The sequence below is a fragment of the Ovis aries genome, chromosome 1 (genome assembly GCF_016772045.2).
Source record: "Ovis aries strain OAR_USU_Benz2616 breed Rambouillet chromosome 1, ARS-UI_Ramb_v3.0, whole genome shotgun sequence".
Lineage (NCBI taxonomy): Eukaryota > Metazoa > Chordata > Mammalia > Artiodactyla > Bovidae > Ovis > Ovis aries.
The window spans coordinates 221,729,309-221,873,487 of record NC_056054.1 but is presented as its reverse complement, the minus strand read 5'-3'; positions in this window follow the sequence as shown (position 1 = coordinate 221,873,487).

Below are 144,179 nucleotides of genomic sequence, written 5' to 3'. Positions count from 1 at the left end.
CTTATTTTACAGTCAACTGATTATCAAATTTAATGATCTGCATATTTAATTCTCCCTTGCCATGTAACAGCACATGTTCAGAGGTTTCAGAGAGTAGGACATGGAGATCTTTTTGAGGAGGGTGGGGACACAGTTATTATCCATTGGATCATAGAAAAAGCAAGAGAATTACAGAAAAACTTCTGCTTCATTGACTATGCTAAAGCCTTAGACTGTGAATCACAACAAACTGTGGAAAACTTTTAAAAAGATGGGAACATCAGACCATCTTACCTGCCTCCTGAGATATTTGTATGCAGGTCAAGAAGCAACAGTTAGAACCAGACATGGAAGAGACTGGTTCCAAATTGGGAAAGGAATACATCAAGGCTATATATTGTCACCATGAATATTTAACTTATATGCAGAGTACATCATACAAAATGCTGGGCTGGATGAAGCACAAGCCACAATCAAAACTGCTGGGTGAAATATCAATGACCTGTTACGCAGATGACACCACACTCATGGCAGAAAGCAAATAAGATTCAAAGAGCCTCTTGATGAAATATAAAAGAGGAAAATGAAAAACCTGGCTTAAAACTCAACATTCAAAAATCTAAGATTATGGCATCTGGTCCCATCACTCCATGGCAAATAGATGGGGGCACAATGGAAAAAGTGACAGATTTTATAAAAGACGCTTGCTCCTTGGGAAAAAAGCTATGACCAACCTAGACAGTGGGTTAAAAAGCAGAAATATTACTTTGCCAACAAAGGTGTGTCTAGTCAAAGCTATGGTTTTTCCAGTAGTCACATATGAATGTGAGAGTTGAACCATAAAAAAGTTGAGTGCCGAAGAATTGATGCTTTTGAACTGTGGTGTTGAATAAAAGTCTTGAGAGATCAGAGTAGGACAGTCTCTTGGACTACAAGGAGATCAAACAAGTCTATCTTAAAGGAAATGAATCCTGAATTTTCAATGGCAGGATTGATGCTGAAGTTGAAGCTCCAAAATTTTGGCCACCTGATGCGAAGAGCTGACTCATTAGAAAAGAACCTGATGCTGGGAAAGACTAAAGGTGGGAGAAGGGGACAACAGGGAACGAGATGGCTGGATGGCATCTCTAACACAATGGGAATGAGTTTGAATGAGCTCCAGGAGATGGTGAAGGACAGGAAAACTTGGTGTGCTGCAGTCCATGGGGTCACAAAGAGTTGGACATAACTGAATGACTGAACAGCAATGACAACACTGTTATCTCCCTGCCACATTAGGTAACTATAGTATGAAAAAGTGAAAGTGTTAGTTGCTCAGTCGTGTCCAACTTGGACTGTAGCCCACCAGGCTCCTCTGTCCATGGAATTCTCCAGGCAAGAATACTTGAATGGGTAGCCATTTTTTCTTCAGGTAATCTTCAATGCCCAGAGATTGAACTCGGGTCTCCTGAATTGCAGGCAGATTCTTTGCCGTATGAGCCACCATATAGAGGATATAATATGCTCTTAAATGTTATGATGTGGTGGCAAAACCAGAAATTAATATGTGTGAGGAAAGGCAGAGGAACAAATGTCCTTATGTAAAGAAGAGTTGAGGGTAAATCATATTGGGTAAGATGATATTACTGCATGTTTAGAGGTGTTTTTGACCATAATTTGGGGAATAATGGTAACTTTTAATATTTACTCTTAATTTTAATTCAGCCTAAGTTGAATACAAATTTGTTTTATTTAATATTTTTTTCTAGGAGCTAATATTTTTTACCTTCCATTATGTTACATTTCATGATACATTTAGCAGGATTGTTAATTTTTCCTTCTTTTTACCATAAAAAAGTTCTACTTGGCTATCCAGTTAATATGTATAATTAAGAAATGTGTTATTAATTTGATCTAGTAAGCAGATGCTAGACAAGAAAGAAAATATAAAATGTATCCTTGCTGTCAAAAATGAGGAAGGTTCGTATTAATCTGGAAACATTTCAGTATCTGACTGAAGCATTTCAGTGACCATGGGTAAAGCTAAAATGTCCTAAAATGCTAATTGCTGTTCAGTCGCTCAGTCATGTCTGACTTTTTGGGACCCTATGGACTGCAGAACACCAGGCTTCCTTGTCTTTCATCATCTCCTGGAGCTTACTCAAACTTATGTCCATTGAGTTGGTGATGCCATCAAAACATCTTGTCCTCTGTTACCCCCTTCTCCTCCTGCCTCAGTCTTTCAAGCATCAGGGTCTTTTCTAATGAGTCAGGTCTTCACATCAAGTAGCCAGAGTAGTGGAGCTGCAGCTTTAGCATCAGTCCTTTCAATGAATATACGGGATTGATTTCCTTTACTATTGACTGGTTTGATCTCCTTGCACTCCAAAGGACTCTCAAGAGTCTTTTCCAACACCATAGTTCAAAAGCATCAAATCTTTGGGACTCAGGTTTCTTTATGGTCCAACTCTCACATCCATATATGACTATTGGAAAACCCATAGCTTTAACTAGATGGACTTTTGTTGACATAGACAGACCTTTGTTGGCAAAGTAATATCTCTGCTTTTTAATATGCTGTCTAGGTTGGTCATATCTTTTCTTCCAAGGAGCAAGTTTCTTTTAATTTCATGGCTGCAGTCATCTTCTGCAATGATTTTTGAGCCCAAGAAAATAAAGTCTGTCACTTTTTCCACTGTGTCCCCATCTATTTGCCTTGAAGTGATAGGACCAGATGCCATGATCTTAGATTTTTGAATGTTGAGTTTTCAGCCAGCTTTTTCACTTTCCTCTTTCACCTTCATCAAAAGACCTTTTAGTCCTCTTTGCTTTCTGCCATAAGGGTAGTTTCATCTGCATATCTGAGGTTATTGATATGTCTCCCAGTAGTCTTGATTCCAGCTTGTGCTTCATCCAGCCTTGCATTTTGCATGATGTACTCTGTGCCATGTTTACTTATTCAGCCATGTCTGACTCTTTGTGACCCCATGGGCTGTAGCCCTCCAGGTTCCTCTCTCCATGGAATTCTTCTGGCCAGAATACTGAAGTAGGTATACTGAAAAGGTTCTCCCTTTTCCAGAGGATCTTTCAAACCAGGAATCAAACCCAGGTCTCCCATATTCCATATGGATTCTTTACCAACTGAGCTACCAGGGAAGCCCTGTGCATATAAGTTAAATAAGCAGGTGACAGTATTCAGCCTTGGCATACTTCTGTCCCAATTTTTAAACCAGTCTGTTATTCCATGTCTGGTTCTAACTGTTGCTTCTTCACCTGCATAGAAAACACTATAGATGTTCCTCAAAATCTTATATAGAACTACCATGTGGTTCAATAGTTCCACTTCTGAATATATATCAGAAGGAAACAAAAGTCACCATTTCAAAGAGACATCTGTAACTCCATTTTAACTCCAGCCTCTTAACAATAGCCAGCATCTGTGAACAACTTAAGTGACCCTTACCAGATGAGTGGATTAAAAAAAAAGGACTTTTATGTATGTTTATGTATATATGAAACTGGGTAATATACTGGCAAAAACATAATTTTGCAATATATTAATCATTATGCTGTACACTTAAAATATACTGCTACATGACAATTATGTGAATAAAACTGAAAGAAAGAAAGAAAGTCAACCAAAAATGAAAGACAAGTAAATATTTATTTAGTTCCTAGTCTGGGACAAACTTTGATTTTTAAAGGAATATTTTGATATATGAACATAAATTTAAATACTTATTCATAATTCTTTATTCAAACTTTTTCTGAGAAATGTCATGGAAAGCATTTTATTTTATTTATTAAAATAAATCAAGGGTCATTTTACTGTGACTTTCTCCATCTTCCTCTTTCTTAGTACATGGGATGTTCTAAATAAGCCAGATTCAATCTAAAAAATCACAGTGAATATTGTTATTTGCTACATTATGGTAGGGGTGTGTGTGTGTGTGTGTGTGTGTGTGTGTGTGTGTGTGTTTGATTAATGGTCATTGGAGCAGGGTAGAAAATATAGGAATCTACTTTCAAATAACTTACAATTGGTTGAGTAAAAGTGGGGGACAGATTGCTATGAAACACTTAGAATTATTTAGTTCTACAAGTCAGTGATTATGACTGAGGGATTAAATTCAAAGAGGGAAAAGCCCATTTGAGGTGGGTTTTTACAGGCAGAAAAGAATATGTAGAAAGAATATTCTAGGCTTAGGAAACAGTGGAAAGATTCAAGGTATATTTGGGGATCTGTATATTTTTAATCAAGCAAGAAATTCCCAATAAATTTATGATAAATTCATAGCCGTTATAAAAGCATTTCCCCCTTTGCTGAATGCCATATCTCAAATGCAGACGTTTCTTGTTTACCTTTGGAGAGATAAGTCAACGCATGGAAAAGAAAACAAAAACCCCAGAGCTAGATAAAATGAACTAATCAGAATAAAATAAAGTTCTGAAAAAGGTATACACAAAAGTGAAATAAATCAGACACACAAAAAAATAGATATATACTGAATGACCTCATTTATATGACATCTAAAATAGTCATAAAACCAGAAAGCAGACGATTCCAGCCAGTAGAATAGTGGGGAGTGAAGAAATGATGGTCAGAGTACAAATCTTCATTTATACAAGATAAATGAGTTCTGGAGATCTACCATATAGCATGGTGCTCATAGGTAACAATAACATATTGTATACTTAAATTTTTCTATGAGGGTAGATCTTACATTAAGTGTTCTCAGCACACACACACACATACGCACACATAAACGTCACCATCATCATCATTAACATCATCACAAAGGGGGCAGGAAGAAGCTTTGGGAGTTTATGGATATATCTATGGCATTAATGGTGGTAATCATTTTGTGGGTGTATGATTATCCCCAAACATATGGAATTGCTTACCTTAAATATGTAATCAATTTTTAAATGTTAGTCATATCTCAATAAATTGTAAAAATGTATATTAAATACCTTTTAAGTTAAAAATAAAATATTCATAAAGAATACAATACCACTATGTAAATTAATGCCTCGTAACAGTTAACAAACATTCTATCATATTGAGTAGATTAGATTTCTAGACAGAGATCATTGTTAGTACTTGAGACAGCCTTAAAGAAATTTAACTCAGTGGAGTTGAAAAGAAATGAAGGAGAACATTTTCTTGACAAAAAATATATAAAGAGTTAGGTGGCATGAAAGTAGGATATTATAGGTAAGAGTAAGTCATCTAGTTTCATTTGACCAGGAATATCCTGTAAGGAAGTTGTGGAAGTCACAGTTTGAAAAGTGTTTTTTAGATGTCAGTCCAAGAATACTAGGATAATAAGTATATATTTATTGAATAGAAAGTGAAAGTCCTCTGGAATGTGTGTGCTTGTGTTTTTTCCTGACTTGTATAATCATTAATTTCATATGTCAAGCTCATCTCACACGCTAGCAAAGTAATGCTCAAAATTCTACAAGCCAGGCTTCAGCAATAAGTGAACTGTGAACTTCCAGATGTTCAAGCTGGTTTTATACACAAAAGGCAGAGGAACCAGATATCAAATTGCCAACATCCACTGGATCATTGATAAAGCAAGAAAGTTCCAGAAAAGCATCTACTTCTGCTTTATTGACTATGCCAAAGACTTTGACTGTGTGGATCACAATAAACTCTGGAAAATTCTGAAAGAGGTGGGAATACCAGACCACCTGACATACCTCTTGAGAAATCTGTATGCAGGTCAGGAAGCAACGGTTAGAACTGGGCATGGAACAACAGACTGGTTCCAAATAGGAAAAGGAATATGTCAAGGCTGTATATTGTCACCCTGCTTATTTAACTTATATGCAGAGTACATCATGAGAAACTCTGGGCTGGAGGAAGCACAAGCTGGAATCAGGATTGCCGGGAGAAGTATCAATAACCTTAGCTGTGCAGATGACACCACCCTTACGGCAGAAAGAGAAGAGGAACTAAAGAGCCTCTTGATGAAAGTGAAAGAGGAGAGTGAAAAAGTTGGCTTAAAGCTCAACATTCAGAAAATGAAGATCATGGCATCTGGTCCCATCACTTCATGGGAAATAGATGGGGAAACAATGGAAGACTTTCCTTTTTTGGGCTCCAAAATCACTGCAGATGGTGATTGCAGCCATGAAATTAAAAGACGCTTGCTCCTTGGAAAGAAAGTTATGACCAACCTACACAGCATATTAAAAAGCAGAGATATTACTTTGCCAACAAAGGTGCATCTAGTCAAGGCTATGGTTTTTCCTGTGGTCATGTGTGGATGTGAGAGTTGGACTATAAAGAAAGCTGAGTGCTGAAGAATTGATGCTTTTGAACTGTGGTGTTGGAGAAGACTCTTGGGAGTCCCTTGGACTGCAAGGAGATCCAACCAGTCCATCCTAAAGGATATCAGTCCTGGGTGTTCATTGGAAGGACTGATGTGGAAGCTGAAACTCCAATTCTTTGGCCACCTGATGCAAAGCACTGACTCATTTGAAAAGACTCTGATCCTGGAAAAGATTGAGGGCAGGAGGAGAAGGGGATGACAGAGGATGAGATGGTCTGATGGCATCACCGACTCAATGGACATGAGTTTGGGTAAGCTCCAGGAGCTGGTGATGGACGGGGAGGCCTGGCGTGCTGCGGTCCATGGGGTCACAAAGAGTCGGACACGACTGAGTGACTGAACTGAACTGATGATGGTTAATTTTATATGTAAAGATCACTGGCCTAAGAGATGCTTCCAATCTGAAAAGATAGCATTTGATTCAGGAGACTGAGGAAGAGATCCACCATCACCAATGCAGACAGCCATCGTCTAATTAAGGGCTGCTGCTGATGCTGCTAAGTCGCTTCAGTCGTGTCTGATTCTGTGCGACCCCAGAGATGGCAGACCACCAGGCTCCCCCATCCCTGGGATTCTCCAGGCAAGAAAATTGGAGTGGGTTGCCATTTAAGGGCTGGAATAGAACAAGAAATCTGGGGAAGGGGGAATAATCTCTCTTTCTTCTTGACCTGAGACAAACATCCTTCTTTGGTTGTCCAAGATCAAAGCTCCTGATTCTTGGGCCTTCAGAATCCAAGACTTATACCAGCCACACTCTGATTCTCAGGCTTTGGGACCCAGACTGAATTATGCCACCTGCTTTCATGGTTCTTCAGTTTGTAGATGGCAGACTGTGGACTTCCTGGCCTCTGTAAATACATGGGTCAATTCTTATAATAAATCTCTTCATATATGCTTATATATATATATATATAAAACCTAAATGATATAACCTAAAATAACCTAGATGATATATATATCATCTTAGGCAGTCATTCTTGCCTAGGAGAAAAATGCAGTTTATAGAGATATATAAAATAGCAAAAAATAAAGTAGAAATATGTGAGTAACAACTAAGCAATAAATTAAACAAAAAACATTTCAGTACAAAGCATATACATTAATTGTGAAAAGCAAAATACAGTAGTAAAGTGTAACTTCCAAATGTTTATTTGTATGTATATCTATAGCCTGTTTGTTTTTATGATTTCAAAAATTATGTATATAGGTTTACAATATACTAATACAGATTGTTCTTCCATGACACATTATAGAATCCTCTTAGATCAGTATATGTGGAACTGACTCATTTGCTTACTTTTTAAAAAGTTCTATTAATATTTAAGTTTAATATATATACAGGAAATTTCACATGTAATTGCATAGTAAGATAAATGGTCACAAACCAAACTTTCCAATAGAATCAGATCCCAGATCAAGAAACAGAAAATTAACAGTGCTCTAGAAGTCCCAGCTAGAGTTTCTTTAAGGTCTAAGTTGTCAGATTTTGAAATTTAATTGTATATAGATTCTTTTGCTCAACTTTATGCTTGTGAAGCTTATTTGTAATATTACATATCACTGCTGAACATTCTCATTACTGTTTTAATATTCTTTTGTGTGATTCTACCATAATTTATTCATGCAATTTACTATTAATGACCATTTGGGAGTGTTCCAGTTTGGAAATAATAGTAGCTGTGCTACTATGAATACATTTGTTCATGTCTGACACATGTGCACATAGATACATATATAAATGCACACATTTATATTTCTGTTGGAATAGAATTACTGGACCTTGGTATATTCATTTGTTCAGCTTCAAGTTACTGCCAGACTGTTTCAAAAATGTTTATACAATGGAATCACCCCACCAAAAATGTATGAAAGTGCTAGTTGATTCACCTCCACTTTAATACTTTATTTCTTCTGTCTCTTTTACTTGACATTTTCCAGTGAGATTGTGAAACTGTTGTGGATTTATTTTGCATCTACCTGTTGGCTAATAAGATTGAGTACTATTTCCTATGTTTATTACCATTTGGTTATTCGCTTTTAAAATTTGAACATATCCTTTGAATTTTTTTTTTAATTAGCTCACTTGCCTTTTACTTATTGAAAAGTATTGAAACAGTACTTTACATATGATACCTATATTAAATATACTGTACACTGAAGATATTTCTTCCACTCTTGCCTTTTTATCTTACCTGTTTACTTTAAGCTGTGTGTGTGTTTGTGAGTGTTTGGAACTGAGCGGCTATTGCCTAAAAAGTTTCTGACTTGCTAGGCTTTTTCCTGGTAATTTTGCTAGAGAGGCCAAAGTTTGGTTGGATCTTGGTTTGTCTGAGTCTCTTGGCATTCGCGGGATCTACGAGGCAAAAAGAAAATCCATGGAGCACTACTACATTGTTCTTACATCCTGAGGTCCCTAACCTATCTGCCTTCTCATCACTTTTCAAAGTCTTGTGTTCATTTTATGTATAATGTAAACATTTGACAATTGCAGTAAACGGAAAGAATAGGGAAAATATGTCTACTCAATTAGCCAGAAAAGAGAGTGCAATGTGAATACCTATTTTTAAATTAGCAATTTTCAAGGAATTTAATATTAATAATATATCTTTTATTTTTAAAAGATCCGTCTTTAGAAGAATGTGGATGACTTTTCTTTTTCAAGAAAATTAAACCACTGTATATCACATCCTCACCCTGGGGACCACAGGTTTGGAAGAATGATTTCAGCAAATATATGCGATTGTTTATCCATCTGTAGCAGCTTAATAAATCCAAGGAAAGAATTCCCATAAACTTGAATCAGTTGAGATGCTATGGAGTTTTTATTAATTTTGTCAGCTCTAAAGCACTTGAATCACCCAAAATATTTGTTTTATGAAGATTTTGTGCATTTATTAATTTGATCTCACTTTTCTTCAAATGTAGCTTTATATAGAATAATTATCCATCTCATTTAATAGTGGATTTTAGGCTTACTCTTATACAAATTCAACTTAGATATATTTTAACTCTCACAATTTAAGAAACTATTGACAAAATATTGTATTTTTACAATTTGAAATCTGTAGATAAAATTGAATTCTCTTTTGATTTGCTAACATTAAATATTTTTGCCATGATCTTTTATAACATTGCAAATCTTGCTTAGCAGTACCTTGTACATAGTTGATACTCAAATTTGCTGATTTTTATTTCCATACATTAAGGGTTTCACTCATGTTTTACTAATACACTTGGTTTGCTGTCAAATTGTGTGGTATTTTTGTTATACTTTAAGCTATGTTTTTTAAAAATTTATTTTAACTGGAGGCTAATTACTTACAATATTATGGTGGTTTTTGCCATACATTGACAGGAATCAGCCATGGATGTACATGTGTTCCCCATCCTGAACCCCTCTTCCACTTCCCTTCCCACCTCATCCCTCAGGGTCATCCCAGTGCACCAGCCCTGTACTTTATAGAGTCAGATTTTTCAGTGTATTTTTAACACAAATGATATGAAAATTCCATAGCTGAGACTTCAGCAGAGGGCTGGGTGTATAACTATTGTTATATAAAACAGTAAACCATTTGGGTGGACAGTTTTCATCAAGTATTATTTTCTAAGAAATTCACAGTATATATTGTAACATATAAACAAGTTTTATGTAATTAAATACTTATTAAAATTAGTGTGATAGCAATAACCATTTAAATGCAAAGGAGATAATTATTTCCTTACACATTTGGGAAGATAACAGTGGCTATTTTCCAAACCCATATACCTTTAATTCTATAGACACAGACTTTTAGACTTATAGACTCAGTCTCTTTTAAAACTGAGTGTGATGATTTGACTAAGCTCTCAAAATAGAATGTGAATGAAAGTGTTGTGGGCCAGATTCAGGTCTGGTCAAAGTATCTTGTTTGTGATATTCACTGCTCTTTTCTTTATTGGGTGTGCAGTTATAATAACCAAGCAGCCTTATAAGTCATCCCTTGGAAATGACACAATCTTTCTTTATCCTCCAGCCTCTGTGTGAAACAGTCACTCTTTTCCTTGTCTACATTGTTGAAAACCTATCCTGGAAAGTTACATCAGAGAAAAAGTAAACTTTTATTGGGGTCTATTTATTAGAGCAGATCAGTCTAACCTAAGAATATTTAATTCAAAATTGGATTAGATTCTAAATAAACACAAAGGACCATTATGCTTTTATCTTGCTGTTTATATAATACAACTACTTAAAAAGGGAATTCTAGAGATGTTACCACGGTATAGTGTAATAATTTCTTTCACATATGCAGATTTTTGAACTTTGCTTAAAACAGTGGATGGCATTGAGAGATAATGGCAAGTCCTACACAGATGTGCCTGGATCTGCTAAATGATCTTTTCCATTGCAACAGGATTATGGACTTTTACTTTTTCTTCTTTTTCAGGTTTAACACAATGCACATTTTATACTTTTGTAAACAAAGATATAAATAAATTTACATTTAAAATTAAATATATCCATCAAATCTTTAAGAGAAAGCCTGCTGTTTTTCCTTCTATATGCATATTTGTTGATGTCCTCCAGTCGAAAAAAGGTAAGGGTTGAATAAAGCTGGACTTATTGGCTTGTGGCCGAGTGAGAACACATACAATGGGTAACTATAGGGCTTCTAACTAAGAAGTATCCACAAAGTTTATTACATATATGACTTGTGCTTCTGTTAGGTAATTTTGGGAAAGGGTGCGTGATGCAGAATTTTGCTCGATATTAGACACACTTAGAAAATAGGGATGATTTTGTGTTTGAGTATCTTAAACACTTTTACTTAGAATATGAGAGCAACAAAGTGGGATAAGGCTACAACTTTAAAAAAGGCAGCAGTTATATATATTAGTAAGGAAATTGGTGTCTAGCTGTTGTTTTAGTTTATAAAGTTATTGTTTTTCTCTATCTTAGACATGATTACACCTTTGTTCTTTTTTCCATTATGATCACAAGTGACTTTGCCTGATGTTTGTGTTTGGTACAATATTTTAGGTGGTTTGATCACAAAGAGTCAGACACAACTTAGCAACACCATGGATTGTAGCCCGCCAGACTTCTCTGCTCAGGGAATTTCCCAGATAAGAATACTGGAGTGTGTTGCCATTTCCTTCTCAAGCAGATCTTCCCAACCCAAGGATCCAACTTAGGCCTCCTAGATTGTAGGCAAACTCTTTATGGACTGAACCACCACAGAAGCTCAAACAGGAAGTCATCAGGGCTTAGCTGTATCACCCCAACTTTTAGGAACATCAAATCTTAATTGTCAGGGGTGAGCCAGCTACTTACTGTCAGGAGTTTCTTTTCTATTTCTCAGGCCCTGCTTTTGTCCAAAGGTAGATGAAATGAGGACTCAGGGATATTAATCTTTTACCAAGATATTCACACTTGCCAAGATTTTGCTCCTTGGGAGGTTGTTCAAAGCACATTGTCTTTTGTTTGAGTAGAATTAGTTTTTTTCCATTCATTTTTGGTGGATTAGAAAAGACAGTAGAATTTAAAAGATTGAACAAGATACTTTAGTCAGCTTCAAGAAAATATTTTTTAGCCTTTGTGATAGGCTTTGAAGATAGAGGCCTGAATTATCCAACTAAAGCAATAAAAACCTGTCCTAAATCCAGCTGTGTCATTTCTAAAGATCCAATAAGCTTTCCTTTTGGCCTAATCACAATTTATTCTATGTGACCTGCTGTATTTACATATGCACAGCAAGAAATTTTTATTATAGTATTTTTTGTTGTAGTATGATTTATCCCTTGGTTGTTGTCCTAGGTCATGTCTGACTCTTTCGCAACCTCATGGACTACAGCATGCCAGACTCCTCTGTCAATGGGATTTTCCAGGCAAGAATACTGGAGTGGGTTGTCATCTCCTTCTCCCAGAGGTCTTCCTGAACCAGGAATCAAACTTGTATCTCCTGCTTAGGCAGGTGCGTTCTTTACCACTGAGCCACCCTGGAAGACCCTCCCTTGGTTATGTAAATAGAAATCAAGGCTACATATTTGTTCATGACAACTCTGACTAATAAATTCAAATTTAAATTGATTTATTAAATTTTCAGAGCACAAAGTTATATTTTTAAAAGAAGACTAATAGGCACATAATATTTATTTCCTTTGGAGGTAATCAATTACTGATTATTTTGCTAAGAAGCTTCTTTGAATAAAATTAAGCAGTTCCTAAAAAAAAAAAAAAAAATTAAGCAGTCCCTGCAGAGTAGCCTGGAATGCCTCCAAAGAGAATAATCTAACTGTTGTAACAAAGGTAATCCTAATACTACTGTTAGATAGTTAGAATAGTAAACAGAAGTCCAGAATGGCGGTGGCTAAAAGATAAGGAAGGGAAAAGCCCATGAAAATAGAACAAAGGGAAATCCAAGGACCAGAGTGAGGACCTCAGGTAGAACACTCTTCCCTTCTCATCTTTTTGGTCATCATGCCCTCATGCCTCAAGGATGTATTTTCCTTTTATTTTCTAAAAAAAACTAAGCTGTAACATGGAGCTGTAACACTAATCTGTCCAAGAGCTATAAAATGGTCTGTCTCAAATTTTTGCTGAGATGAGACAGAACTGAGGAAATTACCCACTCCCTTGACATCTATGGTTCCGTGACTCCGATTTAACCTGGCTGAAACAACCTCGGTGCAGCCACTGCAAGAAGGAGGCCAAGCACAGCAGGAGCCCAACTCGGCAAAAGTTGCCATGGTAGAAGTGGAACGTGAAGAAAACCCAGTGCAGGGGAAATGACAAGAAGACCATCATGCTGGAAACTGGGACAGTGAAAAAAGAACTCAGCAGAAAGCTCACGCAGCTCAGTCTCAGATTCCAGAAGACTTCCAGTTAAGGTAGAAGGTCCTTGCTCCTATGACTGGAGGGACATGTGCTTAACAAAATCTTAATTCCTTTACAATCTCTCATTTCTTGTTTCCTTGAACGGCCCCCGCAAACAGGTGAGTAGCAGTGGGTGTGACTGCCATGTGTCACTCAGTGTGACTTTGGAGAGGCTACTCCTCGGTATGTCCCAAAGGCACTATCTGCGGAGCCTCAGTAGTTGCCTCGGGATCTGGTCCTTGAAAGGTTGTCACATCTCAACCTGCTCAGGGATCTGCCAGTCCAGGGGTCCCAGGAGGTTGCCACGCCTTGACCTTCCTGGGGATTCAATTTCCAAGAGGCTGTCATGCCTCCGCCTGCCTGGGGATCTACACCCTGACCCAGGGACACCTGGCTCTCAGGTTGCAACAGTACTGGGTAGGATAAGCTTCAGAAAGACTCACCCCTAAGGAAGTCCCCCCATGGAGATTGAAGGAGGCCTATTAGTCTTTTTTTTTTTTCTCTTTGCCTCCCTATCATGACTGTCTTTCAGATGGCAAATAACCAATCCATTTCCTGGCAGATACGCTTGAGATGCATCCTTGATAACTGGAAGCGGTTCGATCCTCTAACTCTAAGGAGAAGTAGTTTAAAATTTTTTGTGCCACTGCATGGCCACAGTATCCTCTGGGGGATGAGGAAGAGCGGCCTGAGGATGGGAGTTTAAATTACAATACCATCCTGCAGCTAGAATTCTTCAAAAGACAAGGGAAATGGACAGCGATCCCCTATGTCCAAATTTTCTTCCAACTAAGACATATGAAGAAGTTCTGTCTTAAGTATGGGATCGTTGTATGCCCTAAAAGTGAGCCTACTAGGCAAATGGTGTTAGGCACAGACAACCAAGAGAAGGAACCTCCCCCTCAACCCCCGCTCCCTCGTGAAGGCTCACCTCCCACACCCCAGAAGAGACTGGAGCTTCCCACAGCTCCTGAGTTGCCTGGTGCTCCTTCCTTGTATCCAAAACACCCCCATATCTGGGAGCACCCCCTTCACAAAAGCCAGCTCGAGTATGTCCCTTAGCTGAAACTGGAGGAGAATTTGGACCAAACCAGGTCCATAATCCTTTCTCCGTCTTAGAACTAAGACAGATCAAACAAGACCTGGGAAGCTATACAAATGACCCAGGCAAATACATAGATACATTCCAACACATTACCTTGGCCTTTGACTTGACATGGAAGGACATCATGGTCATATTTAGTCAAACTTTATCTGACCCTGAGCATACTAGGATCATAAAGGAAGCCTGAAGGTATGCAACAGGGCTTCACATGTCAAGTGATAAATACCCAGTAGGTGAAACTGCAGTCCCCTCCTCAGATCCTAATTGGAATTATAATGACCCTGAGCACATCTGGAAAGGGATTATTTTCTAATTTGTGTGAAGGCAGGACTGAAAGCAACCCAGAAAAAAGTAATCAGCTATGCCTAGGTCTCAGCAATAACTCAGGAGCCCAATGAGAACCCCATTGCCTTCTGGAAAGGCTAAAAGAGGCCCTCCAAAAGTTTACCAATCTGGACTTAAACTCTTATGAGGGACAAGTGATTTTAAAGGGCAAATTCCTGTCCCAATGTGCATCAGATATCAGAATAAAGTTACAACAGCTACAAGAGCAGGACCTGCTTCCTCTTTAGATGAGATGGTCCAGACAGCCACCAATATCTTTTATAACAGAGAACAGGAGAAGGAGACCGAGGCCCAGGAGAGGGAGAAAGGGAAAAAGACAAGGAATGCCCAGATGCTGGCTTCCCTCCAGGGAAGCCCTATGGCAAACCCGAGTCCTTGAAGGACAAGGCATGAGGCAAATTCCTAATTGGTAGACAGGCGAGGCATTGGGCCTAGAGTGTCCAAACCGTGACAAGTCTCCTAAAACAGATTGTTATAAATGACATCAGCTGGGACATTGGGTAGCAGTCTGCCCTCAGGACCCAAGGTCCCAGGACCCTCAAGGTCAAGCACCAAGCCTTCCCTCACTATGTTTCAACAGGACTGAAGCGGCTTGCTCGAGGCAGCCTGCCTGTCTCAGATAGCCATCACAGGGCTGGAGCCAAGGGTGCAACTGAATGTGGCAGGTAGGTCTGAGAATTTCTTGGTTGACACAGGGGCTACCTACTCTGTCTTGATCTCCTACTCAGGAGCCTTTTCCTCCCAAACCTGTACCATTTTGGGTGCTATAGAAAAAACAACTACTAAAAGATTCACCCGAGCACTTCTTTGTTGCTGGGATGGATAAATATTTTTCCACAAGTTTCTGGTGGTCCCTGAGTGTCCTACTCCCTTATTGGGAAGAGATATCCTCACTAAACTGAGGACCACCCTTGTGCTGGAAAGCTTTTCAGCCCCTAGAGCCCTACAGCTTCTGGTTACTACTGAAGAACCCATAGCACCCTCTCCAATAGAAAGGGACCAAAAACTATGAAAGGACAAAATTGACCCCCAGGTGTGGGACCAAGGGACTCCTGGATGAACCCACCAAGCTGAACCAGTCATCATTGTCCTCCAAGATCCCACTTGGTTTCCTAACAGGAAAAAATATCCCCTCAAAAGAGTGCTTTGTTGGGGATTACAGCCTTCAATAAATACATTAATTGCTTGTGGGCTATTGCTGCTAAGTCACTTCAGTCATGTCCAACTCTGTGTGACCCCATAGATGGAAGCCCACCAGGTTCCCCCATCCCTGGGATTCTCCAGGCAAGAACACTGGAGTGGGTTGCCATTTCCTTCTCCATCCAATTCACCATGTAACACCCCGATCCTCTCAGTAAAGAAAAAGGATGGAAGCTGGTGAATGGTTCAAGATCTTTGGATCATAAATGAAGCTGTAGTCTCTCTCCATGCCACAGTACCCAATCCCTATATAATCTTGGGAGAAATCCCACCCTGTGCCAAGTTTACAGTCTTGGATCTCAAAGATGCATTTTTTCGCATACTACTGACTAAAGAGTCCTAATATCTTTTTGCCTTTGAGTGGGAGGTCCCAGGAGAAAAACACCAACAGATGACTTGGACAGTATTACTTCAGAGGTTCAGAGATAGCCCCCATCTGTTTTGACAGGCCCTTAGCTGAGGTCTCCTAGATCTGTACCTGGGACCTTGTGGAAAACTATTATAATACATAGATGACTTACTAATCTGGACTCCAAATGATAAAAATGCCCAATCACATGGAATTCAGGATCTAAACTTTTTTGGCAGAGAGGGAATATAAAGTCTCCTGTGCTAAGGCACAGATGATCAAGACAAAGGTCGTTTACCTGAGAGTTCAGATTACACATGGGTCCAGGAGGCTGTCCTCTGATTGGGTACAAGGAATCCTCCAGTTTCCCTCCCCTTGACTGGAAATCAATTGAGAGATCTCATGGGGCTACCTGGGTACTTACTGCAGAATCTGGACACCCAACTATGGTCTAATTGCCCAGTCCTTATATGAAAGCTTAAAGGGACATGATGATTCAATCCCACTGATGTTGGGAACTCTTCAAAAGAAGGCAGAGGCTACACTGAAACAAGCCTTAATTCAAGCAACCGTCTTGAGGTTGCCAGACCCATAAAAAACATTTCAACTTTATGTCCATGAAAGAGAGGGAATAACCTTGGGAGTGTTAACTCAAAGGTTGGGATCTGAGCCCTAGCCTGTAGCTTAGTTATACAAGAGGCTTGACCCAACTGCCCAAGGCTGGCCTCCCTGCCTTCAAAATCTTGCAGCGATTGCAATCATGATAGAAGATGCTTTTAAACGCTCTTTTAGGGGCAAACTATTTTTACCAGCCACAAGTGAAACAACTCCTGGATGAGAGAGGCCATTTATGGATGTCTGATCAAAGTATCCTCAGATATCAAATAATGCTGATGGAAAATCCAGGGTTTACTATATCCCTTTGTGAGGTTCTTAACCCAGCCACCCTCCAGCATACCCGCAAGAGCTCTCTCTCCTTTTACTCTTGCCTAAAAACCTTGGACCACTGGACAAAACCTCGTGAGGGATTTTTGGAAGATCCTCCGACAAATCCTAAGGAAATCTGGTGCACTGATGGAAGCAGCTTTGTCTTGGATGGAAAAGGAAGAGCTGGATGTGCAGTAGTCTCCAATTTTGAGATGATAGAGGCTAAACCTTTGCCATCAGGTACTTCAGCCCAATTAATTAAGCTCATAGACCTGATTCGAGCTTTAGATCTGTGAAAAGGAAAAAGAGTAGCCATTTACACTGACTCTAAGTATGCCTTTGTGATGCTATATGCACATGATGCTATTTGGAAAGAAAGGGGCTATTTGACCACCCGAAGGTCCCCAATCAAATATGGTAATCAGATTCTTAGACTCTTGGAGGCATTCCATCTGCCCACTGAGGTTTCAGTCTCCCACTGTAGAGGACACCATAAAGGGAGCATGGAAGTGGCATGAGGGAACCAAGCAGCTGATCAGGCAGCTAAGATAGTAGCATTACAGAACAATGACCTAATAGGTGTTGTCACCTTAGTTCCACAGACTAATTTGCCAGAAACTCCTTCATATACTGAAGGTGAGACTCTTAAAAGTGAGAATGAGGGCTTTCAAGAAGATCATATGCGTGGTTCCAAAAAGAGAGACTTCTTTTTCTGCCTGATAACCTCCAAGGGAAGTTTATTAACTCCGTACATGCCACCACTCATTTTAGGGGAAAAGCCCTCCAAAAATGACTAGAAAGGACCTTCAGAGGAACAGGCCTCCAAACAACTATAAGGCAAGTGATCTCCTCTTGTCCCACTTGCCAAATAAACAACCCTCAAGGAGCTCAAAGGCCTCAGTTGGCCCAGCCTATCCAATGATGTGGAACCTACTTAGGAGAGGACTGGCAGATGGACTTCACCTAGATGCCAGTTTCTCAAGGGTATAAATACCTATTAGTCATGATATACACATTCACAGGATGAATTGAAGGCTTTCCCCCCTGGATGGAGAAGGCTGAGGAGGTGATTAAAAAAAAAAAAAATCTGTTCCATGAAATCATTTCAAGATTTGGTCTGCCCAGGTCATTACAAGGTCACCCAAGGTCACCCAAGGGTCTCTAAAGCATTGGGCATTACTTATTATCTCTATTGTGCCTGCAGGCCCAAGTCTTCAGGAAAAGTAGAAAGAGCCAACAAATTCTTAAAATCAGCAATAAAATTTATAACCCAGGAGACCTCCTTGGGATGCAAGGAGGCTTTACCAATAGCTCTCCTCTGCACCCGTATTGCCCCTAAGGAACAGGTTGGTCTTAGTCCTTATGAGATGCTATATGGGAGACCTTTTGTTTATGTCAATGACCTCTTCCTAGATCCAGAGGCTCAGACCCTCCAGTCTTATACCATGACCATTGGGCAGTTTCAACAGGATATACGCTTGTGGAGTATGAACAAGGACCCAAAAGATTCTAAGGAGTCACCACTATATGCTCCAGGGACCCAAGTTCTAATTAAAGTCTGGAAAGATTAAAGTCCCCAAAGATTCAACTCCAGCCCACATGGAAGGGTCCTTACCCTGTAATACTTTCTACCCCCACAGCAGTCAAGGTACCAGGACATGGCTCCTGGATTAACTACTCACGAGTCAAGCCATGGAAAAAAAGAGAAGAGGACACTCAATAACACTACAAATAAGTGCCATTCTAATGAACACCCCCAAAATCTAATTTCTGGGGCTAAAGATTTCTCAGAATAGCTCTAAAGAGCCTACAAAGCTTGGCAGGTGTTGTACTCCAAAACAGACCAGAGATAGATCTTCTGAACCCTGAACAAGGAGGGACTTGAGCCATCCTAGGGATGGGAATATGGAGTTGGCTGATGCCCATACTAGTCCTTGTTATGCCATATTGATGCTTTTATGATTGCTCCATGTATTATTGATTGTCTAACTTGTTTTTTCTCTGCCTACGTCATAAAATTACAACATGCAGTGGCAGTTCAACAAGGCTATATAAAATTACAGCCGACCACAGAAAATATTACTCAGCCTCAGATGGACACCACCATAAGGACTCTGAGGCCTGAGACTAGCAAGAGGGGGAGGCCCAATACCCCTCGCCATCCCAGTTCAGCAGGAAGTAGCCAGAAAGACCTCGACACCCCTATTCCCAAAGAATTGAGCCTCCTATCTCTTGAGGGGGGGAATGTTAGGTACTTAGAATAGGAAACAGGAGTCCAGAATGGCAGTGGCTAAAAGACAAGGAAGGGAAAAGCCCACGAAGATAGAATAAAGGAAGGTCCCAGGACCAGAGTGAGGACCTCAGGTAGAACAAACAGCCCTCCTGGCTAGCCCAGTTTACATATGGCAGGCCTAGGGGGAAGAAAAGACATATAAAAAGAGCAGCCAATGGGACAGGGCTCTCTTCTCTTCACGTCTTATGGGTCAGCATGCCCTCACTCCTCAAGGACGTATTTTCCTTTTATTTTCTAAATAGAACTGAGCTGTAACATACAGCTGTAACACTGATCTGTCTGAGAGCTATAACACAGTCTGTCTGAGAACTGTGACACATCGAAGGCTTTAATGTCTGTCGCCTCAAATTTTTGTTGAGATGAGACAGAACCAAGGAAATTACCCACTCCCCTGACACTACTTTATATTCCTGGTGGTGGACTAGATTTTGCTGGTAGGATAATAATTCTTCAGCACAACTATCTGTTGATATGGTCTCAAAGTTCAGTATTAATAAGATTGAAGTTTGGGATTAATTATGTGAGAAATATTTAAGTATCTGAAGAGATATTTTAAATATGTTTATCTCCTAAAATATTTAAAGGAACAGCTATTAAATTTTTAGTCAGTAAGATTAGGTAGAGGATGGAATATCCATCAGTTGGTTAATTTCAGAGCAATCACAGAAAATCATTGTTGAAAAGCAACAAACTGAAGATAACAAAGGGTACATTGATGAAACTTTGTTAATTAAAAGAGCATGTCAAATGTAATAATATGTAAGATTAATGATAGAATAAAAAGTAAGAGGCTACTGAAGACTTAGAAAATTGATCTTGTTCTCTTCCTTTGCTCAGAAGCTGCCCACTTTTGCAATCGTTAATGTGTCGTCTTCAGTGGAAGCGGATCTAGTCCCCGGTGAATTTCTACCAATCTGCAATTCGATGTTTCCTAATGGAAACGTCATATAATAGTCATTAAAAACTTACTTTTGTCTTTTTAGCTGGAAATCATAAGTCAAGGATAACTATGATGGAGTTTTACTGTTATGTCAGTTGTTAATAACAGATAGAGTTTTTCCCATTGTATTCAAGATCAATTTTTCTTGATATCTTGATCAAAAGATGAAATCTCCATGATTCAGACCACATAAGGGCTATTTGGGTGGTAATTTTGAATATGCAATTTGAATAAATTTGTACAAATGCTGGAGGTATCGTAGGGGCTTCTGGCAGTATTTAGTCATGTTGGTTAGTAAAATAGGAGAATCTCACAATTCTAAAATTCTTGTGCATCTAAAATTCTTGTTGTGTCTGACTTTTTGTGACCCCATGGACCATAGCCCACCAGACTCTTCTGTCCATGAAATTTTCACGGCAAGAATATTGGAGTGGGTTCTCATTTCCTACTCCAGGGGGATTTTCCTAACCCAGGGATCACTCCCACATCATTTATGTCTCCTGCACTGGCAGGCAGGTTCTTGACCACTAGCTCCACTACAAATGAAGGTTATTATGAAAAATATTTTTCAAAGTCATAAAAAGATACAAAAATGTTTAATTACCAGTCTTTCATTCTTTTAGGCATTATTGACTGCTTTGCCAGATTAGATAATCCTAGTGTGCCTATAGGGTTTCCCAGGTAGCTTTAGTGGTAAAGACATATGAAATTATCATTCAATTATCATATGAAATTATCATTGAAAAGCACCAATGTTCCTTATTCTGCCAGTAAAAGGCAGAAAATTTAGATGTAGTAAAAGGCATTCTAACATGTAAACACAAAAAAGAAAAAGTGTGCTTGAATTAATACATTGAATCCCTAAAATTTTAACAAATTGCATATTTAACAAATAATGATATTTATTAATCCCTAAATAGACACATGATTGGAGTATTTCATATGCTAAGCAAAATATTTTTCTTTCTTCAAGGTTGTACTTTGTTGCACCCCTCAGTAAAACAATTCTGTTCACCTCAAAATTCTAAGAAGTGAGCATTGCAGTTTCAAATTATCCTAATGAAATTGTGCCAGTCTGAGAAATAACCATAATTTAACATTGTAGTAAAGAAATAGGAATAAAGAAAATGTTTGGCCTGGAAGAGCTATGTGTTATATTAAGCAGGCAACACGAGAACAGCAATGACCAGTATAACTGATGTTTCTGTACTCTTGCGTCTCTAGAAATCAACAAAAGACCAATTGACAAAACTTTTGATTCTGAGCAGATAAAATTTAATAAAGTTCTCAGAAACATTAAGACAAGACTGAGAAAGAAGTTCCATGTAAGGTTCAAATGATGAGCAGAGGATATATTTATCAAATATCTGGTCTGAGAAGACTTAAGAACCCCTTGACCTCAGGGTTAATTCAAGGAAGCTGATCATGCTATCATTTTTTCACTTTTTCCTTTTATAGATTACAAAGTAAAACACTCAAAGGAAAAATGAGAAAACCATGGGAGCAGAAATTAGAAGACTAGGAAAAAAAAATCATTAACAAACAATAGAAGTTCAATAAGATAATCAAACTCCCCAGAGGACTATATTTCTTGGCAAAGAAACAAAATAAACCCCAAAACAAAGGGCTTCAGCAAAATACTGGTGCTGCATTTAGCATTAGCTTACTATCCAACTACGGATATGGTGGCCTCATTTCAGTCTATCCCCAGGTATTGCCTATGCACACACTATTGTTAGTCTTCATCGGTGGCAATGAGGAATTTAGCTGGATTTTAGCAGAACCATCATTTCTCTCAGAAACCTCAAGAGACACATCTGTAGTCAGACAAAATTGGGATGATGGCATCACTGCAAAGGGGGTGTACCTCATGGGGAACTATGAGGTGTCTCAGAGAGAGTTACTATGGGTTTGTTAGGTAATTTTTCAAACTGGAATCTTCTGCATTGTGGATGGATTCTTTACTAGCTGAGCTACCAGAGAAGCCCAAGAATACTGGAGTGGGTAGCCTATCCCTTTGCCAGGGTATCTTCCTGACCCAGGATTGAAACTGGAGTCTTCTGCATTGCAGATAAATTCTTTACCAGCTGAGCTACCAGGGAAGCCCTAGATTGCAATGGGGCTGTAATAGTCTCTTGACAGGCTGTGGAAAACCCCAGAATCCTAGAAAGAAAAGAGAATAATGCCTTATTTTAACAATTACAGATGAAGTCACTTCCTTTAATTAAAGGAGGAAAGAGGTTAAAAAATAGACACTGATCAGAAATACATTGCTGAATGTTTCACAGGTTGCTCATCACCAATGCATATAGTCCATTTAAAAAGTTAATGTGTACAGAAAGTATTTAGAGCAATATACTTCCTTTAAAATATCATAATGTATATATCTATCCTAATTTTACTTTATACCTTGGCCACTCTTTTGGGTGTATATTTTTAGTTGGACTATTTTTATATTCATATATATATTAATACAAATGCAGTTTATTCCTTTTTAACTCAAAATTTACTTAGGAGAGATTTTTTAAAAAACTCCAAGAGTGTAGATTTTTAAGCGCTTAAACTTTTGTGCTTTCAAATCAGTTTCTATGATTTATAAAATTAGCAAAATATTTCATGTCTTAAAACTCAGCATTGCTTATAATGTTCTGAAACCAGGTTTTTATTTTTTATTCTTATGAAAATCTTTATTTTAGTGGCACATTTCCCTGGAGAACTTTGGTTAACTGACCTTTAAAAATTTCAGGCTCAACAACATCTTCCTTCAAAATTAAATAATCTCCAGTCATAGAACTAGAAGAGACCTTAAAGTTCCTCTAATTCTCATCTTTCCTTTCATGTGCAGCATGCCATGTGTTCAACTGTGTCCAGCTCTTTGTGACTTTAAGGACTGTAGTCCACCAGGCTCCTCCATCTATGGGATTTTCCAAGCAAGATTTCTGGAGTGGTTTGCCATTCCCTTCTCCAGGGGATCTTCCTGACCCAGGGATTGAATCTGCATCTCTTGTGTCTCCAGCACTGGCAGGAAGATTCCTTACCTCTATACTATCTGGGTACCCCTACTTTCATAGATGGGTTTAATTTACTTTTGCAAAGACACACGGCTAGAAAATGCTCAGTAGGGAGCAGAATTCAGGTCTCATAATTCTCAGAACATAATTCTTTTTCTATTCATTTCTCTTTCAAATCTCCAAGCTTTCCTTCTGTGTGGGTATGTGTATGTGTATGCATGTGTTTTTGGAAATTTACTCCCATCCAAACCAATGTCTTCATTCAATTATACTGCTATATCCTCCTCTTTGTTTCTTCTTTACTCAACAGAACCTTTTAATCCCAACTTTCTTTCACCTAGTAGTTCGATGGAAAACCTCAAAGTGAAAATTAGATGTTATAATACCATTCTCCGGCTCATAACATATCATTTTCTATTGTACTTGAGATGCTGCTGCTGCTAAGTCGCTTCAGTCGTGTCCGACTCTGTGCAACCCCATAGACGACAGCCCACCAGGCTCCCTGGTCCCTGGGATTCTCCAGGCAAGAACACTGGAGTGGGTTGCCATTTCCTTCTCCAATGCATGAAAGTGAAAAGTGAAAGAGAAGTCTCTCAGTTGTGTCCGACTCTTCGAGACCCCATGGACTGCAGCCTACCAGGTTCCTCCGTCTATGGGATTTTCCAGGCAAGAGTACTGGAGTGGGGCACCATTGCCTTCTCTGGTACTTGAGATAAAATGTAAAAAAACTTAATACTATCTTCAAGATTCTGTTGCGTTTCATTCTCGTCCTGTTCTCCAGCCCCTCTGGTACCATTCTTATTCTGTCAGTATTTTCCAGGCTCAGTCACTAGCCTTTATTCCATCATCAAGAACATCTACCTCTTTCTTGTCCTCTCTGCCTGGAATGCCTTTCCCCAACACTATTTTTTTTTTTTTTTTTTTTACCAAAGTAACTCCCCCTCCATTTACTTGCTTAGTTACTCATTTATCAACTACTTATTGGACATCAGTTCCATACCAGACCTAGGCACTGGGGGTAATTTGATAAGAGAAATTCACAATCTGTGTTATTTTGCCATTGACCCTCGACTGAGTGCTGTTGTATCACTTGCTCTGTGTTTCATGGGTTGTAAATTATAGTCTTTACCTGTATCAAAGGAGCATGTTGCATGTTGTCTTTGGCATGTGCCTGTGTGCATGTGTGCTTGGTAGTATCTGACTCTGGGACCCCATGGACTGTAGCCTGGTAGGCTTCTCTGTCCATGTGATTCTCCAGGTGAGAATACGAGAGTGGGTTGGCATTTCCTTCTTCAGGGAACTTCCCAACCCAGGGATGGAACTCACACAGTCTCCTGTGTCTCTGGCAATGGTAGGTGGATACTTCACTAAGCCACCTCGGAAACCCCTATCTTTGACATATTTTCATCAATTATTTTCACACTTGTGGCAGCAGTATTATACTTCTTTTGGACATTTCACATAATCTTAAAGACAATTTATAAAATATGACTTCTAATTTTATTTTATATCACTAGTGTTTACCTAATATACATTTCCTCTATGCAACTTACAACTGTAGTCTTTTGTTAAGCAGCATTGTTTTTTCTCCTGCTTTTTTAAAAATTTCCTGTAATGTGGTGCTTAATAACACTGACCACAATATAGATTTATTAAATGAATTAATATATATTCATTTTCCCTCCATATTGAGATAAATTATTTATTTGGCAGTAATAAGGAAATATTATGGATACATCTAAATAAAATTACCTTATTCTTTTTATTATTTAGGATACATAATGATTACAAAAACTCTAGAACATGAATTGGTTAGTGTCCAGTATATTTTATCATTGAAAACAGATAAATGTAGATATTTATACTTGACTTCCATTCAAGTAATATTGACATTTTATGCAAAATAATGTGCTTTTCATCAATACAAGCAAATCTAGATAATTTGTATCTTTGTCTTTTTTTTAAATAAATATCAGTATGCTCCAATAGTTAGAAGTGAGTACTATAGGCTTCCTATCCATACCCTTATTTCCAGGACACACCCATTTCCATAGATGCTACAAAGAAGCCAAGAAGAGGAGAGAAAATTAATATCTTTAATCTGCTCACCATTTGCTAGCTCCATCATTCACAAACAGTGTTCACCTTGGTCAAACCCTAGCACAGGAATTTTGGATATCTTATTTGCATAGTTCTAGCTCCAGCAATTCAGAGAAGGGCATATTTAAGATCAATATGTTATTGGTACATAACTGGACTACTGGAAGTTTCATTCTGAGTAGAAAAACGTGAAAAGGTTGTTAAGATATTTATGAGAATGATTCTAAAATATTTCTAGTCAATAACACAAATATCACCAGTAAGAGTCTAATTTTGACTCTCATTACGCTAATGATACAGAGAGCTGAAGGGTATTTGCTGCCTCTGGTACATGGTCTTTGAACCCTGTAGTGTTATATTTCTCATTCAGAAACAGGCTGCCCCAAATGCATAGATTACAACTCACCTCTACTGATATCACACTGCCTTTCCTAAAAGAATTTGAAAATATATTAGAAAATATTCACATTATAAATTTTTTTTATTGTTCTCTTGGCATTTTATTCTAACTTTGCTTTTTTACCTTAGGGGTAAGATTATATATACAGCAAAACCAATTGAATCATTTTAATTCTGTTTCTGTAGATGTTAGCAAGACTTCAATGTACTTGTCTTCCACTTTATTGATATTTGACTGATTTCCTGCTAAGAAAATGTGAAGAGATAGCTCATATTGACTCTAAAACTTCTTCAGGCTACAATGTGTTCCTTTTCTGGTTCCTGCTTTGCTGTTATCTGCATGAAAGATAGCGATATCACTTTTATGCTGAAATAAATATTTGTCAAGTGACTTCTTACCTTGGTAACTTGTTCAGCTCCATGCTGCTACAACTGTCAATGTTGATTATTTATTATTAATACACAGTAGAACTATTACAAAAAGATTACCTTTTTTTAACATCTTATCTTTCTAGAATATAAGTTAAGAGTTCATGAGAGGAAATGTGAGGAGTCTGGGCATCTTCATTCATGACTGAATCCCTAGTTAAGACTAAAGTTTGAATCTCTAACATATTTACATAGCTTAATGTTCTATAAAAGCCCAAAGTGGAAACCTGAGTTTAGTTGTTTGCAGAAGTAGCTTACTCTAGTTTCTATGTGAAAATATTATAATAACCAGATTGTGAGCAATATGTGCTGTGAAGAATAAAGAAGAAAGTGTTAATATGATTGCTAGTGGAGAGTAGAAGGGCCAAAAGCATTGGAGAGAATTTTACATCTTCTCTCCCACCTGGCCAAAATAATAATTATTTATTTTACTTTTTCATATGGAGGATAAATAAAGCCAGTAGTGGAGGGAACCTGGATTTATGAGAGATTTAGTGTGTTTCTTTAGAGTCTAGGTGACAAATGCCATGGCGGAATCGAGGATGGATTATTAAGCCACTTCCAGTAAAATGGAATAATTGTGGCACTTTGACCTCAGGGCTGTGGCTTTCCCTTAGGTCTTGGTGTTTTCACACAGGACACTGATACTGACTTTATAAACAGTTAAGAACTTCTTACTGAGGAAAACAAAATGGAAGATGGAATAAAACAATAATAAAGTAACTCAAAAGACAGAAGATGGAATAAAATGGAAGATAGAATCAAATAACTCAAAATCACTTGTAAGACATTTAGTATTGGGTAGGGTTGAGGTATTAATATACCACAGACATTAACATTACTGTTACATTGTTTTTCTTCATTTGCAGAAGAAATCACAATGAATGGGTTTCCAAGATTTAGATAGGTCACAAACATCAACTATAGCAATTCTAAGTGTCCTATATCAATCTTACTGTTTTGCTGGTGTCTTAAAATACAGTGCTTTACCAGTTTCATAATTTGTATACACAGAGTGCCTCCTTCTTGAATCAAATCCATGAAATTAATTTTTTCTAGACTGTGTTTGTGGAAAAAAGAATTAGAAATTCCACGTAAGTCCTCTTAAAAAAAAAATCTTTGATGTGCAACGAGGCAAGAAACAAACAATAGTTATTGAAGAAAATTAGTCAATCATTATGCCATAAATATATAATAGGATTTTTATTTCTAACCAATGTACTAATCAAATTACCCAATTAAAAACTTCTGTAGGAAGATATTAGACTATTTTTGGAAAGACTGTAGCAATGTTTAAGGAAAATCCACTTTATAAGGCAATTAGCAAGAAATGCTGTCCTTTCCATGTATATAATGGGGGTCTGTTATGAACTTCTTTCTTTCTTTAGGCTATTTACAAGACATGAAACTTTTTTTACATGTCTTTTATGTTGATGTTAACACAAAAACATGATCTATACAAATTTCCCCTAAAATAGCATTGTCTCTTCCCTTTAGAAACTCATCTTTAAAAAGATAATACAAATGCAATTACAATAAAATAACCGCGGTCCACAGGGCGTCTTACCTCAGAAGCCAGATTATGTTGGATAAAATTAAGCAAAACTGATTCTTACTCTACCCAGAACTCATTTTAGATCTGTGAGTGTGTGTATGTGTGTTTTTGCACATGAGGTGAATTTGCATGCAATTGAGCAGCTGTCATTTAGTTCAAAAACGAAGAAAAAGTAAATGAGATTTCCATTTACTGAGCTATCATGTCTCAGTCACTGTGATAGATGCTTCACATGTATTTACTCTTTTGTTAATTACTTAATTCGGAGAAGGGAATGGTACCCCACTCCAGTACTCTTGCCTGGAAAATCCCATGGATGGAGGAGCCTAGTAGGCTGCAGTCCATGGGGTCACAAAAGATTCAGACACGACTGAGCGACTTCACTTTCACTTTTCACTTTCATGCATTGGAGAAGGAAATGACAACCCACTCCAGTGTTCTTGCCTGGAGAATCGCAGGGATGAGGAAGCCTTTTGGGCTGCCATCTATGGAGTCGCACAGACTCAGACACGACTGAAGCGACTTAGCAGAAGCAGCAATTACTTAAATAAATGATGAGACAAGGTAGTGTTTTTCCCTATATAGCTATCGTAGGAAGGTACAATACATTGGTTATAATCTTGTTCAAACGTGTATCAAAAATTTTTAGTTCATGAATTACTATAATAAGTTGTCCTGTTTCAAACTATTAATGATGCCTCTATTAGATTCAGTTCAGTTCAGTTGCTCAGTCATGTCCGACTCTTAGTGACTCCATGAATTGCAACAGGCCAGGCCTCCCTGTCCATCACCAACTCCCAGAGTTCACTGAAACTCACGTCCATCGGGTCAGTGATGCCATCCAGCCATCCCATCCTCTGTCGTCCCCTTCTCCTCCTGCCCCCAGTCCCTCCCAGCATCAGTCTTTTCCAGTGAGTCAACTCTTCGCATGAGGTGGCCAGAGTACTGGAGTTTCAGTTTTAGCATCATTCCTTCCAAAGAACACCCAGGACTGATATCCTTTAGAATGAATTGGTTATATCTCCTTGCAGTTCAAGGGACTCTCAAAAGTCTTCTACAACACCACAGTTCAAAAGCATCAATTCTTTGGCGCTCAGCCTTCTTCACAGTCCAACTCACATCCATACATGACCACTGGAAAAACCATAGCCTTGACTAGACGGACCTCCATTGGCAAAGTAATGTCTCTGCTTTTCAATATGTTATCTAGGTTGGTCATAACTTTCCTTCTAAGGACAATCACCATCTGCAGTGATTTTGGAGCCCAAAAATATAAAGTCTGACACTGTTTCCACTGTTTCCCCATTTATTTCCCATGAAGTGATGGGACCAGATGCCATGATCTTCGTTTTCTGAATGTTGAGCTTTAAGCCAACTTTTTCACTCTCCTCTTTCACTTTCATCAAGAGGCTTTTTAGTTCCTATTCTTTTTCTGCCACAAGCGTGGTGTCATCTGCATATCTGAGGTTATTGATATTTCTCCCGGCAATCTTGATTCCAGCTTGTGCTTCTGCCAGCCCAGCATTTCTCATGATGTACTGTGCATATAAGTTAATAATAAGCAGGGTGACAATATACAGCCTTAACATAGCCTTTTCCTATTTGGAGCCAGTCTGTTGTTTCATGTCTAGTTCTAACTGTTGCTTCCTGACCTGCATATAGATTTCTCAAGAGGCAGGTTAGGTGGTCTGGTATTCCCATCTCTTTCAGAATTTTCCACAGTTTATTGTGATCCACAGAGTCAAAGGCTTTGGCATAGTCAATAAAGCAGAAATAGATGTTTTTCTGGAACTCTCTTGCTTTATCCATGATCCAGCGGATGTTGGCAATTTGATCTCTGGTTCCTCTGCCTTTTCTAAAACCACCTTGAACATCTGGAAGTTCACGGTTCATGAATTGCTGAAGCCTGGCTTGGAGAATTTTGAGCATTACTTTAGTATGTGTGAGATGAGTGTAATTTGTGTGGTAGCTTGAGCATTCTTTTGCATTGCCTTTCTTTGGGATTGGAATGAAAACTGACCTTTTCCAGTCCTGTGGCCACTGTTGAGTTTTCCAAATTTGCTGGCATATTGAGTGTAGCACTTTCACAGCATCATCTTTCAGGATTTAAAACAGCTCAACTGGAATTCCATCACCTCCACTAGCTTTGTTCATAGTGATGCTTTCTAAAGCCCACTTGTCTTCACATTCCAGGATGTCTGGCTCTAAATGAGTGATCACACCATCGTGATTATCTTGGTCATTAAGATCTCTTTTGTACAGTTCTGTGTATTCTTGCCACCTCTTCTTAATATCTTCTGCTTCTGTTAGGTCCAGACCATTTCTGTCCTTTATTGAGCCCATCTTTGCATGAAATGTTCCCTTGGTATCTCTAATTTTCTTGACGAGATCTCTAGTCTTTCTTTTGTTTTCCTCTATTTCTTTGCATTGAGGAAGGCTTTCTTATCTCTCCTTGCCATTCTTTGGAACTCTGCATTCAGATGCTTATATCTTTCCTTTTCTCTTTTGCTTTTTGCTTCTCTTCTTTTCACTGCTATTTGTAAGGCCTCCCCAGACAGCCATTTTGATTATCTTTAATTAAATGGAAATTGTTATGAAATGGGCTCTCTCTTGTAGGATATACATATATCTCTTACTTTTACATATGTCATGCTGTGAAAGGAAAGTAAGAGGTGTAGCACCAACAGAACAATGATCTTTTGGTACTTCCTGAAGATTAGGGCATATAGAAGATGAGATTTTTACTAAAGAAAAGATGGCTTAAAAGAATCTTCTAATTGGTTCTCAACTTGCAGGTTCTGATTATGAGTAACAAAATAGAAACTGCACTGCAGATGAAATTTCAGAAAAGTGAGAAAAAATGAAAATTTAAAAATCTTGCAAAGAGGAAAATATTACCCAGAAAACAAGTGTTATCAGATTTCTCAGATTTAAATGTGATGTTAATGAATCTCTTCCCACCCAGTGTAAGATTTAATTCAAAGGATAAAATAAAAAATGAATGCTAATATAAGGATTCCGTGTAGGCAATCTATAGATACTCTTCCAAATGATGTCATAGAAGACATTTTCAAGCCAAATTAAGGTAATGAATACAAAAGCAATGTTTGGAGTTTAACAAAATAGTAACCATGAAAAAAATAACATGGATGAAACATGTTACTTTTTAAAAAAATATGTTACCTAATAATCAGATTATCTTAAAAAATGGAAAAATTAAAGCATACCACAGGTCTTCATTTTTGAATGAGGGAACAGAGATAGTGATTAACTTCACACTTTTCATTTAAAATGTATTTATAGGTATGATAAACATGTACAGGTTGAAGAATTCAAGAAGATATCTGGAACACACTGATTTAAAAATATTAAGGAAAGCTATGTAAAAAGTTGACCAATGCAATAAATCTCAAAACTATGGAAATGTATATATGTGTATCTGTATGCATGTATGACTGGAAATTACCATGTAAATACAAAAATAAGAAAGTAAGAATAATTCCAATCATGGCTGTAATCACAGTCAGTTAAAATTACTTTAAATATAACTATAAAACTCCTAGAGGAGAACATAGGCAAAACACTCTCAGACATAAATCACAGCAGGATCCTCTATGATCCACCTCCCAGAATTCTTGAAATAAAAGAAAAAATAAACAAATGGGATCTAGTTAAAATTAAAAGCTTCTGCACAACAAAGGAAAATATAAGCAAGGTGAAAAGACAGCCTTCTGAATGGGAGAAAATAATAGCAAATGAAGCAACTGACAAACAACTAATCTCAAAAATATACAAGCAACTTATGCAGCTCAATTCCAGAAAAATAAAAGATCCAATCAAAAAATGGGCCAAAGAACTAAATAGACATTTCTCCAAAGAAGACATACGGATGGCTAACAAACACATGAAAAGATGCTCAACATCACTCATTATTAGAGAAATGCAAATCAAAACCACAATGAAGTACCACTTCACACCAGTCAGAATGGCTGCGATCCAATGGGGCTGGTGCATGGGGATGACCCAGAGAGATGTTATGGGGAGGGGAGGTGGGAGGGGGGTTCATGTTTGGGAACGCATGTAAGAATTAAAGATTTTAAAATTAAAAAATAAAACTGAAAAAAAAGATATTTTTCTAAGGTTTTAAATAAGTCTTCAAAGCTTTGTGAAAAAAAATAAAAATATTATTAACACACAGATACACTAGGATTAGATAAGAAAACAAATTCTAGCTAAATGATAATTTTAAGGCTTATATCTAAATAAAACTCACGAAGGAAGATGGAAAATTAATGGATGGATAAAAATATTAACCAGAAACAAAAGGAGGTATGGCAACATTCAACAAAACAGCTGAACAACAGCAAAATAATTATAAATGATATAAAATCATTTAGGCTTATGTAACAACTATATGCTTAATTGTTATAACAATTATAAAAACACATTTTAAAACTCATATGAAAGTTTACATGATGTCAATTAAACAAAAATTTTAAATTCTGTGATGCAAAATTCCACATCTCTAAGAATAAAGCAAAAATGTTAGAGCAACAACAAAGCATAGTTTAGGGAAGAAAAAATGCTGTTTAAGTGAAATTTAAATGTCACATATGAAAGAAATCAAACATCAAAACAAACAGATTATAAGTAGAGAAATAAATGAATACCAAATGGAGAAAATTATTATTTCAATATAGCAGTTTAGTATCACTAGACTATAAAGCATTTAAACAATTTGTAGAAAAACTTTAACAGTATTCTAATAAATGATCATTCAATTTCAACAGACATGTAAAAATTCTAATAGACTGTACATTTGTTTTCAAGGCTTAAAATTATTGCAGTTGATAGAAATACTATGTAAAATTTCATGTGTTCATAAAAATATTAGCAAAATAATCCCACTGAAAATTATTGATAAATCCATAGTGCTCAATAGGCAACATCCATTCTTTCTACACACTGAGCAGAAACAAGGGATAAAACAAAATGTTTCTTTCTTTATTGTATGAACTGTATTTAACAACTACATAATTGAAGTGAGGAGATCTTCTATATAGAAAAAAATGCAGTTAGTAAATCCTAAATACATAATAAATCCAGAGAATCATTATTTTGCAGCCTTTAAGGAATGATTTCAGAGAAGGCATTGGCAACCCATTCCAGTACTCTTCCTTAGAGAATCCCAGGGACGGGGGAGCCTGGTGGGCTGCTGTCTATGGGGTCACATAGAGTCGGACAAGACTGAAACGACTTAGCAGCAGCAGCAGCAGGGAATGATTTAGACAGCAATTATCACTGGTTGCAAAAAACATTATATAAAAGGTAATGGAAAACTTTAGAATGGAGGATCAAACAGGCAATGTATGAACTCACTAAATGATCTCAATATCACTAAAATATGTGATTTTTTTAGTGACTGGATAGCATAAGTATTTTCTTGTGTACTGCAATAGATAATACACTGTATGAAGTGTAAGTATTAGTTCCTCAGTAGTGTCCAACCCCTTCCTTGCCGCCCATGGACTGTAGTCTGCCAGGCTCCTCTGTCCATGGGATTCTCCAAATAAGAATACTGGAGGTTGCTGCCATGGCTTCCTCCAGGGGATCTTCTGAATGAAGGGATTGAACCCTGGTCTCCTGCACTTCAGGCAGATTCTTTACTGTCTGAACCATCAGGAAAGCCTGTGATAATACACCAGATGCTTATAAATTATTCTTGCCAAAACACTGAATTTGAATCTGATATAACTGCTAGCTATAAATATCAATTTACCAGCATTATAGAAGATAGATGCATATGAACCAATGCCATGACACTGAAAGTGAAAGTGTTAGTTGCTCAGTCATGGAGTCTTTGTGACTCCAAGCTCCCTTGTCCATGAAATTCTCCAAGCAAGAATACTGGAGTGGATTTCCATTCCCTTCTCCAGGGGATCTTCCTGACTCAGGGGTCAAACCCTGGTCTCCTGTATCGCAGGTATATTCTTTACCATCTCCAGAATGCAGAATATTCTACTAACAAATGCAAACGGAAAGATGATGAGAGGAAGTAGAGATTTAAGGTTTCACCAAACTCATTATATGGAACTTGCTTTATTCTGACTTAAAGAATCATCTAAGAAAAAATAAGTTAATCATGGAAATTAAATATTATCTGATATGTGCTAATATTAATAATCAATTTATAACTTTTCCTGTTAAAATCAGAAATAAGGATTCCAGCTATCCTTACTTATATTCAACATTACACTGAAATTTCTAGCCAAGTTAATAAGAAATATGAGAAGAATTAAGATGGAAAAAACTTTTCACCGGTGGATGAGTGCATGAACTGCCTTAAATTTCCTGGAGAATCTATGTCAGAATTAGAGGAATAGAGTTCTGAAAGATGACCAGATACAAGATAAATCTTAAACTATATATCCATAATCTTCCAGTTTCTAGTTTTTCATGTAAGGGGTTTGGAAGTTGCTACTCCATCCTAACAACAAGTAAAGAGCAGACAGACTGAAAAAATCAGTTTTAGCTCTTCTCAGACGGCTAAGAGACTGGAGGGCACAGGGCAAACCAGTGCTATCATAACCAGAGATGCAGACCAGTGAATATTCGGCTACATCCAGGAACAGAGTCTCACAAGCTGAATCCACCAGAGAAAGTAGTTCTCTGGTAGGAAAATATCAACTATAGCTGAAAAATGTCTGGGGGCTTTAAAAACTCCACAGAAATCCAATCTTGGTGGGAAAATACTGTGAGATTTACCTCCAGGAGTTTGACCAGCTTCCTACAGAAAAATATCAAAGAAAAATTCCTGCATGATTTCCTGAAGGCAGTGAAAAAGGAACCATGCTGAAATATGTTAGAGCACACTGTTCTTAGTGCTTCCTTGGTGGTTCAGATGGTAAAGAATCTGCCTGCAATGAAGCAGATGCGGATTCAATCCCTGGGGCAGGAGGATCACCTGGAGAAGCAAACGGCTACTCACCCACTCCAGCATTCTTGCTTGGAGAATTCTATGGACAGAGGTGACTGCTGGGCTGCAGTCCATAGCACTGCAAAGAGTTGTAAATGACTGAAAGACTGATACTTTTTCACTTGCACACTATTTTTAACAAGACCTGCCCTCAGGAGAAATTATTCAGCCAAAGCCTAAAATCAGGACCACGTTAAACTAGGGGAATAGAAATACCCAACTCTAATAGGCTGTAGCCTTCCAGGTAGGAGAAGATAAATACCCACCTCTATCCCAAGTATGGCGAAACCTGGTGGGCTGCAGTCCATGGGGTCGTGAAGAGTTGAATACCACTGAGCGACTTCACTTTCACTTTTCCCTTTCATGCATTGGAGAAGGAAATGGCAACCCACTCCAGTGTTCTTGCCTGGAGAATCCCAGGGACAGGGGAGCCTGATGGGTTGCCATCTATGGGGTCACACAGAGTTGGACACGACTCGTAAAGAATCTGCCTTCAATCCAGGAGACCCGGGTTCGATACCTGGATTGAGAAGATCTCCTGGAGAAAGAAATCGCAACCCACTCCAGTATTCTTGCCTGAAGAATCCCATGGACAGAGTTGCCTGGCAGGCTACAGTCCATATGGTCGCAAGAGTTGGACACGACCTGGTGACTAAAGAGAGAGAGAGAGAGAGAGCCCTCTTACCCATCCTGTCCTACCTAAGAGAGAGAGAAGGGAAAAAAAAAAAAAAAAAAAAAAAAAACTGAGGCACTCTTGTGAAGGTTGCTGTCTAGAACCATAGGTTCAGTACTATTTGAATGACTGACTTAAACCATATAAATGTTTTCTAAATTAAGCACCATTGTCCTAATTTCATAGATGAGGCAAATAGAGATACATTATTTTACCAATATCACCAAGCATCAGTTCAGTTCAGTCGCTCAGTCATGTCTGACTCTTTGTGACCCCATGAACTGCAGCACGCCAGGCCTCCCTGTCCATCATCAACTCCTGGAGTTCACTCAGACTCGCGTCCATTGAGACAGTGACGCTATCCAGCAATCTCATTCTCTGTCGTCCCCTTCTTCTCCTGCCCCCAATCCCTCCCAGTATCAGTCTTTTCCAATGAGTCAGCTCTTCGCATGAGGTTGCAAAAGTACTGGAGTTTCAGCTTTAACATCATTCCTTCCAAAGAAATCCCAGGGCTGATCTTCAGAATAGACTGGTTGGATCTCCTTGCAGTCCAAGGGACTCTCAAGAGTCTTCTCCAACACCATAGTTCTAAAGCATCAATTCTTCGGCACTCAGCCTTCTTCACAGTCCAACTCTCACATCCATACACGACTACTGGAAAAACTATAGCCTTGACTAGATGGACCTTAGTCGGCAAAGTAATGTCTCTGTTTTTGAATATACTATCTAGGTTGGTCAAAACTTTTCTTCCAAGGAGTAAGCATCTTTTAATTTCATGGCTGCAATCACCATCTGCAGTGATTTTGGGGCCCAGAAAAATAAAGTCTGACACTGTTTCCACTGTTTACGCATCTATTTCCCATGAAGTGATGGGACCAGATGCCATGATTTTCGTTTTCTGAATGTTGAGCTTTAAGCCAACTTTTTCACTCTCCTCTTTCACATTCATCAAGAGGCTTTTTAGTTCCTCTTCACTCTCTGCCGTAAGGGTGGTGTCATCTGCGTATCTGAGGTTATTGATATTTCTCCCGGCAATCTTGATTCCAGCTTGTGCTTCTGCCAGCCCAGTGTTTCTCATGATGTACTCTGCATATAAGTTAAATAAGCAGGGTGACAAGATACAGCCTTGACGTACTCCTTTTCCTGTTTGGAACCAGTCTGTTGTTCCATGTCCAGTTCTAATTGTTGCTTCCTGACCTGCATACAGATTTCTCAAGAGGCAGGTCAGGTGGTCTGTATTCCCATCTCTTTCAGAATTTCCCACAGTTTATTGTGACTGACACAGTCAAAGGCTTTGGCATAGTCAATAAAGCAGAAATAGATGTTTTTCTGGAACTCTCTTGCTTTTTCCATGATCCAGCAGATGTTGGCAATTTGATCTCTGGTTCCTCTGCCTTTTCTAAAACCAGCTTGAACATCAGGGAGTTCATAGTTCACGTATTGCTGAAGTCTGGCTTGGAGAATTTTGAGCATTACTTTACTAGAGTGTGAGATGTGTGCAATTGTTCGGTAGTTTGAGCATTCTTTGGCATTGCCTTTCTTTGGGATTGGAATGAAAATGGACATTTTCCGATTCTTTGGCCACTGCTGAATTTTCCAAATTTTCTGGCTTATTGAGTGCAGCACTTTCACACCATCATCTTTCCAGATTTGAAAAGCTCTACTGGAATTCCAATACCTCCACTAGCTTTGTTCATAGTGATGCTTTCTAAGGCCCACTTGACTTCACATTCCAGGATGTCTGGCTCTAGATGAGTGATCACACCATCGTGATTATCTGGGTCATGAAGATCTTTTTTGTACAGTTCTTCTGTGTATTCTTGCCACCTCTTCTTAATATCTTCTGCTTCTGTTAGGCCCAGATCATTTCTGTCCTTTATCCAGCCCATCTTTGCATGAAATGTTCCCTTGGTATCTCTAATTTTCTTGAAGAGATCTCTAGTCTCTCCCATTCTGTTCTTTTCCTCTATTTCTTTGCATTGATTACTGAGGAAGGCTTTCTTATCTCTTCTTGCTATTCTTTGGAACTCTGCATTCAGATGCTTATGTCTTTCCTTTTCTCCTTTGCTTTTCACTTCTCTTCTTTTCACATCTATTTGTAAGGCTTCCCCAGACAGCCATTTTGCTTTTTTGCATTTCTTTTCCATGGGGATGGTCTCGATCTCTTTCTCCTGTACAATTTCACGAACCTCATTCCATAGTTCATCAGGCACTCTATCTATCAGATCGAGGCCCTTAAATCTATTTCTCACTTCCACTGTATAATCATAAGGGATTTGATTTAGGTCATACCTGAATGGTCTTGTGGTTTTCCCTGCTTTCTTCAATTTCAGTCTGAATTTGGTTATAAGGAGTTCATGATCTGAGCCACAGTCAGTTCCTGGTCTTATTTTTGTTGACTGTATAGAGCTTCTCCATCTTTTGCTGCAGAGAACAGAATCAATCTGATTTCGGTGTTGACCATCTGGTGATGTCCATGTGCAGAGTCTTCTCTTGTGTTGTTGGAAGAGGGTGTTTGCTATGACCAGTGCATTTTCTTGGCAAAACTCTATTATAGTCTTTGCCCTGCTTCATTCTGCATTCCAAGGCCAAATTTGCCTATTACTCTAGGTGTTTCTTGCCTTCCTACTTTTGCATTCCAGTCTGGTATAATGAAAAGGACATCTTTTTTGGGTGTTAGTTCTAAAAGGTCTTGGAGGTCTTCATAGAACCGTTCAACTTCAGCTTCTTCAGCATTACTGGTTGGGGCATAGACTTGGATTACTGTGATATTGAATGCTTTGCCTTGGAGACAAACAGAGATCATTCTGTTGTTTTTGAGACTGCATCCAAGTACTGCATTTTAGACTCTTTTGTTGACCATGATGGCTACTCCATTTCTTCTGAGGGATTCCTGCCCACAGTAGTAGATATAACGGTCATCTGAGTTAAATTACCCCATTCCAGTCCACTTTAGTTCGCTGACTCCTAGAATGTCGACGTTCACTCTTGCCATCTCTTGTTTGACCACTTCTAATTTGCCTTGATTCATGTATCTGACATTCCAGGTTCCTATGCAATATTGCTCTTTACAGAATCGGACCTTGCTTCTATCACCAGTCACATCCACAGCTGGGTATTGTTTTTGCCTTGGCTCCATCCCTTCTTTCTTTCTGGAGTTATTTCTCCACTGATCTCCAGTAGCATATTGGACACCTACTGACCTGGGGAGTTCCTCTTTCAGTATCCTACCATTTTTCCTTTTCATACTGTTCATGGGGTTCTCAAGGCAAGAATACTGAAGTGGTTTGCCATTCCCTTCTCCAGTGGACCACGTTTTGTCAGACTTTTCCACCATGACCCGCCCGTCCTGGGTTGCCCCGCGGGCATGGCTTAGTTTCATTAAGATAGACAAGGCTGTGGTCCTAGTGTGATTAGAATGACTAGTTTTCTGTGAGTATGGTTTCAGTGTGTCTGCCCTCTGATGCCCTCTTGCAACACCTACCATTTTTCTTGGGTTTCTCTTACCTTGGGCGTGGGGTATCTCTTTGCTGGCTGCTCCAGCAAAGCACAGCTGCTGCTCCTTACCTTGAATGAGGGGTATCTCCTCCCACTGCTCTTCTTGACCTTTAATGTGGGGTGGCTGCTCTAGGCCCTCCTGTGTCTGCACAGCCAACAATCCTTGTGCGTGGGGTTGCTCCTCCCGGCTGCCGTCCCTAGACTTGGATGCGGGGTAGCTCCTCTCAGCCGTCGCCCCTGCCTCGGATGCAGGGTTGCTCTTGGCCAGGCTTAGTGCGCTGGCCCGCTGACACCGCCTGCGCTTAGTGCGCCTGCATGCCACCGCTGCCTGCGAGCATATAAGTAGCTAATGCCCAACCTTGAACCTACATCTGTTTGTCTCCAGGGCCATGCCTTATCTTCAAAATGGTTAATGGTTGATTGTAAACATGCTACAATTGAGGCCTCAAACTTATAACAGAAGTTTTTCCTTTCAGAACGTAAAAGATTCCAACATCCAAACAAAACTAAAATTACTTTGGAGACTTTTACTCCAAGAGAATGTTTCACATTAGCATTGCTCAAGGGACCCTGAGAAATGGTATGCATTGAATAACTTCAAATAAGATTGAACATAACTCTCTCAATATTTTTAGTAGCATGATTATAAAGAGAAAATGTATACAAATGTCAATAAGCATATTTTATTACAGAATATATTTGACAACATATTTGAGAAATCATTCATATATACTCTACTTTCAGAATTCAGATAACACTATAATTTAAAATAATGCTTGATGATCATTATTTTTGAGCAACAATTAATACACTAAAACATATTTCACATGAAATAAACATTTTTCAGGTTTTCAGCTCTTATAATGGGGAGCATGGCTTAAAGTATCAGTTTATATGACCCTATGATCTGTTTTATTTATTTATTTATTTATTTATTTATTTATTTATTTTTAATTTTAAAATCTTTAATTCTTACATGCATTCTCAAACATGAACCCCCCCCTCCCACCTCCCTCCCCATAACATCTTTCTGGGTCATCCCCATGCACCAGCCCCAAGCATGCTGCATCCTGCGTCAGACATAGACTGGCGATTCAATTCACATGATAGTATACATGTTAGAATGTCATTCTCCCAAATCATCCCACCCTCTCCCTCTCCCTCTGAGTCCAAAAGTCCGTTATACACATCTGTGTCTCTTTCCCTGTCTGGCATACAGGGTCGTCATTGCCATCTTCCTAAATTCCATATATATGTGTTAGTATACTGTATTGGTGTTTTTCTTTCTGGCTTACTTCACTCTGTATAATCGGCTCCAGTTTCATCCATCTCAACAGAACTGATTCAAATGAATTCTTTTTAACGGCTGAGTAATACTCCATTATGTATATGTACCACAGCTTGCTTATCCATTCATCTGCTGATGGACATCTAGGTTGTTTCCATGTCCTGGCTATTATAAACAGTGCTGCGATGAACATTGGGGTACATGTGTCTCTTTCAATTCTGGTTTCCTCGGTGTGTATGCCCAGAAGTGGGATTGCTGGGTCATAAGGTAGTTCTATTTGCAATTTTTAAGGAATCTCCACACTGTTCTCCATAGTGGCTGTACTAGTTTGCATTCCCACCAACAGTGTAGGAGGGTTCCCTTTTCTCCACACCCTCTCCAGCATTTATTGCTTGCAGATTTTTGGATCGCAGCCATTCTGACTGGTGTGAAGTGGTACCTCATTGTGGTTTTGATTTGCATTTCTCTAATAATGAGTGATGTTGAGCATCTTTTCATGTGTTTGTTAGCCATCCGTATGTCTTCTTTGGAGAAATGTCTATTTAGTTCTTTGGCCCATTTTTTGATTGGGTCGTTTATTTTCTGGAGTTGAGCTGCAGAAGTTGCTTGTATATTTTTGAGATTAGTTGTTTGTCAGTTGCTTCATTTGCTATTATTTTCTCCCATTCAGAAGGCTGTCTTTTCACCTTGCTTATATTTTCCTTTGTTGTGCAGAAGCTTTTAATTTTAATTAGATCCCATTTGTTTATTTTTGCTTTTATTTCCAGAATTCTGGGAGGTGGATCATAGAGGATCCTGCTGTGATTTATGTCTGAGAGTGTTTTGCCTATGTTCTCCTCTAGGAGTTTTATAGTTTCTGATCTTACATTTAGATCTTTAATCCATTTTGAGTTTATTTTTGTGTGCGGTGTTAGAAAGTGATCTAGTTTCATTCTTTTACAAGTGGTTGACCAGTTTTCCCAGCACCACTTGTTAAAGAGATTGTCTTTACTCCATTGTATATTCTTGCCTCCTTTGTCAAAGATAAGGTGTCCATATGTGTGTGGATTTATCTCTGGGCTTTCTATTTTGTTCCATTGATCTATATGTCTGTCTTTGTGCCAGTACCATACTGTCTTGATGACTGTGGCTTTGTAGTAGAGCCTGAAGTCAGGCAAGTTGATTCCTCCAGTTCCATTCTTCTTTCTCAAGATTGCTTTGGCTATTCGAGGTTTTTGTATTTCCATACAAATCTTGAAATTATTTGTTCTAGTTCTGTGAAAATGTGGCTGGTAGCTTGATAGGGATTGCATTGAATTTGTAAATTGCTTTGGGTAGTAGACTCATTTTCACTATATTGATTCTTCCAATCCATGAACATGGTATATTTCTCCATCTATTAGTGTCCTCTTTGATTTCTTTCATCAGTGTTTTATAGTTTTCCATATATAGGTCTTTAGTTTCTTTAGGAAGATATATTCCTAAGTATTTTATTCTTTTCGTTGCAATGGTGAATGGAATTGTTTCCTTAATTTCTTTTTCTACTTTCTCATTATTAGTGTATAGGAATGCAAGGGATTTCTGTGTGTTGATTTTATAACCTGCAACTTTACTATATTCATTGATGAGCTCTAGTAATTTTCTGGTGGAGTCTTTAGGGTTTTCCATGTAGAGGATCATGTCATCTGCAAACAGTGAGAGTTTTACTTCTTCTTTTGCAATTTGGATTCCATTTATTTCTTTTTCTGCTCTGATTGCTGTGGCCAAAACTTCCAGAACTATGTTGAATAGTAGCGGTGAAAGTGGACACCCTTGTCTTGTTCCTGACTTTAGGGAAATGCTTTCAATTTTTCACCATTGAGGATAATGTTTGCTGTGGGTTTGTCATAGATAGCTTTTATTATGTTGAGGTATGTTCCTTCTATTCCTGCTTTCTGGAGAGTTTTTATCATAAATGGATGTTGAATTTTGTCAAAGGCCTTCTCTGCATCTATTGAGATAATCATATGGTTTTATTTTTCAATTTGTTAATGTGGTGAATTACATTGATTGATTTGCGGATATTGAAGAATCCTTGCATCCCTGGGATAAAGCCCACTTGGTCATGGTGTATGATCTTTTGAATGTGTTGTTGGATTCTGATTGCTAGAATTTTGTTGAGGATTTTTGCATCTATGTTCATCAGAGATATTGGCCTGTAGTTTTCTTTTTTTGTGACATCTTTGTCAGGTTTTGGTATTAGGGTGATGGTGGCCTCATAGAATGAGTTTGGAAGTTTACCTTCCTCTGCAATTTTCTGGAAGAGTTTGAGTAGGATAGGTGTTAGCTCTTCTCGAAATTTTTGGTAGAATTCAGCTGTGAAGCCATCTGGACCTGGGCTTTTGTTTGCTGGAAGATTTCTGATTACAGTATCAATTTCCATGCTTGTGATGGGTCTGTTAAGATTTTCAATTTCTTCCTGGTTCAGTTTTGGAAAATTGTACTTTTCTAAGAATTTGTCCATTTCTTCCACGTTGTCCATTTTATTGGCATACAACTGCTGATAGTAGTCTCTTATGATCCTTTGTATTTCTGTGTTGTCTGTTGTGATCTCTCCATTTTCATTTCTAATTTTATTGATTTGATTTTTCTCTCTTTGCTTCTTGATGAGTCTGGCTAATGGTTTGTCAATTTTATTTATCCTTTCAAAGAACCAGCTTTTGGCTTTGTTGATTTTTGCTATGGTCTCTTTTGTTTCTTTTGCATTTATTTCTGCCCTAATTTTTAAGATTTCTTTCCTTCTACTAACTCTGGGGTTCTCCAACTCTTCCTTTTCTAGTTGCTTTAGTTGTAGAGTTAGGTTGTTTATTTGACTTTTTTCTTGTTTCTTGAGGTATGCCTGTATTGCTATGAACTTTCCTCTTAGCACTGCTTTTATAGTGTCCCACAGGTTTTGGGTTGTTGTGTTTTCATTTTCATTAGTTTCTATGCATATTTTGATTTCTTTTTGATTTCTTCTGTGATTTGTTGGTTATTCAGAAGTGTGTTGTTCAACCTCCATATGTTGGAATTTTTAATAGTTTTTCTCCTGTAATTGATATCTAATTTTAATGCATTGTGGTCAGAAAAGATGCTTGGAATGATTTCGATTTTCTTGAATTTATCAAGTTTAGATTTATGGCCCAGGATGTGATCTATCCTGGAGAAGGTTCCATGAGCACTTGAAAAAAAGGTGAAATTCGTTGTTTTGGGGTGAAATGTCCTATAGATATCAATTAGGTCTAACTGATCTAATGTATCATTTAAAGTTTGCGTTTCTTTGTTAATTTTCTGTTTAGTTGATCTGTCCATAGGTGTGAGTGGGGTATTAAAGTCTCCCACTATTATTGTGTTATTGTTGATTTCCCCTTTCATACTTGTTAGCATTTTTCTTACATATTGTGGTGCTCCTACATTGGGTGCATATATATTTATAATTGTTATATCTTCTTCTTGGATTGTTCCTTTGATCATTATGTAGTGGCCTTCTTTGTCTCTTTTCACAGCCTTTGTTTTAAAGTCTATTTTATCGGATATGAGTATTGCCACTCCTGCTTTCTTTTGGTCTCTATTCACGTGGTATATCTTTTTCCAGCCCTTCACTTTCAGTCTGTATGTGTCCCTTGTTTTGAGGTGGGTCTCTTGTAAGCAGCATATAGACGGGTCTTGTTTTTGTATCCATTCTGCCAGTCTTTGTCTTTTGGTTGGGGTGTTCAACCCATTTACGTTTAAGGTAATTATTGATAAGTATGATCCCGTTGCCATTTACTTTATTGTTTTGGGTTCGGGTTTATACACCCTTTCGTGTTTCCTGTCTAGAGGATATCCTTTAGAATTTGTTGGAGAGCTGGTTTGGTGGTGCTGAATTCTCTCAGCTTTGCTTGTCTGTAAAGCTTTTGATTTCTCCTTCGTATTTGAATGAGATCCTTGCTGGGTACAGTAATCTGGGCTGTAGGTTATTGTCTTTCATCACTTTAAGTATGTCTTGCCATTCCCTCCTGGCCTGAAGAGTTTCTATTGACAGATCAGCTGTTATCCTTATGGGAATCCCCTTGTGTGTTATTTGTTGTTTTTCCTTGCTGCTTTTAATATTTGTTCTTTGTGTTTGATCTTTGTTAATTTGATTAATATGTGTCTTGGGGTGTTTCGCCTTGGGTTTATCCTATTTGGGACTCTCTGTGTTTCTTGGACTTGGGTGATTATTTCCTTCCCCATTTTGGGGAAGTTTTCAACTATTATCTCCTCAAGGATTTTCTCATGATCTTTCTTTCTGTCTTCTTCTTCTGGGACTCCTATAATTCGAATGTTGGAGCGTTTCATATTGTCCTGGAGGTCTCTGAGATTGTCCTCGTTTCTTTTAATTCGTTTTTCTTGTTTCCTCTCTGATTCATTTATTTCTACCATTCTATCTTCTATTTCACTAATCCTATCTTCTGCCTCCGTTATTCTACTATTTGTTGCCTCCAGAGTGTTTCTGATCTCATTTATTGTGTTATTCATTATATTTTGACTCTTTTTATTTCTTCTAGGTCCTTGTTAAACCTTTCTTGCATCTTCTCAATCCTTGTCTCTAGGCTATTTATCTGTGTTTCCATTTTGATTTCAAGATTTTGGATCATTTTCACTATCAATATTCGGAATTCCTTCTCCGGTAGATTCCCTACTTCTTCCTCTTTTGTTTGGTTTAGTGAGCAACTCTCCTGTTCCTTTACCTGCTGAGTATTCCTCTGTCTCTTCATCTTGGTTATATTGCTGCGTTTGGGGTGGCCTTTTTATATTCTGATAATTTGTGGAGTTCTCTTTATTATGGAGCTTCCTCACTTTGGGTGGGGTTCTATCAGTGGCTTGTCAAGGTTTCCTGGTTAGGGAGGCTTGTGTTGGAGTTTTGGTGGGTGGAGCTGGGTTTCTTCTCTCTGGAGTGCAGTGGAGTGACCCGTAATGGGTTATGAGACATCAAAGGTTTTGGGATAATTTTGAGCTGCCTGTATATTGAGGCTCAGGGGAGTGTTCCTGTGTTGCTGGAGAATTTGGGTGGTATGTCTTGTTTTGGAACTTGTTGGCCCTTGGGTGGAGCTTGGTTTCGGTGTAGGTATGAAGGCATTTGATGAGCTCCTATTGCTTAATGTTCCCTGAATTCAAGAGTTCTCTAATGTTTTCAGGCTTTGGGTTTAAGCTTCCTGCTTCTGGTTTTCAGTTTTATTTTTACAGTAGCCTCTAGACTTCTCCATCTATACAGCACTGATGATAAAACATCTAGGTTAAAGATGAAAAGTTTCTCCACATTGAGGGACACTCAGAGAGGTTCACTGAGTTACAAGGAGAAGAGAAGATGGAGGGGGTAGTTAGAGGTAACTGGAATGAGATGCGGTGAGATCAAGAGAGGAGAGAGCAAGCTAGCCAGTAGTCACTTCCTTATGTGCGCTCTATAGTCTGGACCGCTCAGGGGTATTTACAGAGTTATACGGGGAAGAGGAGAGGGAGGAAGTAGACAGAGGTGACCAGGAGGATAAGAGAGAGGAATGAGTAGGAGAGAGACAAATCCTGCCAGTAACCAGTTCCTTAGGTGTTCTCTACCGTCTGGAACACACAGAGATTCACAGAGTTGGATAGAGAAGAAATGGGGGAGAAAAGAGACAGAGGCCACCTGGTGGAGAAAAAGGAGAGGCCAGAGGAGGAGAGAGTGGACAAGTCAGTAATCTCGCTCTCAGGTAAACTTGGGTAGTGAAGTTTGGGTTTTTAAATGTACAAAATTGACAACAAAAACCTAAGAGCAAAGATTAAAAATCTGGAGTAGAGGTTGGATTTTCAAAGATACAATATTAAAGAAAAGCAGAAGGAAAAAGGAAGAAAGAGAGAGAAAAAAAAGAATTATTAAAAAACAAACAGAAAAAAAAAAAAACCACCAACAACCATCCAAAGAGTATATATGGTGTTTGCCTTAAAAAAAAAAAAAAAAGTCTTTTTTTTAAAAAATAGTAAAACTAGGTTATAGAAAAAAAAATTAGAGGAGAAATAGAAGACTTAACAATTAAAAAAAAAGCTCGGAAAGAAATGAAAAAAAAAAGCAAAAAGCAAAAAAAAAAAAAAAGAATGATTTTAAAAATATTAAAAAATTAAAAATATATCTGGCTCTTCTCTGATGTTATGGGCCGTGTGGGCTCACTTCCAAGGTGGTTCCCTCTGTTTAACTTCTTCTGTTTGCTGGTTTTTAGGCTCACTAGTTCAGTCGCGCTGTGGGGAGGGGGGATGCTGCAAACAAATAGCACTGTTGTGTGCACACAGTATTTCTGCCCCGCTTGACCTGTCCTTTCTCGAGGCGCACAAACCGCTCCGGCTCTACGATGCTCAGCCGGGAACCGTCTGGGGCCAGCCCTAGGCTGCGTGCACTTCCCCGGTCCAAGCCGCTCAGGTTCGGCCCTCAGGCAGCCTTCAGAGGCACAAATGCGGCTGGGACTGCGCTTTGTGCCCTTCCCAGGTCCGAGTAGCTCAGGAGTTTGGCGAGCGCGATCGCCGCGGCTTGTCACCTTTTCCGCCGCTGCCACTCAGCTCTCTGGGTGGACCGCTGGTGCACCCCGTGAGGCAGACTGTGACTGTCCAGCACCCCCAGAAGTCTTAGCAAAGGAGCCTGCTTGCAGTTAGGTAAGTAAAGTCTCTCCAGGTCTGCAATTGCCCCTTTCCAGTCCTTACGGCTCTGGCTGCCTGTCCCCGGAGGGGAATGGTCTGCAGCCGGCTTTTTCCGCTCCGTCCTTTGTTCTGTGCTCGGTCCTGGCAGTCTTATGTTCGAGCTTTTCGCGTGGTAGCTATCCCACAGTCTGGTTTGCTAGCCCAAGTTAGATCGTTCTGGTTGCGCGTGGGGCGTTCCTGCCCGATTCTTACAAAGCTCTGCAGCCCGCGCCTCCCGCGCGTCCCTGCCCTGCCCCCACTTCCCAGTGGCGGATGCAGGCGTCTGTGCTGCTTTTCCGCTGGGGGAGTTACTGGTGGGCTTGTAATCTCTTGGTTTTAATTATTTATCTATTTTTCCTTCCTGTTATGTTGCCCTCTGTGTTTCCAAGGCTCGCCACAGACTCGGCAGGGAGAGTGTTTCCTGGTGTTTGGAAACCTCTCTTCTTAAAATTCCCTTCCCGGGACGGGCTTCCCTTCCCGGGACGGAGCTCCCTCCCCACCTCCTTTGTCTCCTTTTTCGTCTTTTATATTTTTTCCTACCTGTTTTTGAAGACAATGGTCTGCTTTTCTGGTTGCCTGATGTCCTCTGCCAGCCTACAGAAGTTGTTTTGTGGAGTTTGCTCTGCGTTGAAATGTTCTTTTGAGGAATTTGTGAGGGAGAACGTGATCTTCCCGTCCTATTCCTCCGCCATCTTTCCCTCCCCTCTCTGATCTGTTATTTTTGAAGAGAAAATTGTTAATTTATTAAACTAAAAATGAGTTCCTTCATATTTAATTATGATAATTGTTGGAAAATAGTTTTACTTTTAATTTAAAATATATTAATGATTATATAGTAAATTTTATGTATATGTACTGTACTATGTGTGTGCTCAGTCATGTCTGACTCTTTACAACTCTATGGACTATAGCCCACTAGACTCCTCTGTACATAGAATTTTTCAGGAAAGAACAGTGGAGTGGGTTGACATTTTCTACTGCAGGGGATCTTCTCAATCCAAGGATCGAACCCACTTCTTTTCCATCTCCTGCTTTAGTACGCAGATTCTTTACCACTGGGGCTACCTATGAAGCCCAAATTTCATGTATAACATAAAATAACTGTTTGATTATATATTTATGTATATTATATAATTTTATAGTTGACCTTAGTTTCTTATATAAAGTGGAGGGTTCAACCTTTCTACTTTTCAAATTTGGCTAAAACTCTTCTCATCATAATTTTCATTTATTAATTAAATATATATTATCCATGTTTATTGTTTTCAAAAATTTTATGTAGAATGGATTGATAAAGAAATGATACTACATAGAAGTATTTAGAATGTACCATAAGGGAAAAAAATAGTGAAAGCTTTTCCCCATGATTTTTTTTTCCTTCTGCTTATATTAAAAATCTACTTTTCTATAAATATATTTCTATCTTTTCAATTAATTTTATTGGGGTATAGACACTTTACAATGTTGTATTAGCACTTTGCTATACAGAAAAGTGAATGAAAGTGAATATATCCACTTCTTTTTCAATATTCTACCTGTGGATATATGTATACTTATGACTCTATTCACCACAGAGTATTCAGTAGAGTTCCTTGTGCTACAGAGTAGACTCTTATCAATTATCTATTTTACACATCAGTTCAGTTCAGTTCAGTCACTCAGTCGTGTCTGACTCTTTGCAACCCCATGAATCACAGCACGCCAGGCCTCCCTGTCCATCACCAACACCCGGATTTCACTCAGACTCACATCCATCATGTCAGTGATGCTATCCAGCCATCTTATCCTCTGTCGTCCCCTTCTCTTCCTGCTCCCAATCCCTCCCAGCATCAGAGTCTTTTCTAATGATTCAAATCTTCGCATGAAGTGGCCAAAGTACAGGAGTTTCAGCTTCAGCATCAGTCCCTCCAAAGAAATCCCAGGCCTGATCTCCTTCAGAATGGGCTGGCTGGATCTCCTTGCAGTCCAAGGGACTCTCAAGAGTCTTCTCCAACACCACAGTTCAAAAGCATCAATTCTTTGGCACGCAGTTTTCTTCACAGTCCAACTCTCACATCCATACATGACCACTGGAAAACCCATAGCCTTGACTAGATGCACCTTTGTTGGCAAAGTAATGTCTCTGCTTTTGAATATGCTATCTAGGTTGGTCATAACTTTTCTTCCAAGGAGTAAGCATCTTTTAATTTCATGGCTGCAATCACCATCTGCAGTGATTTTGGAGCCCAAAAAATTAAAGTCTGACACTGTTTCCACTGTTTCCCCATCTATTTCCCATGAAGTGATGGGACCAGATGTCATGATCTTCATTTTCTGAATGTTGAGCTTTAGGTCAACTTTTTCACTCTCCTCTTTCACTTTCACCAAGAGGCTTTTTAGTTCCTCTTCACTTTCTGCCCTGAGAGTGGTGTCATCTGCATATCTGAGGTTATTGATATTTCTCCCGGCAATCTTGATTCCAGCTTGTGCTTCTGCCAGCCCAGTGTTTCTCATGATGTACTCTGCATATAAGTTAAATAAGCAGGGTGACAAGATACAGCCTTGACGTACTCCTTTTCCTGTTTGGAACCAGTCTGTTGTTCCATGTCCAGTTCTAACTGTTGCTTCCTGACCTGCATACAGATTTCTCAGGAGGCAGGTCAAGCAGTCTGGTATTCCCATCTCTTTCAGAATTTTCCACAGTTTATTGTGACAGACACAGTCAAAGGCTTTGGCATAGTCAATAAAGCAGAAATAGATGTTTTTCTGGAACTCTCTTGCTTTATCCATGATCCAGCGGATGTTGGCAATTTGATCTCTGGTTCCTCTGCCTTTTCTAAAACCACCTTGAACATCTGGAAGTTCACGGTTCATGTATTGCTGAAGCCTGGCTTGGAGAATTTTGAGCATTACTTTAGTATGTGTGAGATGAGTGTAATTTGTGTGGTAGTTTGAGCATTCTTTTGCTTTGCCTTTCTTTGGGATTGGAATGAAAACTGATGTTTTCCAGTCCTTTGGCCACTGCTGAGTTTTCCAAATTTGCTGTCACATTGAGTGTAGCACTTTCACAGCATCATCTTTCAGGATTTGAAATAGCTCAACTGGAATTCCATCACCTCCACTAGCTTTGTTCGTAGTGATGCTTCCTAAGGCCCACTTGACTTCACATTGCAGGATGTCTGGTTTTAGATGAGTGATCACACCATCGTGATTATCTTAGTTGTGAAGATAGTAATGTATGCCAGTCTCAGTTTCCCAATTCATTCCACCCCTCCTTTCCCACTTTGGTGTCTGTATGGTTTTTATGTTTCTGTTTCTGCTTTGCAAATAAGTTCATCTCTACTATTTTTCTAAATTCCATATATACACCATATTATACAATATTTGTTTTTTTTTTTTCTTTTTGACTTTTTTTACTGTATGACAGTCTCTAGGTCCATATGTGTCTTCAAAGTATACTATTACATTGTGCAAATGGAACCCAAAAAAAGATTTGTGTGGTGTATGGAAAAGGTGCTGTGACTGACTGAATCTGTCAAAATTGGTTTGTGAAGTTTCATACTGAAGATTTCTCACTGAATGATGTGCCACAGTCAGGTAGACCAGTTGAAGTTGATAGCAATCAAATCAAGACATTAAATAAGAACAATAAACATTATACCACATGAGAGATAGCTGACATACTCAAAATATCCCAATCAAGCATTGGAAAATTTTTTGCATCATCTTTGTGGAAATTCCTTTGATGTTTGGAGCACCCATAAATTAAGTGAAAATAAAACCTTCTTGACCATATTTTCACATGCATTTCTCTAAAATGTAACAAAAATGTTCCATTTTTAAAACAAATTTTGACAGGTGATGAAAAGTGGACACTGCACAATAATGTAGGGTGGAAGAAATTGTGAGGCAATTGAAATAAATCACTACCAACTTCACCAATAATCGGTTTTCATCCCAAAAAGGTGATCTTGTTTGTATGGTAGAATTAGAGGAGAGACCCCCATTATAAACTCCTAGAAAACCGAATGATTACTTCCAACAAGTATAGCTCCCATTTAGACCAACTGAAAGCAGAAATTGATGAAAAAATGTCAAGAATTGTTAAACAAAAAACACACAATTTTCCATAAGGATAATGCAAGGCCACATGTTTGATCAAACACCAGGCAAAAACTGTTACAGTTTAGCTGGGAAGTTCTCATGTAACCACCGTATTCACCAGACATTACATATTTGAATTTCCGCTTAGTTTGGTTTTCACAAAATTATCTTAATGGAAAAATATTCAATTTCCTGGAAGACTGTAAAAGGCACCTGAAATAGTGCTTTGTCCAACTTCCCAAAAGTTTTGGGAAGATGGAATTATGAATTTGCCTGAAAAATGGCAGAAGGTAGTGGTACAAAACTGTGACTATGTTGTTCCATAAAGTTGTTCATAAAAATGAAAAATGCATCTTTCATTTTTACTTAAAAACCAAAGGGACTTTTTGTCCAAGCCAATATATGCCTTCTTATAGTGTATTAAATTACCACATAGGAAATAATGGATTTATCTATCTAAGGCATGTTCAAAGTATGATTCTCAAATCATTTCCCACTATTCTGTACCACATATTTTTCACTTCAGAAATACAAGTCTTCATTTACCTTTAATATGTCATGTTCTTTCACAATTAAAAATAATTATTTCTATTATTACCTATCCTGAAATGTTTCTGTCCTTTTACTCTTTATATTACTGTTAATACTTAGCCATAGCTGCCAATAAAAGGTTTCTGTCCATTGATTTACTTTCCCAACCTCTTCAGGCTGACATTAGTGTCTCATTCCCTGAGCTCTGTGATAGATCTCTGTGTTATGACATACCCTCATAGAAACTTGTCTCTCTGAATTGATTTTAAATATATAGAAAGCAAGCCCTGAATCTAATTTAGAAAATGAAAATTTTTAAGTGCTTGGAACAGATAGGCTATACACATGAATGGGCTTGATAAATACCTGTGGAATGAATGTACATGACTTTGAAATTATAGAGGAATAGAGAAATGTATTCTTTTTTTTTTTTTTTTGTCCATTATGAATATAGCAAATGCTTAGGTTTTGTCTACCTCTAAATGCACCATTGTCACAAGAACTGGTGTATTCCAATTCCTGTGCTTATGACATTTAATATTTTGGCTTCTAAATTGATATAACATCACTATACATGTCATCATTAGATTACTTTTATCTTAAACAGATTTTTGAATTTTAAAATGGATTTTGTATTTTAAAAGGTCATTTTCCCTTTAACTAACTAAACCACATCCTGTTCAAGTAATTGTATTTCCAGTTCCTTGTCCTGGAAATTGAATTAATTGAAGTACTGTTCTTTTATAACGTATGATAGGCTTTGAAAAAAATGACTGCAACTTTATTGCAGTTGGGGAAAAAAAAATCTATAAATGAATCAGTGGCAGCTTCCTCAGCCAAATATAGCTGTATGTCTTTTAAAATTTTAGTGAAGATTAAAACTTTGTCATTCCAGTGCATCACTCAATTTAACATGTAGAATAATGTTCTCTGGTGAGCGATGCAGAATAATGATATAATAACTAGAAAGATGTAATGACAAATGTCTGTGGATAGAAGATATCCTAGTTTGATTTTTTTTTCTTTTTAAGATGAAAGGATCTTATGTATAGGCTTCCAGTATTGTTCTGTGATAACTAGCTGATACAGGTATAGCCTCATCTGCTGCCTGGGTATGATGATACTTCTCATAAAAAGTTAAAGACACCATCTATGATAGATGTTTAATAATATGAATAAATCTTTAGTTTTACAGTTTTTGTACTGAAGCTATACTGATATTGCAGCTCCATTAATGAATTTAAAAAATAAGCCTCAACAATAGCAGTAAAGGAAATCACTGTTAGGACATACCCTAAATTCATTTAAATCTGAAAACTATATATATATATTTTTTTTTTCCTAAATAGAAGATTTTGATTATATGCAAACACTAACATTTGATATTTTTTAATTGAGCTTAGCTATCTGTTCAATAAGTTTCTCCTATGATATCAAATACTGTACTTCTTTATATTTCTTAACCAATATATGTGCTTTCTGGTATACATGGAAAGTTACTGAGTGATGAACTTCAAAATCATTAAGACTGAATATATTCTTACTGCAAAAGAGACCTTCAATTAATGTGGATTTATCCTTCACAAAAACCACAAAATAAATCCTTTTGTAGGCCAATGGGATAAAATTTTGAAGGTGAAGTTCATATGAGAAAAAGCAGCTTTCCTGTCTCCCTTTTATCTTTACAAACTCATTCATTATCTTCCCTACCCCTACTATATTCCCACAAGAAATTTTATTGTAGTTTTGCTGCACTGCTTATCAATTCCTCTCTCATCCTCCCTCATTTCACAGGTTACAGATTTTCAATCCTTCATCCTGGACTGATATGCTAGAATTTGACTAAATATGTTGTTAAATATCAGGAACTGAAGGAGAGATTTCCTGGAATATCAAAATGAGCTACTCCAGTGTCTACTGGATTCCCATATATTTTGGGGTACCCAAAATGCTGCTTTATATCTTACGCTGCAGTGAACAGAGTGCCCTTTCCAGTTGAAAAATCTTCTTTATTTTACCTCATTATGTTTTATTACTATAATATACTTTACCTGTGACAATGGCAAAGAACCTGAAAGATACTGTTATTGAACCACAAGTGACTCTCTACTTACTCTTCTAACCTTAGAGGGTCATGCTATGTGATATTTATGTTGGTTACTAATGGAATACAACATATACAATCTAGATGCTTCATATAAGACCTAGTTTTGTGACTTAGTCAACACAAAATGAATGCAAGATGATGACAGCAACATTGCTACATTTCTAATTGGCTTATTGACTTGCAACCTCCTCGGGAGCTGCCCCAAGTATAATCTGCAACCATCCTTGTATGTGAAAGATAGAGACAGACTAAAGAAAAGGCAAACCATGTCAAATTGGTAGGTGACAGATTTAACAAGCAAGGGAACTTAATGATGCTTGTTTTGGGTAGTTGCAAGGTTATTAGATTTCTTTACCTATCTGCCAGAATCTTAAAAGTTTATAAAGAAGTCTTAACTGGATTCAGTCACATGTCCAGTTCAGACAGCTTCAACATCACATTCCAATTTCAAGGCTGTATATGGGAGTAGCTTCTGGGAGTGGGGGAAGCAAGCAGAACTCACACTCCAAGGATGCGGGTTGTGGGTCAGTGGGATCCTCCTGTTGCCTGGGTTTAGCTAGTGGATCAACTGGACCTCCTCCAACACAGCTTTGAATAGCAATCATGCAGTAGGAATATTAAAGGAACTTAGATAAAATTTAGTTTAAATGATTGCAAGTGCAACATAAATAGGTACAGTAGACATAGAAATTTGTGCACAAGAGATGATAAAGTTCCTAATACCTAAATTGTGGGCAAAGTAAATGTGACCTGGAAACACATATAAGAAGCTATCACTGTCTAATATTGTCCTGAATATGAATTATGAAAAATGCATAACAGAAAAAATTTATTGTGTATGCATGTGTGTGTGTCATAAAAACCTCCTATTCAGCATTTTGCATTTGAAAATATCTTGTTGATTATCATATTTAGAAATCTTATCATTTAAAAGGGAGGAATACTAGAAAAATATGGAATGTCCTGCCTCTTGCAATTCTGAGACAGTCTTCTAAAACCCTCATGATTCAGAGGAATTCAAAGTAAAGAACATCTTATAAATGAGATCAAATGATAAAAAAAAAAATGGATGGTGATGAAGAGATATCAGAAAACCTGAGAAGCTTGTGACACCCAAGATGCAGCTGGTAACTCTCTGGAACATTGCTATAAACTCTCATTACCCTAGCTTGACGACAATTGTTCCCGCTTTTCACAGCTGTTTGAATTGCCAGAACAGCTGTTACCTGCAAAAGATTATTTGAAGAGATTAGTCTCCTGTAGACCATCCAACAGCCCTTTTAAAAAGACTGACATGCACAGCACAAATCATTCAGCAACAGAAGGCAAGTGGATACTAAATTAGATCTGAGGTGTCAATTGAAGAAACATTGGTAATTCATGGGGATTAGTGTTTTGATTCCTCAACTTGTCTCTCTCAAACTACTAAAGTGATTTCTGCAGTTTTTCCCTCCTTTAAAGGAAAAATAACTCTGGCAAATTTATGATTAACCATGATTTGGTATCTTATGTAGATAAGTTGCCCTGATAACTGATACTATTGTCCTGATAACTCTTAAAACTGAATATTGATTTTTTTTTTTTAAAGCTTGTGGAAAAAGTCCACCAAGAGTCGGATGCGACTGAGCGACTGAACTGAACTGACACTTTGTGAAGGAAATATAGGAGTCTTTGGGCTCAGATGGTAAAGCATCTGCCTGCAATGCAGGAGACCCAGATTCGATTTCTGGGTCAGGAAGATCCCCTTGAGAAGGAAATGGCAATCCACTCCAGCACTCTTGCCTGGAAAATCCCATGGAGGGAGGAGCCTGGTAAGCAACAGTCCATGGGGTAGTAAAGAGTTGGACACGACTGAGTGACTTCACTTCACTTCAAAGTTCTCTTTAGATAATTTTTAAATATTTTTAAAAATTCTTTAATTTTTAGACCTTTAGCATTCAACAGATGTTCATGATCTGCTGAAAGTTCATTGGTAATTTTCTACCTGTCATGGAACTCTGTTTTGAAGACACTATAAATGGCTAATTGCTACTGAGAGCAGTATTTTTTTACCTTATTCAGAATCTGTAGATATGGAATTTGTTTGAATGATCTTAATGAAGTTAAAAACACTGTGTCTAGTACAGAGAATTCTATTGTTCTCTGTGCCCTATAGATTTATGTAAATTATATCTCTTTTCTTAATGCCTTAATGCTAAATGTCTTTCATGCAAGAGTATTCCTTATGATCTCTCTAATAATACAAGTGTGGAAGAGTACATTAGAAGGCTTTTTAAGAGTATTATTCACTTTCTAGTAGCCTCTTCAATTTTGTACGTAAAGGATGATATGGCAAAAAAAAAAAAAAGAAGAGGTTTTTCTCTCTATAATATTAAAAGATGGCAATTTGTAACATTTAAAATAACACTTCAAGTGACTAAGTTTGGTATTTACTAAGGCATAATGTTTGGTTAAATATACCTAACTTCAGTTCAGTTCAGTCGCTCAGTCATGTCCGACTCTTTGCGACCCCATGAATAGCAGCACACCAGGCCTCCCTGTCCATCACCAACTCCAGGAGGTCACTCAAACTCACGTCCATCAAGTCCATAATGCCATCCAGCCATCTCATCCTCTGCCGTCCCCTTCTCCTCCTGCTCTCAATCTCTTCCAGCATCAGAGTCTTTTCCAATAAGTCAACTCTTTGCATGAGGTGGCCAAAGTACTGGAGTTTCAGCTTTAGCATCATTTCTTCCAAAGAACACCCAGGACTGATCTCCTTCAGAATGGACAGTAATATTATTCTTACGATCATACTTTTTGTCATGAAATAGCTAATATATTTGTTCCATCTTTAAACTTTGTAACTAATTTTTCTTCATAGTATAATGTTTATAAACTTTAAAAAGTAAATATGTAAGAATAGTGATATAATCTAATCCTTATATATCCTTGTTATGTGGCATTTATACTTCTATATGGCTTCCCTGGTGGCTCAGCTTTAAAAAATCCACCTGCAATGTAAGAGACATGGATTCTATCCCTGGGTACCAAAGATCCCTTGGAGAAGGAAATGGCAACCCACTCTCTAGTATTCTTGTCTGGGAAATCTCATGGTCAGAGGAGCCTGGTGAACTATAGTCCACAAGGTCACAAAAGAGTTGGACACAACTTAGCAACTAAACAACACAATCTTTTAAAAAATAATAGTACCTCAAAAATTTTGAAAATAGTGCATACTTGAGAATAGATGTTTTGAAGATCTAAAGATGTAATCTGATGATTTGAGGCTTGCTGCAAATAATCTATTGAATCATTCACATACACTTAATTTTAGTAGAAGTTGCCAAAATGTGATCAAAACCCCAGTGAATTGTTATGTTATCATAAAACCTAAAGAGCAAATTTCAACTAAGTTACATCCTCATGTAGAAAGCATATAGTACATTTGCATTCTCCTTCTGACCGGAACATTGCTACAATAGAAAAATTTTTGAGGAAATAAAGTAATATCTTACATGCCTTTGATTGATGAGTTGCTAATATAATTTTCAAAATGAATAAGACTGATTTTAGTTATTTATCAGAAGTCTCTTATGTTTCATTTACATTTTGGGTAATTTTATCGATTTCCTTATTTTCTTCACTTTTTTTTTTTTCCTATGGTAGACTGTGAAGTTTTTCTTGAGTACTTAGAATAATTATACATTTTTTTTAAAATTTTTACTTTACAATACTGTATTGGTTTTGCCATACATTGACATGAATATGTACATTTTATATACTGGTAAGGTTATTTAACAAGATTTAAGGCCATATTTAGTGGAATACTTACAGGAAAAAATTTGTGAATAAATTTAATTTTTCAGTGACATTATTAGTTTGCAGAAGAAACAGGATGAATGTTGTTATCAGAAATAAATCTCTCAGGAATATTAATTTATGTTTTTCAGTTTTTAGAAAGAAATAAGACAAAGGTACTCGATAATTTCTTATAATCAGGTAAACTCATGCCAACCATATAATGGTGGAGATGTAAATCAATGAAAACACAGTTTTTATTTGATAGGTGTTATGTGAATCAATTCCTTTCCCCACAACAAACATTAGAGAAGCCATGCAATGATCATAATCTTGTTATTTTATCTAGAATAAAATATTAATTTTTTGTTATTGCTAACAATATGAACAAGATATGCCATTTTCCTTTCCATATTCTCATTTCACCCAAACATATTTCCCTCCTATAATATGAACCTTGTTAATCATACATTTCCTTTACTAGCACTTTCATCTAACTCTTTTTATTTATCCTTAACTTCTGTAATGGATTTTTATCCAGAGTTCTTTGTTGTTATTGTTTTTTTTACACTGCTTTTAGAGATGCTCTCCAAATATTGTCACTTTCCCTTTTAAAACTTTCAGTGACTCCCTAACACCATAGGGTAGGTGAAAAATTCTAAAGCAAGACAAAGTCTAATTTCCTTAGCAAAATCTGAGATGATAGTCTTTGTTAGACTACTGTATTCAAGTATACTGATCAAGTTGTTCATTCTAAAAGAAGCTTTACATAAAGAAAGCAGAAAGATTTATTTGGGTATAATGTACAAGAAGAAAAGCATGTTACTTCCTTCTTTTAGTCCTTCATGTATCTCTTACATTTAGTTCCAAAGTCAGGTGATTTTGTATCCTAGTTTAGGATAGATATCCATTATGCATCAGGGTAGACATGGTAATAGATATAATGTAGGGAATTCTGTTAGATCACGCCTTGACTGAGAGTGAAAAAGCTAGATTAAAACTCATCATTCAGAAAACTAAGATCATGGCATCCAGTCCCATCACGTCATGGTAAGTAGATGGAGAAAAAGTGGAAGCAGTGACAGATTTTATTTTCTTGTGCTCCAAAATCACTGCAGATGGTGATTGCAGCCATGAAATTAAAGATGCTTGCTCCCTGTAAGGAAAGCTATGACAAATTTAGACAGTGTATTAAAAAGTAGAGCCATCACATTGCTGAGAAAGGTCTATATAGTCAAAACAGTAGTCATGTACAGATGTGAGACCTGGACTATAAAGAAGGCTGAGCACAGAATTGATGCTTTTGAATTGTGATTCTGGAACACACTCTCGCGAGTCCCTTGGACTGCAAGGATATCAAATCAGTCAATTCTAAAGGAAATCAACCCTGAATATTCACTGGAAGAACTGATCCTGAAACTGAAAGTCCAATACTTTGATCACCTGATGCAAAGAGCTGATTCACTGGAAAAGACTCTGATGCTGGGAAAATTGAAGGCAAAAGATAAAGGAGGTGTCAGAGGATGAGATAGATAGCATCACTTACAATGGGCGTAAATCTGAGCAAACTCGAGGAGATAGCGAAAGATAGGGGAGCCTGGCTTGCTGCTGTCCATGCGAATCACAAAGAGTGGGACATGACTTAGTGATTGAGCAAGAACTATAGAAACAAATCTCTCATCTAATGGTGATTGTTTAACTTTATTCATAGCATATGATATCATCTAACTTCAATTCCCAAGTTTTTAAATTATTTTCAGAATTCCTTTTTCAGCACTGTGACTGGAAGATTATTATAGAAATAGAATGTTTAAAATTTGGAAAAAAGATTTTAAATTATAATAAATAACACTATAATAAAACTTTTGCTAAATTCATGGCAAAAACCCTGATTCATATAAACAGCACTTGTTTCAAACTAAGTTTTCATAGTTTGGTGGCTATTTTTGTTTGACAGCTGAAGTTGAACAGTGTTATATGTAGCTTCTAGTGATTTGGTCTGACAATCATTAGCTTGTACAATTATAGATAAATTTTCAAACAAAATTTGGATTTGCATTTATTCAAACTTTGTGAGAAACAGAGATATGACAGATCTATAATACAATATTTCTAATGTGCTACAATTTGTTCTATAAAGTTAGTTGCTTAATATTCCTCTCTTCCCTGTACTTTCTGCTCTGTGTGGAGTCAGTTTCCTATTTTATTGTATCTGCATTGAACTTGCTTTGACCATTAAAATGGGCAGAAGTGACATGCTCCTATTCCTTGTATAGCTCATAAGATGTCTGGTAGCTTCTGAGGGATGACCATCTATGCTTCTAGAGGAAGAGGAATCATGAAAGGAAATCAAGGCTCACAGCCAGCATCAGCTGCCAGGCATATGAATGGAACTAAGTAGTCATCCAGCTCCAGTCAAGTTACAAGCTGATTGCAGCCTCATGCCTAATCCAAATAAATCATGTGCAACAGAACTCTGCAGGAATCTTGACCCCCAGGATGATAAAAAATAACATTTAATGGTTTGGAGATCCTAAATTTCTAGGAAATTTGTCATAATTTGATACATGCATTATAAGCATTCACTTTAAATAAGGCTATGCTGTTTCTGCAATTCATAAACTAGTGTATATATTCAGAAAAAATTATAAGTAATCTAACGTATATTATTTCCTATAATTATTCACAATATTGTAATTCTTTTAAAGTATTTCATCTTCTCTTTTATTTTCTACCTAGGTTTATGTTAGTCATACAGTTTACTTCCCTTGAAGGATTACACCCTAGCTGCTCTTCTTTAACTTCCGCTTCCACTTCTAAATAAATGTAGTATACTCCTCAATAATTATTTCCTTAATTCATCCCACTGAATCATTTCCTCCTCTATACTCTGTCTATGTTCAGAAATAGAAGTTATCCTATTTCTGTGATTTGCTTTATAACTCTGCCAGCTGTTGCCAAAGCTAAGCAATTAGTCCTTGCTTTCTCTATATCAAGAATCAGGGGACTATTTGATAAAAATTTTTGAAGATATTTGTTTCTTTCCCTTCTTGATAACCCACATGTACACAAAGTGTACAAAAGCAATCTACAAACTGTATGTTCTCTGCTAACATTGAAAGGATAAACAACTCTTGCATAAGTAGACAGCATTTTTTCAAATAATTTCACTTATCATTTTGCTACCTGCAGGTAGAAACCTTCTTCTTTTAAATCCCATATTCATTAAAGGCAAAAATACCAAAATTTTAATTTATTAAAATTAAATTAATTTATTAAAATTAACTTTATTAAATTTATTAAATTTTAAATTTAATACAAATTAAATAAACTTACATGGATTAAAGTGTACATATATATATGTATATATATATAGTATATATCCTCTTCACAAAATTAAAAAGAAATGTGAATGACTAAATACTGATCTGTTGCTGTCTCCTCTAGAATTTTTTGTTTTATTTTCTATTAATGCTTAGTTGCTGGAACAGCAATAAGACTTATACATAATAGCCACTTTTATTACATTTAGATAGGTGATTAGCAAGCCAAATACACATTAGTGTTGATGGGACAGTATATATGAATGTGATTCTAAACAGAAGGGATCATATTGTAATGATGTAATGATAGTGTTATTGCTTTTATTGTAGTTCCTTTTTAACATGAGTTCTTTAGTTAAAATGCTGATTAAAAAGTTGACAGGTATCTGCATAAAAACAAAATAAATATTTGAATGGGTAGATTAAGGGTGGATATTTTAACACTAAAATTTTCTAAATATAATAATCTTGCTTAACTTGTAGTAAATTGTAGAGACTAAGAGAACAGTAGCTGAAAGACTAACACTTTCACTTTCCTCACATTATTTTACATTTTAGGAATGACAGCTATTTCACATGTTTTTCAGTATCTCTCCAAAAATACCATCTCTATACTGTGTTTTATATACTAGCTTATCTGACACTTCTCAAAGATTTCTTAAATATTGTAATGTGCATCTTCTAAATGAAATACTGTTTTCTTTTCATCCAAATAATATATCAATCAGGGATCTGGCAGTCAAAGCTTATCTTTTTAGTCAAAGATAACCTAAATGGGAAAAGAACTTGAAATAGAATAGATACACACATATGTATAATAGAATCACTTTGCCATACACTTGAAACTAATACAACATTGTACTCCAATATAAGATAAAAACATCGTTTAAAAAAGGATAAGAAAACCAGCAAGGAAAAGCTAAGCATCTCAGGATCAGAAATATCCAAATACTTTTTAATACCAGTGATTCTTACTGTCATTTCAGCCTGGATGCTTACAGGGTCTAGAAAGAACTGTAGTAATGTAAGAAAAGCTATCCAATGAAGACGTGGCCATTGGTAGAGGAGAGGGTCAAGACAGAGGGATGGAAGTGGGGAGATATTACTATATCTACCTCCTTCCTCTCTCTGTGCCTTGTGCTCTCTGTAGGTCAAAGCCAATCAGATGACAGAGAGAAAAACAAGTCTGAATGGTAAAATTCAAAGAGGAGAACCTCCAAGAATGCAGAAAAGGTCAGAGAACAGTGGAAGATGAATTTAAAGGACAAAATTCTGTGTTTGTCCTTTGTTTAGATAGAAGAAAAACTGGGAAAACAACTTGGAAGGAATAAAAAAATCTCATTAGTCTCTGTAGTTTTGCAGGGGTTTATCACAGTCGAGAAGATACCCTGGAGGAGGCAATGGAAACCCACTCTAGTTTTTCTGCCTGAAAAATTCCAAGATCAGAAGAGCCTGGTGGGCTACAGACCATGGGGGTGGCAAAGAGTCAGACACAACTGAGTGATTGAATATGAACACACACACAGATTTCAGGTAAGGTAGCTGGAAAAACTGGGAGATTTTAAAATAATTATTACTACAATAATAATTAGACTAAAATGAGGAATTAGAGTGTACATTTTTGTATTTGCACTGCAGAGTTCATTTAAAAGAAAAAAAAAAACTAGTCATCCATAAGTGTCACAGCATCTCTGAACATCCAAGAGATATGCCAAATATATGCCAAAAACATGTGACACTTCAAAAAAAGTATATTGTGGAATGGGCAGGGCTGGTGAGTAAATAGCATGACCTCTCCTTCCTTCCTCCCTCCACTCTCTTGCTGGTCCCTCCCTTTGATTAACTTCAATCAAAAGATAAAGAGTAAGAAAACATCATTGATACAGACCTTAGAGACTGGCTTCATGAAACACTGACCAGAACAGAGTAGACAGACCTGGAGGAAAAGAATATACAGCAGAAAAGCAAGCCAGTTATACAACCAAGTCTTCTGAGCCTGGTGGGCTAGTCCATGAAATCACATAGAGTCTGCCACGACTGAATGACTGAGCATGCATGTATGCTTATCTCAAATGTGAGATAGGAACTCCACTATACTGATGAAGAAATGGCTTAGATAGATCTTTAAATTTCATAGAAACACTAATCAAAAGCTCTAAGAAAGTGAGAAAATGATTTAGTCAGGTTTCTAGGAAGTTTCTTAAATACCTGAGAACATGGACAATTTTTCTTTAGTGTTGTGCAGATTGAATATTATATAGCATTGAATAATAACATAACAATTGAAAATTCTCTTAATAATAGAATATTACATGCAATTGAAAATAAAATGTATAGGACATAAACAACTGAAACCATCCATAGCAATGTGTTTAATTACAACAAAAATTCTACAAGATTGTTATGGATTTCACAGGTGTATTTTACATGTTACTAAATAGAATTTGAATGTAGAGTTCCAAAGAATAGCAAAAAGAGATAACAAAGCCTTCATCAGTGATTAATCCAGAGAAAAAGAGGAAAACAATAGAATGGGAAAGACTAAAGATGTCTTCAAGAAAATTAAGAGATGCCAAGGGAACATTTCATGCAATATGGGCACAATAAAGGGTGGAAATGGTACGGACCTAACAGAAGCAGGTGATATTAATAATAAGTGGAAATAATACACAGAAGAATTGTACAAAAAAGATCTTCACGACCCAGATAATCACAATGGTGTGATCACCAACATAGAGCCAGACATCCTGGAATGCGAAGAAGTGGGCCTTAGGAAGCATCACTAAAAACAAAGCTAGTGGAGGTGATGGAATTCCAGTAGAGCTATTTCAAATCCATAAAGATGATGCTGTGAAAGTGCTGCACTCAATATGCCAGCAAATTTGGAAAACTCAGCAGTGGCCACAGGACTGGAAAAGGTCAGTTTTGATTCCTATCCCAAAGAAAGCCAATGCCAAAGAATGCTCAAACTACTGCACAATTGGACTCACCTCACACACTAGTAAAGTAATACTCAAAATTCTCCAAGCCAGGCTTCAGCAATATGTGAACCATGAAATTCCTGATGTTCAAGCTGGATTTAGAAAAGGCAGAGGAACCAGAGATCAAATTGCCAGCATCCGCTGGATCATCAAAAAAAGCAAGAGAGTTCCTGAAAAACATCTATTTCTGCCTTATTGACAATGCCATAGCCTTTGACTGTATGGATCACAATAAACTGTGGAAAATACTGAAAGAGATGGGCATAGCGTACTACATGACCTGCCTCTTGAGAAACCTGTGTGCAGGACAGGAAATAAGAGTTAGAACTGGACATGGGTCAAAAGACTGGTTCCAAATAGGAAAAGGAGTACGTCAAGACTGCATATTGTCACCCTGCTTATTTAACTTATATGCAGAGTACATCATGAGAAACGCTGGGCTGGAATAAGCACAAGCTGGAATCAAGATTGCTGGAAGAAATATCAGTAACCTCAGATATGCAGATGACACCAACGTTATGGCAGAAAATGAAAAAAACTAAACAGCCTCTTGATGAAAGTGAAAGAGGAGACTGAAAATGTTGGCTTAAAGCTCAACATTCAGAAAACTAAGATTATGGCATCCAGTTCCATCACTTCATGGCCAATAGATGGGGAAACAGTAGAAACAGTGAGAGACTTTATTTTGGGGGGCTCCAAAATCACTGCAGATGTTGAATTCAGCCATGAAATTAAAAGACACCTACTCCTTGGAAGAAAAGTTATGACCAACCTAGACACCATATTAAAAAGCAAAGACATTACATTGACAACAAAAATCCGTATAGTCAAGACTGTGATTTTTCCAGTAGTCGTGTATGGATGTGAGAGCTGAACTATAAATAAAGCTGAGTGCTGAAGAATTGATGCTTTTGAACTGTTGTGTTGGAGAAGACTCTTGAGAGTCCCTTGGACTGTAAGGAGATCCAAACAGTCCATCCTAAAGGGTATCAGTGTTGAATATTCATTGGAAGGACTGATGTTGAAGCTGAAACTCCAATACTTTGGCCACCTCATGCGATGATCTGACTCAGCCAAAAAGACCCTGATGCTGGGAAAGATTGACAGCAGGAGAAGGAGATGAAAGGGGATGACATGGTTGGATGGCATCACGGACTCAATGGTTTGAATAAACTCCGGGAGTTGGTGATGGACAGGGAGGCCTGACGGGCTATATGTGGACTATAGTCTACAGTCGCAAGGAGTCAGAGACGACTGAGTGAAAAACTGAACTGAAGATAGAATTTACATCATTTTTAGTAAGTGCATGTTCTCAGTACATCTTAGTAAAAAAACTATACAGTCACTGCCATTCTTTCATTTTTAAATAGAACCTAGAGGTACTATGATGTTATCAAAACTAATCCACTTTCCTAACTCTTCTTTTTCTTTCTTTTTTTTTTTTAACAGTATACGTTAGTTGTGCTCTGTCTCATTTAACAAACATTCATCAGCACATGATAAAATCAGTCTAACCTACTATTCCAGGTTTTAATAATTCTTCATAATTCATAATATGAGAGTCATTGATCCTGTCTAGATAATCTGGCATGCTAAATTTTATAAAATATGTTTGAGGATAATTTAATATAGAGATGAAGATTCACATTTTCTACTAGAGCTGGTGTCTGTGGGAGTGATTATGAAAGAAAGAGGCATGAAGTGAAACAAGATAAGAACTGGCACACACAGTGATTCATGAAATGACTCAAAAATAGGAAGAAACTTATAAATCATTTCCTTTCCTTCTAAAAATAAGTGTTACCAGATTTTTATTGATGCTTTTCAAAGTTCTTCATGTGACAACATCACTATCTAAACTTGGAAGAAATATCCTGCAAGTGAAATAGGGAAAATGCCAAAATAACGGACTCAGTTTTGTTGAACAATCCTGACTGAAGGATTCCTTTGATCCTTTGAGTCCTTTGAAGCAATAGCACATTGAAGTTCCATAAACTTGAAAAATGGAGCCCATGGAGGACATTGCTGAGCTCCTGAACTAAGATGTCCCTTAAAGAACATTCCTGGGACATTTCTAATTTCAATGTTGAGGTCACATCAAAAAAATTTAGATTTGTTCCTGACAGTGGAATGGCCCTGACTTTTCTACTAGAATTGCTTAGATATTAACGAAATCACCTTGTCATATAAATCTGGGGTTTAAATCTGTTTTTTTTTTTTTAGATATTTCAAAGAAAATATCATCTATCACTCTTCTATAAATTATATATGAATTTATAATACTGATTCATCTAAAATTACATGGGTCCATCTTTAAAACTAAATCTTGATCTTCCTGGATGACAAGGGGACTTCTGAGATTCATATTATATACCTTCCTATTATCCATATTGGTCTTAGCTCAAAAAAATACATGCTGTTCTCAATATATGTCTGTCATTTCTGTGATAAAAGAGGATGTTCCTGTGGTACCTTCCCCCCAACTCCATCCCCCAGAGAGTAATAAGGGAAAGGAGAGAGTGGAGCAGCTAGCTTTGCTTTCAAGGATGTGAAAGCATGTCTCATATACTTTCAAAGAAGTTGTAAACCTCACTTTTGCTTAGTTCTATTGGCCTGAATTTAATCACTTGGCTATATGCAGCTGCAAGGGAGGCTGGAAGGTGTCATCACCACCTTGAAGGCAATACGTTCTGCTAAAACTCAAAGTAGAAAGAAAGAGAGACAAGAAGAGAGAATGGATAATTTGGAAACACTAAGAAATTTCTCATACATTGTGCATATGTTGAAATAAGTTACTGGTATTCATGGCCCTGTGTGGAAATTTATCTTACACTTTATTGACATACATTAAATTATCCCAGGTGGCATTAGTGGTAAAGAATTGCCTGCCAATGCAAGAGACTTAAGAGATGTGGGTTCGATCCCTGGGTCAGGAAGATACCCTGGAGAAGGACATGGCAACCAATGCCAGTATTATTGCCTGGAGAATCCCTTGGACAGAAATGCCTGGTGGGCTACAGTCCACAGGGTCACAAAGGGTTGGACACAACTACAGTGACTTAGCACATAGTTACAAATATAGGCCCTCATAATTTTTATAAGCAAATAGTCTATCTTAAAGTTTTTAATTAATTTTAAAAGTATTTATTTATTTATTTGGCTGCATCATGTCTCAGTTGCAGTGACCTGGCCCAGCTGCCCTGTGGCACATGTAATTCTAGTTACCCAATCAGGGATTGAACCCTCTCCTCCACACTGGAATGCAGAATTTCAACCCCTGGACCACAAAGGAAGTCCCAGGAGTTTTGAATTAAATCATGAACTACATATTCTTCAAATCTGTGACAAAAATTATATGTGCATTGGAATATGCTTTTATATTTTAATCTCCTGTTATGTCTCTACATGATGGTTTAAAGTCTTTGAAGAAAGGAAATATTTCCAATACAGTTTCCTAGAATATCAGTTTAAATTTCATACAACACTGGCTTTTAATTCAGTTGGGATACTACATAGGGGAATACACAGAATAAAATATGAAGATAATACTTGCTGTATTATCTATTTTATGAACATAAAAACTTACAGCCCAGATCTCAAGCATATGGTTATAGGAAGACCTTAGTAAATAAAATGTCTTTGGGATGTAGCTTGAAAATTCCTACTGACCTCCTGTATGAAGATTTAGTGAGACATAGAAAAGGGATCCAGAAAAAGTGCTTGAAGCTCATTCTGAGGATGTTGTTGCTCAGAGAAAGCATTGCTCATATTATACAAGGATAGCACTGTCAGAAAAGAAGTGGCTTAAGACTAGCATTAATAAAATATTTGAAGCTAACCTTAATCTTTTAGGATTGACGCTTAGAATATGCATGTGACCAACTTCTTCAGCTCTATTGCAAGACACAGAATATTGGATTGAAATATAATGAATCTATAGGGACTCACTGAATCCTGTAGTTTGCATGTAAGATAGAGTCTTCTTTTCCACTTTCCCACAGACTTTACAGAACAGTTGAAGCAATTTAGACTTAAGTTCTGTGAGACCATAGTACAGAGTTGGGAACCAAGAGTTAAGCATTCTGGTTCTCTTTCTCTCACTCAGTAATTGTGTAACCTTGAAAATCAGTTCTTTAGGTTTAACAAAAACATTGAATGCTTTGGACAAGAATATCTTTAAGGGTTGTTTCAGCTCTAATAGCCTGTGATTATAACCATCTCCTCTCTACATTCCAGCGTTCCTTTCTGGCCCAAATACTTTGCTTGACTCTATTTTTTCTACCTCTTCTTTCAGAGTTTTTCTTTGGGTGTTTTATTTTGTGCACAGAAATGCACTTTGTCTTTTTACCAATGGATTTTACCAAATAAGGGATACTACTAACCACATATTCTTTGTATAGGAAGGGTGAATTTTTCATAGGAATATATTTCATGTCACTCTAGAAAGCAAGCAGTGCAATGTGACAAATCACTGCTTTCTTCTCCATTCAATACATTGTCTTTTTAAAATATCATCAACAACTTCTTTATGACCCTAGTTACTACTGATTTTACTGTGCTGTTATTCATTTGCCTCCTCTTTTATGTTCTTTTCTTTATGTTGAGGTGGGCTATATTTTACTAAGATAAGGATGGCGTGTTCAAAATAATTAGTTGTAAACCCTATCTTTATAACCTTTTTAAAAATTTTTACTCAAAAAAATTATTCAATGAATTTTCACATAAAGATTGACTTTTAAAAAAGAACCTTTTACTTTATATTGAAGTATAGTTGATTAACAAATTTGTGTTAGTTTAGCTGTAAAGCAAAGTAATTCACTTTTATTTATACATGTATCTGTTGCAGGGAGGAAGCCAATTCTGACTCCATGTTGGAAACTGTGTCTGTGACTTGCTTTTATTATTATAATCACACTCAAAGGCTTGCCTGGAGGACCCTGCCGCTCTGCTTGACTATAAACTAAACTGCCTTTGTTCAGCTCCTGGAGAGATAGTCCCTGCCCACGTATGAAGAGAAGAGATTAACACACCCCTTTCAGAGATTGGACATTCCCTTTGAGATGTTTTACAAGACTGAAGACCCTTTCACTTTACTTCCCCACTGCATCTTCCTCTCTATTCTGCTTTTTTACTTTTCTTCCTCATTGCTTCTTTCTCTCAGATCTATAAAAGAACTGGGCATCCAGAATCCAATAAGATGGTATTTTGAGGTGCTGGCCTGCCATTTTCCTGGTCTGCCAGCTCCATTTTAAAGTCTCTTTCTTGCCTCAACATCTAGCCTTTTAGATTCATTGGCCTATCGTGTGGTGAGCAGAGTAAACTTGGACTTGGTATCATATCCATCATTTCTCAAATTCATTTTCAACATTTAGGTTGTTATATAATGTTTAACAGAGTTGCCTATGCTATACAGTAGATACTCATTGATAATCCATTTGAAATATCAGTCCATTACATTTCAGTCGCTCAGTCATATACTACTCTTGGGACCCCATGGACTGGAACACGCCAGGCCTCACTGTCCATGACCAACTCCTGGAGTTTACCCAAATACATGTCCATTGAGTCACCATCCAACCATTTCATCCTCTTTCATCCCCTTCTCCTCCTGCCTTCAATCTTTCCCAGCATAAGGGTCTTTCCCAATGAGACAGTTCTTTGTATAGATGGCCAAAGTATGGGAGTTTCAGCTTCAATATCAGTCCTTCCAATGAATATTTAGGACTGATATCTTTAAGATGGACTGGTTTGATCTTCTTACAGTCCAAGGAACACTCAAGAGACTTCTCCAACACCACAGTTCAAAAGCATCAATTCTTCAGCACTCAGCTTTCTTTGTAGTCCAGCTCTCACATTCATACATGACTACTGGAAAGACCATAGTCTTGACTAGACAGACCTTTGTCAGCAAAATAATGTCTCTGCTTTTTAATATGCTGTCTAGGTTCATCATAACTTTCTTCCAAAGAGCAAGTATTTTATAATTTCATAGATGCAATCACAATCTGCAGTGATTATGGAGCCCCAAAACATAAAGTCTGTCACTGTTTCCATTGCTTCTCCATCTATTTGCATGAAGTGATGGGACTGGATGTCATAATCTTAGTTTTCTGAATGTTGAGCTTTAAGCCAACTTTTTCATTTTTCTCTTTCACTTTCATTAAGAGGCTTTTTAGTTCCCCTTCACTTTCTGCCATAAGGGTGGTGTCATCTGCATATCTGAGGTGATTGATATTTCTCCTGGAAATCTTGATTCCAGCTTACGATTTATCAAGCCTAGGATTTCTCATGATGTACACTGCATATAAGTTAAATAAGCAGGGTGACAATATACAGCCTTGACATTCTCCTTTCCCTATTTAGAACCAGTCTGTTGTTCCATGTCCAGTTTCCTTCCTGACCTGCAAACATATTTCTCAGGAGGCAGGTCAGGTTCTCTGGTGTTCCCATCTCTTGAAGAATTTTCCACAGTTTATTGTGATCCACACAGTCAAAGGCTTTGGCATAGTCAACAAAGCAGAAGTAGATGTTTTTCTGGAACTTTCTTGCCTTTTTGATGATCCAGCGGATGCTGGCAATTTGATCTCTGGTTCCTCTGCCTTTTCTAAATCCAGCTTGAACATCCGGAAGTTCACAATTCACTGTTGAAGCCTGGCTTGGAGAATTTTGAGCACTACTTTACTAGCATGTGAGATGACTGCAGTTGTGCAGTCGTTTGCACATTCTTTGGCATTGGCTTTCTTTGGGATTGAAATTAAAACTGACCTTTTCCAGGCTTGTGGCCACTGCTGTTTTCCAAATTTGCTGGTATATTGAGTGCAGCACTTTCACAGCATCATCTTTCAGGATTTGAAATAGCTCAACTGGAATTCCATCACCTCCACTAGCTTTGTTCGTAGTGATGCTTCCTAAGGCCCACTTAACTTCACATTCCAGAATGTCTGGCTCTAGGTTGATGATCACACCATCGTGATTATCTGGGTCATGAAGATCTTTTTTGTATAGTTCTTCTGTGTATTTTTGCCGCCTCTTCTTAATACCTTCTGCTTCTGTTAAGTCCATACTGTTTCCATTCTTTATTGGACCCATATTGCATGAAATGTCCCTTAGCATCTCTTAATTTTCTTGAAGACATCTCTAGTCTTTCCCATTCTATTGTTTTCCTCTTTTTCTTTCCATTAATCACTGAGGAAAGCTTTGTTATCTCTCTTTGCTATTCTTTGGAACCCTACATTCAAATGGGTGTATCTTACCTTTTCTCCTTTGCTTTTTACTTCTCTTCTTTTACACAGCTATTTGTAAGGCCTTCTCAGACAACCATTTTGCCTTTTTTGCATTTCTTTTTCTTGGGGATGGTCTTGATCCCTGCCTTTTGCACAACGTTCCAGTGTGTATTTGTCAATTTCAAATTCCCTAACTATCCCTCTCCCACACTTACTGCTGGTCACCGTAAATTCCTTCTCTAAGTCTGTGATTCTGTTTCTGTTTAGTGAAATAGTCAATTTGCATCTTTTTTATTTTTTAGATGCTGCATATTAGTCTTTGACGTTTCAACTTTGCATTACATGCAAGTAACATTGATCTTGTCAGCCTGCTACTGCTAAGTCGCTTCAGTCGTGTCCAACTCTGTGCGACCCCATAGACGGAAACCCACCAGGCTCTGCCATCCCTGGGATTCTCCAGGCAAGAACACTGGAGTGGGCTGCCATTTCCTTCTCCAATGCATGAAAGAGAAAAGTGAAAGTGAAGTCGCTCACTCATGTCCTGCTCTTAGAGACCCCATGGACTGCAGCCTACCAGGCTCCTCCGTCCATGGGGTTTTCCAGGCAAGAGTACCGGAGTGGGGTGCCATTGCCTTTTCCGCTTGTCAGCCTAGGCCTGTCCAGTGTTTCCTGACATTTACCTGGGTCTCACTTAGTTTGTATTTTTTAATTTAAGAAAAGCAGTGCAAGCATTTTTCCCCTCATCAGTTTTCCCTGCATTTTCTGCTCTGTGCTCCCCCAATACACTTCTTTCCCAACACTTCTTCCCAATACAGTTTGACGCTACTTCTAAAGTTGTGAGATTAAAATAAAACCCACATTTCCTTTTAATTTAGCATAGTCCACAGGACTGGAAAAGGTCAATTTTCATTCCAATCCCAAAGAAAGGCAACACCAAAGAATGCTCAAACTACCACAAAATTTTGTGATTGCACTCCTCACACACACTAACATGAATCGTGAACTTTCAGATGTTCAAGCTGGTTTTAGAAAAGGCAGAGGAACAAGAGATCAAATTGCCAACATCTGCTGGATTATCAAAAAAGCAAGAAAGTTCCAGAAAAACATCTATTTCTGCTTTACTGACTATGCCAAAGCCTTTGACTATGTGGATCACAATTAACTGTGGAAAATTCTGAAAGAGAATACCAGACCGCCTGACTTGCCTCTTGAGAAACCTATATGGAGGTCAGGAAGCAACAGTTAGAACTGGACATGGAACAACAGACTGGTTCCAAATAGGAAATGGGGTACGTGAAGGCTATATATTGTCACTCTGCTTATTTAACTTATACACAGAGTTCATGATGAGAAACGCTGGGCTGAAGGAAGCACAAGCTTGAATCAAGATTGCCGGGAGAAATATCAATAACCTCAGATATGCAGATGACACCACCCTTATGGCGAAATTGAAGAAGAACTACAGAGCCTCTTAATGAAAGTGAAAGAGGAGAGGGAAAAAGTTGGCTAAAGCTCAACATTCAGAAAATGAAGATCATGGCATCCAGTCCCATCACTTCATGGCAAATACATGGGGAAACAGTGGGAACAGTGGCTGACTTTATTTTTCTGAGCTCCAAAATCATTCTAGATGGCAACTGCAGCCATGAAATTACAAGATGCTTACTCCTTGGGAGCAAAGTTATGACCAAGATAGACAGTATATTAAAAAGCAGAGACATTACTTTGCAAACAAAGGTCCATCTAGTCAAAGCTATGGTTTTTCCACAGGTCATGTTTGGATGTGAGAGTTGCACTATAAAAAAAAGCTGAGTGCCAAAGAATTGATTCTTTAGAGTTGTAGTGTTGGAGAAGCCTCTTGAGTGTCCCCTGGACTTCAGGGAGATCCAACCAGTCCATCCTAAAGGAAATCAGTCCTGGGTGTTCATTGGAAGGACTGATTTTGAAGCTGAAATTCCAACACTTTGACCATCTTATGCAAAGAGCTGACTCATTTGAAAAGACCCTCATGCTGGGAAAGATTGAGGGCAGGAGGAGAAGGGAACGACCAAGGATGGGATGGCTGGATGGTATCACTGACTCGATAGATGTGAGTCTGAGCGAACACCGGGAGTTAGTGATGAACAGGGAGGCATGGCGTGCTGCAATTCATGGTGTCGCAAAGAGTCAGACATAACTGAGCAACTGAGCTCAACTGAACTGAATCCTACATAAAACAAAAATGTCTTTTTTTCTTTTTAAATTCTACTATTATACTAATCAAGGTACTTCTCAGTTAGCTCAGTGGTAAGTAACCTGTCTTCCAGTGCAGGAGACGCAAGAGACAAGGGTTTGATATCTGGGTTGGTAAGATCCTGTGGAGTAGGAAATGGCAACCAACTCTAGTATTCTAGTATTCATGGACAGAGGAGCCTGGTGGGCTACAGTCCCTGGGGTCACAAAGAGTCGTGCATGACTGAGCACAAGCCCAGGCACTATACCAATTAAAGCAAAGATAAATGACTGATTTCTATTTCAGAGTTCTTTCTTTTGAAACTAGATGTAGTAAAATAATGTGATAGAAGAGGGACAAATTCCCTGATAGTTTCAACAGTTAAAACTTATTCCTATTTCTAAAATGTTATATATCATTACATTCAATATTTGGATTTCATTTTCTGAGATTAAGTTTTTTAAAGATTCTGTAGAATCACAAACTTCAAATTCTGGGACAAGAAATATACTGCATTTTCAAAGTTAAGATTCTAAATTTTATTTTATCCTTGTAGGTTGCTAATGAACTAAGTTAAAAATAGAAATAATTATATTCAGTCCTGACATGAAAATTTTCTGTGCTGTCCACATCAAGCAGTTATTGGGTATAGTCTTCCCTGCATCTTCCCTGCTCCAGGAAGGAGCACAACCAGGAGTGAGGTGTCTCTCTTTAGCTGAGAAAATTCCTAGAAAAACTTATAGCTAAAGGCACACACCCTGGAGCACCCTTGCATCTGTGGAATAAGCCCAGGTAATTACCTAAGGGGAATGTAGAGAGTGGATCACAACATCACTGACATTCCACTTTACATTTTCTAGAAACATTTTTAAATAAAAACTTCCAGAAACAGTAACTACAAAATTCTGATGGACTTTTTTTCCTGAGAGGAAATTCACAAGTGAGAATTGGGTGGAAAAAACTACAGTATCTGTCTGTCATGACAGCTGGTCTTGGGCTATAGTCAATACTAGAATTTTCTTACTTTACAGTCCATTTCAAATTCCCCTCATTTTCAGCTCATTTCTCTGGGGTCTGGGTGGCTTCTCTAGTGCAATTACCTCAAACTCTTATCTATCTCTGAAGAGTGTTAGCCACTGACTATGTGTGTGCTTGTTTGTGTGTATGCATGCATGCACTCACTTGCTCGATTTTGTGAGGCTCTTTGTGAGCCCATGGACTCTAGCCCACCAAGCTCATCTGTCCATGGGGTTTTCCAAGCAATAATTGTGGAGCAGGCTCTCATTTCCTCCTCAAAGGGATCTTCCCAACCCAGAGAGCGAACACATGGATCTCTTGCATCTTTTGCACTATAAGGTTGATTCTTTATTGCTGAGCCACCTGGAAAGCCACTGGCCATTATGCCATTATTAAACAATGACTGCTGAGCTTGTCTATTTACCATCAAAAGCAGGCAAAGTGGTATTAAGAGGTGACCAAGTGATTATTTAGAAGAAAACTGATTTCTTTCTCTGCCATCCAATCATTATGTGACAGCAACTATACCTCTTTATTATCAAGTGTCTGGTTTTAAAAGGTTCAGATATAAATTTCAGGAACATTTATGGTTTGACTCAGTGTTGTGCTTTCTCAAAAAAACACTTAGTATATGGGGAAAATGAATACATTCAGATTTCATTTTTGCTATTCATTTAAGCTGAAAAACCAACCTGTAAAAATAAAATTACCACCATAATAAAAATTAGTGCTTTTGATAAAGAACACATACATGTAGGGGACCAGAACTTTCCACCCCCAAATATATCTCTTCGGTATATTAATTTTTTTAAGGCTGGTTACTTTCATGGGTGAATTCCAGGAGCCAGCACGAGGAATCTGAGCCATGGCAAAGATCATGAGGAAGAGACCCAACAGGCAAAGTTGAGTCGGACCTCGAGGGAATCTCCCTGGACCTACTCAAGCATCTACCCCAAAACCAGGATCTGTCATCCTTACTATATTATGCCTTTCACGAACTCCTCTGACATTAACAGGGGGCTGTCTCCCCACCACCTTTTTCTGGAAAAAGTTAATTTAGAGCTTTTAGATAATAAGTCTCCTGGGCATACTAAGAATGTTTCAATCCAAAAACCCCTCTGATGGCTTTCTAGCCTCCCTGACAAGTTTATCTGGACTCTTACAGCTACGGATGTGATTATTTATAGCCTCCCAACTGCAAGAGACACAGGAAGCTTAAAAAACATTCTAGGAATGTAGGGCCTTTTGAGGAGTCAAAATCATTAGAATAGAACTGATTAAGCATTTCACTGTTGAGTCAATACTTGCTGCCAAGTTTTCATATTTTTTATTTGTAGATATAGTTGGTATGTAGAAAAAACAGGTAGTAGCCCTGGCATTAGCAACATTAGATCTTTGAGTTAAGTACTTTCTTTGTTATAACCCACTGTGCCTTTCTTCTACAGGAATGTAACTATGTTTAGTACTTTGGGGGTTGATGCAGATTAAAGAAAAAACGCTTTGAGGGAAAATGAGTTTTCAGGTTGATAGACATTTATCTAGGAAAAGAGCCATAAAAATCTTAACAGGCCTCTTGGCCAGAAGATAATGTAAATTACCTGAGACCTTTTGTATACGGGAAGGTATGCAAAAAGAAAGCCTGGTCTCAATAAGGGTCAGGACTGCTGCCCCTGTATAACTCTGCATATTCCATTATTTCTTTATGTACAACTTGGGGTATATAAGCTGCCTTTGAAAATAAAGTTGTGGGTCTTGTACTGATGCTTGGCTCCCCCATGTCATTCTTTTTTTATTCTCCCTTTTCAGGCTAAATTCCCATCTGGAGCATAGAGCCTCTCCGTGTCTACTTATTTGCCTGGGCTTCTAAGACCCATGCAAGAGGGAGCCCAAGGTGCAGCACCCTCTGCTATTCAAGCGGGCTCCTGCAGCCTATGTAGATGGTGCAAGTCCCTTGTCTCAGGGCTTTATTGGCTTTCTATGTAAACCAAGGAATACAGCCTATTTTCTCCTCTATTTTCTCCACTACACTATTCTTTATTAATCTTTCTTTATATCTCTAAATAAATAAGTCTTTCCTCGCCGACGCCATCCCTGCTTCGAATTCCCTGGATCAACCAGGGCTGGACCCCGGCAGGTGAACTCTGAAAATTATGTGAGAATTAAACTTCTGTAATAGTCACTACCAAGGGAACATTTCATGCAAGGATGGGCTCGATAAAGGACAGAAATGGTATGGACCTAACAGAAGCAGAATATATTGAGAAGAGGTGGCAAGAATAACAGGAGAAGTGTACAAAAAAAGAGCTTCATGACCCAGATAATCACAATGGTGTGATCACTTACTAGAGCCAGACATCCTGGAATGTGAAGTCAAGTGGGCCTTAGGAACCATCATTACGAACAAACCTAGTGGAGGTGATGGAATTCCAGTTGAGCTATTTCAAATCTGGAAAGAAGATGCTGTGAAAGCGCAACGCTCAATATGCCAGAAAATTTGGAAAACTCAGCAGTGGCCGCAGGACTGGAAAAAGTCAGTATTCATTCCAATATCAAAGAAAGGCAACACCAAAGAATGTTCAAACTATTGCACAATTGCACTCATCTCACACGCTAGTAAAGTAATGCTCAAAATTCTCCAAGGCAGGCTTCAACAATGCATGAACTGTGAACTTCATGATGTTCAAGCTGGTTTCAGAAAAGGCAGTAGAATGAGAGATCAAATTGACAACATCTGCTGGATCATCGAATAAGTAAGAGAGTTCCAGAAAAACATCTACTTCTGCCTTATTGACTATGCCAAAGCCTTTGACTGTGTGGATCACAATAAACTGTGGAAAATTCTGAAAGAGATGGGAATACCAGACCACCTGACTTGCCTCTTGAGAAACCTGTATGCAAGTCAGGAAACAATAGTTAGAACTGGACATGGAACAACAGACTTGTTCCAAATAGGAAAAGGAGTATGTCAGGGCTGTATATTGTCACCCTGCTTATTTAAATTATACTCAGAGTACATCATGAGAAATGCTGGGCTGGAAGAAGCACAAACTGAATCAAGATTGCTGGAAGAAATATCAATAACCTCAGATATGCAGATGACACCACCCTTATGGCAGAAAGTGAAGAGGAACTAAAAGCCTCTTGATGAAAGTGAAAGAGGAGAGTGAAAAAGTTGGCTTAAAGCTCAACATTCAGAAAACGAAGATCATGGCATCTGGTCCTATCACTTCATGGGAAATAGATGGGGAAACAGTGGAAACAGTGTCAGACTTTATTTTGGGGGGGGCTCCATAATCACTTCAGATTGTGATTGCAGCCATGAATTTAAAAGATGCTTACTTCTTGAAAGGAAAGTTATGAACAACCTGGATAATATATTCGAAAGCAGATACATTACTTTGCCAACAAATTTTCATCTAGTCAAGGCTCTGGTTTTCCAGTAGTCATGTATGGATGTGAAAGTTGGAATATGAAGAAAGCTGAGTGCCAAAGAATTGATGCTTTTGAACTGTGGTGTTGGAGAAGACTCTTGAGAGTCCCTTGGACTGCAAGGAGATCCAACCAGTCCATTCTGAAGGAGATCAGCCCTGGGATTTCTTTGAAGGGAATGGTGCTAAAGCTGAAACTCCAATACTTTGGCCACCTCATGCAAAGAGTTGACTCATTGGAAAAGACTCTGATCCTGGGAGGGATTGGGGCAGGATGGGAAGGGGACAACAGAGGATGAGATGGCTGGATGGCATTGCTGACTCGATGGACGTGAGTTTGAGTGAACTCTGGGTGTTGGTGATGAACAGGGAGGCCTGGTATCCTGTGATTCATGGGATCGCAAATAGTCCGACACAACTGAGTGACTGAACTGAACTGAACTGAACTGAATAGTCACTTACAGGTATAATAGGAATCCATTTTCAAGAGTGTGTTTCTGTCTGTAACAGAAAGAGGAAAATGACCAAATCTGTATTAGAAACTCTAATCAGTGTAGAAGGCAGTTAATTAAATCCACATAACAACTTTACGCTTTTTATTTTTACTGTGCTTTTCCTAGTAACCTCCCATAATTTACTCTCTCTACCCTAAGCATCTTTTTTGTTGTTGTTGTTGTTGTTTTGTTTTTAGCAGAGGAAAGTATGTAAAGTTAATTCTTCAAACATTTTGGCAAGTTACTCCATTTCCCTGAATCTTACTCTTGTATTACATACAAGTTATTAAACTTTTGATTGATTTTTTTCTGTTAATCTGTCTCATGTCAATTTAATTTTTAGACCACCCAGAAGAATCTAAAAAGGTAGGGTAAAATTTCCTCCTCCCTGAAACACAAACATGTCATAATTATTAATGGAGCAGTAGGAGTCTAAAAGCTGTTAATGCAGCTTAAAATGATAGGGATTGTGAAACAGGTGGAAGGAAGAGAAATATCAGTTAGAGGAGCCCTCAGCCAGAATGAAGACTGACTCCCTGATGAAATGGAAACACAAATATATTTATTCACTAGATAAACTGTTTTAGGCATTTGGCAATGATTTTTTTCATTCCTGTCTGGAAAGAGATATTTTAAATATCAAGCTCTGGCTATTTCCTCATGTGGCTTGATCAAAACTGTTGCAAATGTTTTTGTCTCTTGCCTCCTTGGTGCTGTTGCCTACTGTTTAAATAATCTGAATCCTTGTAAGGCAGAGTAGCTCAGCAAGAACTTTGTTATCTTGTGTAACCATTTACCAAGATTCACAAATTTTTAGTGTATCATTTCCCAAATAGACAGTAGTGACAGTGAAAGGGGAAGTCTCTCAGTCATGTCCCACTCTTTGCAACCCCAGATAAGTCTTCCAGGCTTATCTGTCCATGGAATTTTCCAGGCAAGAATATAAGAGTAGGTAGCTAATTCCTTCTTCAGGAGAGCTTCCTGACCCAGAGATCGAACCTGAGTCTCCTGCATTTCAGACAGATTCTTTACTGAGTCACCAGGGAAGCCTCTAGTGTATGTATAATTTCACAAATGGACAGTAGGCATAGCTCTAAAATCATTGGTAAGAAAAAGAAATTTGTGTTTTAAAAGAGTTAACATAAAGTTCTCCATTACCAATGCCCAGGAGTGGAGTTGTTGCATCATATGATAATTCTGTTTTTATTCTTTTGAGGAACCTCTTTACTGTTTTACATTGTGTCCTCACAAATTTACATTCCCACCAGCAGTGTATGAGGGTTCCCTTTTCTCCATTTCCACATCCCTGTCAACATTGATTATTTGCTGTCTTTTTGAAAATAGCCTTTATGACAGGTGTGACATGATATCTCATAGTAGTTCTGATTTGCATTTCCCTAACTATTAGTGATATTGAGCACCTTTTCTTGTCCCTCTTGACATCTGTATTGATTTTTTTTGAAAAAAATTATATTTAAGTCTTCTGCCTATGTTCCAAATTAGGTTGGTTATTATTTTTTATATTGAGTTGTATGAGCTCTTTATATATTTGGGATATTAACTCCTTATCAGATGTATCATTTACAAATATCTTCTCCCAGTCCATAGATTTGCCATTTTATTGATGAGTTCGTTCATTGTGCAAAAGCTCTTAAGCTTGAATATTTTATTAGGCAAAATCATTTAGAAACTTTTTTACTGGAAGGCAAACAAAAAGAAATCATAAAAATAATTTACTAGGACACAGAGGGAAAAACTACTCTGGTTGCAGAAGTCCTGATGTATCATTACACCAACCAGCTCAGTTGAAACAAAATACCCTGAAACCAAAAATGTTGTACAGGGAACAGCTGATGTTAGGGGTTGGGTAAAAGAGTTTGGAGTTCTTGTTAGTGGGTGGTTCATACAGTAAAAGCACTGTCTTTAAAATGGAGCACCAAAAGCCTATATGTGCAAATTATGTTAAATTGCAGGATATAATACAAATATTTACTAACACAGCACACCATGGGGGAGATAAAGTTCACTGTGCAGCTGAACATTGTCCAGCAACATTCAGCATTATGAAGTCAACCAAACAGAAAAGACAGATTGTTATAAAGTTCATGACATCTTTTCATTGGTTATATATCCATAATTTGCATAAAAGTAAACAATAGGCATAAAATAGCAAATTTAAACTTTGAAATGAATGGGAAAAAGACAGTATTTTACTTTTCAGCATTTATATATTTTTTTAAATATTAACTATACTATGTCCATAACCAATAAAATCTCAGAGTCAGCAGTAAGCATGTAAATACAGGTTGATGAATATTTATTATTATAAAGTTTGCAAGAATATACAAGGTTTTAAGGCCAATGTTCTCAGTGTCACTCTTGTCTGTTGAGGCCCTATCTTCTGGATATATAATGCTACCAACATTTTCCTAATTTTATGTACCTTCCTTTCATTCAGTGAATACTATATTTTTCTTTTTAAAGAAACTCTTTCCTAGGTTGAATTTGCATTTTTTTGGGGGGGCGTCTATTTTGAACTTTGATTACTTCATCTATTACTTGATGCTTTAACCAGTGTCCTTTAGTTTTTGTTTTTGTTTTTGTTTTTTTTTTCCTTTTTCTTTTCTGCTTTGTGGGCTAAAAACTTACTGTTCTCCAAAATAATCATATCTGTTTTCCCAGTAACAACCTCAGACATTTTTTGAGGAGCCATCAGCTGCATTTTGAGGATCACATCTTTGTAGATGACATCCTTGTTTGTCATATATGATCCACTCAGATGAAGGTGCATTTCTGCTTGGTGAGTAGTAAACACACTAAGACATGAGTATCAAAGAAGAGCAGCTTCTTCTCTGAGTAACAGCTCTCCTTTGGTGCTCCAGTGCAGGGACTGACAGAGGAAATAGCTGTCATGGAGGAAGCAAGAGCTGCAGCAGCCACCAGGAAACTACATAATAACACCAGATAAGACGGGCACAATTCAGGCCACCACTTCCTTGGAAAAAGGAATGGCTACCCATTCCAGTATTCTTTTGATGCAGAATTCTATGGACAGAGGAGACTCGTGGGCTACAGTCCACAGAGTCACAGTCGGACACGATTGAGCTTTTTTTTTTTTTTCACTTTGCCTCTAGTTTCTGGGTATATTTACTGCCTGTCCCTATCGAGCTAGATGTTTCCCAGTCTTCAAGTTCTAATAGACTTGAGTCTGGTAAGGCAGATCTAATTGATGGCTTTTGAAACATGGTGGTACAAAAGCCTGATGGGACTGTTTGAAGAATAGGAATCAAGCAAGCTTCTCACAAAGTTCGTTGTAAATTGAAACTGAGCATTTGCCCAGAGGATAAGATATCCAAGAGAGTTTTTTGCTTTGTCATAAAAAATATTGCAGTGTGCTTGTATAGGGGAGTAATGCAACTGAGGGGGAACTTAATTATTAAATAAGGAAAAGAGATATTTTAAAAAGTTATAATCTCTTAAGTATTTCAGAGTTGGAACCTAGGTCAGGACTGGAGGGGTCAGACTTGGGAAGGGGAAAGGCTATTCTAGGTATTGTAAAGGGGATGGCAAGGCTGGGCATGTGGGTTCCGATGTTGTTTTATTGTTTTAATCTTGAATCTTTGCTTTTTTGTTACTGGTACTCTTTAAGAGTCTTACAGTTATTGGATTTGTGTTCAGACTACAAGGAGATGACTATATTAATGGCAACAAGTCTTTTAAGTGTATTCCATTGGAAAGAAAGGCTGCCTGCTATCTATCTAATGCTGATGGAATGTAGACTAGATGTCTCACTGACTAGGGTGTTGGCAGTGAATAGCAAGCAATCTGCCTCTCCACCAGGCCTTTACAGTATGAACAGGAGAGCGCACCATACTCACTTTGATTGTGGGCAAACTCCCCAGCATCTTGTTCACTATCTTTGGCAATGGATACGTTCAGTTTCTACTTTGGCCTGATCTACTACTTCTCCAAGTCAGAGGAAGTAAGGAGAAGGATACTACTGATCTTCCATCAGCTAATCTTCTCAGGTCAAGGTAATGTAACTGCTGTGTGATAAGCCCACTCCACTTATTCTCAGAATTGATACTTCCCTGCAAAGCTTTTATATTGAAAACTTCTTTCTTTCTCTAATTGTTAACATTTATTAATAGCGTCGTAATCCTGCTTACATTGCTTTGAAGGTAAAGTGAAGTGAAGAGAATTTGCTCCTACTCTTTGTGACCCCATGGACTGTAGCCCACCAGGTTCCTCAGTCCATGGAATTTTTCAGGCAGTAGTACTGGAGTGGGTTGCCCTTTCCTTCTCCAGGGGATTTTCCCAACCCAAGGATCGAACCTGGGTCTCCCAATTTACAGGCAGACACTTTACCATCTGAGCCACCAGGGAAACACTTTGAATGTAAAGACTGATTTTAAGTTTGAGTAGAGCTCATTATTAGAGAAATGCAAATCAAAACCACAATGAGGTACCACTTCACACCAGTCAGAATGGCTGTGATCCAAAAGTCTGCAAGCAATAAATGCTGGAGAGGGTGTGGAGAAAAGGGAACCCTCCTACACTGTTGGTGGGAATGCAAACTAGTACAGCCACTATGGAGAACAGTGTGGAGATTCCTTAAAAATTGCAAATAGAACTCCCTTATGACCCAGCAATCCCACTTCTGGGCATACACACCGAGGAAACCAGAATTGAAAGAGACACATGTACCCCAATGTTCATCGCAGCACTGTTTATAATAGCCAGGACATGGAAACAACCTAGATGTCCATCAGCAGATGAATGGATAAGAAAGCTGTGGTACATATACACAATGGAGTATTACTCAGCCGTTAAAAAGAATTCATTTGAATCAGTTCTGATGAGATGGATGAAACTGGAGCCAATTATACAGAGTGAAGTAAGCCAGAAAGAAAAACACCAATACAGTATACTAACACATATATATGGAATTTAGGAAGATGGCAATGACGACCCTGTATGCAAGTCAGGAAAAAAGACACAGATGTGTATAACGGACTTTTGGTCTCAGAGGGAGAGGGAGAGGGTGGGATGATTTGGGAGAATGGGAATTCTAACATGTATACTATCATGTAAGAATTGAATCGCCAGTCCATGTCTGATGTAGGGTGCAGCATGCTTGGGGCTGGTGCATGGGGATGACCCAGAGAGATGTTGTGGGGAGGGAGGTGGGAGGGGGGTCATGTTTGGGAACACATGTAAGAATTAAAGATTTTAAAATTAAAAAAATAAATTAATTAATTAAAAAAAAAAGTTTGAGTAGAGGTTTCTTATAAGGTTGCTAACTCATCATTTTCTCTTAAAGTTGTGCATTAAGAATCTGCCTGCTATGCAGAAGACACAGGATATGCAGGTTCAATCCCTGAGTTGAAAAGATCCCCTGGAGGAGGGCATGGCAACCAATTCCTTTTTTTTTTTTTTTCTGGAGAATCCCCATGGACAGAGGAGCCTGGCAGACTACAGTACATGGGGTCACAAAGAATCAGACAGATGAGTGACTAAGCACATAAGGTATAATATAAGATTATCTTTAGTATTTTCATAAATTTTTTGCAGTTAAAACAATGTGTTCTGGGTTTTGATTTTTTTAAATATATTTTGAAAAGCTTAGTTGATTACTTTAAAATTTTCTCTTTTCATGTGTAGAAGAATTTCTAAGAAGGTTTTTCAAATGAAGCAATTCTTTTCTTCATTCTCAACAAATGCTAAAAATGGTAACTGGCCTTAGTGTCAGTAGAAGTATTGCTTGTGTAAACTGCCAAATCAGGTCCCGTGGGTGGAATCTGACAGCTGTATAATGCCATACTGCAAATTTCTCGACAGCTGAGCACAGGAAGAAATTCCATTTGAAGATTTGAAAGTTCAGGAAAAATTTAGTTGAGTGGAAGGAAATTTCACAACTTGGAACATACATAGGCTTTCGAAACTATTTTTGTTTTTTCTTTAAAAAGTATCAGATTATTTATTTAAGTATTTATTATCAGATAACAAATGGTTAAGACCTCAGTCTTACATTGCTAAGCATATACTGTCCTGCCTTTTTGTCTGTCTAATCTTCTAGTTTAATGACTGGAATAATTCATGGTTTCAATAACAATTTTAAAATATTTTATGGTCAGGAATTTATTACCTAAGAAAATAATTTTGTGTATTAATGTAGAATCTTGGAAAAAAACACAAATATTATACTTATATATACCTTTTGATGTTATAATTAAAGATTTCATGATTTTTTTTTCAAACGAAGTACTCAATTTTTTCTCTGGTACTGCTCAAATCAATCACACTGTTTTTTCATTCACTTGTTAATTATTAAATATAAGATATCTGCCAGCAGTAGTTAAAAACTAGTAGTTCTTAACATAATAGATAAGATTTGTGCTCTAGGGTTTTAGTTTACTTCAGTCTATTGAAATAAGTTTTCAAATAACGTGTAATAGGAGCTGTTACTTAGGGACAGTGTACAGGATTCTTAAAAATCAGATAAACCTAGATTAAAATGGTAGCATTACCACTTACACACATAGTAAGTTTACCTATTCAATAATACTATTTTTTAAAAATTAAAAAGAGATAATGCTTTTTTGTGTTTAATACATAAGTGTTCAATAAATTTTATCTTAATTTAGTATTAAAATCAGCTATAATTGTCCACAGATATATTCCATGAGAATACAAAAAATATATATCCTTATGATTATCTTGGAGAGCTTAAAAAATTTAGCTTTATTTCCCTAGACTTCAAAAGATTAATACAAATTTTCTAACTATTCAAGGGTATTGATTTTCCAAATGTTGAAACAACCCAAGAAATATCTTAGTGGTTTTTAAGGAATTATATGTGTGTGGGTACAAGTGGATGAATGAGAGTCCAACAAAAAGATAGAAAATTAGCTTGGATTCAGATAAATGAAATAATCTTCATGACATAATCATTAACGCAGGAAATGTCAGACCCCTTAACTGAAATAAGAAAGAACATGAAAGTCTACCTAGTAGGTTGATCTTGAAAGACTACTAAACATATTTAACCAAGTTTCTTAGGGTGCTTATTTTAAAAAGAGATGGGGGCTAAAAAGAACAAAAGTAAAAAGAATTATAGATCCTATAAGAAAATAATAAAATGTTAATATTCAAATTAAAAAACAAATAAGAAACACCCATATGTATACATGTGGGTGAGATAAACAATAAAAAAAAGAGAAGAAGCTTTAGGTAAGTTTTCAATCCAAAAATGTAGAAGAAAGTGAGTTTGCCATCAATATTTTGGGGAGAAGAGTAGTATATAAATCTAAGTTGACAAGGTTTAGAAAAGAAAAAAAAGAAATGTTTGGTTGACATTTGGTAGAAACAAATGATGATCTTTCTTTGGCATACAAATAACTTTTGAAGAGTAATATTCAACCTCAAGGGGCAGTGAGACAGTTTTGATCTCTACCTGTTTGATCTCTACCTCTACCAACGCAGGGTATCTAGGGGTTTCCTTTTGTAGCTAAGTCAATAAAGAGTCTGCCTGCAATGCAGGAGACTTGGGTTCGATTCCCGGGTTGGGAAGATACTCTAGAGAAGGAAATGGCAACCTACAGTATTCTGGCCTGGAGAATCCCATGGACACAGGAATACATAGTCCATGGGGTCTCAAGAGTCAGACATGACTGAGTGACTAAACCACCACCAAAACATCTCTTGGTGATACATCCTTTCTCAAATTAAGATAATTTCTATTACATTTTAATTCACGCCAAATTCTTCCAGACAAAAATTATTCATGCCCCTCTAATGTTTCTGTGTTTCTTGAAAATTTCTGAGTTCCATGTTAGCTCTCAAACTGACTTTGTTTATGAGTTAATTCTGCAGAGGGGTTCATAGACACAGGAATTTAACATTGTAATAATTGCATTAAAGGGTTTTTTATTATGTAGTTCCAGCTAAAGTCATGGTTATCCACACATGCTGGAGTGTCATTTTCAGCTGTCTATGAATGGGTTGTACTGGTTACATATTTTTATCTTATAGCCAGAGGGATACCCACTGTACCTTCCCAATCCACCAAGTACTTAACACTGACACTGAACAAAGCTTGGCATCCCCAGAAATATACTTAGGTGCTCACAGGTCCTTTTAACAATAATAAACAGTGAAACCACTCAGTTTATAAAGGCAGAACAGCTACCAAAGTGAAAATAATCACTACTTTCTTCTGGCTTAAATTTTACTTGAAGTATATATATATATATATATATATATATATATATATATATATATATTAAGAAATTTACTGTGCAGAAGGCTACAAATTTGGAGCTTACTACTACCAGTACTTCAATGTGAACTTTCTTCAGCCCATAGTTTCCTTCTTCAAATGATGTTTTGTTATGTCACAGGCTTGTGACATATGAAACAGGCTTCTGTTATAAAATTCACAGGTTGTTGACTGTAGAGAGCTACTGTAAATAAGCAGAGAATCATTTATGTCACTGAAAAAGCAAAATGTTGCCTTAATAGATGAGTATGTTAACTGATTCAAGGTTACAGCCAATTGTGAGAAAATTATAACTAAGGGATAGTTGATTTAAAAACAGCAATTAATGTATTAGTACATTATTTATTAACCTATTGCTGCTATTGCTGCTTCTAAGTCGCTTCAGTCATGTCCGACTCTGTGAGACCCCATAGACGGCAGCCCATCAGGCTCCCCGTCCCTGGGACTCTCCAGGCAAGAACACTGGAGTGGGTTGCCATTTCCTTCTCCAATGCATGAAAGGGAAAAGTGAAAGTGAAGTCATTCAGTCATGTCCAACTCTTAGCAACACCATGGACTACAGCCCATCAGGCTCCTCCATCCATGGGATTTTCCAGGCAAGAGTACTGGAGTGGGGTGCCATTGCCTTCTCCAATTAACCTATTGAGATACACATATTTTATTTATATAATATATATTCTCCAAGCATTAATACTGGAGTGGGTTGCCATGCCCTGCTCCAGGGAATCTTCCTGACCCAGGGATCAAACCTGTGTCTCTTACCTCTCCTGCATTGACAAGTGGGTTCTTTACCTCATATACATATACTTACATCTATATACATATACTTACATCTATATACATAAACCGTCTAGTCAAGGCTATGGTTTTTCCAGTGGTCTTGTATGGATGTGAGAGTTGGACTGTGAAGAAAGCTGAGCGCCGAAGAATTGATGCTTTTGAACTGTGGTGTTGGAGAAGACTCTTGAGAGTCCCTTGGACTGCAAGGAGATCCAACCAATCCATTCTGAAGGAGATCAACCCTGGGATTTCTTTGGAAGGAATGATGCTAAAGCTGAACCTTCAGTACTTTGGCCACCTCATGTGAAGAGTTGTCTCTCTGGAAAAGACTCTGATGCTGGGAGGGATTGAGGGCAGGAGGAGAAGGGAACGACCAAGGATGAGATGGCTGGATGGTATCACTGACTCGATAGATGTGAGTCTGAGCGAACGCCGGGAGTTAGTGATGGACAGGGAGGCCTGTTGTGCTGCAATTCATGGGGTCGCAAAGAGTCGGACATGACTGAGCGACTGAACTGAACTGATATGCATAAACGGGCTTCCCTGGTGGCTCAGAAGAATACAGAATCCCTGGTGGTAAAGAATCTGCCTGTAATGTAGAAAACCCAGGTTCAATCCTTGGGTCAGGAAGATCCCCTGGAGAAGGGAATGGCTACCCATGGATACCCACTTTAGTATTCTTGCCTGGAGAATTTCATGGACAAATGAGCCTGATGGGCTACAGTCCATGAGGTTGTAAAGAGGTGGACACCACTAAGTGACTAACACTGTATACATATGGATACACATATATATTACCTATACTTATATTCACAAGACAAAAGTACAAAAGTGTATTGATGTATCAGGACCATGATGATCTTTACCTTACTGGCAATATAAAATACATGTGGTAAGGATTTAAATGGTGATGCTAGATGTACTACAAGAAAGACACCAGTCTTATCTTTCAGCTGTTTTATAATTTGTCCTTTACAGATCTTCCAATCTTTCCTGAAACCTCTTAATACAAAGGTGCCAAATACTGTAGATGCTGATAGCCTCTGCAGAATAGAAAATCTCCTTTAATAGGTTCTGCCCTCAAATGTTCATAACAAATGTATCATGAAAGCAATGAGATTTATTTTTTTATCACCACAGTTCAGAAAAAATGAGATATTTACTAAGCAGAAGAATAATTTATGGACATACTTAATTATCCTGCAAATTTTACTTAAATAAAAGAGGCAACAATGACACAGTTAGCTAACTAGAGGAACTCATGAAATTCCACAGGGTATATTCATGTAAGGTTTTAATAAAGAAAAAGAATGTAGTGTAGCAAAAAAATAGAGTACAGAAATATCTCAGAGAAGCCCAATACTTCCTGCTATGTTACAAGGACCTGTTCTCAATGACACAGAATGCACTGTCTTCCAAACATCAAGACACATGCATAATGTCTTGATTTCAAGGCATTCACAATCCTAAACAGGGAGAGGTCTCTTAGTGTATCATATAGCCACCATCAGGCTTCATGACCACATAGAAACCAGGCAGTGGTAAAGAATCCACCTGCCAATGCAAGAGACATAAAAGATGCAGGTTTGATCCCTGGATCAGGAAGATTTACCTGGAGTAGGAAGTGGCAACCCATTCCAGTGTTCTTCCCTAGAAAATTCCATAGACAGAGGAGCCTGGCAGGCTGCAGTTCATGAGGTCACAGAGAGTTGGATGTGACTGAGCATGCATGCACATAAGACATGATAATGGAAACCATGTAAAAATCATAAATGTGCTTATTTTCTATAAATAAAAGTAACAAGCTGGTTTAGCAGGCCATCTGACCTCTCAGAATATAGTGGAGGATTAAATTAATCATTAATTAGTTCATTTCAATCAAGTTTGGCCATGGTAAGCACCATGGCTCTAGGCCTCTCTTGAGATAAACTCCAAGTTTATCTGGAGGTTATTTGACAGGTTTATTTGCCACAGAGTAACTGATATTAATATCATACCTACAGAAAGGAAAATAAATGTGTTGAACGTTTTACTATGATGAAGGCAAAAATAAAATTTATAGAAGTAGTACAAGTTTCAAAAGATAAAACCACAAGCAGTTTGAAAAGATTGAATTTTGAACATTTAGAAGGGTGGAAAATAATAAGCATCATTTAGTAGAAGAGTCAGTCTGAGCATTTTACTCTTGATTAGGCTGACCAAGCATATACAAAAACAAAACAAAACAAAACAAAAAAACAAAATTCAGTTGTTTACAAATTCTGCATATAAACATGATGTGTAGAGATGTTACCAGAAATATATACCAATACTTTACTAAACTTTTTATCTTGGGCCAGATCTACACCAGTTTCTTTATCAGTTCTTTTTTAAACTTTATTTTTAATTGGAGGATAATTGCTTTACAATATTGTGTTGCTTTCTGCCATACATTAACATGAATCATCCATAGATATACATATGTCCCCTCCCTCTTGAATACCCCATCCATTTCCCACCCCATCCCAATTCCTCTAGGTTGTCACACAACACCAGATTTGAGCTCCCTGAATAATGCAGCAAATCTTAATGACATGAAGGAGAAGGAAAGAGAGCACAACAGGGAGGGACTGAGATTGACTGGGTATCTTTTACATTTTGGGATGCACAACTTTAGACAGATCCCAGTATATTCAATTATAGACCTATTTTAGACATTAACTGTACAGATAGTTCTTTAAGGTAAATTACATCCTTGTGATAACTGTATCTTGGGCTTTTGTGGTGGCTCAGTGGTAAAGAATACACCTGCTAATTAAAGAGATGTGGGTTTAATTCCTGGATCAGGAAGATGCCCCAGAAAAGGACATAGTAACCCACTGGGAAATCCCATGGACAGAGGAGCCTGGAGGGCTACAGTCCATGGGGTCGCAAAGAGTCAGATGTAACTTAATGACTAAACAACAACAATGACTATATCTAAGAACAGAAACTAAAATAGCATTGAAAGCTGTTACAAGCTGCTAATTAAATTTGTGAGCATTTTTTAATTAAAAAATCTAGAATTGTTATCATACGCTGTTTCCCCAGTCAACTACTGTATCTTCATTTCATATCCAACACAGGTTATAGGCTTCAGCAATGTAAATGCTTTCATTTCTGAAACATCTTTCCTGCTTCTTTGTTTAACATAATAGAGATATATAAGAAATATATTTTTGATGTTATAATGAAAGTTCATCACACTGATCAATTTTAGAATCAAAGTCATTTAAAAATAGCCTGCAAAGGAAAAATTTCACTGATTATCTTTATATTTCTTGCTTATTCTTGAAACATTACGATAAGCAGCTAATTGGAAAAACTGGCAAGCCTTTAAATTATAAATGCTGTTTCATTCAACCTCATTTTCTTGGTTTCTTTACAATATTGTGCTGCTTTCTGCCACACATCAACATGAATCACCTGTAAGTGTACATATATTTTCTTGGATTTTTACCACTATTGAAGGAAAAAGAAGAAAGATTCTTTTTTTTAATTTATTTTTTGTATTGAAGGATAGTTGCCTTACAGAATTTTGTTTTCTTTCAAACCTCAACATGAATCAGTCATAGGTATACATATATCCCCTCCCTTTTGAACCTCCCTCCTGTCTCCCTCCCCATCTCACCTCTCTAGGTTGATACAGAGCTGCTCTTTGAGTTTCCTGAACCATACAGCAAATTCTCATTGGGTATATATTTTACATATGGTAATGTGAGTTTCCACATTACTTTTCCATATATATCACCCTCTCCTTCCCTCTCCCAATGTCCATAAGTCTATTCTCTATTTCTGTTTCTCCACTGCTGCCCATAAATAAATTCTTCAGAAACATTTTTTTCTAGATTTCGTATATGTGTGTTAGAATATGATATTTATCTTCCTCTTTCTGACTCACTTCAGTCTTTATAACAGGTTCTAGGTTCACCAACCTCATCAGAACTAACTCAAATGCATTCCTTTTTATGGCTGAGTAATATTCCAGTGTGTATATGTACCACAACTTCTTTACTCATTCATCTGTTGATGGGCATCTAGGTTACTTCCATGTTCTAGCTATTATAAATAGTGCTGCAATGAGCAATGGGATACATGTGTCTTTTTCAATTTTGGTTTCCTCAGGGTATATGCCTAGGAGTGGGATTTCTGGGTCACATGGTGGTTTTGGAATAAGCAGCTGTGAGGAGATACCCCACGTCTAAGGTCAGGAGCAGCAGCTGCACTTTGCTGGAGTGGTCATGAGGAGATACCCCAAGTCCAAGGTCAGAGAAACCCGTGTAAGATGGTAGGCACTGGAGTGGCTGTGAGGAGATACTCCATGCCCAAGGGCAAAGGAGAAGCCCCAGCAAGATGGCAGGAGGGGCAAATTTGCATTTAGAATCAAACCCAATTCCCACCAGAGACACTCAGAGGGCTCAAACAAACCTTGTGTGCACTAGGACCCAGGGAGTCCACAGAGACTGAGACAAAACTGTGTTTGAGTGTCTCCTGTGGAGGTAAGTGTCAGCAGTGGGCTGTCACAGGGATAGGGGCTCTGGGTACAGCAGACTAGGGTATGGCATAAGCCCTCTTGAAGGAAGTTGCCATTAACTCCACCATAGAGCTACAAGAACTTACACAGGACTGGGAAATAAACTCTTGGAGGCCACAAACAGAACCCTGTATGCACCAGGACCCAGGAGAAAAGAACTGTGACCCCACAAGAGACTGACACAGATATACCTGTGAGTGTCCAGGAGTCTCCAGCAGAGGCATGGGTTTGTGGTGGCCTGCTTCAGGGTTGGGGGCACTGAGTGTAGCAGTACATGTATGGGATCTTTTGAAGGAGGTCACCATTATCTTCATTACCTCCACCATAGTTTGGTCCCAGGATAATAGCAGGGAGGGAACACAGATCCATCCATCAACAGAAAATTGGATAAAAGATTTACTGAGCATGGTCCCACCATTATAACAAGACCCAGTTTCCCCCTCAGTCAGTATCTCCCATCAGGGAGCTTCCATAAATTTCTTATAATTTTCCATCACAGGTCAGACAGGCTGAAAACCACAGTCACCCTGTATGTGAGACAGCAAAAGAGACACAGATGTATAGAACAGTCTTTTGGACTCCGTGGGAGAAGGTGAGGGTGGCATTGGAACATGTATAATATCATATGTGAAATGATTAGCAAACTAAAATGGACTGGGATGGGTGAATTTAACTCAGATGACCATTATATCTACTACTGTGGGCAAGAATCCCTTAGAAGAAATGGAGTAGCCATCATGGCCAACAAAAGAGTCCAAAATGCAGTACTTGGATACATCTCAAAAATGACAGAATGATCTCTGTTCTTCTCTAAGGCAAACCATTCAATATCATGGTAATCCAAGTCTATACCCTGACCAATAATGCTGAAGAAGCTGAAGTCGAACGGTATATGAAAACTTACAAGACCTTCTAGAACTAACACCCAAAAAACATGTCATTTTCATTATAGAGGACTGGGATGCAAAAGTAGGAATTCAAGAAACCCCTGGAGTAACAGGTGTTCTCCAATTTGGCCTTGGAGTCCAGAATGAAGCAGGGCAAAGGCTAATAAAGTTTTGCCAAGAGAATGAACTGGTCATAGCAAACACCCTCTTCCAATAACACAAGAGAAGACTACACACGGACATCACCAGATGGTCAACACAAAAATCAGACTGATTATATTCTTTGCAGCAAAAGGTGGAGAAACTCTGTAAAGTCAGCGAAAACAAGACAAGGAGCTGATTGTGGTTCAGATCATGAACTTCTTATTGACAAATTCAGATGGAAATTGAAGTAGGGAAAACCACTAGACCATTCATGTATGACCTAAATCAAATCCTTTGCATTTTTACAGGGGAAGTGAGAAATAGATTTAAGGGATTAGATCTAATAGAATGCCTCATGAAATATGGACAGAGGTTCATGACACTGTACAGGAGTCATGGATCAAGACCATCCCCAAGAAAAAGAAATGAAAAAAATCAAAATGGCTATCTGAGGAAGCCTAACAAATAGCTGTGAAATGAGAAGTGAACAGCAAAGGAGAAAAGGAAAGATATACCCATTTGAATTCAGAGATCCAAAGAATAACAAGGAGAGATAAGAAAACTTTCCTCAGCGATCAGTGCAAAGAAATAGAGGAAAACAATACAATGGGAAAGGCTAGAGCTCCCTTCAAGAAAATTAGAGATACCAAGGGAATATTTCACACACAGATGGGCACAATAAAGGATGGAAATGGTATGGCCTTAACAGAAGCATATGACATTAAAAAGAGGTGGCAAGAATACACAGAAAAACTATACAAAAATATCTTCATGACCCAGATAATCACGATGGTGTGATCACTCACCTAGAGCCAGACATCCTAGAATGTGAAGTAAGTGGGCCTTAGGAAGCATCGCTATGAACAGCTAGTGGAAGTGATGGAATCCTAGTTGAGCTATTTCAACTCCTAAAATATGATGCTGTGAAGGTGCTTTACTCAATATGCCAGCAAATTTGGAAAACTCCATAGTGGCCACAGGACTGGAAAAGTTTAGTTTTCATTCCAGTCCCAAAGTAAGTCAATGCAAAAGAATGCTCAAATTACCGCTCAGTTGCACTCATCTCACATGCTAGTTAAGTAATGCTCAAAATGCCCCAAGCCAAGCATCAGCAATATGTGAACCATGAACTTTCAAATGTTCAAGCTGGTTTTAGAAAAGCAGAGGAACCAGAGATCACATTGCAAACATCCACTGGATCTTGGAAAAAGCAAGAGAGTTCCAGAAAAACATCTATTTCTACTTTATTGACTATGCAAAAGCCTTTGACTATGCGGATCACAACAAGCTGTGGAAAATTCTTCAAGAGATGGGAATACCAGACCACCCGACTTGTGTCCTGAGAAATCTGTATGCAAGTCAGGAAGCAACAGTTAGACCAGTACATGGAACAACAGACTGGTTCCAAATAGGAAAAGGAGTGTCAAGGCTGTATATTGTCACCCTGCTTATTTAGCTTCTATGCAGAGTACATCATGAGAAATGCTGGGCTGGATGAATCATAATCTGGAATCAGGTTTGCTGGGAGAAATATCAATAACCTCAGATATGCAGATGACACCACCCTTATGGCAGAAAGTGAAGAAGAACTAAAGAGCCTCTTGATGAAAGTAAAAGAGGAGTGAAACAATTGGCTTAAAGCTCAACATTCAGAAAACTAAGATCCCGGCATCTGGTCCCATCCCTTCATGGCAAATAGATGGGGAATCAGTGGAAACAGTGGTAGACTTTATTTTTTGGTGCTCCAAAATCACTGTAGATGGTGACTGAAGCCACAAATTTAAAAGATGCTTACTCCTTGAAAGAAAAGTTATGACCAACCTAGATAGCATATTCAAAAGCAGAGATATTACTTTGCTAACAAAGGCCCATCTTCAAGGCTATGGTTTTTCCAGTAGTCATACATGGATGTGAGAGTTGGTGTATAAAGAGAGATGAGTGCTGAACCCTGGTGTTGGAGAAGACTCTTGAGAGTCCTTGAACTGCAAGGAGATACAGCCAGTCCATCCTAAAGGAAATCAGTCCTGAATATTCATTGGAAGTGCTGATATTGAAGCTGAAACTCTAATACTTTGGCCACCTGATGTGAAGAACTGACTCATTTGAAAATGAGCTTGATGCTGGGAATGGTTGAGAGTGGGAGGAGAAGGGGACGACAGAGGATGAGATGGTTGGATGCATCACCGACTCAATGGACATGAGTTTGGGTAAACTCCAGGAGTTGGTGATGGACAGAGAGTCTTGGTGTACTACAAAAGTTGGACATGACTGAGTGACTGAATATAATTGAATTGATGATGGTTTTATTCCTTGTTTTTTAAGTAATGTCCATACCATTTTCCATAGTGGCTGTACCAATTTTCATTGCCACCAACAGTGCAAGAGTGTTCCCTTTTCTTCACAAACTCTCCAGCATTTATTGCTTATAGACTCTTTGATGATGGCCATTCTGACTGGCATGAGGTGATATCTCATGGTGGTTTTGAGTTGCATTTCTCTAATGATGACTAATGTGGAGCATCTTTTCATGTGCCTGTTAACCATCTGTATATCTTCTTGGAGAAATGTCTGTTTAAGTCTTTTTCCCACTTTGTGATTGGGTTGTTTGTTTTCCTGGTATTGAGTTGTATCAGCTGCTTGTATATTTTGGAAATTAATCCCTTGTCAGCTGTTTCATTTTCTATTATTTTCTCCCATTTTGAGGGTTGTCTTTTCACCTTGCTGTGCAAAAGCTTTTAAATTTAATCAGGTCCCACTGTTTTACTTTTGTTTTTATTCCCATTATTCTAGGAAGTGGGTCATAGAGGATCTTGCTTTGATTTATGTCATCGAGTGTTCTGCCTATGCTTTTCTCTAAGAGTTTTATAGTTATTGGTCTTACATTTAGGCCTTCAATCCATATTGAGTTTATCTTTGCATATGGTGTTAGGAAGTGTTCTAATTTCATTCTTTTACATGTAGCTGTCCAGTTTTAACATCACCATTTATTGAAGAGGCTATCTCTGCTCTGTTGTATATTCTTTTCTCCTTTGCCAAAAATAAGTTATCCATAGATGTATGGGTTTATTTCTGGGCTTTCTATCTTGTTCCATCGGTCTATATATCTGTTTTTGTGCCAGTACCATACTGTTTTGATGACTGTAGCTTTGTAGTATGATCTGAATTCCTGAAGGTTGATTCCTCCAGATCCATTCTTCTTTCTTAAGACTGCTTTGGTTACTCAGGGTCTTTTGTGTTTCCATATGAATCGTAAAATATTTTTGTTTTAGTCCTGTGAAATATGCCATGGGTAATTTGATGTGTTGGGGATTGCATTGATTCTGTAGATTGCATTTGGTACTATAGTAATTTCAAATATTGATTCTTCCTATCCAGGAACATGGAATACTCTCCATCTGTTTATGTCATCTTTGATTTCTTTCATCAGTGTCTTATAATTTTCTTTGTACAGTTCTTTTGTCTCCTTCAGTTCAGTTCAGTTCAGTCGCTCAGTCATGTCCAACTCTTTGCGACCCCATGAATAGCAGCACAACAGGCCTCCCTGTCCATTACCATCTACCAGAGTTCACTCAGACTGACGTCCATCGAGTCAGTGATGCCATCCAGCCATCTCATCTTCAGTCGTCCCCTTCTCCTCCTGCCCCCAATCCCTCCCAGCATCAGAGTCTTTTCCAATGAGTCAACTCTTCTCATGAGGTGGCCAAAGTACTGGAGTTTCAGCTTTAGCATCATTCCTTCCAAAAGTATCCATCCCAGGGTTGATCTCCTTCAGCATGGATTGGTTGGATCTCTTTGCAGTCCAAGGGACTCCCAAGAGTCTTCTCCAACATCACAGTTCAAAAGCATCAATTCTTCGGTGCTCAGCCTTCTTCACAGTCCAACTTTCACATCCATACATGACCACAGGAAAAACCATAGCCTTGACTAGACAGACCTTAGTTGGCAAAGTAATGTCTCTGCTTTTGAATATGCTATCTAGGTTGGTCATAACTTTTCTTCCAAGGAGTAAGCATCTTTTAATTTCATGGCTGCAATCACCATCTGCAGTGATTTTGGAGCGCCCCCAAAATAAAGTCTGACACTGTTTCCACTGTTTCCCCATCTATTTCCCATGAAGTGATGGGACCAGATACCATGATCTTCGTTTTCTGAATGTTGAGCTTTAAGCCAATTTTTTCACTCTCCTCTTTCACTTTCATCAAGAGGCTTTTTAGCTCCTCTTCACTTTCTGCCATAAGGGTGGTGTCATCTGCATATCTGAGGTGATTGATATTTCTTCTGACAATCTTGATTCCAGTTTGTTTTTCTTCCAGTCCAGAGTTTCTCATGATGTACTCTGCATAGAACTTAAATAAGCAGCGTGACAATAGACAGTATTGATGTACTGCTTATCCTATTTGGAACCAGTCTGTTGTTCCATGCCCAGTTCTAACTGTTGCTTCCTGACCTGCATACAGATTTCTCAAGAGGCAGCTTAGGTGGTCTGGTATTCCCATCTCTTTCAGAATTTTCCACAGTTTACTGTGATCCACACAGTCAAAGGCTTTGACATAGTTAATAAAGCAGAAATAGATGTTTTTCTGGAACTCTCTTGCTTTTTCCATGATCCAGCAGATGTTGGCAATTTGATCTCTGGTTTCTCTGCCTTTTCTAAAACCAGCTTGAATATCAGGGAGTTCATGGTTCACATATTGCTGAAGACTGGCTTGGAGAATTTTGAGCATTACTTTACCAGCATGTGAGATGAGTGCAACTGTGTGGTAGTTTGAGCATTCTTTTGCATTTCCTTTCTTTGGAATTGAAATGAAAACGGACCTTTTCCAATCCTTATGGCCAGTGCTGAGTTTTCCAAATTTGCTGGCATATTGAGTGCAGCCCTTTCACAGCATCATCTTTCAGGATTTGAAACAGCTCAACTGGAATTCCATCACCTCCACTACCTTTGTTCGTAGTGATGCTTTCTAAGGCCCACTTGACTTCACATTCCAAGATGTCTGGCTCTAGATAAGTGATCACATCATCATGATTATCTGGTTTGTGAGGATCTTTTTTGTACAGTTCTTCTGTAAGTTTATTCCTAGATATTTAATTCTTTTTGTTGAAATGGTGAATGGGATTGATTCCCTAATTTCTCTTTCTGATTTTTCATTGTTAGTATATAGAAATGCAAATGATTTCTGTGTATTGATTTTGTATTCTGCAACTTTGCTAAATTCACTGGTGAGCTCTAGTAATTTTCTGATACTATCTTTAGGGTTTCCTATGTCCAGTATCATGTCATTTTAAAACAGTGAGAGCTTTACTTCCCCCTTCTGATCTGGATTCCCCCCCCCCTTTTTTTTTCTTTTTCTTTTCTGATTTTGTAGCTAGAACTTACAGAACTATGTTGAATAATAGTGGTGAAAGTGGATACCCATGTCTTCTTCCTCATCTTAGGGGGAATGCTTTCAGTTTTTCACCATCGAGAATAATGTTTGCTGTAGGCTTATTATATATGGCCTTTACTATGTAGAGTTAGGTTTCATTTATGCCCATTTTTTGAAGCATTTTAATCATAAATGGATACTGAAATTTGTCAAAGGCTTTTTCTGCATCTATTGATATTATTGTATTGTTTTTATCTTTCCATTTGTTAATATGGTGTATCACATTGATTGATGTATATATATTGAAGACTCCTGGCATTCTTGGTATAAACCCAACTTGATCATGGTTGGTGTATGAGCTTTTTGATGTGTTGTTGAATTCTGTTTGCTAAACTTTTGCTGAGGATTTTTGCATCTATGTTCATCAGTGATATTGGCTGGTAGTTTTCTTTGTTTGTGTTGTCTTTCTCTGGTTTTGGTATTAGGGTGATGGAGAACTCATTGAAATGCTCTTTCTTCTGCTCTATTTTGAAAGCATTTTAGAAGGATAGGCATTAGCTCTTCCCTAAATGTTTGATAGAATTCTTCTGTGAAGGCATCTTATCCTGGGCTTTTTTTGGGGGGGTAAGATGTATGATCACAGCTTCAATTTTAGTGGTTGTAATTCGGATGTTCATAATTTCTATTTCTTCTTGGTTTAGTCTTGGAAGATTGAACTTTTCTAAGAACTCATCCATTTCTTCCAGGAAAACAATTTTGTTGCCATATAAAGTTGTTTATAATAGTCTCTTATAATCCTTTGTATTTCTGCATTGTCTGTTGTAACCTATTCTTTTTCATTTCTAATTTTGTTGATTTGATTCTTTTCTCTCTCTCTCTCTCTCTTTTTTTTTTTCTTGATGAATCTGGCTAAAGGTTTGCCAATTTTGTTTATCTTCTCATAGAACAAGCTTTTAGTTTTATTAATCTTTACTATTGTTTCTTTCATTTCTTTTTCTGCTCACATCTTTATGATTTCTTCCCTTCTACTAATTTTGGGTGTTTTTTGTTCTTTTTCTTGTTTTTTTAAGTGTACTATTAGGTTTGCTACCTGATGTTTTTCTTGTTTCTTGAGGTAGGATTATATTGCCATAAACTTCCCTCTTAGAATTGCTTTTGCTGCATCCCATAGGTTTTAAGTTGTTGTCATTTCATTGTCATTTGTTTCTAGAAATGCTTTAACTTCCCTTTTGATTTCTTCAGTAAGCTCTTGATTATTTAGAAACGTGTTGTTTAACCTCCATGTGTTTGTGTTTCTTAAAGTTTTTTTTTTTTTCTTGTAATTGATATGCAGTCTCATAGCGTTGTGGTTGGAGTGATGCTTGATATGATTTCAGTTTTCTTAAATTTATCGTGGTTTGACTTTTGACCCAAGATGTAGTCTATCCTGGAGAATGTTCGATATGCACTTGAGAAGAAAGTGTGTCTTTTGCATTTGAATGGAATGTCGTGAAGATATCTATGAGATCCATCTCATCTAATGTATCATCTAAAACTTGTGTTTCCTTATTAATTTTCTGTTTTGATGATCTGTCCATTGGTGTGAGTGGGGTGTTAAAGTCTCCTACTATTATTGTGTTGCTGTCCATTTCTCCTCTTATGTATTGAGGTGCTCCTATGTTGGGTGCATAGATATTTAGAATTGTTATATCTTCCTCTTGGATTGATCCCTTGATCATTATGTTTTGTAATCATCATTATCTTTTGTAATCTTCTTTATTTTAAGGTCTATTTTGTCTGATATGAGGATTACTACTCCAGCTTTCTTTTGTTTGCCATTTGCATGGAATATAGTTTTCTACCCTCTCATTTTCAGTCTATATATGTCTTGAGGTCTAAAGTGGGTTTTTTTGTAGACAGCATATTCATGGGTCTTATTTTGTATCCATTCAGCTAGTCTGCATCTTTTCATTGGAGCATTTAATTCATTTGCATTTAAAGTAATTATTGATATGTATGTTCCTATTGCCATTTTGTCAATTGTTTGGGGTCAAATTTGTAGATCTTTCCCTTCCATTGTATTTCTTATAAACAAATCTCTAACATTTTTTGTAAAGCTGGTTTGGTTGTACTGAATTCTATTAACTTTTACTTGTCTGAACAGCTTTTTATTTCTCCACCAATTTTGAATGATATCCTTGCTGGGTATAGTAATCTTGGTTGTAGATTTTTCCCTTTCAGTACTTTAAATATATCCTATCTTTCCCTTTTGGCCTGCAAAGTTCCTGCTGAAAGATCAGCTGTTTAGCATGTGAGTTTTCCCTTGTACATTACTTCTTGCTTTTCACTGGCTGCTTTTCATATTCTTTCTTTGTGTTTAGTCTTTGTTAGTTTGGTTAGTATGTGTCTTGGTCTGTTTCTCCTCAGGTTTATCCTGTATGGGACTCTTTGCACCTCTCAGCCTTGATTGACTATTTCCTTTTCCATGTTGGAGAAATTTTCAACTATAATCTCTTCAAAAATTTTCTGATATCCTTTCTTTTTCTCTTCTTCTTCTGGGACACCTATTATTTAAATCTTTGTGTGTTTGATATTGTCCCAAAGGTCTCTGAGATTATCCTCAGTTCTTTTCATTCTTTTTACTTTATTCTGCTCTGAAGGGTTATTTCCACTGTTTTAACTTCCAGCTCACTGATTCGTTCTTCTGCTTCAGGTATTCTGCTATTGATTCCTTCTAGAGTATTTTTAATGTTGGTAATTGTGTTGTTCATCTCGGTATGTTTATTCTTTAATTCTTCTAGGTCTTTTTAAATTGATTTTTGCATTTTTTTTCATTTTGTTTTCAAGGTTTTTGATCATCTTTACTATTATTATTCTGAATTCTTTGTTTAGGTAGTTTCTCTATTTCCTCTTCATTTATCTGGACTTTTATGTTTCTGGTCTGTTCCTTCATCTGTGTAGACTTTCTCTGCCTTTATTTATTTATTATAAATAAATTATCTCATTATTTATTTCTTTTTTTAACTTATTGTGTTTGAGGTCTCCTTTTTCCAGGCTTCAAGTCTGAATTCTTTCTTCCTATTGGTTTCTGCCCTGGACGTTTGGTCTGGTTGTTTGTGTAAGCTTCTTATAGGGTGAGATTTGTGCTGAATTTTTGTTTATTTGTTTGTTTTTCCTCTGATGGGCAGGCTGAATGAGGTGGTAATACTGTAAGCTGATGATTGGGTTTGTGTTTTGTTTTTTTACTTAGATGAGGCATCCTGCACAGGGTGCTATTAGTGGTTGGGTGATGCTGGGTCTTGTATTACAGTGGTTTCCTTTGTGAGTTCTCACTATTTGATATCCCCTAGGGTTAATTCTTTGGTAGTCTAGGGTCTTGGAGTCAGTGCTCCCATTCCAAAGGCTCCAGGCTTGATCTCTGGTCAGGAACAAAGATTCCACAAGTAGTTTGTTATCGCAGTAATTGAGATTCAAACAAAAATCTGAAACTGAGAAATCACAGATGAACCCCAGACAAATGGCAGTTCCAAAACTCAGGCAAATAATAATTAAAATAATGGAACATGCACATATACTTATACAACCATGAACAAAGTCAAAACAGTCCTATAAAAATGAAGTATAATAGATTGACCCAGAGAACAAAGGAAATTAAAAATTATATTTATTAGTTAAGAACAAAACCAACTAAAGCACAAACTGGAAAACAAAACTAAAGCAAGGTGCCAAGTGGGGAATAAAGCAGTGAAAACAAAACTAACAAATATGTTGAGGGCAAAGGAAAGAAAGGAGGAAAGGAAAGAAAGAATAGATAGGCAAAATTAAATAGAGGTAGATGAAGAAGATTTATATATATTAAAGATTAACTGCAAGGGGAAAAGAATAGAAGGAAAGGCAAACAAATTAATAAATGTAGAAAAATATAATCAGTTAAAAAATAAAAAGTTAAAATTATAAAAAGGATAAAAGATTAAAAATAAATGGAAGCAGAAAAAAAAGGGGAGAAAATAGGAAAATTCCACAAAACTTCAAACATTCCACAGAACTGCAAAAGCCCAAAGTAGATCCAGAGGTCTATAACAACAATAAAAAGTGTGACTGAATACACACACACACATATATATATATATTTATATACATACACACCCATAAGCAATATCAAAACAGTTCAAGAAAAATAAAATACAACAGATTGACCCAGTGAACAAAGGAAACCTAAAATTATATCTATCAAAACAAAGCTGACTAAAGCACAAACAGGAAAACAAAACTAAAGCTAGGTTCCAAGTGAGATATAAAGCAATGAAAATAAAACTAACAATTTGTTGAAACTAAATGAAAGAAAGAAAAGATAGGTATGCAAAGTTAAATAGAAATAGATAAAGAAAATTTATATATATTAAAGATTAACTGCAAGGAGAAAAGAACAGTAGGAAAAGCAAACAAATGAATAAATGCAGGATACAGCATGCTTGGGGCTGGTGCATGGGGATGACCCAAGAGATGTTATGGGGAGGGAGGGGAGAGGGGAATTCATGTTTGGGAACACATGTAAGAATTAAAGATTTTAAAATTAAAAAAAAAAATTAATTTAAAAAAAAAAAGAGAGAGAGAGGAGAAAAAAAAAAAAAACAACTTTGGAGAACTACAAAAGCCTGATACAAAGGCAGAGGTTTATAACAACAATAAAAAATGTGAATGAGAAAAAAAAAAAAAAACTCAAAAGCTTAGTTAGATTTTAGAGTGCCAATAAAATTGACAACTGCAACAGAGAGGGTAAAAAAGAAAAAAAAAATCCAAAAGAATCTACAGAACATGTCAAAACATAATAATAAATGTTTTTCCTTGAGTCACTGCTGTCAGTGTCCTTTCCCTCACTGGGGGTCACAGTCCACTTCACCTCCCTAGGATGCCCTCTAACACCATATTGATCTCTGGACCCACTGAGAGGGCAGTTCACATTTTAATCTGCACCTACTCTTCTCTGTTCTTGCCTCCAATGTCCACAGTTATCAGAACTAGAGTGTTTTCTTTTGTGGGAACTCTCAGTGACCTTTTATGTATTCCACAAACACAGAGTCTGCCTAATTGATCATGTGGATTTACTCTGCAGTGGTACAGCTGGTGAGAGGATTTTGGGTCTTCTTCCTTAGCCACACTGCACCTGGGTTTCAATTATGATTTTATTTCCACCTCTGGATATGGGTCATCCACTGGGGGTTATTTCTGAGGCTGCCCTGGAAGACTTGGGTTTGCCCCTGTGAGGACCAGGTATGGAGGTGGTGCAGCTGCTTGAGTCACAGGGGTTCTGGCAGCACCAGGTACTCAGGGGAGTTGGCAGCTAAGGCAGCAGGAAATATAGTGCTCAGGAAGGATATGGCAACTAGCATTGGCCAATATGCTCCAGTATTCTTGCCTGGAGAACCGGCCTCCCTGACAGAGAAGCCTGGCAGGCCAAAGTCCACAGGGTTGCAATGAGTCAGACACTACTGAAGTGACCCTGTGTGTATAGGCGAAAGACATTTTTTGCCTGTGGCAGCTCTGCCCCAGTGGGATTTGAACGTGAAGGTAATGCAGCTTCTTGGCTTACAGAGGCCCTGGTGGCACCACGCGTGCAGGAACACGGACTGCCTCTCCTGCAGGAGTTATGGCCCTATCAGAGTCTTTTTTTCCAGCTTCTTGCAGCTGGCAATCAGAAGGCCTCCTTGGCCAGTCTTTCTCCATAACTTCACACATTCAGGCACTTAGAGGGCTTCCTTGTCTAGGGTCCTATTCTGTAGATCAGTGCATCAGGCACTTAAAGGGGCACCCTGGGTGGGGCCCTACTCTGTAGTTTGGCTCGTCAGGCACTTAAAGGAGCACCCTGGGTGCGGTTCTACTCTGGAGTTCAGTGTGTCAGACTTTTGATGGGCCATCCTCTCTATTGTTCAGCTGCCAATGCTGGCCTGTGGGGGAAGAGAGCCTATGGTGATGGTTCCACCCCCTATGCATGACTCAGCAGTATCTCTTTGTTTCCATGGCTTCAGAGCTTTCCTCCACAGGCATTTCTCACCGCAATCTCCTCACTCACATCCCGTCAATCTGTCTTTTCGCAGTCAGCAGCCTCCCTCACCCTAGGATTGCTCCACAATCCCTAAACTTCAGCTCCCAGCCACTGTACTGTCTAAGGTATGTATGGCTGGGGCAAGGACTGTCTGATTCTCATTCCATTTAGGCTGCTATAGATCACCTGTTCCCCTCTTGGCCTTAAATGTTTCTCCTCTGACTCAGACAATCCCAGTGTGGGGATTGGACAGCTGCTTCAGTTCCCCCACCCACAGAGGGCAGGTCCAGTCCTATTAACACTCCCAGCTTTCCCCCTGGTTCCTTCATCCTACTGAATTTTTTGTGGGTCTATATATTCTTTTCTGATGGTCAGGTACTCCTGTCTGCTCTCAGCTGGTGTTCTGTATGCACTTCTGTGTCTGAAGGTGTATTTCCTATGTATCCGTGAAGAGAGATGTATTCCATGTCCACCTACTCCTCCACCATCTTGCTCCTCCAAAGGATTCTAGGACTATACCATTAGCTAATATTTTAGAGCCAGTTCTCCTACTATAAGTAATGGACATACCTGTGGCTCAGATGGTAAAGTATTTGCCTGCAATTCAAGGGACCTGTATTTGATCCCTGGGTTGGGAAGATTCCCTGGAGAAGGGAATGGCTACCACTCCAGTATGTTTGCCTGGAGAATCCCATGGACAGAGGAGCCCAGTGGGCTACAGTCCATGGGGTCGCAAAGAGTGAGACACGACTGAGCAATTAACACTTTCCAAAGTAAGTAATAAGACCATTAACTTTTGAAATTATTCTCTTCTCTTTTTTAAATGGAATTTTTTTGTCTTTATTTTCATATATATATTTTTTTCTTTTCCTCCGGTTATCAAAGGTTAAGTTTCTGTTCTTTTATTGCTATTTGATACATCAATAACTAGAAACATACCCTTTTCTTTTCTATAGACCCTAGTGTTTCTTGATGTTTATCTTCTTTTGCAAAATGTATATTAAAATCAGGACAATAAAATGGCAGATTCAAATGTTTTCTTTTACATATTTTCCTAGATTTAAAATATGTAAACATATATATTTGTATACCTTGTATATACTAAGCAAAGAGGAACAAAAGAGCCTAAGCAAAGAAGAACAAAATATGAATAACATCAGATACAGAGATGACACCACCCTTATGGCAGAAAGTGAAGAAGAACTGAAGAGCCTCTTAATGAAAGTGAAAGAGGAGAGTGAAAAAGCTAACTTAAAACTCAACATTCAAAAAATCAAGATTATGGTATCCGGCCCCATCACTTCAAGGTAAATAGAAGGGGAAACAAGGGAAACAGTGACAGATTTTATTTTCTTGGGCTCCAAAATCACTGCAGATGATGACTGCAGCCACGGAATTAAAAGACACTTGCTCCTTGGAAGAAAAGCTCTGACAAACCTAGACGTTGTATTAAAAAGCAGAGACATCACTTTGCTGACTAAGATCCATATAATTAAAGTGATGGTTTTTCCAGTAGTCATGTATGGATGTGAGAGCTGGACTGTAAATAAAGCTGAGTGCCAAAGAATTGACGCTTTTGAATTGAGGTTTTGAAGAAGACTCTTGAGAGATCCTTTGACAACAAAGAGATAAAGCCAGTCAATCCTAAAGGAAATCAATCCTGAATGTTCATTGGAAGGACTGATATTGAAGCTGAAGCTCCAATACTTTGGCCAAATATCGCAAAGAGCCAACTAATTGGAAAAGCCCCCGACACTGGGAAAGATAGAAGGCAAGAAGAGAAGGGGGTGACAGGGAATGAGATGGTTGGATGGCATCACTGACCCAATGGACATGAGCTTTAGCAAATTTTGGGAGTTAGTGAAGGGAATCCTGGTGTGCTGCAGTCCATGGGGTTGCAAGGAGTTGAACATGACTTAGCAACTGAATGATGACCAACATATATATAATTACATATATAATATATATTTAAATCACTGTGGGTCATAGGAGAATTATACACTGTATAAACAAACAATAAAGACAAATTATGAAAACTATCATTACTTCATTACCAGCTTGAGTGTGTCTTATGTTCCAAGATAGATTTTCATAAGCTAAGTTAAAGTGTGCAAGCCCTAAGAAAGGCCTTTCTTCCTCCTGAGTGTATTGTCATTACCAGTTTGCTAGAAGAAACCAAACATTCTGTGCTCTCAAGGAATAAAAGCTGACTGGGATCTTGCAAGAGGAGGCAAGTATCTATCAATTTCTTCTTTGTTTTGTATGAAAGGGTAGGGTTGGGAGGGACCAAGGAAAAGAGAGAATAGTGAGAGTGTGGAGGAGAGAGAGAAGATAGGGTGTGAGAGTGTAAACAAGAGTTCAAGAGAAGATTTAAGAGCAAAAGACAGTGAAAGTGAAATTTTGGAAAGTCTGAGGAGTGAGAAATACTGAAAGAGAGGCAATCAGAGAGGTAAGAGAAACAGATTAGTTAAGAGGATGCTATTTTAAAAATAGGGGAGGATGTGGAAGAGAATGAGAAGGAGGGGTATAAACAAGAAACAGAAAGTGTGCATGAGCACAGAGAAGAGTTAAGGATGTGGGAGTGAGTGAGAGTGCCAGGAAGTGGGAGTGTGAGAGAGAGAGAGAGATAGAGAGGCTGTGAGAACATGGGAACAACTGAGGAAGAGGGAAGAGGCAGAGAGAAGAATAAAAAGGGGACATATGTGTGAGAGAGAAAAAAGTGTGAAGGAAGTGGCAAAAGAGAGAATGTGCTAGACAGTGTGAGAAACCAGGAGAAATGTATATCCTAATGGAGAACAAAGAATTTAAGTCTATTTGGATTTTTTTTTTTAATAGCAATGGAAACCTATTGAACTATTACCACACCTAGCAGCAAGTTCTGTGTGTGTGTGTGTGTGTGTGTGTGTGTGTGTGTGTCTGTGTCTGTGTGTTTGAGTGTGGTGGGGGGTCCTTTAGAGGATCAAGGTACGGGTTAGTACAAAACATTACTTTCTGGATGGAAGAGAAAGACTAAGTGCTCGCTTCTCTCCAAGAAGCCCAAATACATATACCTCCACAGTAGTCCCTCAGCATCTATGGGAGATTGATTTCAGGACTCCAGTGGGTATCAAAATCCATGGATGCTCAAGTCCTTCATGTAAAATGGCATAGGATACTCGGCTCTTGATATCTATGGGTTCTGCATCTATGGACAGCAAGGGACAATTTTATCATTCTTCTGGATAACTCATTGAAAACCAAAATTTAAAGAGAAATAAACTCTTGTCTATATAAATACAGTTTCAAGTGTTAAACATGGGTGTTGCCACCAAATTTTCTCTTAATCTATTTCTCATTTGTTTTGACATCCTTGATAGCAGGTGATCATAATTAAGAAAGGCACAACTCATTATGTCTGAAGTTGAATTGGTTTGTTGCAGCAGAAACTGTCTAGAAGTAGTATAGGATCAAAATCAAGTGATTGAAGGTCAAACCATAAAAAATGATAATAAAATCCCTTACATAATAATGGCACAAAAATATGTCTAATTCCTTCTTCTATTTGTCATGCCTCATCCATCTTTTTCATTTAATTTCATGTGTACTCTCTGAACAATAGTAAATATGAATCCATGTAACAGTTGATCATTGAGATATCCAACAATGCAGTTACACTATATTTGATGATTTCCAGCTTTAATTTTTAATTTGCTTTGAAATTGTGATACCATTTTTAAATTTAATTTTATGGCCTTGCATTTGTGAGATATTGAATGTTTTTCATTCCAGGAAGATATATTTAAGCTTTTAAGAATAAGGAATGAAAAATTATACATGTTAAGACTGCCAGGGAATGATTCTAAAAGTAGGGAAAGTAATAAAGATAATACAGGAATTGGATTTTATGTTAGAAACAACATTGTGACTAACTTGTGATCATGACTAAGATATAAAACAGTTTGTAGTATGGATGTAAATGATGTTTGTGAAACGGAAATTAGTTTTATTTCCTTAAATATCTTACTGTGCTAGATTGTGGCCAAACTCAAGAATTTTGGCTGGTGAAATTTTTTCTCTTTTCTTTTTTGTTTCCTTCCCTTTCTCTATTTTTTTTTAATTAGAATAAAGGGTAATTATTATGAAGCAAAAAAAAAAAAAAAACCTCAAGCTAACATAGTAAACATTGTGCTCTAAAGCAGGTAAGGAACTATTTTGACTTACAGTGTAAATACAGGAAAATGTCTTTTTTTTTTTTCTGATCACTAATGATTTTTTCCTTATATTGAAAAGGCTAATACCTTACACTCAACATAATATATGATGTTTCTAAGAAGGGTATTTTGCATCTCCATTGATATGACTGTCAATGGCATATTTTTAACGTCTCCTTTCACTGATCATCTTCATACTTAAAGGGAAAAAAAGGCATCAGACTTTGTGAGTTTTCAAAGTAAGGGGCTACCTTCTGTACAGGATGGGTTTCTTACACGTCTGTAAAGAAGGTTTATTAGGGAATGCAACTGAGAACAGCCTCTGTGAAATTATGAGGAAAACAGACTTGTGCAGAGAGAGAGCAAACTGAGATACAGCTGGGACAGAGGTGTCAGTTAATCCTGCCAATTCAGGTGCTGGTATGACTTCTGAGACATGACCTGAAATGAGCCATAGGAGCCTGGCCTTTTACATAAATATCAACAGATGCAGTCTGCTCCCAGCAAAAGGGTATCCTTAGGTATCCTTCAGTCAGGGCAATTCCTGGGGAAGAATCTAACTGTGAGCTTTCAACAGCCAATATGATTTAAGGATAAGCTCATTTTTTATAGTGTATACTTTACTTAAGCATTTTCTTAGAGTCTGGTCCTGCCATAGGTGTGGGGGATAAGTCAGACAGAGTGATGTTTATTCTCAAGAGGAGATATCATCAGAGGGGATGAAAAGCCTCTGAGTAAAGAAGTGCAATACAAAAAAAAAAAAAAAAAGATCTAAATCAGTGATTTCAACCAGAGGCAATTTTGTCACTGGGTGTGATTAGCAACATCTGGAGACACATTTTGTTGCCAGAATTGGGTGGGATGCTACTGGCATGCTAGAGAGTGGGAAACCAGGGATGTTTAATGCATCTCTTGTCTTACAATGAACAGAACAGTTCTCTCAAACAAGCTTCAGCCTGTCCAAAATGTGAATAGTGCGAAGGCTGAGTAACTGTGACTTAGACGCTTTGATAGAAACATAAGTTGAATGCAGTGGGACAAAGTAATGGACATAGAAATGTTAAGTAATTTTTTAAGGAAGTAACTCATGGAAGAGGTGATAGGAAAGTGTTTATTATGTAGGAAATATGAGGGATAGAATTCCATGAATCTATTCTAAAAAGACAAAGATGCATGAAATAGAAAATATGTTAGTATATGGTGAACACAAAAATAGTTCAAGCTAAAGTTGGAGACACAGTCAGGGTGAAATAAAAGAATTTAAGTATCATTACTAGTGTTAAAGAAAGTCACTGGTTGGTTTAAAGCAAACTGGTATGTGCCCTTTAGCCTTCAATAGGTACATTCCTTTGCACTTCTTGTCAGTTCACTTCCCTCATTCACCCCTACTTCATTTCTAGATGGGTATTTAATATCTCTGCTCCTAAAGTAGATACTGCCATAATCTTTCTTTCAGATCTCCTCAGACCTGCCATTGATAGAAGAGAAAAGAAGGTAATTTATAGGTCTGAGAAATCAAATGTAAGAGAAATTAACCAGCTATTTGTAGGATGGTGCTAAGCTAATCCTTGATATACTACACTGAATCAAAGACATCATTCATTCTTTGAAAATTGGTATGAAGAAAGACAAACAGGCAAAGGGAAAAATAGGTGAGGGTGATTAAGAGGCATAAATTTCTAGGTGCAAAATCAATGAGTCATGAGTATGAAATGTACAGCATGGGAAACAAAGTCAATAATTATGCATTAATTTTGTATGGTGCCAAATAGTAACTGGACTATCAAGATGATCATTTAGAAATGTATAGAAATATTAAATCTGTATGCTCTGTAATAGAAACCAACATAATATTGTAGGTCAATTATACTTCAAAAATAAACCAACACCTCATAGAAAAATGGATTTGTGGTTACTATAGCAAGACCTGCTAGTACTAACACCCCAAAAAGATGTCCTTTTCATTATAGGGGATTGGAATGCAAAAGTAGGAAGTCAAGAAACACCTGGAGTAACAGGCAAATTTGACCTTGGAGCACAGAATGAAACAAGGAAAAGGTAACAGAGTTCTGCCAAGAGAACGCACTGGTCATAGCAAACACCCTCTTCCAACAACACAAGAGAAGACTCTACACATGGACATCACCAGATGGTCAACACCGAAATCAGATTGATTATATTCTTTGCAGCCAAAGATGGAGAAACTCTATACAATCAGCAAAAACAAGACAGGGAACTGACTGTGGCTGAGATCACGAACTTCTTATTGACAAATTCAGACTTAATTGAAAAAAGTGGGGAAAACCACTAGACCATCCAGGTATGACTTAAATCAAATAGTTTATGACTATACAGTGGAGTGAGAAATAGATTTAAGGGACTAGATCTGATAGAGTGCCTGATGAACTATGGACAGAGGTTCGTGACATTGTACAGGAGACAGAGATCAAGACCATGCCAAGGAAAAGAAATGCAAAAAAGTAAAATGGCTGTCTGGAGAAGCCTTACAAATAGCTGTGAAAAGAAGAGAAGTGAAAAGCAAAGGAGAAAAGGAAAGATATAAGCATCTGAATGCAGAGTTCCAAGAATAGCAAGGAGAGATAAGAAAGCCTTCCTCAGCAATCAATGCAAAGAAATAGAGGAAAACAACAGAATGGGAAAGACTAGAGATGTCTTTAAGAAAATGAGAGATACCAAGGGAACATTTCATGCAAAGATGGGATAGATATAGAACAGAAATTGTATGGACCTAACAGAAGCAGAAGATATTAAGAAGAGGTGGCAAGAATACGCAGAAGAACTGTACAAAAAAGATCTTCATGATGCAGATAATCATGAAGGCATGATCACTCCCACTCACGTAGAGCTGGACATCCTAGAATGTGAAGTCAGGTTGGCCTTAGGAAGCATCACAACAAACAAAGCTAGTGGAGGTGATGGAATTTCAGTTGAGCTATTTCAAATTCTGAAAGATGATGCTGTGAAAGAGTTGCACTCAATATGCCAGCAAATTTGGAAAACTCAGCAGTGGCCACAGGACTGGAAAAGTCAGTTTTCATTTCAATCCCAAAGAAAGGTCATGCCAAAAAATGCTCAAACTATCACACAATTGCACTCATCTCACATACTAGTAAAATAATGCTCAAAATTCTCCAAGCCAGGCTTCAGCAATATGGGAACTATAAACTTCCAGATGTTTAAGCTGGGTTTAGAAAAGGCAGAGGAATGAGAGATCACATTACCAACATCTGCTGGATCTTGGAAAAAGCAAGAGAATTCCAGAAAAACAACTATTTCTGCCTTTTTGTCTATGCCAAAGCCTTTGACTCTATGGATCACAATAAACTGTGGAAAATTCTGAAAGAGATGGGAATACCAGACCACCTGACCTGCCTCTTGGGAAACCTGTATACAGGTCAGGAAGCAACAGTTAGAACTGGACATGGAATGACAGACTGGTTCCAGATAAGAAAAGGAGTATATTGTCAGGGCTGTATATTGTCACTCTGCTTATTTAACTCATATGCAGAATACATCATGAGAAACGCTGGGCTGGAAGAAGCACAAGCTGGAATTAAGATTGCCGGGAGAAATATCAATAACCTCAGATATGCAGATGTCACCACCCTTATGGAAGAAAGTGAAGAAGAACTAAAGAGCTTCTTGATAAAAGTGAAAGAAGAGAGTGAAAAAGTTGGCTTGAAGCTCAACATTCAGAAAACTAAGATCATGGCATCTGGTCCCATCACTTCATGACAAATAGATGGGGAAACAGTGGAAACAGTGTCAGACTTTATTTTTCTGGGCTCCAAAATCACTGTGGATGGTGATTGCAGCCATGAAATTAAAAGACACTTGCTCCTTGGAAGGAAAGTTATGACCAGCGTAGACAGCATATTAAAAACAGAGACATTACTTTGCCAACGAACGTCCATCTAGTTAAGTCTATGGTTTTTCCTGTGGTCATGTATGGATGTGAGAGTTGGACTATAAAGAAAGCTGAGCACCAAAGAACTGATTCTTTTGAACTGTAGTGTTGGATAAGCCTCTTGAATGTCCCTTGGACTACAAGGAGATCCAACCAGTCCATCCTAAAGGAGATCAGTCCTGGGTGTTCATTGGAGGGGCCGATGTTGAAGCTGAAACTCTAATACTTTGGCCACCTGATGCAAAGGGCTGACTCATTTGAAAAGACCCTGATGCTGGGAAAGATTGAAGGCAGGAGGAAAAGGGTACGGCAAAGGATGAGATGGTTGGATGGCATCATTGACTCAATGGACATGGGTTTGGGTGGACTCCGGGAGTTGTTGATGGACAAGGAGGCCTGGCGTACTGCGGTTCATGGAGTTGCAAATAGTCGGACATGACTGAGCTACTGAATTGAACTGAACTGAACTGAACTGAATAGGTAGTGTGTTGGAGAAGGGAGAATTGGATGAAGGTGGTCAAGAATATAGAATTCCAGCTGTAAGATAAATAAGGACTAGGGATATAGTGTCAATGCATGCTTAGTAGCTCAGTCATGTCCGACTCTTTGCAACCCCAAAGACTGTTAGTCTACCAGGCTCCTCCTTCCATGGGATTCTCCAGGCAAGAATACTGAAGAGGGTTTCCATGCCCTACTCCAGGGGATCTTCCTGAGCCAGGGATTGAATCCACATCTCCTGTGGCTCCTGAATTGCAGGTGGATTATTTACTGCTGATCCACCAGGGAAACCCATGGATATAATGTACAATATGAGAAATATGATGAACACTGCTGTATGTCATATATGAAGGTTTTTAAGAGAGTAAATCCTTAGTTCTCATCACAAGGAAAAACAAAATTGCCATGGGATACATCTTCTTGACAAACTAAAGTTTCTGTCCCCATCCCACTTATGTTTTTATTCCCTTTATTATTTGAAGTTGCACATGATAGCTTGGGAGGGAGAGGGACCCATTTCAATAAAGCAGTGAAATGAAGTGTTCCTATTTTAAATGAACTGTCACCTTCTCTCTGAAGGATAATGTGTTGCTTCATTATCAACAGTAAAATTTCTTAAAACAGTATTGTTCTTTGGGATAGAGGTCAACATCAGATTTCTCTTAGGAAATTGACGTGAGGTCTGGATCTAATGTAGCCCCAAAATTCATTCCATTGATTTGCATGACAATTTAAAAAATTTTATAATTCAGTACAACCTTCTGATAATAATAGAAATCATCCTCTTAAAAATCAACATACCCTGTGTGTGTGTGTGTGTGTGTGTGTGTGCATTTGCACAGTTGTTCAGTTTTGTTCTACAGTTTTCTTTTTTTTTTTTTTTTTGTCCTACACTGTGACCCCATGGACTATAGCCTGCCAGGTTCCTCTGGCCTTGGAATTTTTCACACAAGAATCCTGGAGCAGGTTGCCATTTCCTAGTTCATGGGATCTTCCCGACCCAGGGATCAAACCTGTGTCTCTTACACCTGCAGCATTGGCTGGTGGATTTTTTACCACTCTGCCACCAAGGAAACCCTTACATACCCTGGGCCACTTTTAAAACTTCATAGAACTTGAGTAAATAAGGTCTTATTGTATATTACAGGGAACTATATTCAATGTACCATGATAAGCCATAATGAAAGAGAATATGAAAAAGAATGCATAGATGTATAACTGAATCACTTTGCTGTACAGTAGAAATTATCACATTGAAAGTCCACCAAACTTTAATTAACTAAATTAAGAAAAAAATCTTTAGATCATAATGTGCCTTACTTTTAGAGATCCTACTCTACATCAAATATATAAAAATACAACCATGTTTAGTTTAATGATAATACTTCTGCTATAAATACTTAAATAATCTTAAAATGTTACAAATAAACTTACTTGCCTGTGTGGAATGTAACTATTATGCCTACTTAAACTTTATTATGAAGTAAGAAACTTTTAGTAAAAAAGTGCATCTACAATATTAAATTTTAGCAATATTAAATGTAGTCATTTTATTAAATTAATGCTACCTTTAAGGTAATTATTCATTTTTATTTTGTTGCTTTAAACATTTTTAAAACTAGCTCACTGTTCCCTTTTTGATTTAATTATTTTCACAGACCCTTGAAAATCTTATGGGAATTAGGTACCTATATGTGTGAGGCGACCATAAAATTTCTTATATAAAATGGCCTCATACATACCCTTTGCTATGAAAAGTCACCAATAAAATTTTATACTAAATAATCAGTAAAAATTGGTAGAGAAATTTGTTTATAAATATAATTATTGTAGAATATTATTGTTTATAATAGCAAATAATATTTTAATGAGTTTAATGCATAAATTTTATGTTTACAATAGAATAACATGTATGTGTTGACTGTGACTTTTGCAGAATTTGTGGAGTAACAATGGAAAAACAGTATGTTAAAGATTTAAACACAATTTATAAAACAGTATCCATACTCTGAATCTTTTTATAACATACACATAAATATAACTTCTGACGAATACACACTGACACGCATAAAAATAGTGTTTTCTTCTAGTCAGAGATTTTGGAATTTTCATTTTCTTTAGTTTTATTTTCCTATTTTCTACTTTTCCTATGAGAGTTCAACTTTTTTTTTCAACAATGATTCAGTAAATATTTATTCAACATATGCATTGCCCTGTGTCAGTCCCCAAGACAGATTCAGATATACCCTAGAGGCATTTATGGCTAAGTGAGCAATCAGACATGTACATTCAGAAATGTAATAAATCCGTTTGATGAGGGTGCCCATCAGTCGAGTGCTATGACAGTATGTATGAAAAATGAAAATAATCCTAGCTAAAATTGGTAAAACATACAGGAAAGTATTCAGTTGATATAAAAATAGCCCATAACACTGAGTGCCAGCCTGGATGGAAGGGGGCTTTGAGGGAGAACAGATACATGTGTATGTATGGCTGAGTCCCTTTGCTTTTCACCTGAAACTACCACAACATTGTTAATTGGTTATACCCCAATACAAAATGTTTTTGGTGTTAAAAAAATAAAAATTAAAAATTAAAAAAATAGATTATTGTAAATAAAAAAGATAACTCTCTCTCTATATATATATAGACCAGTTCATTGGCTTTTAAAGCTAGTGTTGTATAGAATTAATAATGCTTTGTATTTGTACTTTGATATTTATGTTATTTTTAATAAAACATTTTTCAAACTACAAAAAGCATCCACCCACTAACCACTGAATAAAAATAATAATTAAAGATAAATAGTAAAGTATAAAACTGTAAAGAAGTATCAGTTCAGTTCAGTTGCTCAGTCATGTCTCTTTGCAACCTTATGGACTGCAGCACCCCAGGCTTCCCTGTTCATCACCAACTCTCAGAGCATACTCAAACTCAGATATACTGGTTTCATTTATATGTTCTAATAATTTTAACAAGTCATCAGATTACATATACTATTTTTTTAATTGTACTTTTACCTGCATTGTAAATTTGAAAAAATAACTTATTACAAAATTGCTATTTATTGATTACTTACTCATTCAATATTTTGTCTTGCCATAGTCTCCTAATTAAAACTGTTCATAACTTTAGTTTATGAATATTTGTTCCTTATGGAAAGTTAACACTTTCCTTCAGGAATGTGATGCAAGTAAGATGCTACAAAGGAACTATATAATAATTAATGTCTATAGATATTTTCCTTAGTAATTTTCCAAGGCAGGAGCTGTGAGAGTGAACATTTTATTACTGACATTGTTTAGAATCAATAAATATGGTGATAATGAAAAGTAAACTCAAATTAGTAGGTTTATTGCTTTTAAAAGGTCCACAGATTATACTCCCCTGCATACTACAGTGGCTGCTTTCCTACCTCACTCCTTTAGTATGCTGCTATGCTCCTTCAAAACATGTATGAATTTTAAAATGCAGAGTAAATATGTTACATATTAATCATGTACTGATACATAAACTTGTAAGCTTTCTTGGGAAGCTAAATTAGACACCTGTGGAAATAATTAACTCAAGTACTAATCTAACAATTGATGAATTAAGATTTATGATGAAAATACCAATATAGCTTTAGAATCCTACTGGTCTGAGAGAATTCTGCCATTTAACAAGTCTTCCCTGGGCATTCAATTTGTTAGGTTTGAATTTAAGTATCAATATTATAGCCATGGCCACTGCTCTCAAAGAATCTCTTATAGTTAGATAATTAGACTATAAGTGAAAAACACCAAGAGTTTTGAATGCTATTTATGAGAAATATTTGGTGCCACAGTTATAAATGAGGAAAATGCCAAAAGTGAAGGATTGAATTTAAGCTTCAGAGAGAATGACTAACTTCATGACATAAATATAAGAGATGATATTAAATGGTAAATAATCCAAATTTTTCTTATTCATTGTTGAAAAATGTATTTTTATTTATGAGTGTGTATAATGAATTACTGCTACAAAATAATGTAAATAATGAGGGAATGGAAAACTTGAAGTATTTGATTTCCCTAATTATATTCCATATATAAGAATGCTAGTTCCCTTTTCCTTTCTCAGAATAGCTCTTTTTGAAACAAATATTAACACAGTATCAATCTAAGCACACATTTTGTTGATTTGTATTATTGTCTCTATGGCTCACACTTCCCTGAGGCCACAAAAGTTTTTTATTTGAAAAGATTTAATTTCCATTGTCTGCCTGATAACTGTAAATAGTGATAGTGCTAAGGACTTAATCAATCAGAAGAGGTGACTTAAAAAACATTAGAGCAAGCTTTGCAATTTAGATGGTCTGAATGTTGATACAGGAGAATGAACGCTTCCTTAGATGGGACAAAAACAAAATCGACAAGCTCATTGTAATGACTTACTAACTGAAAGCAATTTTAGCAGACCATTTTATAAAATAGAATCATTTTCAATAAATAAAAAATTAAGTGAAATAACTACTTAAAGTAAAAAATATCTATCAAATGTTCTCTTTCCCTGCACCATGTTACACGATGGGAATTTACAATTTTTTAAATTGACTCTTACCAGCATATATCCCACATTTTCAGATCTCTATTAATTTTAAGTTTGAAATAAGATGCACATCATTAGGATGATGCATATCCAAATAAACAATAGGACATGCTTTAGAAGCTGCTGTTTGGAAGCTGTGGAAAACAGCCTTCCACATGCACACAAACACACATACACTGTGCCCCATTTAGTTTTCTCATTGTTTCTGTGTGTCAGTTGAGTACGTGTCAAATTCATATATTTAATACAGAATCCCCCCGGTGGCTCAGTGATGGGGAACCCACCTGCTAATGCAGGAGACTTGGGATCAATCTCTGGGTTGGGCAGATCCCCTGGAGAAGGAAATGGCAACCTACTTCAGTAAACTTGCCTGTGAAATCCCATAGACACAGGAGCTTGGCGAGCTACGGTCCATGGGGTCACAAAGTGTTGGACATGACTTAGTGACTAAGCAACAACAACAATCCCAGTACCTTAGGATGACTGTATTTGGAAACAAGATTTTTTAAGAATAAGTTAAATTCAGCTTTTTAGTATGGGCCCTAATCCAATACACCTGGTGTCCTTATAAGAAGAGGAGACTAGCACAGACACACAAAGAGAAAGCACCATGTAATGATAGAAGGATAAGACAGCCATCTATGCATCAAGGAAAGAGGCCTTGGAAGAAGCCAAACCTTGATCTCAGATTTCTACCTTCTGGAATTGTAAGAAATAAATTTTGGTTAAGTCACTTAGTCTGTGGTATTTGTCATTTCAGTCCTAACAAACTAAAATAGCTTCCAATTAAAACTGTGACATGAATGAAACTTACAACAAATGGAACAGAATGGTATAAGGCAAAAAACGACTTTATGTGGAATATATTTTAAGACTATGTCTTTATCCTATGCTACTCAAAGCACTCTAAGCACTCTAACTAATATATACAAAACTTTTTAGAATATGACCTAATTTTGCAAAAGAAAAATGTAATATTTAATGAACAATATGCTACCTACAAATGATTTGTTCCTCTATAGTAGAAATTCAAATATTTGTCACTCAAATTACAGTCTGACTGAATTTGATAACCACTTAGACAAACTAGGCAAAAAAAATCAATAATGATCTTAATAGTGGGAGAAATTGTGTATCACATTTCCCCCATAGATCCATTTATGCCTATTTATCTTAATTTTAACTCTTATATTATCTTCTTATTAAAAATATCAGTCCCTTCTTTCCTCTAAACAACTGATCATGCATCTTCACTCATAGAAAACCTTGAAGAAATTAAAAGAATTTAAATACCTTCCCATCACAACAACTACTTGTATTAACATCTATATGTACATACTGATTTTCACTCCAACTTCTATCAGTGAAATATGCTTGCTTTTAGACATTTTTCTCTACTTGGTTAATCAGTTCAGTTCATTTCAGTCACTCAGTCGTGTCCGACTTTTTGTCACCCCATGAATCTTAGAATGCCAGGCGTCCCTGTCCATCACCAACTCCAGAAGTTCACCCAAACTCATGTGCATCGAGTTGGTGATGCCATCCAGCCATCTCATCCTCTGTCACCCCCATCTCCTCCTGCCCCCAGTTCCTCTCAGAATCAGGGTCTTTTCCAATGAGTCAACTCTTCGTATCGTGGCCAAAGTATTGGAGTTTCAGCCTCAGCATCAGTCTTTCCAATGAACGCCCAGGACTGGTCTCCTTTAAGACGGACTGGTTGGATCTCCTTGCAGTCCAAGAGACACACAAGAGACTTCTCCAGCACCACAGTTCAAAAGCATCAATTCGGCACTCAGCTTTCTTCACAGTCCAACTCACATCCATACATGACCACTGGAAAAACCATAGCCTTGACTAGATGGACCTTCATTGGCAAAGTAATATCTCTGCTTTTGAATATGCTATCTAGGTTGGTCATAACTTTCCTTTCAAGGAGTAAGCGTCTTTTAATTTCATGGCTGCAATCACCATCTGCAGTAATTTTGGAGCCCCAAAAAATAAAGTCTGACAGTGTAGTTACACTGTAGTAACTTGATTGCTACAACCTATCTAATCTCTTCAGCATGACACCGATATATTTTAGCAAGTTCCTTTTACTTCTGTACTATGAGTTTTCTGCTATAAGGAATCCTTCCCATCAGAGTACAAACATGCTGCAAATCCTCACCTTAAAAAACCCTCCCTTGAGTTAATATCTCTCCACATAATTCTCCTAAATATTTGCATAGAGCTTTTTCACACAGCCCTTCCATTTAGTCAGCTCCCACTATCTCCTGAACCCATAAGCTCAAGTTCCCAATAAGGAAACAGTTCATTTTTGTATTGACAACCCACATGTATTCCTTAAACAAGCGCTTATGCAACATTCATTACTTATAAGAAAATAAGGTGGACAATGAGGGTACAGCAATGAATTTAAAAGACCAAGCCCTTGTCCTCCATGAGATGAGTGGTAGCTTTTTTATTGTAATGAATAGAAATCAGATATCAGGAAAAAATGAGGGCTATAGAACTCATGACTCACAGTATAGTCTGTGGACCCCTAGTACTGTCATCACCTGGGAGCTTGTGAGAAATGTAGAGTATCATTTCCCATGTCAGTCCTACAGAATCAGAATGTGTATTTGGCCAAGATCCCCAGGTGATGCAAATAGACAGCACAGTTTAACGAACACTGGAGATTCGTTTCATATATGATATTATACATGTTTCAATGCCCTTTTCCCGAATCATCCCACCCTCGCCCTCTCCCACAGAATCCAAAAGATTGTTCTGTTCTATGCATGATACTGGATGCTTGGAGTTGGTGCACTGAGATGACCCCGAGGGATGGTACAGGGAGGGAAGAGGGTGGGGGGTTCAGGATGGGGAACACATGTATACCTGTGGTGGATTCATGTTGATGTATGGCAAAACCAATACAATATTGTAAAGTAAATAAATAAATAAATAAATAAAAGACTGAAAAAAAAAGAGAAACACTGTAAAACAGAAGTCACCTACTGGGAATTTGTATAGCAGACCTCTTTAACAATTTAAAGGTTAGCATTTTTCAGTTATTTTATCCATGACTATCTAAATACTATATATACTGCTATATATACTGCCATCCTTTCAGCTGCGCAAAAGCATTACTTCTGACACTTCTCTGATTTTCTTAGATATTCAGCAATGTTGCAAGATGGGTTTTGCCTTTAAGCTAGAGAAGAGAGAAGGAATATACCAGGTATGGCTTTGTTTTAATTTAAAAAAAAAAGTAGTAAATTTCCCCAAAGCACTTCCATCCCCAAACTTATCTACTTATTTATTGTGTGCAAAAACTGAGCCATTTGCCCACAGTTAGCTGCAAGGGGACTGGGAAAATGACTCTATGGCTTTCCAGGTGATATAGAGGGAAGTAGTACAAGAGATGTGATCAGAAATGTTTTTGGAGTAGAAAAGCAACAGTGTCTGCCACAATATTCTAGATAAATCCATTGTGTTTCTAAACATGAAATAGATAGTAACAATTATCCTCTACTACAACCACCACCACATTGAGCATCTCCATGCTCCTTCAGAAGTGCTGCTGTCAATTCTCTGTTAGTAGTAAACAACTCAGTATGCCCCAAAGGGATCAATGGTTTAGGTAATTCTTTGGAGTTATGTCATATGCTAGAGATGTATTTTAAAAAGGTTGTGACATGTTCTGAGATCAACATGGCAAAGGAAATAAGAGAAACTTCCAGAGGAGCCAGAAGAAAACAAAGACTTCATCCAGACAGATGGCAAAGTCAATACTTGGATTGCAGCCTTGCAGAAGTCCAGTCATAATATGACTAGGCTTAAGCCTCAACACATATTTAAGGCTTAATAAGGCACTGTTTGGGCTTCCCTGGTGGCTCAGACAGAAAAGAATCTGCCTGCAATGTGGAAGACATGGGTTTGATTCCTGCGTTGGGAAGATCCCCTGGAAGAGGGCATGGCAATCCCCTCTAGTATTGTTGCCTGGAGAATCTCAAGGACAGAGGAGCCTGACAGGCTATAATCCTTGGATTTGCAAAGAGTCAGACATGACTGAGCAACTAAGAACAATACAAAGCACACAAGGCACTGTTTGGTGTTGTATAAACTACAAAGCTACAAAGATACTAAAGACTCAGTACATGAATAAAGGGTCTCTTGACTAAACAAAGGGATAAATGGAATATGGAAACCCAAGTATAATATGGTTCTCCTTCAATAAATAATCTACTCTTCTAGTGTTTTAAAAGAGTACAATTGAATATTGCCATTGTTAATGAATAACTATGTCCCCAAATAAGCATTCATATAAATACAAAATAAGTATTAATGTGGTGTTTCAAATTTGCTGGCATACTGAGTACAGCACTTTCATAGCAACATCTTTTAGGATTTGAAATAGTTCAACTGTAATTATAACACCTCCACTAATTTTGTTCATAGTGATGCTTCCTAAGGCCCACCTGACTTCTCATTTCAGGATGTCTGGCTGTAGGTGAGTGATCACACCATTGTGGCTATCTGGATCATGAAGATCTTTTTCGTATAGTTTTCTGTGTACAGTGGCCGCCTCTTCTTAATATCTTCTTTTAGGTCCATACCATTTCAGTCCTTCATTGCCCATCTTTACATGGAATATTCCCTTGATATCTCATTTTCTTGAAGAGATCTCTGGTCTTTCCCATTCTATTGTTTTCCTCTATTTCTTTGCGTTGATCACTGAGGAAGGCTTTCTTATCTCTCTGTTATTCTTTGGAACTCTGCAATCAAATGGGTATATATATTTCCTTTTCTGCTTTGCCTTTAGGTTCTCTTCTTTTCTCAACTATTTGTAAGGCCTCAGCAGACAACCATTTTGCCTTTTTGAATTTCTTTTTCTCAAGTGTGGTTTTGATCACTGCCTCCTGTACAATGTCACAAATCTCCATCCATAGTTCTTCAGGCACCCTATCAGATCTAATCCTTGAATTTGTCACTTCCACTGTAAGGGATAGTAAGTGATTTATTTTAGGTCATACCTGAATTTGGAAAATTCAGCAGTGGCCACAGGACTAGAAATGGTCAGCTTTCACTCCAATCCCAAAGAAAGTCAATGCCAGAGAATGTTCAAACTACCACACAATTGCACTCATTTTACATGCTAGCAAAGTAATGCTCAAAGTTCTCCAAGCCAGGCTTCAACAGTACATGAACTGAGAACTTTCAGATGTTCAAGCAGGATTTAGAAAAGGCAGAGGAAGCAGAGGTCAAATTGCTAACATCCATTGGATAATTTAAAAAGCAGAGAGTTCCAGAAAAACACCTACTTCTGCTTTATTGACTACGCCAAAGACTTTGACTGTGTGGATCACAACAAACTGTGGAAAATTCTTGGAGAGTGAATACCAGAACACCTTATCTGCTTCCTGAGAAATCTGTATGCAGGCCAAGAATCAATGGTTAGAACTGGACATGGAACAACAGACTGGTTCCAAATCAGGAAAGGAAAATGTCAAGGCTGTATATTGTCATCCTGCTTATTAACTTATATGCACAGCACATCATGTGAAATGCTGGGCTTGATGAAGCACAGGCTGGAATCAAGATTGCCAGGAGAAATATCAATCACCTCAGATATGCAGATGACACCACCCTTATGGCAGAAAGTGAAAAAGAACTGAAGAGCCTCCTGATGAAAGTAAAAGAGGAGAGTGAAAAAGTTGGCTTAAAGCTTATCATTTAGAAAACAAAGATTATAGCATCTGGTCCCATCACTTCATGGAAAATAGATGGGGAAACAATGGAAATAGAGACAGACTTTAGTTTCTTGGGCTCCAAAAACGCTGCAGATGGTGACTGCAGTCATGAAATTAAAAGACACTTGCTCCTTGGAAGAAATGCTATGACAAATTATTTTGCTGACAAAGTTCCATTTAGTCAAAGCTATGATTTTTCCAGTAGTCATGTACGAATGTGACAGTTGGAGTATAAAGAAAGCTGATTGCCGAAGAATTGATGCTTTTGAACTGTGCTGTTGGAGAAGGCTCTTGAGAGTCCCTTGGACTGAAAGGAGATCCAACCAGTCTATCCTAAAGGAAATCAGTCCTGAATATTCATTTGAAGGACTGACATTGAAGCTGAAACTCCAATACTTTGGCCACCTGATGTGAATAACTGACTCATTGGAAAAGACCCTGATGCTGGGAAAGATTGAAGGTGGGAGGAGAAGGAAACGACAGAGGATGAGATGGTTGGATGGCATCATCAACTCAATGACATGAGTTTGAGTAAACTCCTGGAGTTGGTGATGGACAGGGAAGCCTGGTGTGCTGCAGTCCATGAGGTCACAAGTAGTTGGACATGACTGAGCAACTGAACTGAATGCAGTGTTCTCAGTAACAGCTTTTGCAATATATCTGTATCAGCATAATTCCTTACAGTAACTGAGTCTGGTCTTTGGTAGCTCAGATGGTAAAGAATTTGTCTGTAATGATAGAGACCTGGGTTCAGTCCTGGGTCAGGAAGATTCCCTGGAGAAGGGAATGGCTACATACTCCAGTATTCTTGCCTGGAGAATCACATGGACAGAGGAGCCTGGAGGGCTACAGTCCATGGTTTCTCAAAGTGTCCAACTAACTGATCAACTAACACTTTTGCTTTTACAGGCAATTGTACTCTGTGCTTACAAGGTGAACATAAATTGGTAATTAGAGGAAGTATCTATATATTAATAATTTTCAGTTCACTTAATTTATGCTCAATAATTGTCACTATAAATCCAAAGCAAACATAATAGCTGAATCAGAGAACAGAAGTATGCAAGCCACAAAGGCTAAATTCTACTGAAAGATTTTATAAAATATTAAGTTCCACATGGTATGTGTGGGCTTGTCTGGCAACTCAGCCATAAAGAATATGCCTGCAATGCAGGAGATGCAGGAGACACAGATTCAATTTTTGGGTTGGGAAGATCCCCTGGAGAGGGTATGGCAGCCCATTCCAGTATTCTTGCCTGGCAAATGCCATGGACAGAGAATCCAGTAGAGTCCATAGATTTGCAGAGTTGGATACAACTGGAGTGGTTTGGCACACACGCATGCACGTGGTAAATGTATGATTCTGAAAGGTTTAAGATCAGCATAGGGATCGGTCTCCATCTGGGAAAAATATAGGAACTGAATGGAAAATCACAATGTGGGGAGTATTTGCCATTTTTAAAATATAGTACATGTACACTATAGGTGGATTTCCCAAGTTTTCACTGACATTTAGACAGGAAGTTGTGGATTTAAGTTGCAAAAAAGAAGTTGGAGATTAAAAATACCTACTGACTTTAATGGTTATGAAATTGAATAATATATTTTTGTACAAATTAGCTATAAAAATATTATTCAGTATTCAAGTGTTTTCAATACAAATTAGACAAAATACCAAATCATCTTGGTCTTATTATCTTTAAATATCACTACATTCATCCGCAAAACTAAAGAATACTAATCCTACTAAATGTTTTCAGTTTTAGAGATATCTTTGGCTTAATATACATTTATTAAACTATATTAAACATAATCAAATGTGATGATCATATACAAAGTAGTATGTTTGACATTTAGGAAGTCAAGTTTTGCATACTTGGAAAAGAGAAAACTGAGGGTAGGAAACCATGTTATTTGTGGGACAAGATAACTTCAGATAAGCTAGAAACCTCAAAATGAGCCTAAATAAAATCATGCATGTGAATAGAGAAGAAGAAAAACACTAATATGGGAGTAAAAGCTACAAGAGATACTCAAGGAATAATTAGATTCTTCTTTCTGAGGCTGAAAATGTACACAGGTGAAAATATAAGGTGGAAAATATTGAGAATTAACAGCCTTTATTGATATTCTAACTTCTTGTTTGAAAAAATCCTGTTTTTTAATAGACATGTGGTAGGAGAGTGGATAAGTATCCTTGTTAGTAACTGCAATAATAATAAACAACAAATACATTGCACAATGTACATAAGATAAGGTAAATTTAAATTAAAATTTAAAATGTGTATTTCCAAGTAGCCCAATATTTCTACTTGCCAGATTTTACATTATGAAAATACTCAACAAGTACAAGAAAACATATATAAGAATGTCCAGGGCAGCAGTATTTGCAACAGCAAAAATTAACATAAATAATTAATGCCCATCAGTAGGACTACAGATAAATAAAGTCTGGTTAACCCATACCTTGGAATACTATGCCAATTTGCGTAGCTCTATGTATTCTAATATGAAAACATTACTGAGATACACTGTTAAATTAAAAAAAAAATCATAGTAAAACATGAACCATTGCTCAACTATTTATCTAGCATTTATTATATGTTATTCACTATTTGACGATTTATTTCTCTATTATGGGAGCTTTTTAAGGATTTTTAAAGCAGAAATAACTTTTCATACTAATATTTGGGCTTAAAATCACACAGTAAATTCTGCTCAGTTTAAATTTTGTTCTTATTTTTATATTTCTTTACACTCTGACTTTTCATTATAGCTTTTGTGTGGCTGAGATGATGAAAATTCCTGGAGTCCTTTTCTCCATCTGAAGTACCTTTCATGCCCCATTCAGTACAAATGATCTGCTGAAAACATAGATAAAGAGATACATCTTTAATCTTACAAGCTGTCTCCTTGCACAGGATCAGGAGAATGATTTTTCTTTTAACAGTTGTCAGCATGCTTGACATCTGTCACAGAGGCTTAGGTTCTATTTTTATTTTTCCTATTGAAATCATCCTCCGACACCTGCCCCTTTGATACTTTTAGACTGATGCCATGAAGAACTGAGTGCTTTTCAGTCAAAGAACTCACCATATTTCCTTTCTTTTTGTTTGTTTCAAAAAAAAGATAAGAAATAAAACTTATTTTCAATATCATAGATGTTTATAAATAGCTAAATTAAATAAATATATGTCATTATGCCATGAACAATGAAATTTCCTTAAAAAAGAAAAAGCTGATCTTAACATATTCAGACTTCTCAGAAAAGTTTTAAATAACATATTCAAATTTACCTTCTCTATTTATCAGAACACCATTAATGGCACTTAGAATAAAAATTAAGCATGTACATGTCAGCTGTTTCTGAGTAAAACCTAATGACAAATGCTATAGTAACCATTTACACAGATATAATAATAGTGCAAGTATATTTTTAAATTTTAGAGTGGTACTTTGTACTATTTGGAAAAAAGTTACTGTTTTATGTGAAATGGAAGGAAGTAAAGAGAATTTGGATGTCTCTATGAAGAAAAGTAAGATGGTATTAAAGGGCACAGGTAATAGCCTCATCTTTTCTTTACACAACTGTCCAAAAAATACTCCTAGTAAAGGAATCATTGCATATGATGCCTCCATTTTGCCCTAAAAATAACAGAAGACGTGTGGGATAGGAACATCAGAAAAGTAAAGAGTAAGCATCTCTAAATACTCATGTCCCACAGAAATACACACACACACACAAACATTCATATGGCAAATGGCAATTCGTCAGAACTCTGGAAGGCAGAGATTTACTCAACTCAGCAAATATTGAATCAGGAAAGAGCAACTTGAAAAGAGTAAGAAAGTTGTAGATAGTTTTACTCACAGTTGTTACACCCAAAAGTCCCAGTGTGATAGCAGTCTTGAAATGGCTACAGACAGTTCCTAGTGTGGAACCCAGATCCCTGATTTTGGAGGGAGCATAACAAATCTTATTTACAAATTACTGTAAATGTTTGTACTATCTAGACTAAGAGCTACCTGAAGGACAAATAGAGGCATTCAACTTGATTTGGTCTAATTAGAACTCAGGCCATAAATGGCAGGCCTTGTGTAACAAATGGTAGCAGGCAAATTTACAACCCACAGATGTTTATGATTAAGATGTACACTACACAAACTAAGGCCTGGGAGGAAAAGCTGGGGGATGGTCTTAGAGAAATCAGAGTATTCAAAAACACTTGAGTGTTCAAGGAAATTTAGAAAGCCACGTGCACACACAGGGCAATACACATGTTTAGAAAATAACTAAGAATAACATAAGCTTTTACTCTGGGCTGATCATTAGGCTCAGTTCAAACCTACTTAATGGTAAAGGAATGTATGAGAACAGAGCTAATCTGCAAAGACTAGGAGATATTTGCTTTTTATTGCTTCAGTTTCATTTTTTAAAATTTGTTATTTTTATTGCTGTTTTAATGTTTTGTTTTGTTTCTTTTTAGCTCTTTCATGTCAAGAAAATATCTGTGAACACAGTAGCTAAACCATAAGCTAAGCTACAGACTTTAGTGGCTTCAGTCACTATACATGACAAGAAATACTGTCTTTGCAAAAATAGTTCTTGAAAAGTACTACACAAATGGATTACTAAAGCATTTTAATGTTCAAAAACACTTAAATCTTGAGAAGGAAGAACTTGATTTCCAGTATTACCACATTATAATATTTCAACGTACATTTTTCAACAATTAAAAAATCATAAAGGAATAGAAAGAATCAGAAAAGTATGGCTCATTCATAGAAATGAAATAAATTGATAAAAATCATCCATGAGGAAGCAAACATCAGATTTACTAAAATACCTTTAAAACAGTAATCTTAATTATGTTTAAAGGACTAAAGGAAAGCTAAGACAAAGATCTAATAAAATCAGGAAAATGATATATGAACAAAATGGGAATTTCAGTAAAAGGGATAGAAATTATAAAAAGAAAACAAATGGTAATTCTGGAACTGAATAGTACAAGGACGAACTTAGAGGATAGGCTCACCTCAGATTTGAACAGGCAGAAGAATAATCATTAAACTTGAAGATAGGAAAATCTAATTTTTTGAGTCTAAGGAGCAGGAAGAAAAATAAGAAGAAAATGTAAATAGGATTGAAGTCATCTGTGAGTCATCAATAATCAGACCAACATATCCATTATGGGAAGCCCCAGAAGAGAAACAGAAAAAAAAAAAAAAAGGGCAATATTTGAAAAACATTTGCCAAAGATGTCCCACATGTGATGAAATGCATAAATTTACAAATATGGGATCGGTAAAGTCCAAGTAGCATAAATTCAGAAGTCTATACCTAAATAAACTATAATAAATTGGTTAAAAGTCATAAGAAAGAGAGAATCTTGAAAGAAGCTGAAGAGAAACGACTCACAATGTACAAAAAAATCAAGTTAATTTCTTATCAGAAACCATGGAGACCAGAGGCTATAGGATAATACATTTAAAGTATTGAAAGAAGAAAAGTTAACTAATAATTCTATATCTAGCAAAACTGTCATTCATAAAATTTTGATATTCCCAGAAAAAATCTGAGGTAGTTCATTCCACTTAGACAAGAACTCTGAAAGGAATTTTTCCAGTTGAAATAAAATGACACGAGACAGGTAACTTGAAGTTTTATAAAGAAATAAAGACCTCTGGTAGAGGTAAGTGAAGTAACTTAGCACGCAAAGGTAAATGCATGTTCAAATATGAAAGCTAGCATGAATTCAGTAATTTTCAGGACAGAAGATCAATAAACATTAATCAGATGTGTTTATAGTCATCAGCAATGAATAATCCAAAATGTATACTAAGCAATTTCACTTATAATAACTTCTAAGAGAATAAAGTTATTGTTGTTGTTTAATGCTAAGTCACGTCTGAATCTTTTGCAACCCCATGGACTTTAGCCCACCAGACTCCTCTGTCCATGAGATTTCCCAGGCAAGAATACTGGAGCGGGTTGCCACTTCCTTCTCCAGGGAATCTGTCTGACCCAGAGATCAATCTCACATCTTCTGCATTGCAAGCAGACTGTTTACCACTGAGCTACCTGGGAGGCCCCAAAAGAAAAAAAGATTACCAAGGAAAAAATTTAACCAAAGAAATAAAAGACTAGTACACTGAAACACTGCAGAAAACAAAACTAGCCATGTTGCTGAAGATCTAAATAAATGGAAAGACATTCCATTTTCATGGATTGGAAAACAAGATCTTTGCAATGCCAATGCCATCCAAAGTGACTTACAGAATCAGCTCATTTCTTTCAAAATTTAAATTTTTTTTCAAAACTGTATGCTCAAATTTATACAAAATTTCAGAGGACTCCAAATAAGTGAAATCATCCTAAAAAAAAGGAAAATTTTGGAGACTCACACTCCCTGATTACAAGTTACAAAAAACTATAATAATTGAAACAGTTTGCTACTGACCTTGGATAGACTTAGATTAACTGAAGAGAATTGAGAGTCTAGAAGTAAACTCACACCTCCTTGGCTAATTGTTTTTCACATGCCTAATCCATGAATAGGGAAACAATAGTATCTTCAACAGATGGTGCTGAAGCAACTGGATAGTCCCGTGCAGATGAATGAATTTGCACTCCTACTTCATACTACTTTAAAAAAAAAAAAATTAACTTGAAATAAATCAAGGTAAAAATGAGTGGATGAATGAACAAAAACCACTAAGTGAATCAATGACCCAACTTTAAGGGCTAAATCCATTTTACTTATAGAGAAAAACATATGGATTAAACTTCATGATTTTGAATTTTGCAATGAATTCTTAGATGTTACACTAGAAATATGAGAAACATACTGAATATTGGCGAGATCTACAAGTGGCCAATAAGCACATGAATAGAATCAACATCACTAGTCTTTCAGTTCTGTTCAGTCACTCAGTAGTGTCTGACTCTTTGTGACCCCATGGACTGCAGCACACTGGGCCTTCCTATCCATCACCAACTCCCTGAGTTTACTCAAACTCATGTCCATTGAGTTGGTGATGCCATCAGACCATCTCATCCTCTGTCATCACTTTCTCCCCCTGCCTTCGATCTTTCCCAGCATCAGGGTCTTTTCAAATGAGTCAGCTCTTCGCATCAGGTGGCCAAAGCACTGGAGTTTCAGCTTCAGCATCAGTCCTTCCAATGAACATCCAGGACTGATCTTCTTTAGGATGGGCTGGTTGGATCTCCATGCAGTCCAAGGGACTCTCAAGAGTCTTCTCCAACACAACAGTTCAAAAGCATCATTTCTTCAGCGCTCAGCTTTCTTTATAGTCCAACTCTCACATCCATATATGACTACTGGAAAAACCATCGCTTTGACTAGACAGGCCTTTGTTGGCAAAGTAATGCCTCTGCTTTCTAATATGCTGTCTAGGTTGGTCATAACTTTCCTTCCAAGGAGTAAGTGTCTTTTAATTTCATGGCTGCAATCACCATCTGCAGTGATTTTGGAGCCCCCCAAAATAAAATCTGACACTGTTTCCACTGTTTCCCCATCTATTTGCCATGAAGTGATGGGACCGAATGCCATGATCTTAGTTTTCTGAATATTGAGCTGTAAGCCAACATTTTGATTCTCCTCTTTTACTTTCATCAAGAGGCTCTTTAGTTCCTCTTCTCTTTCTGCCATAAGGATGGTGTCATCTGCATATCTGAAGTTTATTGATATTTTCCCAGCAATCTTGGTTCCAGCTTGTGCTTCCTACAGCCCAGCATTTTTCATTATGTACTCTGCATATGAGTTAAATAAGCAGGGTGACTATATACAGCCTTGACATACTCCTTTCCCTATTTGGAACCAGTCTGTTGTTCCATGTCCAGTTCTAATTGTTGCTTCCTGACCTGCATACAGATTTCTCAAGAGGCTGGTCAGGTGGTCTGGTATGCCCATCTGTTTCAGAATTTTCCATAGGTTATTGTGTGTTAGGGAAATGCAAATCAAAACTGCAGTGAGATAACATTGCACATTTATTAGGATAGCTATAGAATTTTAAGTGTAAATAACCTGTGTTGGCAAAATGCGGAGAAACTGGAACCCTTTTGCATTGCTAGTGGGAATGAAAAAATGTTACGATGACCTTGGACAGCAATTTTCTTTTCCTCAAAAAGCTAACCCCAAAATGGCCATTTGCCTCAGCAGTTGCAATCCTACATATATAACCAAAATTATTCCAACAGGACTCAACCAGATACTTGTAAGTGAATGTTTCTCTGTGTGTGTACTATGTTGCTTCAGTTGTGTCTGCTTCTTTGCAACGCTGTGGACTGTGGCCCACCATACTCCTGTCCATGGGATTTTCCAGGCAAGAATATTAGCTGGGGTTGCCATGCCCTCCTCCAGGGGATCTTCCCCACCTGAAGACTAAACCCAAGTCTCTTATGTCTCTTGCACTGACAGGCAGGTTCTTTACCATTAGCACCATCTGGGAAGATCAAGTGAATGTTTACTGTAGCATTATTCAAAGTAACCAAAAGATGTCCATCAACAAGTGAATGGATAAACAAAATGGGATAATTATATACAATGTAATATTATTTGGCCGTAAAAGGAATGAAGCTCCAATATATGCACAGCATGGATGAACCTTAAAAACATGCTAAGTGAAATAAGTCAAGTCCAAAGGACAAATATTGTATGATCTCACTTATACAGAATATCTAGAATAGACAAATTAATGGAAACAGAAAGTATATTAGAGATTGCCAGAGGCTGGGAGGAGGGAAAAAAAAGGAATTGTTGCTTGATAATTTCAGAGATCTTGCTTGGGGTGGTGAAAGACTTGTGAAAATAGACTGTAGTGGTCATTGAACAAAAGTGTGACTGAAATTATGTCATTGAATTGTACACTTAAAATGGTTAAGTGGCAAATTTTATATCATACATATTTTAGCACAATAAAAAAATGTATTGTATGATCTACCAAAAATTATATCATAATATTTTTATTTTGCTTTTTTAAGTTATCACACAATATAATTGATTTTTTTTCTTTTGGTGAACAGTTTTATGTAATTTCCTATTACTGTGTAACAAATTACCAAAAGGTTGTTGACTTAAAAATCACAGACATTTATTATTTCCATTTCTAAGGTTTAGAAACCTAGTTTATTTATATCTCTTTGCAAGGTCTTACAAGTCTGCAAAGTGTTGGCTAGGGAAGGGGACTTATTTGAAGATTCAAGTAGGGAAAGATCCACTCTCAAGCTAATGTGGTTATTGGCAGAATTTTTCTCTTCCTGCAGATGTATTGCAGCAAAGGTATTAGTTCCTAGTTGGTTATTTCCCAGAGACTACCTTCATTTTTGTTGCCACATGGGCCTCACCAACACATCAACTTACTTCAAAAGACACCAAAGGAGAGAACATGCTATTAGAACAGAGTCAGTGGCAATCTTATATAACCTAAATGTGCAAGTGACAGTTCACATATTTGCCACATGCTATTAATTAGAAGCAACTTATGAGATCATTCCTCATTCAAGGAAAAGGGATTACACAAGGAAGTGGCTACCTAGGAACTGAGATCATTGGGACCATCTTAGTAACTGCTTCCCATCATTTCTATGAAATTTAACATATATAGATTTGTGTATCTACTGAAAAAAATGAAACAGAGAAGTTTCATTACCTCCCCGAAACTTCTGCATGTTTTCTTTTAATAGTCACAACCAGCATCATACTTACAATTGGTAACTACTGATCTGTTGTCTGTTGTTAGAATTTAGTCTTTAAAATGTCAAAATATATATGGAATCATATAGTACATAATTTTTTGAGATAGACACTTCTATAACTCATATAATGCCTTTGAAATTCATCTAAAGTAGTGAATGTGTAAACAGTTTGTTCCTTTTACTTGCTGAGTAGTACTCCATTGCATAGATATGACACTGTTTGCTAATCCATTCGCCATTGAAAGATGTCTGGATAGTTTCCAGTTTTTGACTATCATGTATAAATGTGATATCAACAGTTGTGTAACTGAAATTCTTATTTTTGAAACTTTTTGATTTTTTTTTTTTGGTTTGGCCATAAAAATTACTTTGGAAAACTGATATTAACAAATGTCATATGAACACAGACTTGAACTGTATTCACTCATTTGGGTGATTTATATATATATATATATATATATATATATATATATATATATATATATATAGAGAGAGAGAGAGAGAGAGAGAGAGAGAGAGTTCCTGCATTTAAACAAACAAACAAAAAACATGTCTCAGATTGTTCCTGATAAAAGGAGAATGGGAGATTGCTGGGGCAGATCTGAACTTATCTTTCAGATTGCAGACAAATCTACTAAGTCATTCAAAACCTGACTATCCAATCAGTTGACAAGAAAGTGACATTAATGCAGACAACTGTATACCACTAAGTTTGTGGGCTGATTTCTAATGTGGAATTATTGGGGAAACAACTGAGTAATCTTATAAATAAATGGAAATTTTGTAAATAAATAACACGCCTAAAAGGAAGCTCTTTTATAATAAAATGTCTATTTCCATACAGAAATACAGAGGCATGAGTGTACAGTAACAACAGATGGAATTGGATACAAACATGTTGTATCACCAACTTTACTTTAAAAAAAAAAAAAAACAACTCTCAAATTTCAAAGGAACTACAATAAAGAGAGTCATATAATCTTCCTTAATCTTCCTTCAGTACTTATATCCTGAAAAGATTAGCGTATTTCAAACTATGTAAGATATTTTCATTAATATATGAGAGTTAAGTCTTGGGATGAGATAAGCTATAAATGGGTTTATCAATTACATTCTGTCTTGTAGTCCATTAGAAAGTCCTGTGACATAGTGCCTATCTGTGTAAGACAGTTATTATGCATACCAAAACTTTTAGCATTCTTTTTCCCTAATTATTTAATATAAGAACTCACAACCATTCTGGGGGAAACACACACACACACTTTCATAGATTTTTAAAGTGCCTTTCTGCATGAGTACATGCTCAGTCACTTCAGTTGTGTCTGATTCTTTGTGAACCTTTGACTGTAGCCCTCCAAGCTCCTCTTGTCCTTGGGATTTTCCACGCAAGAATACAGAGGTGGGTTGCCAGGCCCTCCTGCAGGGCATATTCTCAACCCAAGAATCAATCAAACCCGTATCTGCTGCATCGCAGATGGATTATTTACCCAGTGAGCCACCTTGAAGACAAAAATATCTTCCTAGTGAACAGTAAAAAACACACATCAAAATCACCACTTTAAATGTATAGTCAGCCTGAGAACAACTGAGTCACTTGAAGTAAATCATTATATTTACATCAACAAATACTTACAACATTATAGAAAGGAGTATTTCCATGAATTAATAAAGGGAAAACTCGAATTTTAAAATATTTGCAACCTGAAGTACAAAAGGGCTCCTAAACTACAAATAGAATACCCACATAGAGCATCAGGGATACTCCTGGCTGTTGCAAATATAAAAGAAAAATGTATCAGTGAATAAATTCATCGATCTAAATAAAAGAAGGATAACAAGGAAAAGAAAAATTAATTGGAAGTGATCCTAATGAATTCTAATTCAACTATGCAGACCTACAAAACCCTTCTGTTCCATTTATATGTATCTCCAATTAGAAGCTTCATAAGGAAATGACTAAGTGTTAATCTGACACATATTTCAATTATAGATTCATATTGATAATTGTATAATAAATTCAAATAACTATCTTAGCAAAAGCTCTAATGTTAATTCAGTTCAGTTCAGTTCAGTCGCTCAGTCGTGTCTGACTCTTTGCGACTCCATGAACCGTAGCACGCCAGGCCTCCCTGTCCATCACCAACTTCCAGAGTTTACTCAAACTCATGTCCATTGAGTTGGTGATGCCATCCAGCCATCTCATCCTCTGTCATCCCCTTCTCCTGCCCTCAATCCCTCCCAGCATCAGGGTCTTTTCCAATGAGTCAACTCTTCGCTTGAGGTGGCCAAAGTATTGGAGTTTTGGTTTTAGCATCAGACCTTCTGATGAACACCCAGGGCTGATCTCCTTCATAATGGACTGGTTGGATCTCCTTGCAGTCCAAGGGACTCTCAAGAGCCTTCTCCAACACCACAATTCAAAAGCATCAATTCTTCGGTGCTCAGCTTTCTTCACAGTCCAACTCTCACATCTGCACATGACCACTGGAAAAACCATAGCCTTGACTAGACCTTTGTTGGCAAAGTAATGTCTCTGCTTTTCAACATGTTATCTAGGTTGGTCATAACTTTTCTTCCAAGGAGTAAGCGTCTTTTAATTCCATGGCTGCAATCACCATCTGCAGTGATTTTGGAGCCCCCTAAAATAAAGTCTGACACTGTTTTCAGTTTCCCCCATCTATTTGCCATGAAGTGATGGGACCAGATGCCATGATCTTCGTTTTCTGAATCTTGAGCTTTAAACCAGCTTTTTCACTCTCCTCTTTCACTTTCATCAAGAAGCTTTTTAGTTCTTCTTCACTTTCTGCCATAAGGGTGGTGTCATCTGCATATCTGAGGTTATTGTTATTTCCCCTGGCAATCTTGATTCCAGCTTGCGATTCATTCAGCCCAGCTGAATAAACAGGAAAGCACACTTAATGGATATATCCCAACTCTCAGTAGTGTCAACAGAGCTACTTTCTTATGTAGTTAAAGCAAATTGTATATCAGAACTTCCCTGTAGTTTGTGACTTGAGATCAGTTCAGTTCAGTTGCTCAGTCATCTCCGACTCTTTGTGACCCCATGGACTGCAGTACACCAAGCTTCCCTGTCCATCACCAACTCCAGGAGCTTGCTCAAACTCATGTCCATCAAGTCAGTGATGCCATCCAACTATCTCATCCTCTGTCCTTCCCTTCTCCTCCTGCCTTCTCTCTTTCCCAGCATCAGGGTCTTTCCCAATGAGTCAGTTCTTCTCATCAAGTGGCCAAAGTGTTGGAGTTTCAGCTTCAGCAGTCCTTCCAGTGAATATTCAGTACAGATTTCCTTTAGGATTGACTTCAGATACACATGAGGTAAGGGAAATAGTGCATTTCAGAAAATAAATATAGAAAAGGAGAAAAACTATAAAACTATAATAATACCTCTTAATTCAGGTTAATTGTTTAGAATGCTGAAAAAAACTTCTGGTTTTTATGAATGTTGAGCTTTAAGCCAAATTATGCCTACAGATCAATATTCAAAGTGGTAAGAGGGCCCATTTAAATTTAATTTAGTCCAGTAGAGTAGAGGATGACACGTAATTTTGGTATATTTATTAATAGTCTTTTCCTTAATATTAAAGTACTTCTTTTGCTTTTTACAAATTAACATCTCTAAAATTAGATTGTGTCTTACACAAATACAGTACTGTGTCAATCTTTTCTAATTCAAATAATCTATTTTAAGTATTCTCCTAGGTAAAAATCTATTTTTTTTTTCCGAGATATTCTTTTGCTTCCCAAAAGGACATTTGGCTTACTCAGGGTAAGCATGAAATTGCATTGGAAAGAGGAGGAACACCTGGGATCCACACAAAAAGGATCAGCTATTTTTCTGTTCCCCTTTGCTTTCCACATTAATGTCTTTTTCAGGTTCCTGTATTGTTTGTTTGCATCTGCTACTAAAATAAGTGTGAAAAGGCAAAGACATCTTTGCCTTTCAGTCGTATTCCCCATAAATCTATGGGGTGCCTAGTCCTACATAAAGCCTCTGCAGTCTGGTACTTCTGCCACAGAGACTCTTCTTCATGGTGTTGATCTCAGTTGTACTATCTTTCATTCCCTGGAGTTTTGGAAAACGTATGCATATATTCCATGCTGCCATGAGTGATGGTTCAGTTGGTAAAGAATCCACCTGCAATGCCGGAGCTACAGGAGACATGGGTTCAATCTCTGGGTCAGGAAGATCCCCTGGAAGAGGAACTGGCTAACTACCCCAGTATTCTTGCCTGAAAAATCCCATGGACAAAGGATCCTGACAGGCTACTGTCCAAAGGATGGCAAAGAGTCGGACATGACTGAGCAACTAAACACAAGCATAACAGAGCTATTCCATACATTTTCACTGCTGGTCTACTCTTGTGTTGACAGTAGAGTGTTCTGTTAACTATATGCTTTATTGAAATGGATCCATCTGGTGCAGCTCTCTCCACTCATGGATACAAACTGAGAGGTGGTACAAAAACCTGTCCCCTCATTTTTTCCCTTTTCTGCAAACATATTCAAAATTTCATTCTGTTTCCAAGAAACAAAGCAGAAGAGTATTCTCATTAAAAAACAATTTCTGATCAATTCTGAAAAATAGATCTATCAGAAAGATTTAAAAATTACTTTCACTTCTGTTTTAGAGATGGATATATCCTATTGTCAGAGATCAATGCCATACAAATTAAATCAAGTAATACAATTTTTTTTTCTCTAAGTTCTTTCTTATCAAGGGATTTCTTTTGATAACTTTCTTTTCTGTAAGGTAATCTGCTCAGAAAACATCATACATGAGCATAGTCAAAGAACAAATGTCTTAGGTCCTATATTTATAATTTAGCCACAGTATGCAATATATTATATGGTCTGTATATTTTCAGTCTTTTGTAGGTTTTGTTAATATGAATCAGTATTCTCCAAGACTCTCAGAGACTTTAACAAGAAAGAATTTATGAAACTACAAGTCTGGGATTAAAACTGAGACTATAATGACTTCATGAAGACTATATGAGTCTTTGAGGATATATCAAAATAGTTATTCAGATTTATATAAGTACCATCTCCCTACTTGCCTGCAAATTTTAATTAATCTTTTGCATCCAAATGTTCACAAATATTTCTTATCTCTGTCACACAGTTTGCCTCAAAATACTGAGGCAATATTTACAATATTCCATCTAAAATATTCCTAAAGATTTAAGCAAATAAGATTTAGGCTACAGATGATTAAGCTTTCACTATGTTAGAACAATTAATAAAAAAAAAAAAAGTTCCCAAAGCATACTTTTGCCCAAAATAAGTAATAAAATGTTCATATCTTGAAAGTTTTAAGAATGATTTTTATTTTTATTTTTTTATTTATTTTATTTTTCTTTTATTTTTCTTTTTTTTCTTTTCTTTTTTTTTTTTTTTTTTTTTTACATTGACATGAATCCACCACGGGTGTACATGCGATCTCAAACATGAACCCCCCTCCCACCTCCCTCCCCACAACATCCCTCTGGGTCATCGCCGTGCACCAGCCCCAAGCATGCTGTATCCTGCATTGGACATAGACTGATGATTCGATTCTTACATGATAGTATACATGTTTCAATGCCATTCTCCAAAATCTTCCCACCCTCTCCCTCTCCCTCTGAGTGTAGAAGTCTGTTATACACATCTGTGTCTCTTTGCTGTCTTGCATACAGGGTCGTCATTGCCATCTTTCTAAATTCCATATATATGTGTTAGTATACTGTATTGGTGTTTTTCTTTCTGGCTTACTTCACTCTGTAAAATCGGCTCCAGTTTCATCCATCTCATCAGAACTGATTCAAATGTATTCTTTTTAATGGCTGAGTAATACTCCATTGTGTATATGTACCACTGCTTTCTTATCCATTCATCTGCTGATGGACATCTAGGTTGTTTCCATGTCCTGGCTATTATAAACAGTGCTGCAATGAACATTGGGGTACATGTGTCTCTTTCAATTCTGGTTTCCTCGGTGTGTATGCCCAGCAGGGGGATTGCTGGGTCATAAGGTAGTTCTATTTGCAATTTTTTAAGGAATCTCCACACTGTTCTCCATAGTGGCTGTACTAGTTTGCATTCTCACCAACAGTGTAGGAGGGTTCCCTTTTCTCCACACCCTCTCCAGCATTTATTGCTTGCAGATTTTTGGATCGCAGCCATTCTGACTGGTGTGAAGTGGTACCTCATTGTGGTTTTGATTTGCATTTCTCCAATAATGAGTGATGTTGAGCATCTTTTCATGTGTTTGTTAGCCATCCGTATGTCTTCTTTGGAGAAATGTCTATTTAGTTCTTTGGCCCATTTTTTGATTGGGTCTTTTATTTTTCTAGAATTGAGCTGCATAAGTTGCTTGTATATTTTTGAGATTAGTTGTTTGTCAGTTGCTTCATTTGCTATTATTTTCTCCCATTCAGAAGGCTGTCTTTTCACCTTGCTTATATTTTCCTTTGTTGTGCAGAAGCTTTTAATTTTAATTAGATCCCATTTGTTTATTTTTGCTTTTATTTCCAGCATTCTGGGAGGTGGATCATAGAGGATCCTGCTGTGATTTATGTCTGAGAGTGTTTTGCCTATGTTCTCCTCTAGGAGTTTTATAGTTTCTGGTCTTACATTTAGATCTTTAATCCATTTTGAGTTTATTTTCGTGTGCGGTGTTAGAAAGTGATCTAGTTTCATTCTTTTACAAGTGGTTGACCAGTTTTCCCAGCACCACTTGTTAAAGAGATTGTCTTTACTCTATTGTATATTCTTGCCTCCTTTGTCAAAGATAAGGTGTCCATATGTGTGTGGATTTATCTCTGGGCTTTCTATTTTGTTCCATTGATCTATATGTCTGTCTTTGTGCCAGTACCATACTGTCTTGATGACTGTGGCTTTGTAGTAGAGCCTGAAGTAGTCAGGCAAGTTGATTCCTCCAGTTCCATTCTTCTTTCTCAAGATTGCTTTGGCTATTCGAGGTTTTTTGTATTTCCATACAAATCTTGAAATTATTTGTTCTAGTTCTGTGAAAAATGTGGCTGGTAGCTTGATAGGGATTGCATTGAATTTGTAAATTGCTTTGGGTAGTATCCTCATTTTCACTATATTGATTCTTCTGATCCATGAACATGGTATATTTCTCCATCTATTAGTGTCCTCTTTGATTTCTTTCATCAGTGTTTTATAGTTTTCTATATATAGGTCTTTAGTTTCTTTAGGTAGATATATTCCTAAGTATTTTATTCTTTTCGTTGCAATGGTGAATGGAATTGTTTCCTTAATTTCTTTTTCTACTTTCTCATTATTCGTGTATAGGAATGCAAGGGATTTCTGTGTGTTGATTTTATATCCTGCAACTTTACTATATACCAATACAGTATACTAACACATATATATGGAATTTAGGAAGATAGCAATGACGACCCTGTATGCAAGACAGGAAAAAAGACACAGATGTGTATAACGGACTTTTTGGACTCAGAGGGAGAGGGAGAGGGTGGGATGATTTGGGAGAATGGCATTCTAACATGTATACTATCATGTAAGAACTGAATCGCCAGTCTATGTCTGACGCAGGGTGCAGCATGCTTGGGGCTGGTGCATGGGGATGACCCAGAGAGATGTTGTGGGGAGGGAGGTGGGAGGGGGTTCATGTTTGGGAACGCATGTAAGAATTAAAGATTTTAAAATTTAAAAAATAAAAAACTAAAGAAAAAACAAACAAACAAAAACAAACAAAAAAAACTCTTGATATAAGTCACTGAAAGTTTGAGGTTATTTGTTGCTGCAGTATGCTAGTACAATTTCTGACTAATATTTTTTTTTCTTATCTTATATCAAGAATTGCATCAGTTCAGTTCAGTTTATTTTAGTTTAGTTGCTTAGTCGTGTCCAACTCTTTGCAACCCCATGAATCACAGCACGCCGGGCCTCCCTGTCCATCATGAACTCCCGGAGTTTACCCAAACTCATATCCATTGAGTCTGTGATGCCATACAGCCATCTCATCCTCTCTCGTCCCCTTTTCCTCCTGCCCCCAATCCCTCCCAGAATTATATTATATATATTATATGTTATATTATATTTCTTTCTTCAGATACACTCATTTATATTATGCAAGCCTCCAACTTTCTTGACTACAGATTATTATATGCCATTAATCTTGAGAAACCTTAAGGAATGCTTATGTATAGATGTTCCACAGATGAATCCTCATCTACTCTTTCACCCCTTAAATCATTAACCTATCCCACTCAGATAGCTACTACCAGCATGTGATTTTTATATCAAGCACAAATAAAAGCCCATCAGCTAATGTTCTAATAGCTAACTGAAGGTCACTCAGTCGTGTCTGACTCTTTCCAACCCCATGGACTATACAGTCCATGGAATTCTCCAGGCCAGAATATTAGAGTGGGTAGCCTTTCCCTTCTCCAGGTGATTGCCCCAACCTTGGGATCAAACCCAGGCCTCCTGCATTGCAGGCGGATTCTTTACCAGCTGAGCCACAAAGTAATCAGGCAAGACTATTTCACCTGAAAGAAAAAGAAAAAAAAAAAAAAGCAAGATTCCTAAAGGATTAGGGGATTAAAAAAAAAAGGAATTTTAAACAAAGACAGGTAAAAAAATATTCAATTCAACATGATTATTAGCTAAGAATTTTAACTACAGTCTCTCTCCATTCAAGATTGGCTTTCATTTTATGTAACTAAATACCCCCAAACTACAAAAAGTTTGCTTTGTGCTAGACTCCAAAACGTTATTTTCCAAAGAATCAATAAAAACAAAAACACATTTCTAAGATTAGTATATCTTTTTCGTATTTATATGGAACACATTTTTTTTTTACAGTGTGTCTAAGAACCTAGCCTATTCAGAATAATTTTGGCAGAAAACTCAGCCATGCAATATAGGTAAATGTTGTCTATAGCCTATTCTGTGTTTTCAACAATCATGTCCCCGTGACAAAAGAATATACAAATGAGTCAGTTCTACAGAAACTTGATCAGTTTAGTATTTTCTTTATTATTTCATGTTTAATGTAATTCAATTCCAAATTTCCATGCACCCTTTCATTTTCCTAACAGCATAGCATATGGGTTAGAGCTATGTGAATCCCATATATCAGTGGGGAAGGAGTGTCTGAGCCAAAGCCATCCCTAGTCATTGATCCATGGGTTCTCCCTTTTTGTTATCTTATTAGATTTGTTGGTACTCTTCTTAATCATTTTTGGAAGTGTTTAGATGCTCTCATGCTTTTCTTTGCAAAGAGGAGACTCAGCTCATCATCTTGGTACAACAAGCTTCCTTGAGATGCTTGTAGTTTCCCCAAGCTTCAATAGGAAAAAAGCAAAGCAGTCAGCTTGACCTCAAATCCTCTTATATACCTGGGGTTTCTATCTGTGTTTCTCATCTATGGGGACTTCATAGGCAAAAGTCACAATGTTTCAAAAAAAATGTGCAAAAAATAATATAGTAGAATCTTAGTTAATATTATAAAATTTTAAAACTGAGATAAATGTATGAGTGTATATATATATATATATATATATATATATATATACACACATATATCATGTAGATTCCTTAAAGATTATAAGGAAACTACCTTATAAACTTGAATTCTGTTTCCTTACGTTTCCACAAAACTCTGTATGGAAATATGCCTTTATTTTGATTCATTAGAGTATATGGTGTTGCTTTTTATTTTTGCTGTAGAACATTTTGTGGTTTGAATATTTCAAAACTTATTTTGATAATTCTGGATTTTTATAAGCAAATCATCTTCAAATTGCTTTCATAAATAATTAGACAATTATAATCATAGTTTTGGAAACATTCTGAAATTCTTTAAGGATAGAGCCATAAGAAGTGGAATTATTGAGTGAAATAATATGGATATATTTAAGAATTTTGTTATGCACTACAATATTGCTCTCCAAACAGTTCTATACATATTCTCCCACAATGGATATTTGTGTCTGTTTCAGCACATCTCTTCAACAATATGAATGACATATTTTGCTCTCCATTAATAGGTAAAATGATTCATTATAAAAATGATTTAATTTCTTACAAACAATGTCTCATAGATATATCTGCATGATAGTGTACAGATTTTCCATACCTGGACATTTTTAACTAAATTATTTTATTACTAATCTGAAAGAACAAATTATGTACTAGATATTTTATAGATTTTAATCCTGTGTCAATTCAGTTCAGTCAGTTAAGTCGCTCAGTCGTGTCCGACTCTTTGCGACCCCATGAATCGCAGCACGCCAGGCCTCCCTGTCCATCACCATCTTCCGGAATTCACTCAGACTCACTTCCATCGAGTCCGTGATGCCATCCAGCCATCTCATCCTGGGTCGTCCCCTTCTCCTCCTGCCCCCCATCCCTCCCATCATCAGAGTCTTTTCCAATGAGTCAACTGTTCGCATGAGGTGTCCAAAGTACTGGAGCTTCAGCTTTAGCATCATTCCTTCCAAAGAAATCCCAGGGCTGATCTCCTTCAGAATGGACTGGTTGGATCTCCTTGCAGTCCAAGGGACTCTCAAGAGTCTTCTCCAACACCACAGTTCAAACGCATCAATTCTTCGGCACTCAACCTTCTTCACAGTCCAATTCTTACATCCATAGATGACCACAGGAAAAACCATAGCCTTGACTAGATGGACCTTAGTCAGCAGAGTAATGTCTCTGCTTTTGAATATACTATCTAGGTTGGTCATAACTTTTCTTCCAAGGAATAAGCGTCTTTGAATTTCATGACTGCAGTCACCATCTGCAGTGATTTTGGAGCCCCCCCCCCCAAAAAAAACAAAGTCTGACACTGTTTCTACTGTTTCCCATCTATTTCCCATGAAGTGATGGGACCAGATGCCATGATCTTCGTTTTCTGAATGTTGAGCTTTAAGCCAACTTTTTCACTCTCCTCTTTCACTTTCATCAAGAGGCTTTTTAGCTCCTCTTCACTTTCTGCCATAAGGGTGGTGTCATCTGCATATCTGAGGTTACTGATATTTCTTCCAGAAATCTTGATTCCAGCTTGTGTTTCTTCCAGTCCATCATTTCTCATGATGTACTCTGCATATAAGTTAAATAAGCAGGGTGACAATAGACAGCCTTCACATACTCCTTTTCCTATTTGGAACCAGTCTGTTGTTCCATGTCCAGTTCTAACTGTTGCTTCCTGACCTGCATACAGATTTCTCAAGAGGCAGGTTAGGTAGTCTGGTATTCCCATCTCTTTCAGAATTTTCCACAGTTTATTGTGATCCACATAGTCAAAGGCTTTGGCATAGTCAATAAAGCAGAAATAGATGTTTTTTCTGGAACTCTCTTGCTTTTTTGATGATCCAGCAGATGTTGGCAATTTGATCTCTGGTTCCTCTGCCTTTTTGAAAACCAGCTTGAACA